This window comes from Mya arenaria, chromosome 16, assembly GCF_026914265.1.
Source record: "Mya arenaria isolate MELC-2E11 chromosome 16, ASM2691426v1".
In the NCBI taxonomy this organism is placed as follows: Eukaryota; Metazoa; Mollusca; class Bivalvia; order Myida; family Myidae; genus Mya; species Mya arenaria.
Window position 1 is genome coordinate 24551427 of NC_069137.1, and position 144179 is coordinate 24695605.

Genomic DNA, 144179 nt, shown 5'->3' on the forward strand with positions numbered 1-144179 from the left:
AATAACACTAAAACTGTATTATTGCGTAGCGCCTACTTCCTCCAATATTAAATAATGGAATTCAGCGTAAAATGTACTTTGTAGCACATTTGAGAGTCTTGTTATCGATTTATAACGCAGTTTGAGGTTATGCGTGCCAATTAACCTCTTTCACACTTCATACTCTTGAAAAACGCGTACTTAAACGGTCGAGTCGGTCATTATCGGTCCGGTGTCCTAACGGACTAATACTTATATGTGATGTTGAATGCCCGATAAAAGTAATTGTTTAAGGTTGTAGGATGTCGGGGTGACGAACAACCTAGAAGTGTGCCTTTTGACTAGCATTGCTTTTTGATTGACAATCTTTGAGGGGATAAAAGCCTTTATTTCATACGGATTAAAGGGCAAAGGCGATATACCTTTTATTAGAAGCATTCTTCAGTCATGAGATGATAATACGTAGACCAGAAATGTAAAAATGTTCATTTAAAATCAATACATGTTTCGCAAGCATGAAAGCAGTGTCGGGTTAATTGGAGCTGTCCATGTCTATTTTTTTTCGTATGTGCACACATCACGGACTTTGCAAAACTCGCGCTAGCGCCACGTCAAAATTTGGCCAACGCGGACAATTAGCACATGCCGCTTTAGCCAACGCGTCTTACTGCACTATTTCAGTGAAATTGTGGGAATGATATATTGGCAGGATGGGCGATAACTGATGCCCAAATTAGACATAATTTATTTTCAAGAAAAAAACAACAAAAAATAACAACCAGTGAATAGTATCGGCAACAGGCTTTGATTTTTGAAGTTGCTCTGTGACATATTTTTCAAATCGGTATCAAAGTCCGTAACTTAAAATAGCTCCAATGACCTCCCCCGGTCGGATACTTCGAGTAAAGTACGTTTACGGAATTGCACTAAGTTTAGTATTATTTTGCCGCATTGCCAACATTTGAATGTGCTTATAGCGTGACCAACAGGCTATGTCTGTTCCAAGTACGGTATGAAACGCCCATTTAGACTGCAGCTTAATGTTATTACGCATGTACCCATAATGGTCATAATGTATCTTGTTCTCAAAACAGTCCCTCGCGTTAAAACGTTTGGAATGTCTGGGGTTGAGAAACCATTCTTTGAAATGATTGTCAGTCATAACCGATCGATTATTGGTTTGTGGTCACCAAGCTGGACAAGTGTGTTTTCTCCGGTTTTCCCCACATCAAAAGACCACAATCTCGCGCAACATCGTGCCAACAAGAGTAATTAAGATAAGTTGTTATAGCTTGTTTCACAATCGTTGTAAAATTAAATAAAGTTTAAACTAACCGATCAATTACTGTTCTTGGAAAGTTGGTTTAATACAATAACCATAGTTTCGTGTCTTGGTTTTAACTCACAAAATGATATTAGACTTGGAGCATTTTATTATCCATTTGGTAAGTGATTATTTTGTGTTAGCTCAGAGAAAGTAAAGTATGAGTTTAATATTGTTTTAACAATACATCAACTGACTTTCATTAAATCATAGTGTTATACTACCAAAAACAATATTGTTCTAATCGGAAAATAGAAGACATTAAAATAAAATCAGAAAATGGGGCACGGATATGGATTGTAATTCATCTCTGTTTAAAGGTGTTTTCAAATGGTTTGCATTGATTTTCGTATTTGTGATTGCTTTAAAAACATGTTTATGGCCTGCGATGACGGGAAAATTGCACTTTATGAGTTTTTAAACGTATCAACCCGTGGCTTAGGTCATTCTATTTTCATTTATAGTGACCTAGCATGTTATATTTCCGGCTTTCGTAAAATATTTCTTCTGCTGCGCCGGTAGAAATAAAGGAGTCTAACAGTGTGAAGACGTTTGTTTTCAAAATAAAGCCTCTCCTTAAAGTCCATATCATCAAGGAAACACATTTGATCTTGATTCCTGAAATTATTTTTTGTAAAGTAATATTTATTCAAATATTTTCATTATGTTTTCATGACCCTTTCGTTATGCTTGTTTGATATATGATATGGACAATGTACTGTAGTTGATGTAGTTTCGTTACTTTTTGAGACAATATCTCAGGAATATGAGACCTTAAACTGTTGTGTTAGAGATGGATGAAATACAACTTATCCAAAAGATTCACATTCATTTTTGTTGTAACAGGACATTTTCCTTCAGGTTTTTTGTACATATTTTCATTATGAATATTTTATTTTGAATTCAACATGTACTGAAACCCGAAACATCAACAAAAGAATGACATCGATATTTATTTCACTAAAAAAAACGAATAATCTATTCATTGACTTTCAATCTTGTATTATTGAATATTGTTCTTTTTTATTTGTTTGTTGTTAAAACATAAAACAATAATGTTGCAATCAAAAGTGCATTTTAATCGAGGTAAAGCGATATGGCATTTGGAACTCATCGGCCATTTTTATTGAAAACCACTTCGGATGTATGCCGGTACATCAGTTGAAGTAGTTCGTACTTTTTAATTTTATCATTAATTAAACGTAATGTTTTCGAGTTGTATTTATTGATTTAAGTTTGAATTGATTGCCAGTGAATTATTGCATACATAATTAAGATTGCCAAGTATAAAGGCATAAAGTTTAACTGCATAATAAAATTACTACGCGATCTACTTGCAGCGGACTTCAACGCACAACTTTTTGAGTATGTAAACCGTCCAAATACATATTAGGTTGTTTTCAATAAAAATGGCCGAGGGGCTCCGAATGGCGATATGGTAGTATTACTTGTCCGGGAAGGGAGATAAGTATTTGATTTTTTATCGGTCGATCGAGTACTTCGATATTTTAGTTTTCGTTTCAAACCCTATTATAAACATACTCTCTGGTATAACACATTCAAAAGGCCTTCAACCCTTTTGATTGCGTATTGGAATACACTGCACTCGAGAATGGCTTCCCTGAGCTGCGTTCAATTTACTTCCTAATATCATCTGATCTTGATGATAAAAGGACGCATGGGAACATAAATAAAACGCGATCGTGACAATATCATGATTTTCTCGTAACATTACACTTTGGCACATTTAGTAAGTGTCTTAGAAAATGAAAAGAACGTCAACATAATAATAAAAAAGCATTCAAACTCACAAATGTTTCAAAATGCCAAACAGAACAATGTTCACATAATTCCAGATACGGTTGGCAAACGTTTAACAATGCCTATAACTCTGCCATTAACTATAATTTAGTTATGCCCATTTTCTCTGAAATTCAACAGACGAGAGTGGGCAGTCGCTTCGCGGGCATCTTGTTTCCATGAAAGTATTTTCTTACACGAATAAGCGACATATCTACTTTGTCGTTAAATTTATATATTTGATTAATTGTCTTTGTTTGAATGTAAAATCAAGTTACCCAGGTTCTAAATCAATCAATGCCTTTGTCAAGACTTACAGACTCAGAGCAGACAAGGTTGCACTATTCAATTATAAGAATTTGAAGAAATCGAGTACTCAACGCAAGATGATCGTAACTCAATATAACAATACAGCGAGTTAGTGGAAATAATGCGCTTAACCCTCGATATCGCCAGGAACCGATTAAATATCGCCGTGAGACAAACATTTATCATGTAGGATGGCCTTTGGAGAAATTGATCAGGGACTTGAATGATTAAAAAGTGATACTTCCAGGATACATAATGAACAAGTATTACGAGTGATTGATAAACTCTGCGATGTTCAGTAAATATACAACCACCTACGTGCATTGACATATCCACTAGGAAACTACATTCCATAACACATGTCTAATGCAGTCGGTTATACTAAAGGTGTCTTTCGATTCCATTTTTGGCAAATTCCATAAAAAGTATTTTTGGTTATTTTAAACATTAACACTTGACATTGGCCGTTCGATCGTTGATAAGGTGACCCGATTGTGTAACTATTGACACTTAAAATTCCAATGTCACGTTCACATTTTGCATTCGGATGTCGATAAGTAGACCCGATTGTGAAAATATTAACGCTTGGAATTCGAATTTGTCGTACGGCAGTTGACTATATGACTAAATTTTGTTAACATTCACAGTTGACATTCCAGGGTAACGTTCGTGTTTGCCGTACGGCAGCTTATAAGTTGACCCCATTGTATAAACAATGAGACTTGGCATTTCAATATCACGTTCATATTATTCAAAATTGTCTGTTCTTAAACGAGTGCAATTATGTTTCACAGTTAAGCAATTTAACACTTTTCACGAAAGTTCAATAACCGAAGAATTAACTGGATCTAAAAAAGACATAATAAGTTCAGTCGTACTATACATCGATAATCAGTTATCTGATAGATACTAAGATTAATATTCAATCTGACTCTATACATTCATTAACCGCATTGAACATGGGAACACGGACAGAATATCCGTATTATTAGGCAATACAATTGAGTAATATTTCAATCTACAAAACTACTGTTTTTCTAAGTTTTAAATTAGGTAAATGGTATGAACAATACACTAGTCAATTGGCCTACGTGATTACTTGCATCACTGTTGCTTGCAAGAATAATTAAATGTATAATAAGTATCACTTCCGTATATAATAGTGAAAAAACTGCCGATTCATGATCCTGTGTCAAGAAGTGCCGTGTGGCCGTTGCAATGGTTTGTAGAATAGGTACTTTATGATCCTACGGAATAGCGCTCAATTATTACGCATGATGGCCAGTCAAGCGACAACTCAAAATAGACAACCAATAAGGCAATTAATCCAACCAGAGAGATCTTCCGTTTTTGACACAATTTCACACTACTCAATTGAGGTTATGACGTATTTTACATCAGTCTCAGACGCTTTGTTTGAATGCTGTAAATAGTGACTGTTATTCAATTTAGAAAAACGAATAGACCATTTAAATGAACCGAAATCATGAACTCACCGTATTCAAAACTTAAAGGGAGCATATTAGAGGACCAATTAGATTAGTCAGTCAGTTGGACGGTCGGTCGGCTTGCTGCTTTTGGCTTGTGAACTACTACCACAATTTGAACTTTAAATGCATGGTTGTCATGCCAGGTGATTGTGTTTTACATATCTTTATTAGCTGCGGCAAATTTGTCCAAGTGCCATCAATGTGTTTAGGTCTAAAAGTTTACTTTAATTGTCTTTGAAATGGTCTTATGTTTCTTAACGCTCAGTTGCAATATTCTCGGTAGTCTTTTAAACTACTGAATTTGAATAATCGTCTAAGTAATTACTTTTGGGTAATGCACAATTTCATAAATGTGCGATGTATGTTACAAAGTAGTTCTGTCTGCATACCAGCTTAGAATGTCTTGACCTTATAACGTGTTGCTTTGTTATTGTTCTAGCAGCTCATTGATCTAGCAAACACCGTGATTAATCTATGTGGAATTTCCTTAGAAAATATATTAAAAATGCAAGTTTCAGGAAATATTGTATATCAGGTTATATCTGATTGTTGCTATTTATAACGTTAAAATGAATTCAAATCTAGACGTGATAAAATGCATATTAATGTTCATATGCTATCTGCCTTTGTTGTAAGGTGTCGCTGAGCGTTTGTGCCTTCCATTTCATCCACTTATGTAAATATCAGGACTAGTGTTGAAGTTCTGACTACAAAGCTTGTTTCTGCAGTTTTCGTTGTATTTCATAGTTGTATTCAATTTTTATAAACATATTGTATATTGTATTTAGTGTTTGTAAGTGATGATTGACAAATTATACTGTTTAAGTAGCAGTCACATTCAACGAACTGTAATTAAAATTTCAACCTTTGAAAACATATTTTTGTTTCTAATATCTGATTAACTAAGGGGAATTTATAAACTTTATATTCATGTTTTTTATTTGTATTTGGGAAGAATTTGTTATTAAAACATCTAATGCTGTACATTTGAGATATACTTTTAAGTCGGACATTTTGAATGTGTTTTTTCTTTCAAGTGTTTTCATGCCATTGTTTGTGAATTACGAAATTCAATGAAAGCATGATAATATCAAGTGTAGAAAGGTTTTGAAACAATCAAATGAGCCTCATATTGTATTAGCTGATCATGTATGTACGGTTTTAAAGACTATATAAGGTTATCACTGTCTGCTATTGCTAGAAATTATTGTATATGTTGGTAAAATAAGTGTTTGACCATAGAAATGTGAAGGCAATTGTAATGGTAGCATGTAGCCTGAAATGCTTTTGTCAAACTATAAAACATTCATTATGAGCGTGAAATGTTTTTTTATGTTTATCGATTGATGTCTACTTTATGCTTGTGTTTGGAAACAAAAGACAACCATTAAATATAGTAAAAATAGCAGGACGTTTTGAATTGCACCATAAATATTTCTATTATGGCGGCAACTACAATATAGAATAAATGGCTTATGCATGTAAAGCAGTTTTATGTGCATTCAGCGTAGACGCAGGCTGGATTTAAGTTTTAATGCACAGTGAAAACATCAATAAATACACATTAAAGTTGAGTAATCGGTTTCAACATGCAATTTGACGTTGTTTAAACATTTTTTTTTTATTTCATGAACATTTATTAAAACACGCTTTCATGTATTATCGTAAGGATAGAGAATATCGCTGAATTTTTCTTTTTGCTGCATGGATAAATGATTGTGCTTCACTCCTTAAATTTGAAGATTGCTTTTAGTTTCGGATGTATAACGTATTTCCAATTCATATTGCAATGTTTGTGTTAGCCAGAGTGCGGTTTGAAGAAAATTATCAAAGCAATCCCTGCTCAATACCGTTCAAACTATTCCCACGAAGCTTGAAGCGTATGTTATAAGAGACAGTACGAACATGCATGATGAAGCGCATAAGTCTTCATTTATTATTGAGTTATACCCCTTGTTCTACTGAAACTTAACACCATAGGCGCATAACTCTTCCTTTTTTGTTGAGTTATAACCCTTGTTCTACTGAAACTTAACATCAGAGGTGCATAACTCTTCCTTTATTGTTGAGATATATCCCTTGTTCCACTGAATCTAAACATCAGAGGCGCAGAACCTTTCCTTTATTGTTGAGTTATACCCCTTGATTCACTGAAACTAAACATCAGAGGTGCATAACTCTTTCTTTATTATTGAGATATAACCCTTGTTCTGCTGACACATAACATGAGAGGCGCATAACTTTTCTTAAATTGTTGAGTTATACCCCTTGTTCCGATAAAACGTAGCAGCGTAACAAAACCAAACGAATGTTGGTGCTCGTTCCGCGGTGCTTTTGTTAAGTCCTTCATCTAGTGTTCATTTAACGTTGATATGTGTGACATTTAATGATAATACAGTTTTATTTTACTTCACTTATCCCTTAGCTAACATTTTTTTATCTAATTATATATTCTTTTCTTCTGCAACAGTATTTTGACTCGAGCAGAACTAAACAAACACCTTGAAGAAATCATTTAAAGCTTGGAAAATAGATAGATGTCGGTTTTGTGATTTTTGCAAAAAATTATAGAAATCCCCCATTGTCCATAATGTTGGCACTTATCAACTATTTGTACATAGATATAGTCCAGTCAGATCGTCACCAGAATACTTCAGAAAATGGGAAAAGCACAAAATTTTGAACACACTATCTAAAGAAAAAAAACTGAAAAAATAGCCCTAGACCCATTCTGAAAAATCCAAAATGACCGACAAATTCCAAATTGGCCGCCAAACATGTTTTGGCATTTTAATTATTCATCAAAATAATAAATCGATACAATTTCAGACCAATTGAGTAATTTTTCAATATAGGAATTGATATTTATTTAATAAATGAATCATTTCGGGTAATTTATTTGGATTTTAAAAACAAGGTAATCTCCCCTTGTTTTAAATTTGCCATTTAAAGACGATTTTTTTGTTGATAAAGCATGCTTCTCTGCTAATTTAGATGAATTTATGCCTGAAACTTACTGCATTGTTAAGATTTAAGCTATGGTATTTACCAAAAAGCTGAACTAGTAATTAAAAAAGCACCAATTGATAAAAAAGAATGTCACATGGTGTTGAGACAACATAGACTGTTTGGTCAACGTTTATATTAATGATGAATTTTTTTAGTAATAATATTTAATGAAACATATTATTAGTTTGTTAACACATCATTAAATGATATATTTTCTAAATTTGGATAGAACTAGCTTTATAATTTTTAAATTACATACAGTATTTTGAAATTCTATTTTTTGGTTTTTTAACATGAACCCAAAATATAGAGACTAACTTTTGTGTAGTGTTACATCATGTAGTCTAGTTTTCGTTTACAAATACTTACACAAGGAACATGGCTGATAGTCCATATGTTTTCAAACATCCGACAATGGCCAAATCGATGTATTTTGTGCCAAAGCAACATTTCTGACTTACAACTACTATACAGTCTAACAATAACATTGGTTGTATAAGATTTGTAGAAGATTTGAAGAGGTTTAATGATTTGAAATGCCTTCCAATGGCAGTTGATATAAGCTTGTTAGATGACGGTGAAGGCATGTCCCAAACCCTTCTAAAGCATAAGGCTAAATGGCACAAAGAAAACTCAAATTACAGCAGATTGAAAAAAGATTAAATTCTTCGGACCAAACAGCAAACGTATTATTGAAAAATAAAGTAAAAAAATGATTGATTTGTGTCAAATGTATTTTATTTCAAAACAGATAATTCAATATTCGGATATATCTATTCGAAAATAAAAACGATCGTACGTGGGTTGATATAATTGCAATTTGTAGACCATACATATTTTTCAAATAAGTCTAAAATAGAATAAGAAAAAGCTAATGTTAGTGAAATAATGGCTTCACAAACGATCTAAGGTCTAAACATCATTTTGCTGATTTTAAGCGATTCAAGATCATCAAATGTCATAGCTTCTCCGCCGTAAACATAAGTTCCGGGTTTGTAATACCGCCCATTCAGGTTCGCATAACCGAGGCACGATTTGTACCACTACCCGCCGGCAAACCGATCGGCACAATTAGTCGAACTGTCAATGTCATTGCCATGGTCAAATGTGGAAAAGGCAGAACCGTTTGCGTAGGTATTAAACTGGTAAGCAGTCGGAATCTCTGCAAATAAAGGAAAATATATCGGTTAATTGTTTCATGTCGTCAATTGCTTGAATATGAAATACAATTTTGTATTATTATTATTATAAAAATAATGGCATTTCGATAGGTCAATTTCGGCATGCAAGGTTTGCCACATTTTTTTGATGAACAAGACATATTCAAGAAATAAACCAATGTCAATAACAATTTGAAACAAACACAGAGATGGAACTATTAATATGTTATTGTTTGTTGCTAGCTTTTGAGTGAACACTTCGTTTCGTATTCGAATGGAGCTATATTGTTTGTTACTACCATACTTAACTAATCACAAAACAACAACAATAAACAATGTATTACAAAAGCTTTTGGGCGTAAAGCCATGAAGTTATTTTTTAACGCTTTTCACAACACTTGAAATGTCCATGTCAGTCCTCAATTAACAATTTATTTCATTAATGATACAAAATACTTACTTCCACTTTCTGCCTTTGTATTTCCTATATGTAGGGTATAATTAGACTCGGCCCCCACACTGAAGCCAGCGTATACGACAAAGCCGGTGTTACTATTTCCACGTGTGATGTCGATCCTTAAATCATTTGCTGTCCGGGAGATCATCTCATACAATAGTTGAGGCCTACGAAACATAATTATATGCATCAGATTGTTTATGTTGCCAATTGGCCTTTTTTATCATTTAACTAATGTGTGACTTTGTGCAGCGTGATGCTTGACGATTTTGCGTTACTCTTTTTGAACAACGTGTAAAGGCTAGGTTATTTAATTAACAAAGAGTGAATTTTGCGTCATTCTATAGGAACAAAATGTGGATTTTACGTTTTCGATATGAACACAGTGTGGATTTTGCTTTATTCTATATGAACAAAGTATGGATTTTGCATTATTCTATATGAACAAAGGGTGATTTTTGCGTTATTCTATATGAACAAAGTATGGATTTTGCACTATTCTATGAATTTCGCTCTATTCTATATGAACACAATATGAATTTTGCGTTATTCTAAAATGACAAAGTGTGAATTTTGCGCTATTCTATATGAACAAATTGTGAATTTTGCGTTATTCTATTCGGTGTCAGTTTTGCAATTCTATAATCCGAAATCGGACAATGCAATGTCTAGCGTTAGTTTACTCATTTCAATTTGATTGGCAATAAATTTCATTAAGATTGTTCTATACAAATATTATTTCGAAATTAATATGGTTTAATGTCATTTTCATTTGGATGAATATCATCAAAAAATCCACTTGTTTCTTCGACATAATATGCCTTCAAATGATCTGCATTTTTTCAAGTCATGAATTATTTTGATTGTATTTTTTGTGGATTGTTTTAGAGAAATATCAGTGAAATAAAAATGATATTTCACTATTTCAAAACGTGAATATCAATATATGTAACTAACTGTAAATATGTTTGCCAACTTACACGTCTAAAACGCATATTGCTGGAACAGTTACAGTGAGGTACTTTCTGAACTACAATTACGTCTGCATACAAGCTGACGTTCTTTTCAAAACAAATACAACTAACTGTCGTTTTATATCTCTTTAAGGCAAATGATAAAACTTATTTCTATATTTTAGTGTTAGGCCAAAAAAAAACACAATTGGTTAGGGTAAACCGAGCCTACCTACGGAATAAGCTCCGATCCTTCCGTTTTTATAGTCAGTTTGAAAAGTTAATTGAAAAACTAAAAAATAAAATAAGATTTTTTTTATTTTCTATTTTTTTTCATTGCTTTTCAATATGTAGTTAAATACGCATTATCCTACATTCTTATTTATTTCCGAACAGTCGGCAAAGTCTGAAATATAAAAATAAATAAATTTATCAAATATATCCTACAGAAACACGCATTAAACAAAACAAGAGGATATCTTTGATTGAGACAACTTTTACCAATAGTGGTAAATATATCACTCAAAATCCATTCAATCTTTTTTTGAGACAGTTTATTACCAATAGTGGCAAATATACCACTCGCAAGCAATCCAATCGGATTATATATTTGAATGAGTGAGCTATTACCAATAGTGGTAAATATACCACTGGCAACCGATCCAATCAGAGTATATCCCTGATTGAGACAGCTCATTCCTAATAGTGGCAAATATACGACTGGCAACCATTCCAATCAGAGTATATCTTTAATTGAGACAGCTTAATACTAAACGTGGTAAATATACCAATGGTAACCAGTCCAATCAGAGTATTTCTTTGATTCAGACAGCTCATTACCAATAGTGGTAAATATACCAATGGCAAACAATCCAATCAGAGAATATATTTTATTGAGACAGGTCATTACCAATAGTGGTAAATATACCAATGACAACCAATCGAGTCATTGGCTAAAGCGATGTTTTGTTTGAAGAATCAGCATGACAGTTGAAATGCTCCTGACAAACGAAAGAAAGAAATGCATGTCACAATACTATGGGTGAAGTATATATGTATATCAAAATCATGCCTCATATGAAAAACATGTCCCATATCAACAGAACACCCCATATCACAAGCAAGCCTAATATCACCAGCGACGCACCATATGACCGTCAGCGCCCGATATCTCAAACACGCCCCATATAATATACAAACCCCAATATCACAAATAGTCCCCGTATTACCAGTCACGCCTCCATATCACAAGCACGCCTCATATTAAACGTAACGTCCCATATAAACCATCAACGCCTGAATATCACAAGCACGTGCTTCATCACCACTAACACCTCAATATCACAAGCACTTTCTATATTACCACTAACACCTCAATATCTCACAAGCACGTGCTTAATCACCACTAACACCTCAATATCACAAGCACGTGCTTAATCACCACTAACACCTCAATATCACAAGCACGTTCTATATTACCACTATTACCTCAATATCTCACAAGCACGTGCTTAATCATCACTAACACCTCAATATCACAAGCACGTTCTATATTACCACTAACACACCAATATCACAATCACTTGCTATATTACCACTAACACCCCAATATCAGAAGCACGCCTCATAACAATGTCACACCCTGTATCTCAAACAACGCCTTTATATGTAAAGCTACGCCAAACAACAAAAGAATAATAATAGCCCAATAATAGAATCACTATTTATATCACCGACAGAACCCTTATCTCATCAGTAACGCATCATACAACAAATATGCCCGATATAACAAACACCTCCTTTGTCACCAGCAATGACCTTATATCATAATCAAGCCCCGTATCACTGGCACGCCTCATAGCACAAGAACACCCTTTATCGCCAGCAACGCTATCATCTCACAAGCACGTGTTATATCACAAACAAGTGATATATATTACCAGCAGCGTCATCATACCACACGCACAACCGATATCACATACAATCCTCTCATCGCTAGCAGTGCACTCATAAAATAAGCACGCCTGAAACCACATCACATTTCCTATATCACAAACACACTTGTATCGTCAGCTTATATGCAATAAGCATGCGTTTTTTTTCAAATTACTTTATTTTGGAAAGATTTGCACCTGTTCGATTGTTAATGAATTTAGGCACATAAATCATAAATATATAATCTTCCGAACAGCACGGTTTGGATGCTAACGCAGATATTACTATAATTGTGATGGGGATATACTGGTCATACATCATAATTAGCGTTAGACGCCAAAAATAAAAGAACACGATTCAAATCACGTGTATGTTGATATTTATATTCGCATAAACTTCTGAACTGAATTAACAACAAGCTTACTCTTTTCTTTTCGTACATTTGTGAATTATTATTTTGTATATCGTTTAAAAATATTAAACATAATAATTACCTTGGACTTGTGTTCTCTCTCCGGAACAACTGGCTCCGTTGTATAGTGGGGCAGCATTATTACACCTTCGTGAACGGAACCACTGTTCTCACGGGCACCTGTCTTCACAAATGGTACATTCACCCCAATCTGCCCATTGTCCGTCCACTTTTTCACAGAGGAGAACTTATTAGAAAAGAAAAAGAACGATTCATGCAACCCAAGTAATTACCCTTGGATTACATTAGTAAGCTGTTTTGCAAAGATGTTTACCGGAATATTAAATAAAAGAGTAACTGACTGGGCAGAAAATAATAATATTATGAGCGATTCCCAATTTGTATTGGATTTCGTAGGGGTCGGTCTACTACAGATGCAATTTTTTTATAAAATGCAATTGTGCAAAAACTGTCACATGATAAGAAAAGATTGTACTGCTCTTTTGTTGACTTGAAACGTGCTTTTGATAGTGCCAGTTGACATAGCCTTTAGATTAAGCTTTTTGGAGCAGGAGTTGACGGGAAAATGCTTAGAATCGTTAGGATTATGTATGTGAATGTGAAATAATGTGTACAAAAATGTAGCTCGTTGTCTGATTACTTTGATTGTGACGTCGGCCTAAAACAAGGGGAAATAATGTACCCAATTTTATTTGAACTTTTCGTCGATGATCTTGAGCTAATTTTAGAAGATAATCCTGTAAACGGACTAACCTTAGATGATATCACTGTTATAGTAATGTTAATTGCCGACAAAATGGTAACTTTTGGCAATCCTGTTGATGAATTACAAAATAACTCTTTGTTGCATGTTTACGGTTTGAAATGGGGATTAGAAGTTAACATGGAAAATACAAAGATAATGGTATTTTGGAAAATGGGCAATTTACCTGAAAATGAAAAATGGACATATAACAATAAATATCTTGAAACAGTTGATGATTTTAAATACGTTGGAACAGTTTTTAACTACACCGGGTCTTTTGTTTGAAACCAAGAATCCATAGCAGGGAAAGGTATTATAAGGCTCTTTATGTACTTATAAATATTACAAACATTACAACTTTAAGCCTTATATAGTGACATGCTAGGAAACATTGATTATCGTAACAACTGGGCCAATAAGGTAAAATATTTGTTAGATATGTATGGTTAAATACAAACTCAGTTAATTTGAAAATACTCATTTATTATGTTTAAGATTATAGTGCTTGATGTGTTTATCAAATCATGGTATGAAGCAGTAGTAGTACTTGATGCACATATGAACTCATTAAGGAACATTTTGAAATTAAACTTTACCTAGAATATTTACCAAAGAAACTAAAAATGTCTTTCTCTAAGCTAAGATTGTCATCTCATAAACTGCATATAGAAACCGGCCGATATGATCGAAATAGAATAGATAGAACCCAACGTCTTTGTACTGTTTGTAACTCTAACATTTAAGAACATGAATATCAATTCATCACAATATATCCTGTATAAAATGACCTCAGAAAAAAACATTGATTAAAATATATCATATTAGAAACCCAAGTATTTACAAGTTTATCGAACTAGTGTTATCAAAAAACGTAAGCATACTAGTTTGCTTAGGTAAATTTACAAATTAAACATTTATGTTATGAAATTCTTTAATAAATAACATCGTTTAGATCTTTCCAGTAGTATGACATTTGTAAATAGCCTCCCATAGTACTTCATTACTATTTATCTCACAGTTTGATTTAGATATGTTTCCATTTTTTGAGACATTATTTTTTTGTTCTTTAACTTTACTTATACTATTCTCTTTTCTTTGTGTTAATGTCATGCATCGTTGTGACCAACCTAAATTAATTTAATTGAGTGTTTATAACTTCTGCGTTTTGTCAAGACACTGTTAAATAACATGTTTACGACAATAAACAATTATGTTTGTCTGTCTATCTATCTTTCGTGTTTTCTGAATTTCATGGATAATTATAATTAAAGACCTTTTGAATCCTTGATGTTATAGTATTAAAGCTTAACGGAGTCATTAACTCTGATGCGCTATTAGAACTTTTACCACGAAGTGTCGTGACATAAACCCTGATTATATTTATGATATTGAAAATTCACAAAAACTGTTCGTTCAGATGTTACTTGAACATAGAACTATGATTGATTTCTAAGTTTAAGATTTGACTTAAGTTTTTTTGTGATATTGACGCCAGAAGTTTAACCTTTAAGAGTTTATGAACCCAATTACGGAGGTGTCTTATTCCAATTACCGATGATTTAAAATTCTGACGAAGACGAATACAAATTTTAAAACTGGAATTGGTATTCAAGCAAAGAAATACAATGAGACTCCTTTCTGTTCTTTGTGGGTCTGTATTTGTTATAAATGAGTAGTTACGAAGCCCATTTGAAGCAATCATATTTATGCATGGCGAATTAAGTGCCCCTTAAATGTTAAGCAATTATGCAGATATGCGATACTTGAATCGCTTAGTGGTTTATTCACAGCAGTTTTCTGATATGATCGTACGTACACTTCAGATATTTACTGATTTTTTCTAAAGGTTGGGAAACTGGTATATCGTCATATTTTTCACCAGGAAGAATTGAGTTCATTTCTTTATATTTTGTTCTATTAAGGGACACCAGAGGAAAATCATTGGCTACATTTATAACCTCCAGTTATACCCACCATATTAAAATTGGTCGATGTTTTAGTATTGATAGAAATGATCACTTCTGTATTTATTGTTTATTGGACAAAGACATACTTGTTATTGTATATAAATATCATTTTTAGGGTGTTCAAGATTTAGTCACATCCGCAAAAAATATTTATTTTCTTGGTTTCGTAGAAATACTGACATTATTCATTTCTATAATCTGATGGCATCGAAAAATACTACCAATATTAAATTCACTGCAATCTACGTTCATAACTTTATTTAAGCTATAGATAATACTTAACTTTGTTAACCAAGAGACTACGTATTTAGTTATATTTGATTTGCCTAATAACGTGCATTATGGGCTGGAGGGTGGAGGAATTTTCTTCCTTTGCAGACACTTTAAACTATCTGTCTTTAATGTTTCGTAGTTACTTTAGTTCGCAAACACAAGCGACCTTCTTTTTAATTGTTTAAAAGTGTATTTGCTTGCAAAAGCCAGAAACATTTTTTTATTGCAAAGATGTTGTTTAATGTAAGATACTGTTTAAAAAAACAGATCTACTTTCACCTTATTTCTTAAGCAATGAACACAATAAGTAACGATTGAAATCTGACACCTGAGAATACTGATGATTAGTCACACCATTCGAGTATTCCCTTGCTCTATTAGGTGCCCTGCACCATGATACATGCAATTCCAATTTCTTTGCGGTTGATGTTTCACCACAGCTGTTCTCGTGGACATTTCACGGACTTACTGTATCGTTTAATGTCAGTAATGGCGGCAATTAAAATAATTGCATATAAACCATTTTATTCGACTTTTATGAGCATGGAAAACAACGGTACGCAGACTTAACAATTTAGCTAAGTCATTTGTAATGCAGACATTACGAAAATTGCCGTTCATTTTATACCACGGATTTGCATATATGTTATGAAATCAACTTATCAAATGCCAGACCAAGCCTCACTTTCCCCTATTTCCCTTGTGGGAAATCATAGAACTTACTACATAAATCAAAACCATATTTACTCTGCAGGCATCCAACACTCATATTTAAATATTTGTTACGTCGATCTGTCTTGATGTCTTTAATAATCAATAGAGTCTTGCATTGTAATGACAATGTATCTTTACATCCCCAGGAAATCAATCGTCCTAGTTATTGGTTAAGAGATAAAATGTATTAAGGTTTTTTGTCATCTCTCAGCTAATGCTTCGGACGATTGATTTCTTTGGGAATATATTTATAAATACTAAATAATTGTAACGCAATGGTAATGTGTACAAGTAAATATCCAGAAACACCATTGTAAACATTTGTGTGATCTGGCATTCGCGTTTAAAACGGCAATAAAACAAACTTGTGTACACAACGATATTGATTGTCGCAGATTGTCATTCGTTTGGTAACAACAATCGACATGATGAATCCAACAATAACATCGACCTGATTGCTTTAATGGTAGTTTTAGTTTCTACTATGTTATATACGCACATGTTGACCTCATTGTTTTTATTGTAGTGAATGTTCCAATGAGCTTGCTTAAGGACATGTTGACCTCATTGCTTTTATTGTAGTGAATGTTCCAATGAGCTTGCTTAAGGACATGTTGACATCATTGTTTTTATTGTAGTGAATGTTCCAATGAGCTTGCTTAAGGACATGTTGACCTCATTGTTTTTATTGTAGTGAATGTTCCAATGAGCTTGCTTAAGGACATGTTGACCTCATTGTTTTATTGTAATGAATGTTCCAATGAGCTTACTTAAGGTCATGTTGACCTCATTGTTTTTATTGTAGTGAATGTTCCAATGAGCTTACTTAAGGACATGTTGACCTCATTGCTTTTATTGTAGTGAATATTCCAATGAGCTTACTTAAGGACATGTTGACATCATTGTTTTTATTGTAGTGAATGTGCCAATGAGCTTATTTAAGGACATGTTGACCTCATTGTTTTTATTGGAGAGATTGTTTTGTGATTCCTGATTTAAAATTAGATTTCCATATGGCAATAATCTGCCGGATACAAACCTTTTAACGATACTAATTATGTCAATTTGGTAAGTATTAGAACTGACAATTTCAAGCATGCGATATTGACATTGGGACTTGGGTCAAGTTATTTTATAATTTTGCAATTTTGGTACGTAATTTAAATTTAATAAATGAGTTCTGTTAGTTTTCTGACAAAGAGATTAAACTGTCATTTTACACATTTATATTTCAACCTTATCTTTGAAGCATATGCAAAAATGAGGAGTTATAACATACATTTATGTTTAACATTGGTGGTTTGCGATGTGGATGTCCTGAAACTTGGGCGCTTAACAAAAAAGAATATATGTGCCAATCATCATTCATGCGAATGTACAAATACTCATAAGTTGTTCATTATGACATTCGGAAATCTACTTTTGAGAGATATCCAGGGCACGATAACTAAGCGCAATAAAGGACACTCAACATGAGATACATTCAGGAGAACATTTCATAGATATATTCAGGACCACACTCTTTTTAAATATTCAGAAAAATAGTCATGATATATATTCGGGACACAAGTCCTCAAAGATATTCAGGACAACATTTCTCAGATATTTTAATGACACCGTTCAAGGACAACATTGCTGTGAGATATTCCTAAATACTAAAATATACGTATTTTTTTTGTGCAAGGGAGAATTTTCTTTGGCACGCCAAAGTCTTCTTACGATGTGTATTAACGTGCAGGTAAATCATACTGGTATTCGCGTGAGAACAGGTTCTAAGAATGATAGATGCGTGCTTATTTTGTTTCGACATTTTATATATTACTCGATTTTTTTTTATGGAAATGCAATTATTCATTTTGTTATTTTTGGTTTATTTTGTTAACTGGAAATGACATTTAGGATTCCAGGCATCATCCAATTAGAATATTCCGATACATATTGGAGTGGATGTGTTGTTTCGTAGATTCGTTCTTGAATATAAAGTACGTAAAACTGAAAAATGTTTTTATCTGTGCAAGTTATATTACGATAGTTGGAACAAGAAACAGGTGTTTGTTGTATTTTAGCTATAGTAGTTGTTTTAATATTACAATACAACAAACAATATTCATGTCCTAAACTGACATTTGTTCAGCAAGATTTAGCTAAAGGTCATGCAATCCCTGGCCAAAACTTCAATTTGATAGAAATTTGTACAACGATGCAACGCTATAAAATTTGCCAAGGATTGCATCATTAATAAACCAACAAATCTAAAACAAATCACACGAGTAGAAGCAGAAAATAGCATAGTATAAGCTTAGACTTTTTCATACATGTATTTAAAAAAAGTTATTTAGACATAAACGGTACATCAGTTGCTTGCGTCCCTTTTGATCTATGAGAACCCCATTGAAGTCACGTGATTTCCCACTATTATTTAAGACTTATTTTTGTTGTCACAGTTTTTAGGAGCTAGTCAATATGACTCAACACAGGATATGTTTTAGATTATTGTGTGAAATCGCTGCCATCATAAAAAAACATCGATAACATAAGTCAGAGAAAAATGTCCGATTTAACACAAAGATTGTACCTACCTTAGTTTATCTTGAACATTGAGTTTGCCAATAATTATGACTTAATCAATATCCTTATTTTAATCATAATTGCGATATCTAATTATTATAAAAATGAATAAGGTATACATGATGCATTATCCAAATTACACTAAAAAGCATGATGACGATTTCAACACAATGTATCTTGTCGACGGTTGTAAGTGTTTGGTGTTACTCTCTGGATTATATTACCATGAAAATTAGTTATGTACGTAATATATTCAAAATATATGTCAATTCAATGGTTTAACGCGAATCAACGTTTTGTAATCTGCTGGTTTGCTAATTGATAAATCCCATGTGTTATTAAGACACTGTCTATTGCTTATACCGTTGCATCTTTCGAACTTAACTTGAATCTGGTTTTCTCTCTGATATTGTAATTGGGTTCGATGCATTTTAGAGACCGGGTGAAATAGCAGCAGGATAGTACGTAATATGTAGTATCTTACAACATGCCTTTAACATATGTGACTATAATGTTGAAAAAAACCTATGGTTATGTGGTTAATAAATGATAAGTTGTGATTTATCACCACAGAAGCCGTTAGATGTTGCCTCTATCATACCTTTTTGTCCTTTATTTAATTGTATCCATTTGTTGAAATCTCGATAATAGTTCACGTGCTGCGTGGCATTTCAGTTCAATTAATCAAAGGAAAAGACGAGCCAAATAAATGGAAACCTGTTGAATAAAACAGTATTATGATAGAAGGATGGAAGCATGAAAGGAAGGGCGTTGTTGTCTTATTGATTTTAAACAACTACTGGGACAAGCCTATTTTGCATATCATAGTTCAGTGGTTCAAGGATCAAAAGCCATGAGAAAAGCGTAAACCGCTAGTTTAAGGTTAACTTGTTTATATGCTGTATATATCAGACAGATTCAGTAACAAGTCGGATTTTTTCGGCGTCATATATCGGACAACTTCAGTAATCTGTCGTTTAGTTTTTTGTGATATATCGGACATTTTCAGAAACAATCCTGACTGTCGGCAACATATATCAGGCAACTTCGGCAACCAGTCGGAATGCTTTGCGTCATATATCGGACAATCTCAGTAACCAGTTGTATTGTTTTGCGTTATATATCGGACAGTTTCAAAAACAATTCGGATTGCTCGGCGACATATATCGGACAACTTTGGTAGTCAGTCGGATTAATCGGCGTCTTATTTAGAATAAATTCAATACCAGACTGGTTGTTCGAAACAGTCGATTTTTGTATAACCATATACTCGTATTTGCCATTCGATTCAACTTTGTTTTGGTTTCAGTAACAGATGTAGTTTAGTGCTTTACCATCGAAGGGATGACGAAAGACAAGCACGCCGGGTTGATGTGTTAGGGCCATTGAAATGACGGAGTGGATGGCTAAGTGTAGGCAAGACATAATGACACATGTACACATGTTTAACATTACTGTTTGATACGCAACTGATCAAGTTTGTAAGAGTTACCCGGAAAACTGACCTGGGCATCTTGAATATATATGTAAGTATTACTCGGACATAATTACCCGGGCTCCCTTACCTCTTTTAGCATAAATTATGACCTGCAAAGCTAATTTAAGGGTGGTAAAGGTGAAATACCAAAAACAGTCTAATATGTCAGAGAAAGAACAGTCCGAGGCACGTACTGCAAACATGTAAACAACGAGGTTCAAATCATGAAATTCATGGCGCTATTGTCGACTTATTGGACACTGTCACGCCATTTGAAAAAAGCAAGTTATCATGCCAATTATGTTGGCAAAGCAAAATATTTTGCGCTCATTTATATGTACATATCAATTTTAAAAAAAAAATGTTTGGTTATTATTTAAAATAATTATTTTTTGCATTATAATTACAGATAGGCAAAAATTAAGTTCTATGTTTATGAGGCTTAATCATTAAGATTTTCAACTTTCGCTAATGGGTAAAGATCCGCCCACTGCCACTCGTCCGATACACGATCCCTGCATCAGGTTTTCGGTTGACAATGTGTCAGCCAAACAGGTAAAATTCTGAGTCAGTTAGATGACCTAAATTTAAATCTTATGATTAAGTATTGCTTGCTCTCTGTGCCCTCGCCGGCAATTCGTTATCATTAAGATTGCAATTCACGGAATAGAAGATATACAACTTATAAACATTTTCCTTTTCCCGAACGGCTGCGCAAACCTCATTCACATCTTCATTGGGCATTGAGTTCACAAGCTAAAATCCGAAATCTATTAAAATCAAAATTGTATAGGTATTTATTAAAACTGAACAAAAAAGGACTCCGAGTTTAAAGGGTTTTTTTTCCAATAAGTGCATAGTTCTACACAAAACAAGCCAAACAAGTTTGTCAACAACACACGTCTTGAGTCTACCATAATAAGAGTTCTACTGACTGTCCATTATAACTGTCCATTCTTAAAATATTGGACTGTTAGTAGAAATTAAGTACTGAGCGCAGTCCAATAACTAATTTTGAGTACAAAACGAACAATGGATGACGTCACTAACATGTTTCAAACATGTTTCAATTAGTACGCAATGTACATACTGTGTATACTTATTTAAACATTACCTTGCTAAAAGTCCTAGACACACTTTCGTTTTAGTTCTAAGCATGTTATCATCATAATTTCATATTTCATTTTGAGATCTCCTTTATAATGATTTTGTTAGAAATTCAAGCCTGACGTATAATAACTTTGTTTATAGTATTTTTAATGTCATGCAACTTACTATAATAAGTATTATTATTTATTTTATCGTTTGAACAATTATTGTGTGCCTTTTCCTAATCAGGTACATGCATGTAGTATTGTAAATATTTGTAAATATTGTGTTTGTCCTCATGGCCTATATGACCTATTGGATGTGAAATAAACCTTATATTTGCTCTTTTTCACCTATAAACTCTTCTACCCCAAAAACCCATTCAGACCATTTAGTAATACTACAGCACTATGAAGGTATGGAAAATTATGTCACTCTTTCACAATGTGAATTTTAAGGCTAAACCCCAATTGCTGTCTCTTTAAATCGGTCATCCAAACGGGTCTGACATTTTTAACCTGTTTTTGCAGGACTACAAACGGCCTTAGCGGCCATCCAAACTGTTTCATGCGTTGCAGAAGAAATAAGAAGGGATGATGTATTCCTGTCTCTTATTTTATCATGTTTTAGGGCTACAAACCGAACATATTCTACCCTTAGCGGGCGGTCATCCAAACCACTGTACAACGAGTTGTAAAAGCAACGTTAGGGGATGCGGATTTCGGGTCTCACATTTCACACTGATTTGTAGTAATATAAATCTCCTAAGCGGCCATCAAAACCACTGTTCGATGCGTTTTATCAGCATTGTGAATGGGCGGACATGCCATCTATCTATTTCTTCTCTTCAGAGGCCATAACAGATTCATAAAGTGTGTATGTCAGGCCTAGTTCGGATATAGTTTGAAGGTAAGCTCACCTTATAACAGACCCGTTTAGGTTTGTAGGTGAAGCCTTGTTCGGAATTAGTGTCAAAGGTATGCTCTCCTGGGTCCGTATTACAGAAGCATCTTCAGATTTTTTTAACATATTTTAACTTAAGTGTAAAATTTGGAATTGTTATATTTCTTCAAAAATCTAATTCTTTAAAATGGAATTTTCATTTTTAAAAAAATAGGTGTCCATACTTTAGTTGCATGATATTAACTAAGCATAACACTTTCTACCTGTGACGTAAAACAGTTAAGATAAATGTTGAATTTAAGGAAAACGGGTACAATTTTAACTTGAGATGCTTCTGTAATATGGCCCCAGATCTTAGACACCTATGTTATGCCTTGTATGGATTAAGTTTTGAAGGTAAGAAAAAATGCAACTTTAAAATATGTTTCTGAAAAAAAAATCATTCTGTGTATTCCTTTCAATAAAAGCATACGTTTTGGCACTTTCACGATTATGCCTTGTCATTCCTGTACTATTAAAACATACATGTAAAACCTGTCGATTACAGTTTGGTATTTGTTTGTTTAGTTGTGAATGATATAGTTTAGTTTTGCTGCATATTTAGTTTTAGGACCATCAATATTATCTTGTGATACTTCTTAGAAACTCATACGACCCAATACGTCACAATCTAATGCTTTAATTTTCAAAAGTACATAATTATGGTAATCATGCACAACATAAAGTATATTTGCATTTATGCAAGTGTTCAGTAAGATAAACGAACATCACACGGATTGTAAAAAAAAAAAACATCCGAATTCTACTCTATTGGCGTCACAAAATATTTGTAATATCGTGAAATTTCAAATGGCTGCATTATACCATTGTATTTTACACTATGTAAAGCGATGTTAAATAAAATTCCGAAACATATATTTTTTATTATTTTATTTAAACAAATAATAATGTAACATTTATATAACAGAAATGGTCTGTTTTGGAGTAATGACGTCGCTTTACTCCCTTCCCCTTTACTGCCGATCCGGATATCCTCCCGATAAAAGATTAAGCTTTTTAAACGAGAGTTATCAATGTACGGCATCTTCGCCTTCGACAGTCGATATGCGATGAATAGAGTATCACCATGCGTCGAAAAATTATTCGTCAACGCCGAATGCGAAAATTTATTGATACGTTTGTTTTTGTTGTTGATGCTTTTCTGAACAAATGGCAGAACAGAGTGGTGTTCCTCGTGTGTCATATCCGTTCATGTTTAGTTTACCCCCTGCAGGAAATTGACACACCAAGACTGTTTTGACCAGTAGCATTACCAGCTATTCTTTGTAAATGAATTTAAGCCCATTTAATATTGTAAAATTAAACTTAAATTGTTTTTGTTCACGTTGTTCTTTACTTATTGATTGCAACCATATACTACAGGAGTCGGTAATGCCACTGGTCAATAAAGTATTTGCTTTTAAAATGTCCTGCAGCGGAGTAAAATAACCATGTACAGATATGACAAACAAGCAACAGTTTGTTTTACTATTTGTACAGAATTGATATCATGACACTGCTCGTCATGTGGATATTTTATCAAAATATTCAGATAAAAAATCTACTTACAAATACATGGATATTTAATTAAATTTCATCAAATAATTTTTAAATTATCGATATCTTCGTTGAATATAAGCATTATTCTGATAATTTCAAATATAGTCGAACTCCATTGGCTCGAAGTTCCAGGGACCGGCGAAAATACCTCGAGCCTCGGCAAAACCGAGCAAAGCGAGAAATATTGCCTTCAATATGAAGAAATCGGTCCTAAAAGTTCGAGCTTTCTAGGAATTCGAACCAAGCGAGTTCGAGCCAACGGGTTTCGACTGTAATACTTTATCGTTTTGTAAGAACTAATATCAAGACAATTCTTAATACACGCCTTTTGCGTTGATGAAAACTGATGACTGCATTAAATTCGCAGCACTAAAACATTAACAAATAATCAAACAAGGACCAAACTGTATACGCAGTGTTCAACATGCATGTGTTTATATAACAGGACTGACAAGTTGTTAAAAGGTGCCAAAATGTATGTACTATTGCCAATATACAACAAGCACCTGGTTCTCGTTCAAATGATCGTCGTCCTAATTGTGCACATATATATATATATATATCTATATATATATATATATATATATAGAGAGAGAGATTTCAGATTCACGTTACTCATATTCCAGAACGAAGCTACGAAAACTACATCTGCTGTAATAGGTGTCAGAACGTTTGTTTTGGTTGTTGCTTGGAATCCTAATTGCCATTAACAACTGAACACAATAAGCCCCACATCATCTGGCATTTCCTGGAAAAATAGTTTTCGGGTAATTGATTCAATTCCGACGTAAAATAAGCACGCGTCTATCATGCGTCTTAGAACAAGTTCTCACGCGAATAAAAACACGATTTACCTGCATGTTTAGGCAAACCGTTAGAAGAATCGAGCTCGTCAAAGACAAGTCTCCCTTCAACATAACGTTAAACTACAAATTTCCAAGCAGAATAGGTTTCGAATTGGTGTTTGTGGTTATTGCAGAATATATTGGAATTTGTTTCAATTTAAATAATACTAGGTAGTGCAAAGCTTAAAATTGATCTTTAATTTATATAAAATAAATATATTTGGTATATCAAGGCTACAATTATTTGAATATATTTTGTACGTGCAATTCGATTTCTTGAAAAAAAAATACATATGTCTTTCATCGGCCCAGGTTAAGTATTGTGAGTTTTTTTCCTAAGTCTAGAGCAAATGTACCATTTAAGTATTGTCTGATAGAAGATGAATAACATTGGACTACCTTAGTTAATCTCACTTTTACTAGCCTTTCTTCCTTCCATCGCTTCCAATAGAGCCGGTTTGATATTTACAATAGTAAATGGAGATGTATTATTGAAATTAAATTGTTAGTTCAATGTTACAAACAGTGAATACATATATTCGATGTTTTCATCACTGTTTTTAAATTTCAGCACGTTCTTAGCATTATGCTATCAATTCGCCAGGCATAAGTTAGGGATACAATGTCAACCAAAATGCTGTTACGCCCAACAACAGTTTGAGAAATAATTATCAGCAAAATAACATATAGAAGTACGCCGAAGTAATAATGTACAACCAATTTCTTCATGTGCAGACGCCCCATGAAGCAGAGGCTTCCAAAATAGTTCCTTCTTATCCATCTTAGTCAATTATTGCAACTCAGCGCTTCCAGTCCTTTATCTCTGGGTAATTTATTCGGTGCAGCTCAGTGATTGTTGTTTTGACCGAGTTTATTTTTTGCAAGGCCTTCAGAGATATATAAAACACATTGCTGTAGCGCTGAACAGACTTCATATCGAACGAGAAATATATCTACCCCGCTGCGTGAATATTTTGTTTGAGTGTAAGAACTCGTTATATTATTAAAATAAGTGAACACGTTTTGGCAGGAATAAGAATTGTTTAAATGTAAGTATTACGCATGACATTAATTTATTATTTGATAGTAAAATATATTTTTTAAATTGTGCATTTTCCCATGGTATGAAAATATTCAGTTTGTCTATTAAACTTAGTTTTATTTTTCTCAAAGTGTAAATCAGGAGAAATTAGCCTTGATTATCAAGTTACAATGAAGTAGATAAACGAAATTAATTTGATTTGGCAAGAACTAATACCCCGTGATTTTCACAGTTTCTGCTTGTATGGAATAATAAGTTGTATGGTCTCCAACATTGTATATAGGGGAACATTAGTCTTTAGCTGGCATTTGATATTTTCATTTCTAAACAAAGATGCAAAACCCTGATATAAATGTCTTCCTTCCGGATTTCTGCAAGTTTGGGCATTTTATCAAGACCGTTAAGACAGTGTTCTAGTGTGTTTGATGCATATAATTGCCGATTTACACTCTAAAAGCAATTATAAGTATCGCCGCCATTATTGACATTTCTCGATACAATAGCTATTTGACACATCTGCAAGAACAGCTGTGGTTAAATATAAACCTCAAAGTAATTGTAAATGCATGTAATCTTGTACAAGGTACCTAATTGAGCAATGGAATACTCGAATTATGTGACTATTCAATAATACTTGCATGCGTACCATTTCAACTGTAAATTTTTTTGTCAATTGATTAAGAAATAAGGTAAAAGGAACACAGTTTTATATCCTCATTATCTTACTGTAGAATTGCCTACGCCTACCACATTATCATTACGTGTAGCTATTACTGTTTACGCTTAATCGTAATTCATAGGTATTCTACTGCTTAACCGGGTTATGATTATTATTCTTGCATCTGTTCAAGACGCAAAGTTGATATCATGAATTTAGAAAAGAGCAATATTGAAGTTTAAATTGGCTTGTTACATTATGTATGCGCACTATGCTCCAAAAACCTAGAATGATTAAGAATCTTAACAGAGCACTCGCCGAATGGGCAAGGCCCGAGTGCAAGTATAAATAAGCTTACACACCCATCAAGTGTTAATGATTACGCAATGGGCTGATGTTATCAACCCTCGTGCGGCAATTATGAACGTGACATTGTCGTGTCAGTTGTTAATATTTACACTATGAGTTCATCTTAATAACGGTCGTACTGCCGAATATCAGAGATTAAGATTAAGAATTTCGGTTTATTATATTGAATGCGTCCGTGACATACAGTAACGTAAGACTGTAATAAAATAGCATTTAGTGTAACATCTACTCAATCCGTTTTCTACAGTTCATACAAGATATTGTTTCCGGTATAATTTTAACTAAAGTTACAACTTAAATGTCGATTAATAGCATAGAAAGTCGGCGCAAACAAAATAATTCCTACATTTATGGCAATGATATCAAATATGAAGTTATTTTTTTTTCAAAGAATTTACTCAGCTCAAAACATGATGAGTGAAACTACCTCACACATGAGCCGGAGTACGAAACTTTAAGTTTCCCTCAAATTAGATATCTAACCAACAGGATACCCATCCAATAGAATACAAAACCAATATAATACCTACCCGAATTTACACCCGCCACATATGATACCAATTCTATAGGAAATCTACCAAATGTGAAACCCACCCAATGTGATACCTACACAGTATAATACCTACCCAATATGATACCAAAAAGGACATCCATCAAAAGATAACAAATATTGGTATACCAATCAAATAGTATACCCACCCAATAGGATACCTACCCATAACGTCACCCACCCAATAGGATACCTACCCAATAGAATACCCACCCAATAGGTGATCAACCCATTAGGAAACCGACCCTATAGGATACCAGTCCAATAGTATACCCACCCAATAGGATACCTACCCCTTACGACACCCACCCAATAGGATACCTACCCAATAGAATACCCACCCAATAAGTGATCAACCCATTAGGAAACCGACCCTATAGGATACCAGTCCAATATGAAACCCACTCAATATGATACCCACTCAACAGGATACCCACCAAATAGGATACCTACCCAATAGGATACCTACCCAATAGGATACCCACCCAGTAGGATTCCCACCCAATAGGATACCAACCTTATAGGACACCTACCCAATATGAGAACTACCATATAGGATACCTACCCAAGAGGAGATCGTACTCAATAGGATACGAACCCAAGAGGAGACCTACCAAATAGGATACCCACCCAATAGGATTTATACCCACCTAATTGGATACTCACCCAAGATGAGACCTTCCCAATAGGATACCCACTCAATAGGAGACTCACCCAATAGGATACCCACCTTATACGATACCTACCCAATAGGACACCTACCCAATAGGAGACCTACACAATAGGATACCTACCCAAGAGGAGATCGTACCCAATAAGATACGAACCCTAAAGGATTCTCACCCAATAGAATACCAACCTTATAGGATACCTACCCAATAGGAGACCTACCCAATAGGATACCTACCCGAGAGGATACCTACCCTATAGGATACCCACCCAATAGGGGACCCACCCAACAGGATACTTACCCAATAGAAGACCCAACTAATTGGACACCTACTCAATAGGATACCCACCCATTAGGATACTCACCCAATAGAATACTTACCCAAAAAAGATACCTACCCAAGAGGATACCTACCCTATGGGATAATTACCCATTTGGATACTCACCAAATAGGACACCCACCCAAAAGGATACCCACCCAATAGGAGACCCACCCAATAGGACACCTACCCAATATGATACCCACCCAATAGGAAACCCAACCAATAGGATACATACCCAAGAGAATACCCACCCAATAAGATACCCACCCAATATAAAACTCACCCAATAGGATACTTACCCATTAGGATACCCACCCAATAGGAAACCCACCCAATCAGATACTTACCCAAGAGGATACTCACCCAATACGATACCCACCCAATAGGAAACTCATCCAATGGGATACCCACCCAATAGGATACTCACCCAATAAGATACCCACCCAATAGGATACTCGACCAAAAAGATACCCACCCAATAGAAAACTTACCCAATTGGATACTTACCCAATAAGATACCCACCCAATAGGATACTTACACATTAGGATACCCACCCAATAGGATACCGACAAAAAAGGTTATTCACCCAATAGGATACTCATTCAATAGGATACTCACCCAAAAGGATACTCACCCAATATGATACCGACCCAATAGGATACCCACCCAATAGGATACTCACCCAATAGGATACTCACCCAATAAGATACCAACCCAATAGGATACTCACCAAATGGGATACTTACCCATTAGGATACTCACCCAAAAAGATAGCCACCCAAGAGGATACCTACCCAATAGGATACCTACCCAAGAGGATACCTACCCAATAGGATGCCTACCCAAGAGGATACCTACCCAATATGATACCTACCAAATAGGATACCCACCTAATTGGATACTCAACCAACAGGAGACCCACCCAATAGGATACTTACCCAATAGGATACCCACCCAATAGGGAACCTACCCAAGAGGATACCTACCCAATAGGATACCCACTTACTTCGATACTCAACCAATAGGCGACCTACACAATAGGATACTTACCCAATAGGATACTCATTCAATAGGATACTCACCCAAAAGGATACTCACCCAATATGATACCGACCCAATAGGATACCCACCCAAAAGGATACTCACCCAATAAGATACTCACCCAATAAGATACCAACCCAATAGGATACTCACCAAATGGGATACTTACCCATTAGGATACTCACCCAATAAGATAGCCACCCAATAGGAGACCTACCCAATAGGATACCCACCAAATAGGATACTCACACAGTAGGATACCGACCAAATAGGATACCTACCCAAAAGGATACCCACCCAATCGGATACCTACACGAAAAGATACCTGCCCAATAGGATACCTACCAAATAGGATACTCACCCAATAGGATACTTACCCTATACGATACCGACCCAATAGGATACCTACCCAATAGGATACCCACCCAATGGGATACCTACCCAATAAGATACCTGCCCAATAGGATACCTACCCAATAGGATACCCACCCAATAGGATACCTACCCAATAGGATACCCACCAAAAAGGATACCCACCCAATAGGAGACCTACCCAATAGGATAACTACCCAATAGGATACCTACCCAATAGGATACCCACCAAAAAGGATACCCACCCAAGAGGATACCTACCCAATAGGATGCCTACGCAAGAGGATACCTACCCAATATGATACCTACCAAATAGGATACCCACCTAATTGGATACTCAACCAACAGGAGACCCACCCAATAGGATACTTACCCAATAGGATACCCACCCAATAGGGAACCTACCCAAGTGGATACCTACCCAATAGGATACCCACTTACTTCGATACTCAACCAATAGGAGACCTACACAATAGGATACTTACCCAATAGGAGACCCACCCACTGACTTGGAAACTCACCCAATAGGAGACCCACCCAATGGAATACTTACCCAATAGGATACCCACCCAATAGGATACCCACCCTATAGGATACCTACCTTATAGGATACCTACCCAATAGGATACCCACTTACTTCGATACTCAACCAATAGGAGACCTACACAATAGGATACTTACCCAATAGGAGACCCACCCACTGACTTGCAAACTCACCCAATAGGAGACCCACCCAATGGAATACTTACCCAATAGGATAAACACCCAATAGGAAACCTACCCAATAGGATACCTACCCAAGATGATACCTACCCAATAGGATACCCACCCAAGATGATACCTACCCAATAGGATACCTACCCAAGATGATACCTACCCAATAGGATACCCACCCAAGATGATACCTACCCAATAGGATACCTACCCAAGATGATACCTACCCAATAGGATACCTACCCAAGATGATACCTACCCAATAGGATACCTACCCAATAGGATACCTACCCAAGATGATACCTACCCAATAGGATACCTACCCAAGATGATACCTACCCAATAGGATACCTACCCAAGATGATACCTACCCAATAGGATACCTACCCAATAGGATACCTACCCAAGATGATACCTACCCAATAGGATACCTACCCAAGATGATACCTACCCAATAGGATACTCACTTAATTGGATACTCACACAATAGGACACCCACCGAATTGGGTACTTACCAAATAGGAGACCCACCCAATAGGATACCTTCCCAATAGGATACACACCCAATAGGAGACCCATCAAATATGATATCTATCCAAAAGGATACCTACCCAATAGGATACCCACCCAGTAGGATATCTATCCAATAAGACACTTACCGATTAGGATACCCACCCAATAGGATACCCACCCAATAGGATACCTACCCAAGATGATACCTACCCTATGGGTACTAGGAGACCCACCCAATAGGATACCCACCCAATAAGATACCCACCCAATCTGATTCCCACCCAATAATATTCCCACCTAATAGGATACCTACCCAAGAGGATACCTACCCAATAGGATACCCACTTAATTGGATATTCAACCAATAGGAGACCCACACAATAGGATACTTACCCAATAGGAGACCCACCCACTGACTTGGATACCCACCCAATAGGATATTTACCCAATAGGATACCCACCCAATAGGATAACCACCCTATAGGATACCCACCCAAGAAGATACCTACCCAATAGGATACCTACCCAAGAGGATACCTACCCAATAGGATACCTACCAAATAGGATACCCACCTAATTGGATACTAACCTAATTGGATACTCACCCAATAGGATACTCACCCAATAGGATATCTACCCAACAGGATACTCACTTAATTGGATACTCAACCAATGGGAGACCCACACAATAGGATACTTACCCAATAGGAGACCCACCCACTGACTTGGATACTCACCCAAAAGGATACTTACCCAATATAATACCCACCCAATAGGAAACCTACCCAATAGGATACCTACCCAAGAGGATACCTGCCCAAGAGGATACCTACCCAATAGGATACCCACTTAATTGGATACTCACACAATAGGACACCCACCCAATAGGATACTTACCAAATAGGAGACCCACCCAATAGGATACCTTCCCAATAAGATACATACCCAATAGGAGACCTACCCAATAGGATATCTATCCAATAGGATACCTACCCAATAGGATACCCACCCAGTAGGATATCTATCCAATAAGATACCTACCCATTAGGATACCCACCCAATAGGATACTGACCCAATATGATACCTACCCAAGAGGATACCTACCCTATGGGATACTTACCCATTAGGATACTTACCAAATAGGATACCCACCCAATAGGAGACCCACCCAACAGGATACTTACACAATAGGATACTCACCCAATAGGATACTCACCCAATAGAATACCTACCCATTAGGAGACTCACCCAATAGGATACCCAGCCAATAAGATACCCACCCAATCGGATTCCCACCCAAGAGGATTCCCACCTAATAGGATACCCACCCAATAGGAGACCTACCCAAGAGGATTCTCACCTAATTTGTAACTCACCCAATAGGATACCTACCCAATGGGATACTCATCTAATATAATACCCACGCAAAAGCTTACTCACCAAATAGGCGACACACGCAATAGGATACTCACCCAACTGAAGACCTACCAAATAGCGTACCTTACCAAAAGCGTACCTATCAAACAGGATACTCACCCAAAAGTGTACCTACCCAATAGGATACCCACCCAATATGAGATCCATTCAATAGCGTACACACCAAATAGGATACCAGCTCAATATCGTTACACACCAAATATCGTCCCATTGGTGCAAAAAGGTACCAAGCGACATTTTCATACTTTCGAGTAAATTGAATTTAAAGGTTTGGCGGTTCCTAAAAAATCAGAAAACGATTTTGCGACTTTAAATCTATAATCACTTTTCTCAAATGGTTTATTTAAATTGTTCCTTGAATTGCAAATCAATACAATGGATAATTAAGGTTAATTAGTTAATTTTGTATCATGGTACCTTCTTGCGTGAGGTGGTTAGGTAAAACAAATAATGTGAAAAGGAGCCATATGGCAATTAGTACCTTGTTGCATAAACCTCAGTTGGAATAATCAGATAAATCTGCATGCTGTAAGGGGCCTTATGTCATATGGTACCTTATTGCTTTATATATTAGGCATAAATGTCAAACACAAAACATAAGAAATGTTCATTGATCTTTAATATTGCAATATTTGGTACAATATGTCAAATATAAGTGATTATATTTATAAAATTATAGTATAGTAAACGTTATAATAATTCATTTATGGTGCAAAAATTTGAACAATATTACAAATAACAAGGCTATGTATCATGATTTTTAATTCCAGTTCAGTGTAAATGTACTAACGTTTATCATAATTATTACTCATGTAAACAGTTTTGCATTGCACACTGATTATATGTATGCACAAGATAGTGTTCACTGTTTTCCGCACAGAAATTATACATGATTTTACTACAAAAGGAAAGCATTTTCCAGTATAAAAAATGAATCTGTTCATTTTGAAATACTTAGCTTATTCAACATCAATATCTTCATCGTCTGATGACTGACACAACACCTATGTTTGTTATGCTGACATTAAGTGAGAGGTGATGAAATGATCTCCTTTGTGCAAAAGCCAACATTTCCGTCTACCTTGTTATGGTTGGTTAAGCTATTTCTAGAAATGAGTCCATTTCAAACGAAAAGTTCACAAATGTATTTTTGGTTGAGGATTTTCTTACCTAATCAATTTAACATGTAGCCAATTTTTGCGCATACAAGAGGTTGACAATTATAAGTTTGGACAGTGTTTTTCACAAATTTATTGTACTCTACCATATGGTTGTATTTGATTAAAACCACAACATACAGGTTCGTCTTTCGTGTAATCCATTGCGACGAACACACACAGACGTTTTTTGCTGTTTCTATACTTGAGTGAACAGAATCATTTGAAATTGTTCTGACACAAGAAACTTGTGACAAAGGGGTTTTAGTTGTGGTACTTGTAGGTGTGAACAGGAAGGATGATGTTACATACTGGTTTCTGTTTTGTCAGAGATGTACACAATCTTTTGCACATAACCTTTTTAACAAACTTACATAGTGTTTTTATGAGACATGTAGCTACCTCGGAGGATCCTCGTTTGCACTGGGTCTTGTTCCACAGCTGACAAAATACTTGTTTATTTCACAACGAATAAATGGTCAAATGGTCACATAGTTTTATACAGTAGTTAAGCTCAATGACATATGAAAAGAGAGTTGTAAGGCCTAAGCACTGCTTTGTGAGTCCAACGTTTCAACATAATCACTACTGAACGCTTTTGCTCTCTCTCTCTCTCTCTCTCTCTCTCTCTCTCTCTCTCTCTCTCTCTCTCTCTCTCTCTCTCTCTCTCTCTCTCTCTCTCTCTCTCTCTCTCTCTCTCTCTCTCTCTCTCTCTCTCTCTCTCTCTCTCTCTCTCTCTCTCTCTCTCTCTCTCTCTCTCTCTCTCTCTCTCTCTCTCTCTCTCTCTCTCTCTCTCTCTCTCTCTCTCTCTCTCTCTGGTTTGCAATATAGTGTTACACTGATTTTGACTTCTTTCTGATACATCATCAGTTATAAATTCATTTTATCTTTCTTTTGGTGCTCTGAAAAAGCAGTTTCCATCTCCATGGACGTTAGCTCGCTTATGTTCATTGCTGACAAGAAAGTTATCCAGTCGTGATGTGTGACTGTTGTACAATTGTTTGCATTTTATGTAACGTTATACTTATACTCTTTGCTCTTTCCAAGTGGCTCTAATTGTTAATTTTATTGTCTGTTCGCATCTCCTATTTTGTGAGAGTGTTATACTGTTCATTAGTTTTTGATGGACATCTCTCTGTGTTCTTTCCCGCTTCTTTTATTCGAGTCTTCATTTGCTAGATCTTGACATGTTTCGGAATTTTCTTCCATGAATTTTCTCGCTAAACCTCGGTTTCCGTTTATTGTTTCCTAATACAGTCTCATTTTCTGTATCAGTGGAAGTAAAAATTATGTTCTGATAAATATTTGGAGAAAATGACAATTTACAAAAAATATGATTGACTTTTGAAAGCGTGATGTCGGTGTGAATGGATAAGACTTAATAACTCGTCGAAAATAGTAACACTATTGTGGATAATGTAATTTGTGATTTTTTTTGAAGCTAAGTCATAATTTGAAATGTGAAGTTATCATATATAACAAAATATTGACACTATCATGACCTTTTTCTGAAGAACGAGTGGTAATGATATGTACTTTTGCTAGTTTGATTTAATCGCAAAAACGTTCTGTAAATCCTTTCACTGGGGTAAAGTAGTGTTTGTAACCTTAACAAGAGGTTATGTTGAAAATGTAATTAATGTTCAAAGCTACAAACAACCTTCACATATTGCTCCTTTATAAATGATTGTCATGTCTATTCCAATCAATAATGTTTAATTTGATAGTGCTCAACCAAGCGGATCATTTTCATAGTTGCAACTCAAACGGCACCATACAATTGAGAAATGCACACCAACATGGTAATATCGAAGAAGTATATTCATCGCCATGTTATATTTCGTTAATTTTTTATCACTCAGATATTCAAGAAATGACATAATGCTTTTAGGTTTGCAAGTGAAATATATGTATATCATTGTCAGAAATTATATATCGTCCATTACGCTTTTACACACAGGCCTGAAAATTCTCTATGTACGGTGTTAATACCATGATAAGGTGTCTATGAAGGTCAAAAACCATATTGTGTGAACAGTCATCGACAGTCAAGCAATGAGATCGCGTTGATTTGTGATATAATAAATGAGTTCTTAATGCAACTATCGAAACGATAACCCAATAAATGTTATTATGCAATACATTTTACAGTTACATGCGATCCGATTGATGAGATTACCGATAATTGTAAAAGAAAATATGGCATTTTCCGCATGATAAAATTAAGACACAGCCTCTTCGTTATTGCTTGTCTGGATGCAATGCTATTTCATGTAGTTTATATTGTATTTTAACGATAGTAAATAGTTTTTCTCGTGTATTACCTTTTGTTTATATTTTTTCTTGATCTGATACAAACTTTATTTCATACCAATTATCGTTTTTGTTTGCAATTCCTGATCAGAGGAAAACCACCTTGTAAAGTCAAACGTAACAAGTATGGTATCTTCACGGATTTAGTATCAATTAATCCTGTATAATGCTGAATTGTCTTAGCTCCTTTGTGATGCCATTGTGATAAAAAGTCGATAATGCATTATGTATCTAATGTCTAAAATATGTTGCGAAGATGCATTTTCTATTTCATACAGAACAAGAACTCCTAAGGGTATATATTCAGGAACATTATCATTCCAGGTCGAGATCCAGATTCAGAAATGGATTGTTTTTGTTTGTTGTTGTTGTGTTTTTTTCCATTACGTAAACGCTCAGTTTCAATGAAACAAACTCTCGTAACACAACAAGTAAGCATATTACAAAACTATTCTTAACATTTGTGCTTACAGATCAAAACGATCATATCCCTCGCTCCGTTCACCTCAAGTTAGAATCAGTATCAATCAACAAAACCAATGAATTTACACAATTTATTGAGATCAACAAACCCACCAATTTGTGCAAGGACGTGATTTAATATCTGCTTTCAATTATTATGTTTGTTTGATATGAAAACAAGCACAATGTATTGTGATCGAAAACGAAGAGTTGATACTTTGAGAATGTATCTTATATTTTTTCTTGCTAAATGAGCTTTGTCCTTTCAATATTTAACCAATACTCCGAGGAAACATATTCAGTTCAGGTTATGACAATTGCAAACTATTATTGTAGTGTGAAGAAATGACCATTATATCAGTCCATATTATTACTAATATATATTGTTCATTAAGAAAAAGATTCCAATGAATGGAAAACAATACCCGAATAATTCAATATTTGTAATAAACTAAATAAATTTACCCTTATGTCATAAATTTTTCCCTATGTCATAAAATCGTGATATAAACAAGTTACGGCCAGCAATTAACGTTATCATACACGTGAAATACTTTCTTCGTAAACGATTAATTCACATTCCTATGTATATCTGTATTTAAAGGTACTTTTTTCGTTCCACGAATTTGTTTAGCAATTTATACTGTTTTAACCCATCTTAAATGTTTAACAAAAGCTGTAAGCAGAGTGTGACCTATCTGAAGGCCATTTGTATAATTTATGGGCGATTTCAATAGATCATTGCTGAGTTGTAATAAATAGAAACATGGCTCTGAAGTTGGACAACTTTCCTTCATCTTGACACTCAGTACATTCATTAACCTTTGCGGTTGACCAGCCCAAAAAAACATTGCCTTGTCATATGAATCAAGATCCGGTTAAACAAATCAAAGTCAAGATTGAAAATATTTAAATAGGAAATAAAAATGTTATTAGCCAAATTATTCTTTATATAGCTTGCGACACAGGTATGAGCTAAATGAACCTAGAATTTAAAGGCAATGATAGATTAAATATATGAGCGTATTTTGATAGACGTTTTGTTGTGCGGTGCATATCTTAACTAGTTGTTAATGTATTATTTTCAAACTTTAAAGACTCTTATTGAGAAAGAAGTGCAGTCTGTGACTACTCTTGTTAAACATAACTTAAAGAAGCACTTGTTTTACTACTCATAGAAGGATGCTAAAACTATGTCAATAATTGAAAAGAAAAAAAAACTATAACAACTTACAGTTAGTTTTCAAACATATTGTTATCATTTAAAGCTAAACATAGAAAATGTGTCATATTTAGCATCATTTACTCCAGTATCATAAGGCAGATATATACATGTAAACATAATAAAAACGAAAATTAAACAAACAAAACATGTACCCCGATAACAGGTTTATACAAACATCATGTAAATATTTAAAATCTACCACTTGACCCGCCTTAACATGTGAGATTAAAAGCAAAACAATTCAAGTCTTCTTGTCCACTTATCAATATTTTACTAATTGCCTGGACAATAATATAAATATATAATTAGGTCCTGGAATATTTTTTGTTTTATAGAGAACCGTATCTGGTTGATGCTATCGAAATGTGACAATGGATTCACCAGGTCAAAGATGTTAAAATTCCTATTTTTTATTTTTATTTTCTAATGAATTATTTAAGCTCCAATACTTTTGGACCTTTTCACTTTAATATCAATCATTGGCCAGGTAGGTGATCCCAGTTGTATGGCTTCCAGGCACACAACATATTATGTTTGACTGCGAACAGAAGAAGCCAAAAATGAAGAAGAAAAGTTAGCTCTTATGGTAAGATTTGTGTCAAAAGCCTTGTTATTGCATTACAAATAGGGTCTAAAAACTACACGAATAAATCATTATATTTCAAAAGACATTATATCTGTTCTTAATCCAAGGGCTAGTCTATACTGGAATCAGAAACTTAGGAATAAAATAATCAGCAAACTGACAACGGCGCATGATATGAATACAAAACAAGTATCAAAGAGAAAGGATTGAATCGAATTACCCTTGATTCGCAGAATCACTTGTACTTTGTGGTACAACGTCTTCTGAAACGTGATATTCTTGAAATGGGAGCGAATTGTACCTGATATTATTAATAAACGTAAGAAAACTCATTTCAATATTCCAGATATGTATATTATCAAAGTCATAAATTAACAGTACACAAAACATGATTATGGACTAATCACGTTATTGACTGAACTATTCGACAAACTGCGACGCCTACGTTAATGGTAAAAATGAAAGAATGAAATGCATATATATATATTAGCATATTTACAGTTTCAAATCTAAAAGTACTAACGAGCGGCTTTATTGTTTTCATTCCAAAATTGATCAACTATGGAATTTTAGAAGTATTTTCAGCATGAAGCCAATTTCAGAAAGTGTTATTGATTCAGAAATGCATTTTGGTTTTATATGGTTTGAAAATTATTGTGATAATTTACTGATTGGCTATATCTTTTCATTTAAATATTAGCACATTCAAGTAAGAACTATCGCATATTAGCAGTAGCGATGTAAGCAGCAAAAGCCCATGTTCAACAAGTGGTATTGATTCAGAAATGAAATGTGTTTGATATGGTGTGAAGAGTATTAACTTTCGAATGTCTTGAAAGGATTTCAATGTATTTAAATTATTTAAGTTTCAGTGTAGAGACAATATATGATTGAAAGAAACAATAAAAAGACAATGTAATTGATGGGTTTGTTAATACAGACATAAACTATATATTTCTATATATCACATAACATGTTTTGTTATGAACGTTATTTAAGATTTAAGTTTGTGATTACAAGTTTTAATTACGTAACCGCTTTCATCTCCTATTGGTTTGGGCGTCCTCCCACAGAGCAGGAGGTTGGAGATTTGAGCCCAACACGCTTCGAGTTCTTGTATGGCCGATTGCTGACTCTTCAGCTAGTTAAAGTGACACTCTCATTCAAAATCAATACATACAAATGAATAACAAACATACATTTTGACTGATAAATCTTTAACTACTTACTGAATAATGTATCTATAGAAAATTTAATAACTGATAACAATATTGTAGCCTTGTATTCAAAAGTTGAAAACGCAAAAGTATTCAATGATTGGTGAATGATAAATTATATACTGTGATCTACTATACTCTCATAAGGTAGAAATACTGTGCTTTATGCACATTTCTTTCAAATTAAAACAGGTATCCTTGATAATAACCATTTTTATCGACATTTATTCATCCTTTTTGGAAAAATAAAACATTAGTATAAATTGTGGTAAATCTAACGTGGGAGTAAGAGTGCATCTTTAAATGAAATATGTACCAATTGCATTCCTGCCAGACGTCGACGACGCCGGAAAACATGGACCATACACACGTATGCCTCAAGTTCTGCGCAGCAAACAAGAAATCGTGAAATAAATAACTCAAAGTATTACATATGACTATTTATTATCAAATTTATGGAGAAAACAGGAACGGAAATAACTTAAAAATGTTTTAAATGACTTTTTAAGCGATAGTTGGAAGTAAGTAACCTATCACGTATTATCATGCCGTCATCTGTTCATTTTATATTAGCACTTTATTAAGCTTTTTGACAAGTATCTATAGATCAGTTCAACCTGAAACTCTTATAACACATAACATATAACAAACTATTCAACATAAAAGGGAAGTACACAATCGGCAAGTTATATTAGGACTTTATTTAACTTTTTAACATGTATCTATGGATCAGTTCATCCTTATACATGCATGACGTATAATAAATAACACACTATTCAACAAAAAAGGGAGGTACAATATTAGCAAGTTAGAAACGCAAACACTAACAATCGGCGTCCGTTCCCTGTTTGTCACATGACGCTATGCGGTTCCGTCCTATTGTGTAACCTGCTGAAAAGACAAAACACAATTGAAAAAATTAAACTGTGCAACAGGTACTTTGCCTGAACCGATCTGCAATAAGTCGACTATTTGTTCAGAAACAATTGAATGATTGACACCACCAACGGATATAGCTCCCAAAGTCGTATGCGCCGTCAACCAGTAAAGAACAATACGATTTACCTTATTCGAAAAACTATCCTAGGTCTGGCTTTGATAGATACACAGATATGAGATTGTAGGATGCCTGGTGCGCACAGATTAAAACATTTAGACATAAAATATAATATATACACACAAATCACGATTTGTTGACTTTGAAATATTACAAAGTAATTTCTCATCATATTTCAGTCGAAATAAAGAGAAAAAATCACATTAAAAATATAGTCTTATTTATTTTAACATACTATCATTCATCATTTATTAACAAGCTATACTCTTTGAAACAGCAACAAATTTACATGTGGTCACAGTGCATCACCATTTATCATTATTTACTGATAGTTATGAACCAGATTATTTGTTTGATGAATTCCTTTATTTAGTTCGGTCGAACAATAGAACTTCACCATTATTTTGTTAAACCTACAGAAACAAGCTCAATAGCCAAAAGTTTAAACATAAACCCCGATCAATGGCACAGGGTAAACGCCTAAGACAAGGAACACAAAAACAAAAAATCACAAACAAGAAACATGGATCAGCAGCACAAAATTCCACAAACAACACAGTGTAAATATACGGTATAAAAATCAAGGTAATTTTATTAAAGATTGTTAGGGACCGCCTTTGAACGATCGTTATAAAGAAATTGCCTATGATTCTAAGATTGGATGGGCAGTTAAACTTAACCGTACTCTAATTACCAGATTGGATGGGAAATATAACTCCACCATACCTTAATTACAAGATTGGATGGGTAATATTAGTCCACCATACCTTCTTAGCCAGATTGGATCAGTAATATAACTAATCCATACCTTAATTACCAGATTGGGTCGGCAATATACCTCCTCCATAACCTAATTACCAGATTGGATGGGTAATATAACTCAACCATACCTTAATTACCAGATTGGACGAGCAATATAACTCCCCAATAACCTAATTACCAGATTGAATGGGTAATATAACTCCTCCATACCAAAATTACCAGATTGGATGGGCACTATAACTCCACGAAACCTTAAATACCAGATTAGATCGGCACTATAACTCCACTATACCTTAATTACCAGATTGGATGGGCACTATAACTCCACGATACCTGATTTTCCAGATTGGATGGGCAATATCACTCAACCATACATTAATTACCAGATTGGATGGGTAATATTTCTCCACGATACCTTAATTGCTAGATTGGATGGGCACTACAACTCTTCTTTACCTTAATCAACAAATTTGATGAGTAATATTACTCCACTATACCTTAATTACCAGATTGGATTGGTAATATAACTCAACCGTACCCTATTTGCAAGATTGGATGGGTAATATAATTCCACCGTACCTTAATTACCAGATTGGATGTTCAATAAACTCCACAATACCGTAATTACCAGATTGGATCGGCAATATAAGACAACAATACCTGTAATTCCATCACACAGTCAGTGCCAGGATAAGACGGCAGGTTCAGCTCGTATTTTTGTTCCAAAGTACGAGGGACAAATTTCCCGCAAAGGTAGTGGTGCTTTCCTTTGAACAGGCGAGCACACTGTTTAGGAGCAGATAGTGAGATAAGCAGTTCGGGTTGAAGACCATTAGGATCGCCTTTTTCAACGTCCCATCCAAAAACATTACGGATCAGATAGCGAGATCAGAAACACCGTTATAGGCCGTTTGGGTCTCAAAGCTGAACTAAATGGAGCAAATTTTGAGATCAGTAGATCAAGGTCCATATTCATAAATTAATCAAGTCTCAAATTGAGAAATCTTCTTCTTATTCTACAATTATTATAAGACGAGCAATGGATAGTAATGGTTATATACTTTGCAAAAATCCTCCTTAACATATTTTTAAACACATTGGCCAAAAATATAAACCTGATTCCATATAATTTTATAAAGCATTTTTTTCTAATGCATGGTATCAAAATTAGAATCAATACGTTAGTGAACTTACATAAACTTAACAACAATATAGCAGTAACGGATATAAGTAGATCAGAATAGAAATTGATTGGATGAATTCTCACTAACGTTTACAAATTAAATGGTATCGTTCAGAACTGTCCAATATCGGACCATTTTGACAGGTATGAAGACTAATAAACACCTGCTACTTTTCATCAGTTGAAAGTCAAGTGAAAATAGTAGTATATGAATAGTAAATGTGTGAAAATTGAAACCCTAGCTCTGGTTTACCCAATTTGATATTTTAGCTATAAAAGGGTTTTTTATGTTCCACATGTGTATGTTTATAGTTGTTTAAAGATATTAACTTCATTTAAAGGCTACCGTATAAACCTATATATCTTCTGCCAACGCACATATACACGTATCATACACATTACACGTACATAAGCCATTCGTGTTTAAAGTTTTGGACTACCTGAGGGAACATCAATGCTGCAAATGGGCGACTCAACCTTTTTTAGCGTCTCCATCAACGGTTCAAATTCCGGTATCACCGGCGCTAGAAATACATGGACAATGAATTAAAACTTATCATTTCATTTTAATATCACCTAAAAAGCATATTTTCAGTAATATTAGATCATACGTTTAACAAGGGTTGATATTAACGAATAATTTGTATACGCCTTTGGAAAATTGCACATATAAACTATGACCTGGACAACTAAACAAACAAACAAACAACATATTGTTCACGCAATGTATTACATGTATGTTTGGACATTATAAGAATAAGTAGGTGGGATTGGAAGATGTCAAAACATATGCGTTGTATGAAATAAAAAGAAAATCATTTGTTTCCAGAAATATGTTTTCTTATTGCAAAATACCTTACCATTAAAACTTTATCCTCTCAAGGCATCAGAAAGAAAGTTGTTCGTGTCTAATATAAGGGAAGCATACCTTTGAAACTAAATCCAAACAAGGCATCGGCTACGAAGTTGTACGAGTCGGTTATAAGGTGAGCTTCTGATGGGAAGAAAGATAAAACATGCATGTCCATCCCTTCACATTGCTTGTACAGTGCGTCGAACAGGGGTTTGGATGGCCGCGTCGGGTAAAATATGGTTGGTTTGTAGCCCTACAATTTACAAGAGAAAAACTGCTTCGAGAATTGTACCTTCCTTCATATGCATGGTAAACGGGTTTGGATAGCTGCTAGGTAGTTCAATATCTTTAGAATGGTATTTCGATATCTTTAGAATGGGACAAATAAAAAGAAATATTGACGACAATGTTTCAGATTTATCTTGCTTGTGCACAGCTTTGGCTTCAGATTGGTCGTATACTAATTAACCTTATACACATGAAAATCCTACTACGTATATGATTATGAGGTTATTTTCTCCATCAGGCAACACATTGACAAATATTTCCCTTGTTTCCCGATCGGAAAATTTCATCAATAACTCAAAGTAGTTGTACATATAGACAGCCTAAGGCCTCTTGTTGATAATTTGTTTACATTGCAATGCCTAATACAAAAAATATTTGTCAAGACCATGCGGCAAATTTCACAGGCTTTTGATTATATGGGTCACAACAAACTTTTCATTATAATGACAAACAAAGGAATAAAAGGTAAGCTCATAAACGTAATACTATCGATGTATTCTAAACTCAAGGCTCATGCTAACTTAGATAATTTTGGTTGCTCTTTTGATGACGTCATAACAAATGATGACGTAAATGCAAAAAGGTTTATGCTCCTTAGTGTTGTAAGTGTAATTTATATTTGTTTTCTCCAATATATTTTTTTAATCAATGATCTATGTCAATATCTTGACTTTTTACTGCACGCAGATGATGTGGCAAAGTGTGCTGATACTGCTGTATTAAGAAACGCAAGCCCACAACGCCGTAATGAAAATTGGACTCTTAATGGTTTTATCGTCAAAATTACATCAATGTACAAATATATGGGTTTATTGTTTACTACAACATAATTCTGGTCTGTAGCAGCTCAGGCAAGGAAAGCTATTTTCAAGTAAAAACTACCAGTTGTCATTTGGTACGTTTAACAATATTGATTTTTTTTTGATTTTTTTTAAAACAATGGTCTCCCCGATATTGAGATTTGGCACAGAAATTTTGGGTTTCAAGGAATTTAAGGAGATTGAACAAGTACAGCTTTTCTTTTGTAAATATTTTAAAGATTCCCTAAAAATCAAAATATAGACACATTGCCGAGCATCCAGTTCAATATGTCCGAGCAGAACTTACAAACATGTTCACCTGCCTAGCATAAAGTAACGTTACAAACATGTGAATATGTCTAGCACAAAGTGTACTTACAAACATTTAAAACATGTAAAAGCCTAAAACATCTTTAGCAACAAGGTTTTCATAGGTTAGGAGGTGTGCGTTTTCAGTTTTGCCTTGTTATCTTTCAGCTACAACAAATATAGTTGGAAGGATTTGGCTTGTATCTGTATTGTTTCAATCTAGATATTAAGGCCTTCCGTTTTAACTCTCAATTTATTTAATACAGTTCCAGGTTTGGATGTGAGTTCTCTCTCTCATACCTCTGACTGATTTAACTAAAATATCACGTAACATTGCGTGAGCGTTCCTCCATATGCCAAATGAAGGGTATCATAACAATGAAGAGTTGAAAGAAATGTATTGATAAATGCAAAGGTTAATGTTAGAGTCGTGGTTGTCATGAAATCCAATTAGTCGTATCATTTTGAGAAAACTAACATTATTAAATTCATTACTGAACACATGTCGTAGGCTACTATATTCCAGATGTTTTCATGCTGCTTTTTTCCCCTTTATCTAAAGCACAATTAGATCTACACCAAGTCAAGGTTCAGAAAATAATCCAGACTCAAGTTAAGATCGAAAGATGCAACGGTTTATGGCAATATAAACACGCAAAGTTAAATCCATTTATAGCATAATCAATGAGTTTTGCTTTAATCTATTTTTTAAACATAATATGCAAATTCTATATGTTAAATACATTGATCTCTTGTAAATGGTTGATGCTTTGTTTAGAAAACAAACATATATATTCGAGATGATGTAATAAACTGATGACACAAACATTTTATATACATTTCTGCTGAAAGGAATAAATTTGCACGTAAGATATTAAAAATAGATGAAGTAAAAAGTATGACTTTTGAGCCGTTTTGATTTTATCAGTCCCGCAAAAAAAATGACATATTGTCTTATATGTCTTCGATTGGAAACAGTTTTTCACCATTTACTGAGAACAAAAACAAAAATTGAGTGCATTGTAATTAGATGAAAGTATTAAAGTGTAATAACGATAATTTAAGTTCCACGAATATGTAGAAAACAGTTGTATACATGATCTAGGTTGCTATTCAACCATTGAATTGATAAATAATAAGTGTTTGATAATCGGATTACATTTGTTATCGATACTCGATTCGAATTTGCCTTTGGATTACTCTTGAAAGTTCATAATATCATTTGGGAATACATTCTTAAAACTCACTGTCATCGTGATCATTTAAATGTTTTTACCTGGAATCAGTAAGTGTCTATATTCATGCTGGTTTAAACAGTAAGTACATTTCCATTACACTTTACTGTCAAAAATAACTTTAGAAACAACATAACAGAAAACACATGCATACTAATTAGTAATCAGTTGCAAAACGATATACACCACATGAAGTAAATGATTTGCATTTTATCCATTTAATAGCATATTTAATAATTGTTTTCCTTTGAAACCATATTGACATTAAAATTCCAAAAAAATATCTTAATTTAATAACATTTTACAAAAAAGTAATTTACATCAAATACAATCGATATTAAAAACGGTTTTACGATCATAATGCAACGAGCCTGGATTCCTATGGTGATCGATAATTGCAAAAGGAGGTACTTTTGGGAGAATTTGGAATGATTTGAGCCAATATGTTTTAATTTACTTCGTTTTTGTAAAAGAATGACCTCCGTTTTTTAAATGAGCACAACGACAATTGTCCGGTGAGAAAAAAGTAACATTTGCTGGATTTTTAACGCATAACAAAAACAAAATTCATGAATACTGGAAGTAATTTAATCGACAACGATCTTGGACAACCACTATCGATTGCCGCCGATATGACATTGTCAGCGACGATTTATGGATTGTACTCAATAATTGTTTTATTACTTACTAAATATATTAATGTTCGACATTCATTTAAAACATAACAACATTCGGACCTTACAAGAACAATACGATATTACCTATTACCTAATATACTTGACCCTAGGTATATCCTCACTGCTGTTATCGGAATGTTCGTGTCTATGTTTATCCTTTTTGTGACTCAATTTTCGTCGAAATGACAAACGACTTACATTAATTCGATCCATTTAATTCGATCAGAAATGGTGTCCTGGATATTTGTCAGGAATGTTAAATAACGTCAATGCGCAACAAACACTGCAGGGAAGTATGCAGACACATATCTCCCCCAACATCGGCCGACACTAATTGCACATAAGCCACTTTCCCCTGTTGGTCAAAGATATTCACGCTTCGTTGTGTACCGAGGGCAAAATCTAGTAGTCATGAAGAAGATTAGTTCAGTAAATTGTCCCACGGTATTTATGTAGTATACCGGAATTAAATTCCGTGGTTTCCGACGATTGTGTCAAACATGCGTATTCCACGTTCGTAAACAAATACATGTTTCCCTCGTAATGTCCGCAACAGAAATATTTTCTGCAATAAATGTGAACTATGAAATAGTACACTATAGCAGAGAAATCACGATGTATGGAACTTTTCGTTATCTATATCCCTGCCATATTGGCCAAGATAAAGACATTAAAAGCACAGGGACATTGTCTTAAATTTCTCGTACTAAAATATCTATATCGTTTGTTAAATTGAAAAAAGGTAATCAACCGCATTAACAGATTCACTAGTAAAAGTGATCATAAATATTTCGGTCTTAGCAGACAGGATACTGGATAATAAACCTGTATTTGTTGCGTTTACATGAGCTATTTAAATCTTATGGCTTTCAAAGAGAGCATTTTTTGTCTATAAGCTGGCTATTTTCTTGGAATTATTCAGTTTATATTCAGTGTTTTAATATCTCCGTTCGGTGCATTTAATATCTAAAATTTCTTCATTTTAGAAAATTTGTTGACAGCCAATTGATGTATTGCCCTAACCTAACAGTTCTTGCAATTGAGTATTTGTTACAAGACTTAAGGCATGGAAAATGCAATTTTGAAACAAACCGAAACAGCAAAAAGGAAATGAATAAGAGGTTGCTTTTTTAAATGGCGCCTGTCTCCCCCATTGTGTGGCCGTTTCTTAGTTATTCAACGAGAAACCGCTTTTTATTTAAGACAAATGGGTCAAACAAGATTTGCATTGAAACTAAAAAACGAATCAAAGATTATGCGCCTACCACAACGCCGAGTGTGTTTAGGAGCGTTTGAGATTTTAGAAGGTAGTCATATCCAAAGTAATAAGTGAAGGGTTTTCAGTGTGTTTTTGCCTTTCTTTTTGAGCCCAAATTCGGCCCAATCCTCTCATAATTAAAGGAAACACAAATCCGTTCATTTGAAGATTTTGTATTGGGCGCATTAAATAAATTTAAACAGAGATATCTAACTAATATGTGCATTTGTTGTAAGCATTCTTATTTCCTTTTCCATATCCAGAAAACCCTTTTCTGATCCCTCTTGTTTTTTTTTTTCCTTTACCCAGGTAAAAATGTCCCGTTTTAGGAAAACTGTTGTATATTTTGTGCCTTAATCAAATTTAATGAGAAATACATACCTAATATGTAATTCATAAGCATTCTAAATTACTGTTCCATAACCAGCATAACGTTTTCTGATCCCGTATCAACCCATGTGTTGAATGCTACCTTTTACACATTGCTTCGGATTATTTCAGGAACATACTGTTTCTCTCATTGAAACTGTTCTGAAAAATACAGCCGGTCAAATTGTGCTTATATTGCAGAACAAGAACTCAATCATAAACGCGATTGATTTATGACGCAATTTCCGTATTGGTACTTCAGGGAATTGGCCTGTCAAAGCTTAGTGCAGTTTATTTCCTTTAAATAAGACCTTATTTAAATGAGGCATAAAATACAAGAATTATCTCGATAGAAAGGTTTTCTGGTTTCCTTTTCCACGTCCAATTCGATGTATGAACATGTGTTCGTCTGTTAACTTACGCGTGTTTACCAACCGAGCTCGACGTGATACAAAACGTCAAATCAGGCGACCTATCATAATATCCTGTAAGTATTTAACTGGTATTAAAACTACATGTATACGCAATTTGCTCTTGTGAATGATGAACTTAAAAATAACTTCAATACTCTTGAATCATATTAATAATATTTCTCAATCAATTTCTAGCAAAATTCTCAATCGTAAGAACTCGGCGTTTTTCGGCACGCTTCTTGATAAAACTATGCGTGGCCTCCATTAATATTCTAAATCAAAACAACTCGGAAATTTCCGACCAGCTACGATACTATACTAGTAGTACTAGTAGTAGTATCTTTTATTTCCAACACACTTTAAAGGAATATGAGATGTCTGGAATACTTATTTCACACAATAATGTCAATTCAGAATATTTTTTTTACTAATTATAAGCTTAATAGACAGATGTTAATGAATGATAAAGTCAGTAAAAATGTCGATGAGTAATTAGAGCAATAAAAGGCGAATAATAGCATTTTAAATATCAATGCCAATAAAACAATCCATTAAGGTATTGTGGCCAATCACACTAGTGTTTTAACATGTTATATACATGAATTTACGATCGAGGCACAGCCGTATTTATTGAGCGGTTAAAACACTTTCCAACAGCTGCATGACTGCACCAAGTTCAGGCTTTTTACACGGTTGCTTTCACCTTATAAACAACAAACATGATTGATTATGCAGACGGTAATTCTGAGAGGTAAAGATTAATATGCATAGCAATGCCATTTGTTGATAGGTAAAAACCACTTCCCAAATGGTCATAAACTGTGTGACTACAACAAATAAAGGTTGCTTATTTTCCGTTGGCTTCACAATTCCATATTTTCTAAACATAGATTTATAACGCAGACGGTAATTCTGAGAAGCTAAGATTGATTTGAAAAAAATATTATGCCATTTGGCTTTCATTGTCTTATTATTTTCTTCCGAATACGTTTATTTCGGTATAAATTCTGTATGACTAAACTATGGATTGTTTACCTACGTCTGGCTTGGGCTTAATGTTTCATACCCATGTCGCGACAATTCATTTCATGAAATATTTCTGATAATCGAAACATTGTTAAAACAAACTTTGAGAACGAACCATAAGATAAACAATGTAAAGAAAACCTGTTACAAGATACACAAACCGGTTAATTAAAAGTGTTTTTTGAAAAAAAGCTGTATTAATCCGGACAGAAACTATTTACTCTAACGTTTGAATAAACACAATCAATGCTGCTGCCAAGAAAAACAAACTTGTTTCGAAAATCGATTAAGTCAAATGTTTTGGGGGTTTTATTCAGGGTTTCGTTTATTTATGGTATTTGTAATTGTGTATGTCTTGTAGGTTTATTTTTTGGTGTTCTGTGATGTTAATATGTCTGTGTCTATAGTTCATTGTCATTTCGACCCTTGCCTTAACAATGATTTGTTTTTTCGACTACTGGGCTTGTCCCTAAATTATTCATTGTAGTATTGAAAAACACGATCAAAACTGTTGCAAAGAAAACAAATTTGTTCCGACTTACGTGCAAAAAACAGAAAAACAACAAATAACTAGAAACAAGAAATGCATATATCACCGTCGTATCTCGAAAGCTTTAATCAACAAAATATATTGCCAATGTGATAAAACACATGTGATCTGAATCTAAACCTTAAACAATAGATGATGTCTTGAAGCTGCACTCATTGGTCGTTTTGATAATTTCATTTTTGTCTTGGAATTCGGAAATATTTGTGTTAATGTTGGGAACGAGTGATACAATACTTTTGACAAATAGTATATCGCTGTGTTTCATATTTACGTTCGTAAATTGATGTTCTATGGCTAAAAGCGTAAATAAAGCGTTAAGAAAAATGACATTTTTTCGGCAAATTCAAAACCAATTGAGATCCATTCTATTGTTATCTGAAATGACTGAATTGAAGACATAGATACCAAACTAAGTTCATTCTGAGACAAAAACTAAAATAATGTCAAAACTGTCAATCTGTGAGAGTGAACCTATAACGGTTAACAATGTCGTAAGGAGAGAGCAAAATTTCCCCAAGGAAACACATTCAAAACACATTCATTCACTCTTATTGTAATATAAATAAAACGGTTCTCTGGAAACATGTAATGCCGCTTACCCAATCTATTCAATGCTAGTCATGTTTTCCCATGTTGGAAATAACTAGTCAACACAAACATTTAATTCAACAAAACAAATGTTGCTCTATTAAATATAAGGCAATATAGGATACATTTATTTCCAAATGTGGGTCTTGTAATATATGCCTAGTGAAATTAAGTATATAAGTAATGTAGAAAAAAAGAAACGAAGATGTTTATGTCAATAAAGCATTATTATTATCGTTTCAAAGCATATAACAAAATTTAAGTGCTTCAATATACTTAAACATGTTTTTAGTCTTAATATGTATCTATCAGACAAACTGCAAAACGACAGAAAATGTGTTCGGAGATAAGTGCAAATGATAATAAATAAATGGAATAAAAACGAACAAATAACTCTAGCATCCGGAATAATTATTCTACAAAATACAGTTGCAATCTGGTACATCATTATGGTGTAATCTGATTCAACACAGAGCGTTACTTGATGTCTTAAAAACGAGAGCAAGAATCCCCGGAGGAAGAAGTTGATATTCTGCTTAATCAATGATGAAAACTACACTCTAAATCGCAATGCATGTTTCAATAGAAAACCTAAATAATTATTTATAGGATGCATTCAGAAAATCTGATTCACACGAAATAACTATTACAATAGTTTAATGTTCAAACTGGACTATGTATTTATTAGATTCCCAATGGTGGCACATCGTATAAAATCGGTAATGATGGTTTGTTCCGGAACTGGCATCTGACCAGATAAAATATTTGCGTTCTATACAAATACTAAATAATTAATTATTGGATGCATTCAGCAAATTTGATTCACACGAAATAACCATTATAATTGATTGTAGTTCAAAATGGACTATGTATTTTTAGTAACCCTATGATGACCTTTTCGCATAAAATATGTAATGAAAGTTTGTTCCGGAACTGGCATCTGAACAAATAAAATATTAATCAATCGGAAACAATCCGGACGGCACTGAATGTAAATATATGTTGTTAACAGTATAAATAATAGTACGTACCCAATAAACGACTTGCGATTCTCCTTAATCGTACAATGGAAACTAGAGGAATAAACTCAGTCTCCTGCTATTTAACGATTGTATGGCTCAGGGAAAAAAAGGGCCAATGCGTAACAAAATCCACAATTGAGTATGCAAACACATATCTGCCCCACCCCACGCTGCATTAATTGCACATTAGCAAATATCAAATCTGTTGGTCAAAGATATCAGTAGATGGAAAACCATCGTCGGATACCCAGTTACACTCCTACACTACGATTCGTTGTGTACCGTGGGCAATTTGGCTCGGAAAATCTCGTAGTCATGAACTAGAATTGTTCCACGGTATTTATGTAGTATATTGACATTAAGTTCCGTGGTTTCCGACGAAAGTGTCAAAAATGCAGTAAACACGTTTGTAAAAAAAAACAACATTTATTCCCTCGTAATGTCCGGAACCGATAGTTGTTGCGCAATTAATGTGAACAATGAAATAGTACATTATAGCAGCATGAGCACGATGTATGGAACTTTTTTTTCATATCTATATCCCTTGGAGTTTGACCCAGATATATACATTCAGAATACGGAATAAGTTCTGCATTTCTCGTATCGAAATATCTTTATCATTTGTTATATCAAATTAAGGTAATGAACCGCCATTGCAGATTCATTAGTAAAAGAGGTCGAAAACGGACACCAGAATGTCTTCTACAAATTTAGGTCTTACAAGACTCAGAGGAAAGGGGAAAAAGTAAAAATCTTAAACGTTTCCCCTAAACGCACATTTCCGGGGATACTGAATATTAAAAAAATGGAAAAAAAGAAATGAACTAGAGATTATTGTTTTTGAAAAGCGCTTGTCTCCCCGCTTGTGTTGCCGTAAGTTAGTAATAATTAATGATGCACATGAAATTTGTACTTTTGGACTGTACACGGACAAAGTTTAACATAGGGGTCTTTTACCGCTCATGACCAACCTGTCTACCAAGTATGAAGTCCCAGGGTCTATGTATTAAGTTCCTTGGTACAAGCGTTCTTTAGTTACTCAACGCGAAACCTTTTTGGGTTTTTTTCAGCTCAAGGTCATTTGACCTACTGACGCAGAAAGCATTAACGGTCATCAACAAGTCATTACCAAATGGCATAACAAGTATGGTTTTTTTTTGCTTTATAAATGGAAAATTCGTGGCTCATTTCTTTTATTTTAAGACAAAAAAAACAAACAGAAATACATGGACATTGAATCAAATTTCATCATATCATTTTATTTGACCTACATTGTCTTTAAAAAAGGCATATTTTCGGTAATACTAGATCAGACGTTACCGATTTATAAGGGATGATAGTAAAGAATAATTTGTACCCGCTTTTGGGAACGGATGACTGCAAACGTAAACTAAAACATAGACAACTAAAAAAACAAACAACATATTGTTCACGCAATGTATAACATGTATGTTTAAACATAACAGGAAAAAGAAAGTGGCATTAAAAGATGTCAAAACATATGCATTGTGTGAAATAGAAAGACAATTAGTTGTTTTCAGAAATATGTTTTCTTCTTGCAATTTAAAAAAAAATAAATTCACACTAGGCATCAAATAGGAAGATATTCGAGTATAATATAAAAGAGTATACCTTTGAAACTAAATCCAAACAATGCATCGACTACGTTGTACGAGTCGGTTATAAGGTGAGCTTCTAATGGGAAGAACGATAAAACAGGCATGTCCATCCCTTCACATTGCTTGTACAATGCGTCGAACAGGGGTTTGGATGGTCGCTTCGGGTATAATATGGTCCATTTGTAGCCCTACAATATGCAAGAGAAAGCCTGGCTCTCGGATCTTTCATTCCTATGTATGCGTCGTAAACGGATTGGGATAGCTGCTTGGTATTTTAACATCTTAAGAATGAGTCAAATTAAAAACAAATGACGACAATGTTTCAGATCTATCCTGCTAGTACACTGCTTCGGTTTCAGATTGTCTGTTTATTAAATTACCTTATGCTAATGAAAATCTAACTAGGTATAATATTATTGGGATTTATTTCTCCAATGGGACGTAACATTGACAAATATATCCCTTGTTTCTCGATCGGAATATTACCTGGATTACTCAAAGAAGTCACTATTTATATATTGTAAGTTTGGTGTGCTAATCATTTTTGTGAGCAGTCTGTGCCGCGATAATCATTTTCTTTCAAGTTCGGAAAATGTCACTTCTGTTAAACGGTTATACATTTTTACCTATGGATGGTTGAGATTGACCAGGAATTCCTATATTTTATTAAGAAAAAATAAACGCATAAAACCCGGCTAAACCTTTTTTTCAAAATGTTATATTTGTCTTTTTACATTACACTCCAAATACATTACTAACCATTGATTTCTTTTTAAATCAACAGTAAACTATTTATCGCTATTTTATTGCACGTGTGGTCTTTTTGTGTTTTTTAACGTTAGAGTTCTTCGTTCAGTGTCGTTGAGCCCCTTGCACCGTACCTCTTAACATAGTTTGTATTTGAATTATTGACTACTTGTAGTGGTCATGTCCTTTTAATTATTGTATAAATGAGTGCAACTCGCCCTTGTATAAACTTGAAACTAAATGGTAGAAATAATAAGCTTTACACGTATGCTTTAAATTAGGAATTCGTTCTAAGTTACAATACAATTAATGATAAAGTCAACCTTATACATTGGTTTTGATGACTAAGATCATCGATGAATATTTTTTTATGTGCGAACATGTCAATAGGAAAACACAAACACAAGAGCGGTTGACATATGCTAACAGAAATAAGAAGCATAGTTCAATATGTCCGAGCAGAACTTACACAAATGATCAGTTGCCTAGCATAAAGTAACGGTACAAAGATGTGAATGTATATAGCATAAAGTGTACTTTCAAACAGTTAGAGCAGAACTTACAAACATGTTTAGTTTCATAGCATAGCATAAAGTAACGTAATAAAATGTGAATATGTGTAGCACAAAGTATACTTACAAACATTTTAAGATGTCTCTCACACACCAAACCATCCCCTCTATTATTTCCCCGGACCACAACAAACAAACACGGCGTGGCTGTCTTTCGTCATCTCTTCTACGGAATAACACTGAAAAATTACATATTTTCTACTATTAAAGTCAGTTAAAAATAGGTTTCTAGCACGCTTGTGCTTGAGAATAATGTAAATAATGTATTCCGGCAAATGTAGTAATGTTTGACCAAAGTAAAACAAATAAAATGAATACAAAGGATTGACATGTGTTGTGCCAGTATTTTGTTATTTCGCTCACAACCTCACAAATGTACCTTCCATACCCATGAGCCCATGCCTCTACTCCAACATACACATTGCCAAGAGAAACACGTTCTAACATTAATGTTGAACTGAGTTAAAAATGAGTGTACAGCACGTTCGTGCTTGTGAACATTGCAAATAAAATATTCCGGAAGAAGTAGTAATATTTTAGAAAAGTAAGACAAGGAAAATAAATACAAAAGTATTGACACCACCTATCTGTACCATTGTTTCGTTGTTTCGCTCAAAGCCTCACAAATGTTCTACCTTTGCTCTCGATACATCAAAATCTCAAGAACCGCAAATTGGTATTTTGTGACAAGAAGAAATGGGTCTTTTACAAATGTATCTCCAAAAAACATCTACTCAACATTTTGCCAGAACGTGTTTACTGTTTGTTGCCTTGAAATCATACACGCCAATTACAAAAAAAAATATACCAAACATTACTTTGCTTCCCAAATAAAATATATATATTGGGTAATTGATTCAATGTCGACAAAATTAAGCATGCGTCTTTCATGTGTCTTAAAACCAGTTCCAACGCGAACAACAACACGATTTAAGTGCACTTTTTGGCACACCGTCAGAAGAATGAAAGGTGCCGAAGAAAAGTTTCCCTTGAACATTGAACATAGCGTTTGAAATACATATATTCTAGTATTCAAACAGAACAATTACCGATTTGGTTTTTGGGAAATAATAATCAAAACAAATTTCATATATATTTATGCCGAAGTAATCATGTACAACCATTTGTTTTTCATTTGCATCGCCCTATGAAGCAGACGCTTCCAGAATGGTATTTATCTAAGTTATTTATTGCAACTCAGCGCTTACAATCTGGTTCCCTTGTGTAGGTGCATTTCATTCCTTGCAGCTCGGTACTTGTTGTTTTGACCGAGTTTAATTTTTGCACAACCTTCACATATGTAAAAAACATATTGCTGTATCGCAGTACACTCTACAAAAGCAAGAGAGTAATATATTTCCTCTGCTTACTGAGTGAAACTATTTTCTGACTGGCAGAACTGGTTTATTTATCTGAAATAGGTTCTGTGTTTGTGTAAATGTAAGTATTATAGTATTTGTTTTTCATTGTTCGACTACTCTTTGTTTGGTTAATCTGAACAATTCGATAAATCCCATTGTAAATTTGTTTTAAAATGATCTATTGAACGTTGTATTTCTGGAGCTTTTTTTTTGCACAACCTTAAACCTGTTTACGCTATAGAAGGGAGTTTTAGACCGGTATATTTAATATTGTTCGGCTAACGTGTCCTGAATACCTGTCATAAATAACGTTTTGAGTATCGCAATTGACCACTAATGAGTCTTCATTCGCATGGACTAATAGTTAACACGTTTATTGTTTTCTGTTGAACACTATGATTTTAGAACATCTGCTGACAGAGTTTTAAGTAAATTTAGTTTCGTTTACAAGCCACCACTATTAAAAATCAATGTGTGTAAGAACTTCTCAATTTTTCATATGCTTCAAACGTTTATCTGTTATATAAACGTGCAACAGTGCAGTCACATATTTTCGCCAGAAAACCAAACACAACTCATTTATTTTTGTTGAAATAACATGCATAATATGCAAAATTATAAAAACTGACCAAAGTTCCAATTGCAATTTTGCATGGGGGGAAGGTCAGTTCTAATATTTTACGATATTGACTTACGGCATTTATTTTACCATTCAAATGTTTGTGTTCGGCTGATTGTTTGTGTATGTTCATATAGTTCAAAATAAGGAACCACAAAGCGTTTTTTCCCATTAATAGGTCAACATATCCTTACATAAGCTCGTAGGAACCTTCAGTACCATTGAAGCAATAAAATCAAGATGCCCTTAAATAAGCTCGTAGGAACCTAAGTACCATTGAAGCAATGAAATCCAGATGCTCTTAAATAAGCTCGTTGGAATTTTCAGTACCATTGAAGCAATAAAATCAAGATGCCCCTAAATAAGCTCGTAGGAACCTAAGTACCATTGAAGCAATAAAATCAAGATGCCCTTAAATAAGCTCGTAGGAACCTAAGTACCATTGAAGCAATAAAATCAAGATGCCCTTAAATAAGCTCGTTGGAATTTTCAGTACCATTGAAGCAATAAAATCAAGATGCCCCTAAATAAGCTCGTAGGAACTTTATGTACCATTGAAGCAATGAAATCAAGATGCCCTTAAATAAGCTCGTAGGAACTTTCAGTACCATTGAAGCAATGAAATCCAGATGCCCCTAAAGAAGCTCGTAGGAACTTTCAGTACCATTGAAACAATGAAATCAAGATGCCCTTAAATAAGCTCGTAGGAACTTTCAGTACCACTGAAGCAATGCAATCAAGATGCCCTTAAATAAGCTCGTAGGAACCTAAGTATCATTGAAACAATGAAATCAAGATGCCCTTAAATAAGCTCGTAGGAACTTTCAGTACCACTGAAGCAATGAAATCAAGATGCCCTTAAATAAGCTCTTAGGAACTTTCAGTACCACTGAAGCAATGAAATCCAGATGCCCCTAAATAAGCTCGTAGGAACTTTCAGTACCACTGAAGCAATGCAATCAAGATGCCCTAAAATAAGCTCGTAGGAACTTTCAGTACCATTGAAGCAATGAAATCCAGATGCCCCTAAATAAGCTCGTAGGAACTTTCAGTACCACTGAAGCAATGAAATCAAGATGCCCTTAAATAAGCTCGTAGGAACTTTCAGTACCACTGAAGCAATGAAATCAAGATGCCCTTAAATAAGCTCTTAGGAACTTTCAGTACCATTGAAACAATGAAATCCAGATGCCCTTAAATAATCTCGTAGGAACTTTCAGTACCACTGAAGCAATGTATTCAGATGCCCCTAAATAAGCTCGTAGGAACCTAAGTACCATTGAAACAATGAAATCAAGATGCCCTTAAATAAGCTCGTAGGAACTTTCAGTACCACTGAAGCAATGAAATCAAGATGCCCTTAAATAAGCTCGTAGGAACTTTCAGTACCACTAAAGCAATGAAATCCAGATGCCCTTAAATAAGCTCGTAGTAACCTAAGTACCATTGAAACAATGAAATCATGATTCTCCTAAGTAAGCTCGTAGGAACTTTCAGTACCATTGAAGCAATGAAATCAAGATGCCCTTAAATAAGCTCGTAGGAACCTAAGTACCATTGAAACAATGAAATCCAGATTCTCCTAAATAAGCTCGTAGGAACTTTCAGTACCATTGAAGCAATGAAATCAAGATGCCCTTAAATAAGCTCATAGGAACTTTCAGTACCATTGAAGCAATGAAATCCAGATGCTCTTAAATAAGCTCGTAGGAACCTAAGTACCATTGACGCAATGAAATCAAGATGCCCTTAAATAAGCTCGAAGGCACATATTCATTTATAATAAATTTACCGTTTCATTTCAGTGAAACTAACAACAATTCTTTCTAAACAGTATTGTAATCAAATGAATGTTACGCCGTTACATTGGTTACGCTAACGTCTATGTAATACTCAAAACAGTATAATTGGTGTGCGTTTCAATATAATGCTGATAAAAGTGTGCATTTATTCAAAACCAATGATATGAAAATATTCAGTTTGTATAATGAACTTAGTTTTATTTTTCACAAATGGTAAATAGGGGGAAATTAGCTTAAAGCATCAAGTTACAATGAACTAGAAATAAACGATATTAATTTTATTGCCCATTTACTCAAACTCCGTGATATTCACAGTTTCTGCCTCTATGGAATAATAAGTGTTATGATATCCCGCATAGTAAATATGTGAACACTAGCCTTTTCCTTTCTTAACAGAGATAAAACACCCTGGTATAAATGTAATTCTTCCTGAATTCTGCAAGTTTGATTCATTAGTCAAGATCGTTAAGCCTGTTTGATGCTCATCAATGTCGAATTGCATTAGTAAAGCAATAACTTAAATCGCTGCCATAATTGACATTTTACGATACAATAATGTGGGGTTTATTGTGTTAACCGCAAACAAAATGGCGCATTTAGAATAAAAAGTACCGAGTCCGGTTTCAACTTTTGCCTGATAAGTGGATTTTTTCTTAAAATTTTGAAAAATGTATGCGTCCAGTATGTGGCGAAAACTTATTCTTCGATCGACATCTTAGTTTGGTATCATAACTTTAAATATAAAAAAGGTATTGCACAGATTGTGCCTTAGGAGGCAATGTTTAAAATAAACGTGTTGATTTTATCCACAATTTTCGTTTTCTAGGCAAGTATGTATCTGTGCATGCTGTAGCTGTGCTTGCATGTATTTAATTCTATTTTCCAAACGTCATGGTTATCACTCAACTGTACATGTTTCTAGGCCGACTTTCTGTACCTTAACCCCAAATTTTGTTTATTGCAAGCACATTACCCACTTTTTGGTGAAATGCAAACAAACTTCTGCACAATTGTTTAGCTTTGAGATGATACATTTGAGTTCTGAGAATCGCTATGATAACGAATCTTTCTTTGGTATGTGATGTGTATCATAAGATGAAGTCAACGACTTTTTCACTTCCGGAACGGATCGGGTATTTGCCGAGGAAATTCGAAAAAAAATGTGAAGAGATGAACACGTTACTTTTATATCGGTAAAAATATCATGAAAAACATACCATTTCTATAAATATTACGTGTACAAACACAAAGCAGCAAATATACTTTCTACACACAGTTTCTGAACTGTGTCATAGCCAACAGTGTACAACCAGTAATCTCCGTTGTTTCAAAGTATTACACAAACTCTGCATTAAGGTTATTTATGGAGATTTGTATTCCAATTAATGACCTGTGAACATAAATATCAGATTAAAGCCGCTTAGTTAAAACCAATTTTAAGATAACAAGAATAAACCACCGTATAAAATAGCATCCTTAAATGTGTCTTATATCATTGTTTTAAAATATAAATTTGAATAAGTTCACTTTCACATCTCAATCCAATGATCATATTCATGTGTTCTATACACATGCCATATGATTTTAATTATGGTATACCTGAGAGGACATCAATTGGCGACTCCACCTTTTCAGCGATTCTATTATTTGTTTAAATTATTTTCCCACGGGGGCTAGAAATACAGGGACAATTAATTAAATTTCATCATATTGTTTTAAAACAATCTACATCGTCGTTAAAAAGCATGATTCTGATAATTTAAAATAGTACGTTATCATTTTGTAAGGAATACAATCAATGGAACAAATAGTGCGCGTCTTTAGCGTTGATGAGAACCGATGAATGCAAGTTCGCAGCACAAATAAACTAAAACATTCACAACTTATATAACTAAAACAATACCAAACTGTATACGCGCTGTTCTTTATGCATGTGTTAATATTACAGGACTGACATGGTGATACAAGATGCCAAAATATATGTACTATAGCCAACGTAAAACAAACACCTGATTCTTGTTCCAATTATCGTCATCTTTCTTTTGCACATATATAAACATTCTCAATTCACGTACTTCATATTCAAAAACGAGCCTACGAAATAACACATCCTCTCTAATATGTGTCAGAACATTCGTATTGATTGTTGCCTGGAATCCTAAATGACAATTACAGTTAACAGAAATAAACCGCACATAAAATTGCATTTCCCGAAAAAAAAAGAGTTCGGTTAATTGATTCAATGTCGACACAAAATAAGCACGCGTCTATCTTGCTTCTTAGAGCCAGTTCTCACGCGAATAACAACACGATTAACCTGCACGTCTATTCACATCGTAAGAAGAATTGAGCGTGCCAAAGATAATTCTCCCTTGAACTTAGCGTTCAAATACATATACCCAAGTATTCAAGCAGAATAATTTTCGAATTGGTATTTGTGTTAAATGCGGATTATTTAAATATTTATTTAAATTTAAACAACACTTGATAGTTCAAAGCTTAAAAGTCCATGAAGAATTTATATAAAACTTAAATATTTGTTATACCAATGCTATAATTATTTCAATGTATTCAGTACGTGCATTCGGTGCAGCTCAGTGCTTGTTGTTATGACCGAGTTTATTTTTACGCAGCCTTCAGATGTATATAAAACACATTGCTGTATCGCTGAACGCTCTTCATAGCAAAAGATATATATTTCCTCTGCTTACTGAGTGAATCTATTCTCTGAGTGTAAGAACTCCTTAGTTAAATCAAAACTTCTTGACGTCATGAATAGGAATAGTTTTTGAGTAAATGTAAGTATTAAAGTAGATTTTTCAGTCGGTTTTAGACTTCTCTTTGTTTGGTTAATCTAATAAAATCAATAAATCTCATTGCAAATTTGTTTTAAATGTTTAACGTAGCGTTGTAATTCGTGAGCTGATGTTTTGCACCATCTTACACCTGTTATCACTATATAAGGCAGTTTATTTATCAAAATTATGCAGCACAGTGCGTTGCTTCACAAACATAGGTCAACATGCCCTTTAATAAGTCCATTACCATTGAAACAATGAGGTCAAGATATATAAGCTTGAATGAACAAACACTACCATTAAAGCAATCAGGTCAAGGTTATTTTTGACTCGTGATGGTCATTTATGTTACAAGAACAATGCAATATGCGACAATTTGTGTCGTTTTGTATACACGTTTGTTTCTGTTGTCTTTATTTCATTGCCACCTCAAACGCCAATGCAAGATATCACAATTGCAATTGTCTCTGGATATCCATTTATAAATATTTTCATTTCATTATTATTTTTATTTAAATATACATTTCTATCATCCACCTTTTGCCTCGTAGTATTGTTTTCCTCGGCATTATAGCAAACGGCAAAGATTATGTTTACAGAAGAGAAACTTACGACAGTTCTATCTTAACAGTATGATTATCCGACGAAAGTTACGCCATAATATAGGTTACGCTAACGTCTATGCAATTCTCAAAACAGTATACTTAGTGCACTCTTGCGCACAGTGGTCAGAAATTGGCTCAGTGTGAGCATTATTTGATAAGCTCATAGAGAGCTGAATTTTCTACCTTCTGTGCGTAGGGGTGCGTAGGAGTGATTGTGCGTTTCAATATAATGCTGCTATCGTGTTTGCCGATAAAATACAATTGTCTGTGTTAACATACACTAATCTACTCGTAAAATATAACTTCGGGTGCTGATTCAGTGAAATAATATATGACCTTACACTGAATCAAAGAATTTGTGTTTTGCACTTAAATACTATCTTCTGCAGACAATATCTTATTTGTTTTCACATTATAGCACTATGATTTCATATCTTTGTTCCCTGTCTCCAATGTGCTTGGAAAACTGCTTTTTTGATGATTGATACTGATTTTTGAAGGCGTCAACATACCCTATCTAAGACTTTTGAGAACTAAAAGGAGTTAATGTAGATAAAAAAAGCTAGAGAAAATAGTTTGATATGTGTTTTTCAATATAGTAAGCTCCTATTTTGCAACGCATTACACGCATTTTTGCATTTAAGGGCAACGGTTAACTTCCCATTTTGCAATGCATTACACGCATCTTTGCATTTAAGGGCAAGAGTTAACATCCCATTTTGCAATGCATAACACGCATTTTTGCATTTAAGGGCAAGGGTTACCGTCTTACTAGTATTGTACATACTCTTAAACCATTAATGATCCGTCAGAATGTCATTTTAGACCGCATTTGTGCAACGCTTAGTTCTTACCTGTGTCATAGCCAACGTTGAGAACATTTAGCTCCTTCTTTCATTGCACTGTCTGTGCTCCAAATTTATAAATAAAATGAGTTAGATATTCTAATTAATGATTGTCGGAAATCCATTTTATACCGCTTCTATTAAATAACTCTCAGATGCCACGAAGATCTCATGGCATCAAGTTACATTTTTCAGGAAAATATATTAATCAAATTGCGCATAGATTTTATAGCGAGTTTTATTTTTCCCACAGAGTAAATAAGGGGAAATTAGCCTTGAGTATCTAGTTACAATGTTATACAAAAAACGATACTAATTTAATTGTGCGTGTACTCGACCTCGTGATAGATACCGTGTCTGCTTTTTTATGGAATAATTAGTTTTATGATCTCCCATATAGTAAACAGGTGAACACTAGCCTTGAGCTGCCATTTGTTATTTTCATTTCTTAACTGAGATGCTAAACCCTGATTCAAACGTATTCTTCCTGATTTCTGCAATTTTAAGGCTGATACATTAGTAAAGTATATGTTCAGGTGTGTTTAATGCTCATAAATGTCGTATTACATTATTAAATAAATTTATTTAATCGCTGCAATTATTGTTACGATACAAAAATTCTTTGATATGTCCACGAGAACAGCCGTGGTGAAATATAACCCTCAAAGTAATTGGAAATGCATGTTACATAGTGCAAGGCATTCCATTGAGCAATATAATACGCAAATGATGTGATTATCCAGCAGTATCTGTATGTGTCAGATTTTAACTGTAGATTTTGTTGAATTGATTAAGAAAAAAGGTTAAAGGAACTCAGTGGTGTATCCTCATTATCTAACTATAGAATTGACTTCACCTACCACATTATCATTACGTGTAGCAATTCCTGTTTACACTTAATCGTAATTCATAGGTATTCTTCTGCTTAACCGGGTTATGATTATTAGTCATGCATCTGTTCAAGACGCAAACTTGATATCATACATTTAAAAAGAGCAAAACTGAATATTAAATTGGCTTGTTTTAATCATCAGTATGATAAACGCTACTATTAGCGATTAAAACTACGAATGAAGATCACTGATATCACACGTAATGCTTAGTTGTCACCTGTACCAAAACAAGAGGTGATGATATTCAGTTCCTATATTCAACATCATTACAATACCTGAGGATTAAAATAATTAAAAGGGTGAAGATCAATGTGAATAAACGTCATATAAAGCACGATAATGGTTCCTATCATACACAAAGAAGTAACTCACAATACTTAGTTCTCAGCGGTGTCAAAACCAACTGTGATGACATTAAGCTCATATACTCCCACGCATTACAATAACTCTGCATTTAAATAATAAGAAGGGTGAAGTATTCTGATTTATGATCGCCTGAATAAAAGTCAGGAGAAACAAAACAAATAGTAATTACAGAGACAAGCCCAGTAGCTTACAAACTAACCACCCTCCTGTTTAAGGTAAAAAAGATACTAAACAAGAGACAAAACCTGAGCTCCGTTTGCTCTTTTCGTGTTGTTGTGTTTGAGTTGAACAAGAGGCATTTCTTCAGACATAGGAAAAGCGGAGTTATGCGCCTTGTCGTGTAGTTGTGTTTAAGTTGAACAAGAGGGATTACTTTAAACATAGAAAATGCGGAGTTATGCGCCTTGTCGTGTTGTTTTGTTTAATTTGAACAAGAGGCATTACTTATAACATATAATAGGCGGAGTTATGCGCCTTGTCTTGTTGTTTTGTTTAAGTTGAACAAGAGGCATTACTTATTACATAGTAAATGCGGAGTTATGCACCTTGTCGTGTAGTTGTGTTTAAGTTGAACAAGAGGCATTACTTAAAACATAGAAAAGGCGGAGTTATGCGCCTTGTCTTATTGTTTTGTTTAAGTTGAACAAGAGGTATTACTTATAATGCACCTTGTCGAACATGTGCGTATTATCTTTTACAACATTTGCTACACATTTTTAATTCAATAATTCGGTTATAGTTATGGCCAAGATTAATAAAGGTTTTGAACAAATACCACGAAAATGAAGACACCAATGAGATGACAAAACATCGTCATTGTTCTTAAAAAAACGAGCTTAATTAATCTCGCTCTATGTTTTGGAACACTGTTATGCATTTCAAACTGATTGATTGAGAAATATAAAGCACAATTGAGTATACATTTAGAAACAATTTAATCGCACGCTCATGCCAATAACGTCGATTATTAATTAATCAATTTGCATTTAACTACATTTGAGTTTATTACTGTGCTTAATGCACATTTGATTTGCATTACTTCCTTTAAGCATTGATCATGTCCTGTATTTTACACCAAAACATACATTTAATGGCGTAATTAAAACCGACCCGCTATGTTTACTATTTATAAAGGTTTTCTATTATTTCCAATGCAAACATACAGCAGAAATAAATGATGAGCTATGAAAGAACATGTGAATCTTGAAGTTAAAAATGCATTTGTTTTTATTACATGTAACCAAACACCTTTCATTTTATTCAAAATATTTCGTACATGTTAAGGCAATACAACAATTGTCATATGTTTATTTTGAAATTATTCCCCCCACTTGATTTAACCAGTATTCATTTTATATAGCAATTCATAAATCGTATGCATAATATAACTTGAAAATATAAATGAAATAGCTCTTTTGCCGATTTAAATTTATATCTAAAATGACCTCAACTTGGCCATCAGTCGATGTTTGAATTGCGAAATGTTCACATATTTACTTATAATTTTACACGGATTAATGGTGTAACAACAGGTTTACTAGAAGTACTCATTTCTATATTGATAAATTGACATTGTATTAGTTGTATTATATAGAACATTTTTTTAGAACGATATAATATCATATATATACGATATAGTGTCATATTTCAATTCAAATTCTAAATTACCGTTTACTTAGCATCAACTACATTAATATATTTTAAGAGTATTTGTGTGCGCTATTTTCATTGCATTAGAGTTATTTACTCTGCTATGCTTGCTCAACAAAACGTCCAGTTTACATAGTACAATGCTTTGATTTAAATGTCTTTGATTCACACACCAATCCATTGATTCTTGAGTTTGCATCTTGGCTTGATGCAAAATGAACTCACCATAATATGATAACAACTTTATTTCAAGATAACACATTAAGTGACATAAGTCTCTTCTTTACAATGTTGTCTTCAATGGATTCAACAAACGTATTAGTAAACATTCCTATTTCAAACAATAACAAATACGACGACATTCAAACACAACAGATACTCAGTAAAATGTTCAAAATTATAAAAGACAAGAATAAATCGCATTTAAACAAACAATTTTAACAGACAGTCATTCACTAATGTCAATGTTTTGTCATCCGGTGTTTGTTGAATTGTGTTTTAAATGCAAATAAAGCTGATGTTTCGCGAATAAAAAGCGGTATTGAATTCTATACAGATTGAGCAAAATAAGTAAATGACTTTTTACCATAGTAAGTAATGTAGCAAAGGCAACTTAAATCATGATGGGTGGTAGACGGCAATGAGATAAAACATTGAATTTATATGTAATGTCAAACGATATCCAGCCTAATTCCTTGAACAATGGACTGGATAACGTTTTAACATGCTTTTAAGATTTTTTACAGCTTTTTTCTGAATAATATATATTTTACGTATGTGTAGATGTATACATCTGCTCCACATGGAAAATATATTTCAAAACACATACTGTGCTGTTGCAAATAAAATGCCAACGTGCGTATTAGATAATCCTGTGTTTATGGTCTGTGTTATACGTGTGCATATCTTCTCTCTAGACATATATCATAAAGTCTAATCTCAATATAGAACAGATAAGTAACACATTTACAAAATTATGCATGATAATATATCTCGCTAGAAATGCATGCTTACATTATAACAGTTATAAATAGTTTATAATTGGTCACATGAGTTTCCTGAGAAATTCAACTAAATGTTGTGGCGTTTGCAAGATAAAAATTAGCTATCATCACGGTCTTATTGCAATAAATCAGTAATCTAGAAGAAAAAGTAATTCAGGAACTGGTATTTGGACAAAAAGTATAATTTCATAATTCATCACAATCTTATGTTATGGTGAATTTCTAACACAGGATATTTTAGCAGGATTTTTTTGTCATAATGATTAATGGCAAACTGCCGAAAATACTGCAATTGAGCATAGAAATGAGGAGTACAAATACAAGTTAACGCAATTTAAAAAAAAAAAAAACACTCTAAGATAAATTTAGTTGTGAAGTGAGAGGTAAGACTTAATATTTAAGTAAAAAAGCCAGAACACTTTAACAATTTGACCCAAAACTAATATCGACTATGTAAATCATAACACTTTATGATTACCATGTGAGCCAAGTTATCTGTGGTAATAGTTTGCAATCAAATAGCACCAGGTCGACCGACCGTCCGACCAACAGACAATTAAATTATTTTATAGTCTCCATTATTGGATTATTTGTTTTCTCAAGTGGGTAAGAAATACATGGACATTGAATTAGGTTTTATTTTAAAACAATCCACATCGTCGTTAAAAAGCATGATTATGATATTTTTAAACAGTACGTTATCATTGTGTAAGGAGTACAATCATAGGATCAGTTTGTGCACGTCTTTAGAGTTGAGGAGAACCGATTCGCAGAACAAGTAAGTTAAAACATGCACAAATAAACAAACAAGGACCAAACTGTATACGCAATGTTCAACATGCATGTGTTGATATTACTGAAATGCCGAGGTGATATTGCAACGGTGCAAATAATGTATGCTCTATTGCCAAAATACAACTCAACTTGTTTTTGTTCATCTAACCTTTTCACAGTTGTAAACATATTTCAGATTCACGTACTTCATATTCAAGTATGAATCTACGAAAAACAACATCTACTAGAAAATATGTCAGAAAGTTTAATTTGTTGTTGCTTGAATCCTAAATATCAATTACGGTTAACAAAATAAACATCACATCATATTGTAATTCCAGGAAAAATGTTTTTTCGGGTATTTAATTCATTGTCGTCACAAGATAAGCACGCGTCCTTCATGCGTCTTAGAACCAGTTCTCACGCGATTAACAACACGATTTACCTGAATGTTTAGGCACACCGTTAGAAGATTCTAGCTCGCCAAAGACAAGTCTCCCTTCAACATAACGTTAAACTACAAATTTCCAACCATTCGAGCAGAATAGGTTTCGAATTGGCCTTTGTGGTTATTGCAGACTATATTGGAATTTGTTTCAATTTAAATAATATCAAGTAGTGCAAAGCTTAAAATTTATCTTTGAATTATATAAAATTAATATATTTGGTATATCAAGGCTAAAATTATTTGAATATATTTTGTACGTGCCATTCGATTTCTTGAATGTGTTTTGTTCTCTTATGTCTTTTATCAGCCCAGGTTATATCTTGTGGGTTTGTTTTTCCAAAGTCTTTAGCAAATGTATTATTTAAGTTTTGTCTGATAGAAGATGAATGACGTTGGACTACCTTAGTTAATCTCACTTTAACTAGCCTTCTTCCTTCCATCGCATACAGTAGAGCTGGGTTTATATTTACAGTAGAAAATGGAGATGTATTATTGAAATTAAATTGATAGCTCAATGTGCCAAACGTTGAATACATATATTCGATGTGTTTATCACTGTTTTTATATTTAAGCACATTCTTCCCGTTATGCTATCAATTCGCCAGGCATAGGTCCGGGACACAATGTCAACGACGTCATTTCCGAAATGCTGTTACGCCCAACAACAGTTGAGAAATAATTATCAGAAAAATAACATATATAATTACGCCGAAGTAATCATGTACAACCGATTTCTTCATATGCATCGCCCCATGAAGCAGACGCTTCCAGAATAGTTCCTTTGTATCCATCTCAGTCAATTAATGCAACTCAGCGCTTCCAGTCCTTTATCTCCGGGTAATTTATTCGGTGCAGCTCAGTGATTGTTGTTTTGACCGAGTTTATTTTTTGCAAAGCCTTCAGAGATATATAAAGCACATTGCTGTAGCGCTGAACAGACTTCATATCGAACGAGAAATATATTTACCCCGCTGCGTGAATATTTTGTTTGAGTGTAAGAACTCGTTATATTATTAAAATAAGTGAACACGTTTTGGCAGGAATAAGAATTGTTTCTGTTTAAATGTAAGTATTACTCATAGCATCAATTTATTATTTGATAGTAAAATATATTTATTAAATTGTGCAATTGTGTAGTAAGCGTTGTCAAAGTGTATTGAAAGGGATGCATTGATGTAAAGTATTGAAGGGTAAGCATTGACGGAGTGTATTGAAAGGTAAGCATTGACGGAGTGTATTGGAACGTAAGCGTTGTCAAGGTGTATTGAAAGGGATGCATTGATGGAATGTATTGAAGGGTAAGCATTGACGCAGTGTATTGAAAGGTAAGCATTGACGGAGTGTATTGGAACGTAAGCGTTGTCAAAGTGTATTGAAAGGGATGCATTGATGGAGTATATTGAAAGGTAAGAATTGACGGAGTATATTGAAAGGTAAGCATTGACGGAGTATATTGAAAGGTGAGCATTGACGGAGTATACTGAAAGGTAAGCATTGACGGAGTATACTGAAAGGCTATCATTGACGGAGTGTAATGAAAGGAATGTATTGACGGAGTGTTCTGAAAAGTAAGCATTGACGGAGCGTATGTGAAGTTAAGAATTGACGGAGTGTATTGGAACGTAAGCGTTGGCGTAGTGTATTGCATATTAAACATTGACGTTGTGTATTGAAAGGTAAGCGTTGGTAAAGTGTATTGAAAGGGACGCATTTACGGAATATATTGAAAGGGATGCATTGACGGAGTTTATTGAAAGGTGGGCATTGGCGGAGTGTATTGAAAGGTAAGAATTGGCGGAGTGTATTGAAAGGTAAGCGTTGGTAAAGTTTATTGAAAGGGATGCATTGGCGGAGTGTATTGAAAGGTAGGCATTGACGGAGTGTATTGAAAGGTAAGCATTAACGGATAGACCTCCTTTAAATGAAAGATTTTGTCCTTTATGTGATGTATATGTAGACGAGTTCCAATTTTACGTTTGATTGCCAGATGCATGTTAAGATTAGAAATAGTTAAATACCTAGATATTGTCATTAACGATCCTCTTTGTTAACGGCTATAGAATTTTACATTCGGAAAAAATACTATATCAAGTGCCCATCTCGAGTGTTGATATGAAGAGGTTTTTCCTTCTTCTTTATTTAATGTCACTGATAACCTTTTCGCATTCACCCCTCGATCTTCTTGTACAAGGCTTTTGAAATAAGAAATATAAATGCTCAACTGTTAAACGAATTTTTGTTCTCTTACCTGTCATATTGACACATTTTTCACATTGTATATTTTTTACCGAATTCCATATTAAAATGTACGCTTTTAGTTTATAATATGTTATTGTTTATGATTGACCTATCAGTAATATATTGATTCACACGTTCATATACATACAAAATACATCTTATAGGATAATATATCATTTTGATATCATCTGCTAGAAGCTCTTTTCTTATTTGTTTAGGTTATCATAAATTTAAAATCGCCATGTGTATATGACGTATATTCAATAATCCATGATAAAGGGTCATCTTTGACTTATATCATTTTGTATATTGTGTGAACTGATTAATAAAAAATAACTTTTATCGTTTCTGTTATGTTTTATACTGTACTTAAAGAAGTTCAATCATATTATATATAACGAAATGAACTTTTTTGGTTTTGTTTTGTTCTGTAATGTACTCACAGAAATTCAATCGTATTATACATAATAAACAATGTGTATACGAGTGTATGCTCAGAATATAACATTATACTTATTTCAAATAATCAAGCAAATCTTTAAAAGGATTTATTGTTCAAATAGATGTGTACAGTGGTGCGTGAACGTGTATGTGGGCACGCGCTTGTGTGTGAGTGCGTGAGTGCGTTAAAGCGTTCAACCGACGGTGCGTATGTGTATGTGTTAGTGCGCGTGAGTATGTGCGTGTGTTCATGCAGGCGAACGTGCTAGCGTACGTGCGTCGGTACGTACGAACGTGCATGCGTGCGTGTTTGATGTATTTATGTGAGGGTATGTGCATGTCTTTGTCTGTTTTTCTTTATGTATGTTTATGTGTTTGTGTTCGTATTGATGTGTAGTACTTGTATATCTATATATGTATATGTATGTGCATCTGTATATATAATTGTTTATTAGTGCGAAAACGTATTCGATTAATACAGGTCTATGTGCAAGACTTATTTTCTACGAGTATATGGCATTGCACGTATACACACTGTGTTAGATAAACTTATTTTTGTATATCATTTTGAAAACAAGGGGACTTTTATCATACTCAAAGAAGCACCTCACACGTAATGCATAGTTTTCACCTGTATCAAAACTAAAGGTGATGCCATTAAAGTTCTATATTCCAACGCATTGCATGACCAGAGCATTTAGGTAATTAGAAGGGTGAAGTACATATCTAATGATCGATGTGAATAAACGTCAAATAAAACACAATAGCGGTTCCAATCATATAACTCACAGTAAATAGTTCTCAGCGGTGTCAAATCCAAAGGTGATGACATTAAGCTCATATATTCCCACGCATAACAATAACTCTGCATTTAAATACTTAGAAGGGTGAAGTATTCTGATTTATGATCGATCTGAATAAAAGTCAGGAGAAACAAAACAAATAGTAATTACAGAAATAAAACAAAATAATGGTTACTACAGTAACATGCCCAGTAGACTACAATTTAACAAAAAAAATGTTAAAGGTAAAAAATATACTAAACAATAGACAAAACCTGAGCGCCGCGGAGCGAACACAAACGCCCGTTTGCTCTTTTCGTGTTGTTGAGTTAAAGTTGAGCAAGAGGCATTACTTAAAACATAGAAAAGGCGGAGTTATGCACCTTGTCGTGTTGTTGTGATTTAGTTGAACAAGAGGCATTACTTAAAACATAGAAAAGGCGGAGTTATTCGCCTTGTCGTGTTATTGTGTTTTAGTTGAACAAGAGGCATTACTTTAAACATAGAAAGGCGGATTTATGCACCTTGTCGTGTTGTTGTGTTTGAGTTGAACAGCAGGCATTACATAAAACATAGAAAAAGGCGGAGTTATTCGCCTTGTCGTGTTATTGTGTTTTAGTTGAACAAGAGGCATTACTTTTAACATAGAAAGGCGGATTTATGCACCTTGTCGTGTTGTTGTGTTTATGTTGAACAAGAGGCATTACTTAAAACATAGAAAAAGGCGGAGTTATTCGCCTTGTCGTGTTATTGTGTTTTAGTTGAACAAGAGGCATTACTTTAAACATAGAAAGGCGGATTTATGCACCTTGTCGTGTTGTTGTGTTTATGTTGAACAAGAGGCATTACTTAAAACATAGAAAAAGGCGGAGTTATTCGCCTTGTCGTGTTATTGTGTTTTAGTTGAACAAGAGGCATTACTTTAAACATAGAAAGGCGGAGTTATGCTCCTTGTCGTTTTGTTGTGTTTTAGTTGAACAAGAGGCATTACTTTAAACATAGAAAAGGCGGAGTTATTCACCTTGTCGTGTCGTTGTGTTTTAGTTGAACAAGAGGCATTACTTTAAACATAGCAAGGCGGAGTTATGCACCTTGTCGTGTTGTTGTGTTTATGTTGAACAAGAGGCATTACTTAAAACATAGAAAAGGCGGAATTATTCACCTTGTCGTGTTGTTGTGTTTTAGTTGAACAAGAGGCATTACTTTAAACATAGAAAGGCGGAGTTATGCACCTTGTCGTGATGTTGTGTTTTAGTTGAACAAGAGGCATTACTTTAAACATAGAAAGGCGGAGTTATGCGCCTTGTTGTGATGTTGTGTTTTAGTTGAACAAGAGGCATTACTTTAAACATAAAAAAGGCGGAGTTATGCGCCTTGTCGTGATGTTTGTTTTAGTTGAACAAGATACATTACTTAAAACATAGAAAAGTCGGAGTTATGCGCCTTGACAAATCATCGTCATTGTTATTCAAAAATGAGCTAAATAAACCTCGCTCTCTGTTTTGGAAAAACATTATGCATTACAAACTGATAGATTGAGGAATACAAACCACCATTGAGTGTACATTTAGAAACAAATTAATCGCATGTTCATGCCAATTAAGTAGATAATTGACCAATCAATGTGCATTAAAACTAAATTTCAGTCAATAATTGTGCTTAATGCACATTTAATTTGCATTACTTCCTTTAAACATTTATCACGGCTTGAGTTGACACCATAACAGACAGTTCAATTAATACCGATCTGCTATTTTCACTCTCTATATTAGTTGCTATTTGTTTCAAAAGACAAAAAAATACTTAAGAAATAAATGACAAATTAAGGAAGGACATGAGAATTTAGTTGCGGAAAATGCGTTATTGCTTTTAATTTTGACGAGAGAATTTAAGGGAACATGCTTTTAATACATCAACCTTAACATTTATTGTAAAAATGACCAACATTTAGTATATTTTAGCGAAGGTAGACTATAACCATCTATCCTTTTCATTGTGATCTTTCATCCATGTTAAGGCAATAAAACGTTTGCAATATAATTATTTCAAATATATCAATATATCAAGATGTCCTAAAAAAGCTTCTACCATAGAAACACTCAGGTCAATATGTTCTTAAATAAGCTTCTACCATGGAAGCAATCAGGTCCAGATGTCCTTAAACAAGTTTCTACCATTGAATCAATCAGGTCAAGATGTCCCTAAATAGGCTTCTAGGTACTACCACTACCATGAAAGCACTCAGTTCCATGTTATTGTTGGATTCGTAATTTCAATTTTTGCTACAAGAATTATTATTATCCGCAACAATTAATATCATTTTGTATACCAGTTTGTTTTTGCTGTATTTTGATTGCCATCTTAAACACCAATGACACGTCACAAGGTCACAAACAATGGTGTTTCTGGATATTCCCATTTCATTCATTTTTTATGAAAAAAAGAAGATATATTTATCTATCCTCTTTAAGCTTAAGCATCTGCTTTATAGCAAACCGCGAAGATTTTATACAGCAGAGAAAGGAACAACACATCTAAACCGTATAGTAATCAAACGAATGTTCCGCCATAAAATAGGTTAGGCTAACGTCTATGCAATACTCAAATCAGTATAATTAGTTAACGTTTCAGTTTAGAGCTGCTACGTTATTCTTTCAAATGCACTTCTGTGTGTTAACATACGCAACAAAACCCGTCAAATTCTTTTAAATGTTCAATATAAAATGTTATATGATCTTACACTGAAACTAAGCCGATTAAACATTTAAAAAGACGCAAAAGACTATGGTGCCTTAACAAAACAAACACATGAATACTTAACGTAATTGTTCCTTGTGAAGAATACAAACATCATGAAAATGAAAACCTGATTGCAAGTAAAGAACTGCCATGCTGTACAACTCGCTATAGTTTAATCATGTGAGAGAGAGACACACCAGTTTCACAGATGTAAGACAAGTGATTATATATTTCAATGTAATTACGAGTATATCAGGAGACAGCAGCTAACCAGCCATCAAGTGATTCAAGTATCCAATAGCTGCACACTCACGAAACATAAAGAGAGCACTACAGTTGGCAGGCATAATCAAGATTGCTTCAAGCATGCTTCTGAACTTCTCATTATATATAAATATAGAACCGCAAAAACAGAAAGGAGACATGTTGTATTTATTTGCTTGATTACCATTTCTATATTTTATTTTATTTTATTCATTTTCGTAATTGCATGGAAAATCGACATAAACATTTATCCGGTTTTAGTTGAGTTGAGTGTAAATTTGAATTCATCAGTTTTTGTCAAAGGTCACCTAAAATATTTTTCCCAAACTATGGAAGGTTAAACACCTAGTACATAAATGTGACCAAATGTTACATAATCCGTAACCGTATTTCAGGCCACAATTCAGTTTTAGTCAAAGAAATCATGACGTCATATTTTGCGATCAAGTAAAATTATACATATGGCAATTTTCTGCTTGCAACGGCTCATAATAAATAATGTCCATATTCCAGTTTGCCTGTTTTGTTTTCAGAGCACATCTCTCCAAAAGGGTTCACCATGGCTCTGTGCAAGGCAAATATGTTATTTGTGCTGCTAACTATTTACACAGTGGCATTGTACAACGGTGCAAATGCCAATGAGGTGTTGATAGAAATATTGTCCAAAGTGTTAACGCTTGATACAAAGTTTGATAATTTAGAGACCGAATTCATGAAGACCGTTAACGACGTAAACACGCTTGATAAAAGAATGGACAATATGGAAATACAACTTAAGAACAAGCTGACAGACTACACACCCAAACTAGGTGGCATTACGAAGAGTATAGAGTCAACAATTTCTAACACCGTGACGAAAATGGTGAAGTCTCAATACCGTGCAATAAGTACAGCCATGAAGCGAGAAAAGGTGGCTTTAATGACTTTGAAAACTGAAATTAAAAACCATATAAAGGAAATAGATGACGAGTTTCAAAATGTACAAACCAGTTTTGAAGAACGATTGTTAAATCAGACCCAAGCACAGGAATATAAGTTTGAAAGACAGTCAGATGATTTAGGAGATTTCATCAGTGATGTGCGGGATCAGCTAAAAGGTAATTTAAGTGACGCACAAAAATCACTTGACCAGGCAATACATGCATTCAAGGATGACATAAAGAATACAACATTTAATCTAAATAAGACTCTCAACGAGAATTTAGAAACCATACAAAGTGAAGTGGACTTGAGAATCACAGATCAGCAAAACGGAATTGTATCACTTAACTCAAAAATGAGCTCAACTGAGGGAAGTTTGCAAAGTTACAAGTCGTTCAGTAATTCGATCAGGGCGGATGTCAACAGTATAGATAGCCGAGTATCCTTAATTGAAACGTCGCTTTCAGGTAAATATTTACATTGTTATCACAGATATGTAATAAACGCTCCTTCCGTTTTTCACACTAAATACAAATGCAAAATGTAACAGGTTTCCGCCTTTGTTGTTACTCTGGAGATTATTTATAACAACGTTAAAACAACTTCAACAACAGCACCGGTATTTCTGTGATTTTACAGTAAATGCTGCTCTATGAATACCTCAACCGATTATGAATAGTACTTATATTTCAAACTGATGCATATGTTCTGTTTTCAAATAACATCAAAAAGATTTAAAGTTTGAAGTCCGACCTCACTCGTACTTTTACCCGTCAAACTCAATTCATATCCCCGATAATGGCACCAATTATGCAATTCATTACGTATATTTACACTAATCGTTTTAACTCTTCCCAGAATTGTTAGTTAATTATTTAATTTCCTCTGAGAAATCCGTACAGTAATTCTTTCACATCCCTGCAGTCAATATAATGACCCAACTAGTTTACACATTTATTGCTACAGACAAAAAATAAAATCCCAACATCAAATCACTTTTGAACATGAATGGAATTGCTTATGACAATAATACATTTAACAAATCATAAACTAACAATTCCAATATGTTAGAAATTGCGTAGATAGCTGAGACAATATAAAATATAGAACGATATTTATATAAATGCCCGATCCGAACGTATCCGAAGACGTTGTGTTCATCGGAAAAAAATCGCAAAAGCCTTTAGCCTGTTCATAGTAGGGATGGAATTTAAGGTGTGAATACAATGAACAATAATCAGTTTTATGTCACATATCTCCATGGACAAATTTCTTACTGCATTTCATAGTTGATATCTGGTCAGCAAGTTTATACCATAACATCAAAGTATACAAAACGTTTCGGTTTTTAAACTTTTGAATCTCAGAAAACACGGTTTGACTCGTAACGAACTAAATACGTAAGTTCCCCCTACTTTCATAAGATATGAAGAGCATGCGACAAATCAAACAGCATAAAACAGGAATGTAATGCGAGTTATCATACTCTTCACATATTTATTTACTGCAAATTTTGTAAAATTATCCGGAAGTGGTTGTTTATGGTCAAAGAAAGAATATATGCTAACGATACATACGTGTATATATACATATAAGGAATAGACGAAAGGTGTTACGTTTTTTATCATATTTTCTGTTAAAAAAAATATCGGATCATTCACAAGTCGTAATTAACAACATAAAAGGTGTTTAAACATAGAAAAATCGGCCGTTAAGTGACCATGTAAGTACAATGACCGTCGAAAATAAATAAAAAAATATGAAAAAATCAACGAAAAATAGCTAAAAAAGGTACAATAAATGTGCACTTTGACTAAAAATCACTCTTTCTAGTCACGCAATTTTCTATTTTCACTTTGTTAACAACTAATCGCTCAGCTAATACATTTAATCACTTTTTTGTTAATGTCCTTACAAACATAGGTTCAAAAGTTGAGAGAAGGTTACACGTGTGGCCTCCTGGTAGGCGTAATTATATTGCGAGAACAGTAAAACAATTTACCTTTCAAGTGAAAATATCCTCCCAAAACACCAAAATGTTTTCGAACACCGCTTTTTTATCCCGCATCACACGATTCCATTACTTAAATTTCGGCAAACACAAAACACCTCGGACCCCCTGTATACATAAGGAATAGACGAAAATTGTTATGCTTTATATCATCTGTTCTTTATAAAAATTATACTGCATATATTCCCTTCTTAAAAATATAGGATCGGTCACGAGTCGTAATTCCATTCGCCTTCAGCGAGCTCTCTAATATATTTCTTGGACGAGTTTTATTTAATTGTGTATTATATGAGGACGAGTATAATATAGGCCTGATAATTGATCTTTTGTTATATTATGGAAACACAATGGAGTGACTGGGGAAAGTGGACAGTTTGCGATACGCGGTGCGAGAGAGGGAAATGGTTTCGTGAACGTCTGTGCAACAACCCCGTCCCGCAATTCGGCGGAGCAGGTTGTTCTGGAGATAAAAAAGAAGTCCGAGGTTAGTGTTGAGATTTATATTATTAAAAACGATATCTTAATCATTTTGACTCATGATTCATCTTTCACATTTGTGCTAGCTTCGTTTACCCTGGTATACATCCTTGGATTGTTTTCAAATTCATTTAAGCCACTTTTAAGCTGCTTTTGTATATCTCTAATCACTCGCTTAACTTCTTAAAATATTTCTTTTCCTATGTTCAACTTAATAATTTTGATGTTGTTATTCAAAAGAATACAAACCAACACGGTTGTACTAAAATAAAGAGTTAGCTTTTTGATTATTCAGTTTGGAGATCAATGTAAACAAAAATCAACAAGTACGTGTTTGAAATGTGCTCTTACTGGTTATTTGCGTCACACATACATTATGATGGATAAATAAAAAGGTTTGTTCCCACATTCCCAACCGCTAATTTTCACACTTCGAAATGTTCACCAATTACCTCTTCGCACCTCAAACTTACCTGTATTTTCTATACTGTTTAACAAAAAATGAACTGCACACAAAAGCCTGTACTTGCAGTATACTTGCATTTGCAGTATACTTGCAGAATATTGTTTCTCTGTTGTTGTTTTTACGGACATCTTGTTTCACTCTATTTTGAAATGCATACACAATGAAGAATATACCTATAAAATTGACATTTGTTTGCAATGCATATCTATAAAAGCAAAAATAGTTTGTTTAACTGTGTATAGATGAAATACAAATGTCAAAATTAATAATTATTAAAAAATATTATTCTGGAAACAATACTGATGAATCCAAATTAATGCAATTAAGATCGTTCTGGTAATCAACAGTTTGAAACTCATAACTGATTGCAAATTATTCTGAAAATAATACTGATAAGTCCTAAATAATACACTTAACACATTCCTTTTATTCAACAGTTGGAATCTCAGAAAAACAAAAGTAACTGTTAGACAGAACAAAACTAACTGTAAGTCGTTGTTTAACATGGTATAAACACACTGTCAGTTTCATAAGCATTCTTACATTCACCTTAAATGGAAAACGCGCTAGTAAATATACATTCATTGATAATAGCAGAGGAGGCAAGACTAGTTCTCGATGGCTACATGTACAACCTGAAACCAGAACAAGCGAGCATCGCCACTGGAACTGTGTCAACAGAATTTGCGATGCAAAATCAACATGGGGAAATGACTTTCCTTTCAAAATCGCTAGTGAACACAATCATCATCGTTGTCGCAGACATCCTGAGTGGTCTGAGAAAGCAGGTACGGTGGTCAACAGCCGGTACAGGAAAGTGCAGTCTTTGGTCTATGGTCTTGTTACTGTCTTCAAGGACAACGAAGCAGTGAAGAAGCACGAGCTTCGTGCTCCGGCACTGCCACTTGTCCCCCACGCATCTATTGAGTATGTATGGTTCCAGGCACTGGAAGAATGTGAAACTGACTCTGTGCCAGTGTCTCGGTTTAAAAACTATCCAACATAAGAAGTTGATAGAGGGAGACCGCCGAGCATGGAACCACTACGACAATGAAGGTCCAAGCACTATGAATCATGTTGAGGGTTGGCACCATGAAATTAATAACCAACTGCGCCACTGTCACCTTAATGTATACACTCCACATATTGTCCAGAAGGAGCAGACTGCTAACGAGACCAAGATGTTCCAGTACGCCAATGGTGGAAAGCAGCGACCGAGGAAGCGGGTCTACCCTAAGCTGGAGCAAATGCTCATCAGACTTAAGCAGAAGCTCCAAACTGTTGAAATGGATGTCATGACATGTGTTGATGCTGCTGCCTATTTAGTTAAACTGAAGAAAATATGTGTGAATGGGTAGCATATAAGTGTTGTTTTATGAGTTATTATCTTTATTTTCATATCAATCAATACATAAATTATAGATATATGAATATGTGTTATTTATTTATACTAGTAAAATGTGTTATGGAATAATTTAATTATATCTATAGTGTGCTGTGTAATTATGTATTCATAATCTAATATAAATTCTTATGTTTTCTAAGTATTCGTTATATTCTCCCATTTTCAACTATATGAACTTTTATGAATTGCATCAGCTCAATATTTGTGTTATTTTATGAAATTGAAAAACAACTTTCTAAAACCTAGACACGCAACTTTTCAGCACATTATATCAATTTTTGCCAATTATCACCTATCAACTCTATTGTTACAACACACAATACATCTCCCAGACCGCAACCCAAAGGAAACAATTGCGTTTGGGGAAGTGAAAACACACAAAATAAAAGATACCAATCACCTCTCTCATATCAATTAGTTATGCCTATTTTAATTAAATCTGTGTTAGCATCTAAACCGTGATATGCAAAATTAATATATACTTAAATATTTTTGTATATAGGCTGGTAAAATAGACTTTGAAAAAGGGCGTGCTTGTGGCTTTGGGCGTGTTTGTGTTATTGGGCATACTTGTGGTATTGGGCTAACTTGTGGTATGGGAGTAAATGTGATTTTGGGCGTGCTTGTAATAATGGGCGTGCTTGTGATAATGGGCGTGCTTGTGATAATGGGCGTCCTTGTGATAATGGGCGTGCTTGTGGTGTTGGGTTAGCTTGTGGTGTTGGGGGTGATTGTGGTATATTGCAGGCTTGTGGTATTAAGCGTGCGTGTGATATTGAGCGTGTTTTGGAAATTGGGCGTGCTTGTGGTATTGGGCATACTTGTAGTATTGGGAATGTTTGTGAAATTGGTCGAGCTGATGGTATTTGGCGTGCTTGTTGTATGGGGCGTGCTTGTGATATTGAGCGTGCCTGTGATATTTGACGTGCATGTGATATTGGGCGTGCTTTTTTATTTGGCGTGCTTGTGGTATTGGGCGGGCTTATGGTATGTGAGAGATTGTGACATTGGGCGTGCTTGTGATAATGAGAGTGCTCGTAGTATTAGGCGTGTTTGTGGTAATGGGCGTGGTTGTGGTATTGGGCATGATTTTGGTATTGGGCGTGGTTGTGATATTATGCGTGGTTATGGTTTTTGGCGTAATTGTGGTTTTGGGCGTGATTCTGGTAATGGGCTTAATTATGGTATTGAGTGTGCTTGTGATATTGGGCGTGCTTGTGATTTTGAGCCTGCTTGTGATTTTGGGCGTGCTTGTAATTTTGGACGTGTTGTGTTATTGTCGTGCATGTGTTATTGGGCGTGCTTATGGTATGGGAGTAATTGTGACATCGGGCGTGCTTGTGATAATGAGAACGCTCGTAGTATTAGGCGTGTTTGTGGTAATGGGCGTGGTTGTGGTATTGGGCGTGATTTTGGTATTGGGCGTGGTTGTGATATTATGCGTGGTTATGGTTTTTGGCGTAATTGTGGTTTTGGGCGTGATTCTGGTAATGGGCTTGATTATGGTATTGAGTGTGCTTGTGATATTGGGCGTGCTTGTGATATTGAGCCTGCTTGTGATTTTGGGCGTGCTTGTAATTTTGGACGTGCTTGTGTTATTGTCGTGCATGTGTTATTGGGCTAGCTTGTGATATTTGGAGTGTGGTATTGGGCGTGCTTATGATATGGGAGTGATTGTGATTTTTAGCGGGCTTGTAATAATTAGCGTGCTATTGGTATTGGGCGTTCTTGTGGTATTGGGCGTGCTTATGGTATGGGAGTGATTGTGATTTTTGGCGGGCTTGTAATATTAAGCGAGCTAGTGGTATTGGGCGTGCTTGTGGTATTGGGCGTGCTTATGGTATGGGAGTGATTGTGATTTTTGGCGGGTTTGTAATAATTAGCGTGCTGGTGGTATTGGGCGTGCTTGTGGTATTGGAATGATTGCGATATATGGAGTGCTTGTGATATTAGGCGTGCTTGTGTTATTGGGCGTGCCTCTGGTATCGGGCTAGCTTGTGATATTGGGCGTGCTCAATATTTTGGCGAGCTTGTGGTATTGGGCGTGCTTGTGGTATTGGGCTAGCTTGTGGTATTTGGAGTGATTGTGGTATTTGGCGTGCTTATGGTATGGGAGTGATTGTGATTTTGGGCGGGCTTGTAAAAAAGAGCGTGCTAGTGTTATTGGGCGTGCTTGTGGTATTGGAATGATTGTGATATTGGGAGTGCTTGTGATATTGGGCGTGCTTGTGGTATTTGGCGTGTTTGTGGTATTGGAATGATTGTGATATTTGGCGTGCTTGTCATATTAGGCGTGCTAGTGTTATTGGGCGTGCTTCTGGTATTGGGCTAGCTTGTGATATTGGGCGTGCTCAATATTTTGGCGAGCTTGTGGTATTGGGAGTGCTTTTGGTATTGGGTTAGCTTGTGGTATTTGGAGTGGGGTTGGTATTGGGCTAGCTTGTGGTATTCGGCGTCTTGTTGTATTTGGAGAGCTTGTTGTACAAGGAGTGATTGTGGTATTGGGCGTGCTTGTGGCATATGAGTGATTGGGATTTTAGACATACTTGTGTTATTTGGCGTGCTTGTGGTATTGGGCTAGCATGTGATATTAGGCGTGCTTGTGTTATTGGGCGTGCTGGTGGTATAGTGCGTGCTTGTGGTATTGATCGTGCTGGTGTAATTGGGTGTAATGGTGTTATTGAGCGTGCTTGTGTTATTGGGTGTGCTTGTAGTATTGGGCGTGCTTGTGTTATTTGACGTGCTTGTGTTATTGGGCGTGCTTTTGTTATTGGGTGTGCTTATGTCATTGGGCGTACTGGTGTTATTGGGCGTGCTTACGATATTAGGCAAGCTTTTGGTGTTGGGAGTGATTGTGACATAAGGTGTGCTAGTGATATGGGAGTGAATGTGATTTTTTGCGTGCATGTGATAATGGGCGTGCTTGTGATATTGGGCTAAATTGTGGTATTTGGAGTGCTTGTAGTATTTAACTTGCATGCGATAACGAACGTGCTTGTTGTTTTGGGCTAGCTTGTGGTTAATGGTGGTATTGGTGCGTAGCAGGTGATAGGAAGGCGTTGCTGGTTACATTGTGGCGTTATTGGTGATATTGCTGCGTGAATAGTGACACTGTGGCGTTAATGGTGATATTGGGGTATAGAAGGTGATATTCAGGTGTTGCTGGTTATATTGTGGCATTGTTGGATATACTTGGGCGATAATGGTGACATTGGGGCATTTGTAGTGATATAAACGCGTTCCCATTGATATTGGGACATTCATAATGACATTGGGCATTGCTGGTGATATAAGGTTGTTGTTGGTAAAATTGGGTCGTTGTTTGTTATACTCTGGTGGCGTTATTTGTGATATTTGGACGTTGTTGGTGATAAAAGGGCGTTGTTGTTGACAGCGGAGCGTTGTTGGTGGTTTTGAGGGCAATTTTAGTGAGATAGGGACGTTGTTGGTGATAACAGGGCGTTTTTTGGTGATATTGGGCAGTCGTTATTGGTGATATTGGGCGTGCTTTGTGATATTGGGTCGTTGTTTTAGATAAGTGTGCGTTAATGGTGACACGGGGTCATTAGAAGTGATATGAAGGTGTTGGTAGTGATATTAGGGCCTAGCAAGGTGTGTACGTTTCTTTTTGTCGTTGAACAGTTCATATTCTTTAAAGTCATATGGAACAGATCATAGAGAGTTCTGGACCGTTTTTTGTTTCAATACGTTTCCAGTTTACCCGCTTTTTTACATAAATGTTTTTACTTTTAAAGGTAAAGGTTGTTTCATGCTGTGCAACATTTGTCGTGACATGTTGTGTTATGGATAAACGATATAATATACAATACACAAAATACGAAAATATTTATTAAAAACCGAATATATGACAACAAAATTCTTAGCTCAAAGAGCTTTTTTCCACAAAAATGTTTGTATGTAAAAAACTATTCTTCTTCCACGGTTACTTGTATCTATTTTTTCGTATGTCGGGATCATTTTAAACATCATAATGATTCTTCAAAATAAAATAACGCAGATTTGGTTGGTTGCCAGTGTCATATTTACTACTTTTGTCAATAAGCAGTTTCAATCAAAAATAGTCCCATGTTATATGGGTTTTTTTTTTTGTATCTCTGTAAATCATATTTCAAATATATATTTTTTTCTCTTATTTTTCAGCTTCTTTCGACTGTTCGGAAGTAAGACAGAACCTCGGGAGAGTACCCTCTGGCGTCTATCACATCACAACATGGAAAACAAACCAAATTGCGAGTGTGTTCTGTGATATGGACACCGATCAGGGAGGTTGGACTGTAAGTGCTCATTTTATTTTTAACAAAGTTAACAGTGCATACAGTATTCACTTTTTGAAGTAGATCGTAGTTTTATGTATAGTATAATACTTAGACAAGATACCTAATGGTGTTACATATTTAACCTTTGAAGGTGTTTCAACATCGCATGAACGGAAATGTGGATTTCTACCGCAACTTCTCTTCATACGAGAATGGGTTTGGATCTCTGCAGGGTGAATTCTGGTTCGGTAGGTCAGCGTAGTGATCAAAATGTTTATATACTTGGATTACGGTTTGATTGAGATTTGTTCATGAAATGTTTGTGCCTCCCGCCTTGAATAAATATAGGATACGTGTTTGTTTCAGTGTAAGATCATAGTATAATGCACCATGTGAGCACCAAACGTTTTATTACAGGTGTGGCTTAGCAATTTGTGATAAACTTACTTTTGGTGTTCACGCAGTGAAATGTATTGCAATCTCGCACTGAGGCAATATTTATTTATGTTGATTATATGCCTAAAAGGAATTAAAATAACTGATTTTGGTAAGGCACGACTAAATGTATGTGTACGTAATGTAATTTAGGAAATGACGTCGTGTTGACGTTTGAAACAGGCCGGATTTTCAAAACAGTGAAATTAACACTTAGTTTATATAAAATAAGAACAATCCCACAACGTAAAGTAAGACAATAGTTTATGATACTCAGGCAAACTGGCAACAAATAATTCTTATGCCAACAATTATGTTTTGTAGGCCTCAAACTGATGTATGAGATGACATCCCGGACATCAAATGATTTAAGAATTGACATCACACGTGGCAGTGGTAGTACCGGCTATATCGTATACGCTGACTTCAGTGTGGGAGCCGGGTCTAATTATACACTACATGTAGGAAATATACGGTCAAAAAGTGGACGTAAGTATATCTTATCATTTATGAAAGGAATTCATTTGTGATTGAGGTCCGACATCGTTAAGTAAAGTATTATCAAAATCATTAAAAATAACATGCGATTGTTGCGATGTGTATTGAACCGAAAAGCTTAAGTAACTAAAGTTTTACTGTTATCATTATAAGTTGAGATTTAGATCAATACGAGTTCTAATCTGTGTCTGCATTTAAAGCTAGCAAATGGAATTATATAGCAACGAGAATAATACCAACTTTACGTTTTTTTTAATGTTATTGACAGTATTGATTGTTGTTCATGAACATGTCTTGAATATCCAAAGTAAAACAAATAAATATTCAAAATCAACAAACTAATTTGGCACACCTGACATGGCAAAATTGACATAACAAAGAAGAACTCTAATAATCATACATAATTATAGTTCATATTTAGACAAATTACAAAAAGTATAATTAATAAATATATAACTGTTAAGTTGCAGTGCTATGGCATTCTCGGCACTTTAATATCTACATGAACAGTTGTGCCTTTTCAACATTCGACTATGACACTGACCATTTAAGCAGTAATTGTGCCGATTATTATTATCGCGCAGGATGATGAAATTGATTTAGCGTAGAAGTTAGCAATGCCACTATTCTTATACTAATTAACAATTGCAGTACGTATTAGTCGACACAGGACTGTTAAAGTTCTTTCTACTCTTATATGCAGACGATATTGTATTTTTTGCTTATTTAGCAGCAGAACTGCAGGCGAACATTAATATATTCGAGGAATTTTGTAACAAATGAAAACTTAAGGTTAATAAAAGCAAACCATTGAGGTATATATGTCTGATGTTATATGTGGAAATAAACTGGTGTTTTGTTCCATTCAAACAGTTTACATTACCATTATTGATCAATATATTAATATTTCGTTGCAGTGCGTGCGAGTTATGTAAGGATTCATACCTACCACAACGGTTCTGCCTTTTCCACATTCGACCATGACAATGATCGTTTCCACGGTGTTAATTGTGCCGCTACACATCGCGGAGGATGGTGGTACAAGTATTGCATCTATTATATGAACCTGAATGGCCAGTACTATACACCTGGAAAGAATGACGACAACGGAACAGCTATGACATTTGATGAATATACAACGCTAAAATCTAGCAAAATGATGTTTAGACCTTAGACCTTAAGTGAAGCTAGTATTTCACTAACACGTGTGTTTTCTTATCATATTTTTGTATTGGTTTATATTCAGTTGAGTTCTTTAAAGAAAAATGCCATTATTTCAACGCACGGGTTGAACATTCGCCTTTTTTTAAATACACATTAAAACAATTGTTTTAGAAATTACAGCTTAATAGCTCAGTTAAGGCTTGTTTGGTCTTTAATAAGGTTATTTTAAGTTTACTTATTATTTTTGATAATCTCATTATGATTGATTTCCGATTTTTTTCTCGTTTTATACCGTTAAGGTAATTGATGGCTATAACTCGCTAAAAACTAGCACAATGACGTTAAGTTCTTATACCTTTTGTGAAGCCATTATTTCACAAACATTACTTTTTCTCGTTCTATTTTAGTTTTCGATTGATAATAATGTATTGTCCACTAATCGGCATTATATAAACCAACGGATGGTAGCGTCGCTATTTTCGAATATTTTTTTCCGAATATTAAATTATCTGGTTCAAAATAAACAGATTTGAATATCAGTTAAGGCAAAGAATTTTAAATTTTGATAGTAACTTTTTTATTTTAAACTGTGACAATGAAATACTATTTGACTGAATTTGTTTTGTGTACTGAAATCAGTGTATTGAAATATAAGCATTAACATGATCTATTGAAATGTTAGCTTTGACGGAGTGTTTTTAAATGAAAGCATTGACGGAGTGTATTGAAAGGGAAGCATTGACGGATTGTATTGAAAGGTAAGCATTGACGGAGTGTATTAAAAGGTAAGCATTGACGGTGCTTATTAAAAGGTAAGCACTGACGGAGTGAATTAAAAGGTAAGCATTGGCGGAGTGTATTAAAAGGTAAGCATTGGCGAGGTGTATTGGAAAGGAAGCACTGATGGAGTGTACTGAAAGGGAAGCATTGACGGAATGTATTAAATGGTAAGCATTGACGGAATGTATTAAAAGGGAAGCATTGACGGAAAGTATTGAAAGGTAAGCATTGACGGTGCTTAGTAAAAGGTAAGTACTGACGGAGTGAATTAAAAGGTTAGCATTGGCGGAGTGTATTGAAAGGTAAGCATTGGCGAGGTGTATTGGAAAGGAAGCACTGATGGAGTGTTCTGAAAGGGAAGCATTGACGGAATGTATTAAATGGTAAGCATTGACGGAATGTATTAAAAGGGAAGCATTAACGGAGTGTATTGAAAGGTAAGCATTGACGGAGTGTATTAAAAGGTAAGCATTGACGGAGTGTATTAAAAGGTAAGCATTGACGGAGTGTATTAAAACGGAAGCATTGACGGAGTGTATTGAAAGGGAAGCATTGACGGAGTGTATTAAAAGGTAAGCATTGACGGAGTGTATTAAAAAGGAAGCATCGACGGAGTGTATTAAAAGGTAAGCATAGACGGAGTATATTAAAGGGTAAGCATTAACGGAGTGTATCAAGAGGGAAGCAATGATCGAGTATATTGAAATGGAAAGCTTTGACGGAGAGTATTGAAAGGAATGAATTGACGAAGTGTATTAAGAGGGAAGCAATGACGGAGTGTGTTGAAAGATACGCATTGACGGAATGCATTGAACTGGAAGCATTGACGGAGTGTATTGAAAGGTTTGCAATAACGAAGTGTATTGAAAGGTTTGCAATGACGTAGTGAATTGAAAGGGAAGGATTGACGGAGTGTATTGGAAGGTTTGCAATGACGAAGTGTATTGAAAGGTTTGCAATGACGTAGTGTTTTGAAAGGGAAGGATTGACGGAGTGTATTAAAAGGTTTGCAATGACGTAGTGTATTGAAAGGGAAGCATTGACGGAGTGTTTTAAAAGGTTTGTACTGACGTAGTGAATTGAAAGGTTTGCAATGACATAGTGTATAGAAAGGTTAGGATTGACGGAGTGTATTGAAAGGTTTGCAATGACGTAGTGTATTGAAAGGGAAGCATTGACGGAGTATTTTGAAAGTCTTGTAATGACGTAGTGTATTAAAAGGTTTGCAATGACGTAGTGTATTAAAAGGTGAAGGATTGACGGAGTGTATTAAAACGGAAGCATCGACGGAGTGTATTTAAAGGGAAGCATTGACGGAGTGTATTAAAAGGTAAGCATTGACGGAGTGTATTAAAAAGGAAGCATCGACGGAGTGTATTAAAAGGTAAGCATAGACGGAGTATATTAAAGGGTAAGCATTAACGGAGTGTATCAAGAGGGAAGCAATGATCGAGTATATTGAAATGGAAAGCTTTGACGGAGAGTATTGAAAGGAATGAATTGACGAAGTGTATTAAGAGGGAAGCAATGACGGAGTGTGTTGAAAGATACGCATTGACGGAATGCATTGAACTGGAAGCATTGACGGAGTGTATTGAAAGGTTTGCAATTACGAAGTGTATTGAAAGGTTTGCAATGACGTAGTGAATTGAAAGGGAAGGATTGACGGAGTGTATTGGAAGGTTTGCAATGACGAAGTGTATTGAAAGGTTTGCAATGACGTAGTGTTTTGAAAGGGAAGGATTGACGGAGTGTATTAAAAGGTTTGCAATGACGTAGTGTATTGAAAGGGAAGCATTGACGGAGTGTTTTAAAAGGTTTGTACTGACGTAGTGAATTGAAAGGTTTGCAATGACATAGTGTATAGAAAGGTTAGGATTGACGGAGTGTATTGAAAGGTTTGCAATGACGTAGTGTATTGAAAGGGAAGCATTGACGGAGTATTTTGAAAGTCTTGTAATGACGTAGTGTATTAAAAGGTTTGCAATGACGTAGTGTATTATAAGGTGAAGGATTGACGGAGTATATTGATAGGTTTGCAATGACGTAGTGTATTGAAAGGAAAGGATTGACAGAGTGTTTTGAAAAGGAAGCATTGCCGGAGTGTATTAAATGTTAGCATTGGCGGAGTGTATTAAAATGTTAACATTGACGGAGTGTATCGAAAGGGAAGGATTGACGGAGTGTACTAAAAGGGAAGCATTCAGGGAGTGTATTGAAAGGTAAGCATTGACAGAGTATATTGAAAGGGAAGCTTCCAGGGAGTGTATTGAAAGGAATGTATTGAAAGAGAAACATTATCTTAGTGTTTTGAAAAGTATGCTTTCAGGGAGTGTATTGAATGTTTTGCGTCAGCGGATGATTTTTGTTTTAAAAGCGAATGATTAGTAGTTTTTTTATTGTTATCTTTAAGTCCTTCAAAATTCAATTGATCATGCTTTCAGTTATCGTATTTGTATTAGGAATACTAGTTACTCTCAATATCATATTATTACTTTTTTCTGCTTATGTATGAATATTTATAAATATATGTTGTAAATGAATTTCAACAATCTCTTTGCAAATGCTAATTCACTTAGATGAGCATTGGTTTTAACAACCTATTTCATTGATGTAGATATTCAATAATTTGTGTTGAAATAAAATATGTTTTCCTCTGTTCAGCGTATCAGTTCAAAGCGTATTTATATGCGTCATGGAGTATACACCTTAGAATATCAAGCCATGACTGTCTCACCTCATAACAGTTACGATCAGGGACGCTACATCACAGAAGGTGTACATATTTAATAGTGACTTTAATGATTGACAGCTCTAGGCATCTCAAAAACAAGTAAAGGGGTTGGTGCGGTTAGCTTGAAAAAATGGCCTATCATAGATTTTCACGATATTTACCATGATGAAAGTGCATTCCCTTCACATAATGGGCATGTGTTTGTTTAATGAATCGGACTATTATTAATTAAGATATGATTAAATTACAAAACCAATCAAATGTCAAATAAAAAGCCGACGTCGACGTCTTTTCGCGTATGGTTTTATCGTTGACGTTGTAACGTCGTACTAAATGCATGTCAAAACTAGAGTTAATAATTGATTAATATAATATTTTACCATCAACCATCGGCTTGTGCATAAACTGCTGTTAATGAAATTAATAAAATATCAACACGCACGTACTCGTTGCAGTACGTGCGTAATTATAACTGAGTGCGCTAAATCGCTTTTAATATAAAAGAGATAATACTACATGCGTTCGTATAAAAGGCAAACTTTTGAAAAAAAACTTTATGATTTTTACTTAGATTACTACAAAGATGTTTAATTTAACCATTATTGTTATTATAATTTGATCGCATAAGTTTATATCGCGATCCACCAAGCGACATTTTATTTATGGCGCGTAGACATTTCCACGTGCTTTATGCGCGTTCCGTACATGAACGTAACTACTCGGTCATTTCCGTGACATGAAGAAGTTCTCTCCAAATTCGATAATGTTCCGGGTAACACGATGAAAATGTTTATACCGCGGTCTGAAGGTTATTTCCTAGCGTGTATTATTACTAATAGTAATATGTTAGTTTTTAATATCTTTAATAAAAGTTTATCATTAAGTGATCTAACTTTTACTTTGTCATTAGTTTTACAAGAACAAAGGTGGCGCCACTCAGTTCTGTTTAACAGATTGTGTTACACATAGTTTTGCAAAAATAAGAATGTATAGGAAAATGAAGGTCATTGGTGTGTATGATTGTTTAAATAAATCGTAATACTTTCCCACGTTTAAACGAGAGAATGGAAAAACAATTGCGGGAGCTTTTATGTAAAAAAGCAACAACAACAGGTCATTTAAATGTGGTATTTCATTCGACTTTTGGGGTAAAAAGCCCCCTAAAAGTACAAATAAGTGCATATTCATTATATTTATAGCATCTAATTAGTGCATACATGCATATATATACAGTAAATCAATAATAACAAACATATAAGTTGAGTACATTCTAACCTTCAATAAACAACACATAGTTAATACTTTATTACTCCCCCTTGACGTAACTTTTCCATGACACCATATGTAAACAATGGCATTTGACAGTCACCACGCAGACAACTTTTGCAAAATTAATACAATCCGCATGCAGTAAACTTGACATATTATATATTTCTGCACAGGTAATGAAATATATATTTGTAATATATAGAAAAGTAAAAGTTTATGGCTTGCGCATACCTTTTATTTCTTGAATTACTGTCGATGTAACCGATTTTCGCGACTTTCGTGCACTTTGCGATTGATGACGTCACAAATATGACGTCATGCACGGTCGTAAAGCAAAAAAATGCACGAGTTTATTTTCGCAACATAATTGGCAATTATTTAAAACAAACTAATTATATATTTAAAAAAACATTTTTTTTTCATTATTTGAAGCTCAGAATTTATGTCAGTTTTGGCCATTTTACATAACAAACCACACCAAGCCCTTTGAAAGAAATAATGTCGACAAATGTTATTTTTAAAGAACCGCCTATGAAAACTGGTATCTTTCCTTTAACGGGAGCTTAGTCAAAGAGAGATACTTTTCAAGTAGGGGGTAAATAATTTTTACATTTCTGAAGTTTTTTAACAAAGTTTACAATGCATACAGAATTCACTATTTAAATAAGATCGTAGTTTTATATGCACTATAAAACTCAGTCAAAATACCTCGTTGATTTAAAAATGTAACCTTTGTAGGTGTTTCAACATCGCATGAATGGAAAAGTGGATTTCTACCGCAACTTCTCTTCGTACGAGAATGGGTTTGGACTTCTGCAGGGAGAATTCTGGTTGGGTATGTCAGCGTAGTAATCAAAATATGTATATACACGTGGTATTATGGTTTAATTGTGAAACGTTCACGAAATGTTAATGAACTTTGTTCACATCGCGCATTGAATAAATATAAGATAAGTGTTTGCTTCAGCGTAATATATTCCACCGAGTGATCACAAGAAGCTTTATTTCTCGAGTGGCGTGATCAAAATGTATCGATAAACGGTATTATGTTTTAATGGAGATTTGTTCATGAAATGTTATTGGAATGTTTTTATCTCCCGCCTTGAATGAATATAGGATACTTGTTTGTTTCAGTGTAAGATCGTGGTATAATGCACCATGTTAACACCAAAGGCTTTCGTACACGTGTGGCTTAGCCATTTGTGAACTACTTACTTTTGGTGTGGAGGCGGTGAAATGTATTGCAATCTTACACTGAGGCAATCTTTATTAATGTTGATTATATGCCTTAAAGGAATTAAAATGACTGATTTGGGTGAGGCGCGACTAAATGTATGTGTACGTAATGTAATTTAGGAAATAACGTCGCGTTGACGTTTGAAGCGGGCCGGATTTTCAAAATAGTGAAATTAACACTTAGTCTATATAAAATAAGAACAATCCCCTAACCTTAAGTAAGACAATAGTTTATGATACTCAGGCAAACTGGCAACAAATAAATCTAATGCCAATAATTATGTTTCGTAGGCCTCAAACTGATGAATGAGATGACATCCCGGACATCAAATGATTTAAGAATTGACATCACACATAGCAGTGGTTACACCGGCTATATCGTATACGCTGACTTTAATGTGGGGGCCGGGTCTAATTATACCCTACATGTAGGAAATACACTGTCAGAACGTGGAGGTAAGTATATCTTATCATTTATGAAAGGAATTCATTTGTGATTGAGGTCCGACATCGTTAAGTAAAGTGTTATTAAAAGCATTAAAAATAACATACGATTATTGCGATGTGTATTGAACCGAAAAGCTTAAGTAACAAATGTTTTACTGTTGTCATTATAAGTTGAGATTTAGATCAATACGAGTTCTAATCTATGTTTGCATTTAAAGATTGCAACAAATGATATTATATAGCAGCGAGAATAATACCAACTTAACGTGTTTTTAATGTTTTTGACAGTATTGATTTTTGTTCATGAATATGTCTTGTATATCTGAAATAAAAAAAAAATATATATTTTCAAAATAAACAAACTAGTATGGCATACGTGGCATGGCAAAATTGACTTACCAAAAAAGAACACTAATAATTATACATAATTATAGTTCATATTTAGACAAATTACAAAAAGTATAATTAATCAATATAGTTTCTTATTACTGTCTAGTTGCAGTGCTTTCGAATTCTCGGCACTTTAATATCTACATGAACAGTTGTGCTTTTTCAACCTTCGACCATGGCAATGACCATTTAAGCAGTAATTTTGCCGATTACTATCGCGTAGGATGATGAAATTGATTTAACGTAGTTGTTAGCAATGCTACTATTCTTATACTAATTAACAATTGCAGTACGTATTAGTCGACACAGGACTGTTAAAGATCGTTCTACTCTTAAATGAAGATGATATTGTAATTTTTGCTAATTCAGCAGCAGAACTGCAAGCGAATATTAATATATTAAAGGAATGTTGTAACAAATGGAAACTTAATGTTAATGAAAGCAAACCATTGAGTTATATATGTGTGATGTTATATGTGGAAATAAACTGGTGTTCTGTTCTATTTAACCAATTAACATTACCATCATTGATCAATATAATAATATTTCGTTGCAGTATATGCGGACCTTGCAGGGTTTAATACCTACAACAACTGTTCTGCCTTTTCCACATTCGACCATGACAATGACCTTTCAAGCAGCAGTAATTGTGCTGTTATCTTACACGGAGGATGGTGGTACAATGATTGCATCTATTGTGCGAACCTGAATGGTCATTACCACACACCCGGAACTTATGTCCTTAACAAAACTGCTATGACATTTGATGGCTATCAATCGCTAAAAACTAGCAAAATGATGTTTAGACCTTAGACCTTAAGTGAAGCTAGTATTTCACTAACACGTGTGTTTTCTTATCATATTTAAGTATTGGTTTATGTTCAGTTGATTTTTTTTCTTTTTGTTTTTAAATAAATTGCCATCATTTCAAGGTGCGGATTGAACAACTCGCCTTTATCGAATACACATTAAAACAATTAATTTAAAAATTACAGCTTTCTTGCTCAAATTAAGCTTTTTGCGGTCTTTAATAAGGTCATTTTATGTTTGACTATTATTTGTGATAATCACATTATAATTCATTTTTATATTTTCGTTATTATCTCTTTATATACCGCGTTGGTAATTGATGGCTATAAATCGCTTAAAACTAGCACAATGACGATATGTTTTTATACCTTTTGTAACGCCATTATTTCACAATCATTACGCTTTCTCGTTCTATTTTAGTTTTCGATAAATAATATATTGAATTGATAATAATGTATTGTCCACTACTCGGCCTTAAATAAACCAACGGATTGTACGATCGCTTTTTTGGAATATTTTTTTCCGAATATTAAATGTTCTGTTTCGAAATAAATAGATTTAAAGATCAGTTAAAGCAAGAATTTTAATTTTTGATAGTTACATTTTCATTTTTAATTGTGACACTGAAATACTATTTGACTGAATTTGTTTTGTGTATTGAAATCAGTGTATTGAAATGTAAGCATTAACAAAATGTTTTGAAATGTTAGATTTGACGGAGTTTTTTTTAAATAAAAGCATTGACGGAGAACATTGAAAGGTAAGCATTGATGGAGTGCATTGAAAGGGAAGCATTGAAGGAGTGTATTGAATGGGAAAGCATTGGCGGAGTGTATTGAGTGGTAAGCATTGACGGAGTGTATTCAATGGGGAATCATTGTCGGAGTGTATTGAGTGGGGAAGCTTGTCGGAGTGTAATGAGTGGGGAAGCATTGATGGAGTATATTCAAAGGTAAGCATTGAAGAAGTCCATTAAAAGGTGAGCATTGATGGAATGTATTAAGTGGTAATCATGGATTGCATAAAAAGGGAAGCATTGACGAAGCTTATTAAAAGGACAAAATTGACGGAGAATATTGAAAGGTAAGCATGGATGGAATGTATTGAATGGGAGTGACTTGATCGAGTGTATTAAATGGGGAAGCATTGACGAAGTATATTGAAAGGCAAGCATTGACAGAGTGTATTGAATGGGAAAAAAATGATGGAGTGTATTGAATAGGGAAGCATTGACGGAGTGTAGTGAGTGGTACGCATTGATGGAATATATTAAAAAGGAAGCATTGGCGGAGTGTATTAAAAGGGAATGATTGGCAGAGTGTATTCAAAGGAAAAAATGGACGTAGTATATTGAATGGTAAGCATTGACGAAGTGTATTGAAGGGTAAGCATTGATGGAGTGTATTGAAAGGTAAGCATTGACGGAGTGTATTGAAAGGTAAGCATTGACGGAGTGTAATGAAAGGTAAGCATTGACGGATCGAATTGAAAGGTTAGCATTCCTGGAGTATATTGAAAGGTAAGCATTGACAGAGTGTATTGAAAGGTGAGCATTGACGAAGTTTATTGAAAGGTAAGCATTGACGGAATGTATTGAAAGGAAAGCATTGACGGAGTGTATTGAGTGGTAAGCATTGACGGAGTGTATTGAGTTGTAAGCATTGATGGAATGTATTAAAAAGGAATCATTAACGTAGTGTATTGAAAGGAAAACACTGACGGATTGTATTGAAAGAGAAGCATTGACTGAGTGTATTGAAAGGTAAGCATTGACGGATCGTATTGGAAGGTTAGCATTCCTGGAGTCTATTGAAAGGTAAGCATTGACAGAGTGTATTAAAAGGTCAGCATTGACGGAGTTTATTGAAAGGTAAGCATTGACAGAGTGTATTGAAAGGTGAGCATTGACGGAGTTTATTGAAAGGTAAACATTGACGGAATGTATTGAAAGGTAAGCATTGACGGAGTGTATTGAGTGGTAAGCATTAACGGAGTGTATTGAGTTGTAAGCATTGATGGAATGTATTAAAAAGGAATCATTAACGTAGTGTATTGAAAGGAAAACACTGACGGATTGTATTGAAAGAGAAGCATTGACTGAGTGTATTGAAAGGTAAGCATTGACGGATCGTATTGGAAGGTTAGCATTCCTGGAGTCTATTGAAAGGTAAGCATTGACAGAGTGTATTAAAAGGTGAGCATTGACGGAGTTTATTGAAAGGTAAGCATTGACATAGTGTATTGAAAGGTGAGCATTGACGGAGTTTATTGAAAGGTAAACATTGACGGAATGTATTGAAAGGTAAGCATTGACGGAGTGTATTCAGTGGTAAGCATTAACGGAGTGTATTGAGTTGTAAGCATTGATGGAATGAATTAAAAAGGAATCATTGACGTAGTGTATTGAAAGGAAAACACTGACGGATTTTATTGAAAGGGAATCATTAAAAGAGTGTATTGAAAGGTAAGATTTGACGTAGTGTTCTGAAAGAAATTAATTGACTTAGTGTAATGAAAGTGAAGGATTGACGGAGTAAATGGAAAGGGAAGCATTCAATTTAATGAAGTGTATTGAAAACTAAAGCATTTACGGAGTGTTTTGAAAGGTAAGCATTCAAGAAGGGTAGTGAAAAGTAAGCATTGACGGAGGGTATTGAATGGGAAGCATTGACAGAGTGTATTAAAATGACGCATTGATGGAGAGTATTGAAAAGTAAGCATTGACGGAGTGTATTAAAATATAAGCATTGATGTTGTGTATTGAAATGGAAGCATTGACGGAGTGTATTGAAGGTACGCATTGACGGAGTGTATTGAAAGGTACGCATTGACGGAGTGTATTAAAAGGTACGCATTGACGGAGTGTATTTAAATGTACGCATTGGCGGAGTGTTTTGCCGGTGTGTGCTGAAAGGGATGCATTGACGGAATGTATTGAAGGGGACGCATTGACGTGGTGTATTGAAAGGGAGGCATTGACAAAGTTTATTGAATAGTTAGCATTGGCGGAATTTATTGAAATGAAACGTTGACGGAGTGCTTTGAAAGGAAGCTTTGGTGGATTGTTTTCAAAGGGAAGGGTGTGTGATGCGTTTTGAAAGGGAGATATTTAGTGATTGTTTTTAAAGAAAAGCATTCAGGGAGTTTATTGAATAATAGGCATCGACAGAGGTTTTCTTTACGAAGATTAAGAAGCAAATTGTTAATAATGTGATTATGGTTATGTTTTAGTCATAAAACATATAACTTACTTAATTGTAATAAAAAACAAATGTCAAATTTATCATGATCACAGTAATTGTATGTGTTGACGGAAAACTAGTTACTCTCAATATCGTTTTATTTTTTTCTGCTCATGTATGAACATTCATTATTATCTGTTGCAAATGAATTTCAAGGACAGCCAATTTGCTTATGATAATTAACGTAGATGAGCATGATTTATTCATTCATTTATGTATAAATAATGTTATGTGTTGAAATAAATGTAATTTCTGTCCTGTTCGGCGTAAAAGTTTAAGAAGCATTTGTGAGTGTCATGGATTATACACCCTAAAAAGGATGCCATGACCGTCTCATAATGTTTACGATCTGGCGCGCTACATTGCAGATGGCGCACATAATTTATTGTATAGTGACTTTTAGGATTGAACACTAAGCATCTCAGAAACAATTTAATTTAAAAACAAAATGTAGAATGTCGAGAAATGTAGTTCTTAAAGAACCGCTTTCGAAAACTGGTGTCCGCTAAAACGGGTGCTAAGTCGAAGAGAGGTACATTTCAAGAATTGGGTAAAATATTTTTTCATTCTTAAAGTATATTTTGAGTACGTGCTGCAAGGGCAATGTTTACATTATAGAAACAACACAAATAATGATAACGCTGAAAGCCCTAGAGTTATAATTATAGCTGGGTGTCCAACTTCATATTAATATATTGACAAAATTTCAACCAATTGCTTCAAGCAATTATTTAGTTAATGCCGGGACAAAGTTTGCATTATAAAACATGATGAAGCAGGATAAATTGAGTTATAACATTTGTTCCACTGAAACTTAACATAAGAGGCGCATAACATTTATTTATTTTTGAGTTATAACGCTTGTTCCACTGAAACTTACCATCGGAACATTACCATATGTATCGAAAAGTACGTTAGACTTTTGAAACTGAGATTAAAGCTCAAATTTAAGGAATATACCACACTATTTATCCTTGTAGCATCAAGACTACTATATCCTCTATCCTTACGATGATACATTTAGAATACCTGTTGCAATGTATTTTCATGAAATAAATAATGTTTAAACGAAGGCAAATTGTTTGTTGATACCAACTACCTGAATCATACTGTATAATTATATTGATGCTTTAACAGTGCATTAATACTAAAATCCAGCCTGTATCTGCGCTGAATGCACATCATATTTGCAAAATATGCATAAAGCATTAATTTTATATTGCAGTTGCCGCCAGAACTGATATTTTCATGGTGCAATTAAAAAGTCTAGCTATTTTAACTATATCTAATGGTTGTCTTTTTTTTCCAAACACAAAAATAAAGCATAAACAAATCAAAAGCCATACAAAGATATTTGACGCTACCAATAAATGTTATATAGTTTTACAAAAGCATTTCAGGATACATGCTGCCATTACAATTGCCTCCACATTTCTATGCTGAAACGCGTATTTCACCAACATTTGAAGTATTTTCTAGCGATTAATCGCAATACACAAAATATATCACAAAAGGGTCCACCGATATCTGGGAGTTATCAACTTTTTTAAAATATTTGCCAGGAAACAGAAAAACTTTTTATAATAAATTAAAAAAAAATCAGGAAAGAAAAATCCGACATTAATAGACAGGCAATAATTGAGGCTCGCAGCATATATAAGAAAAGTGTTAGATCATTTAACTATAAAAAAAAAATTACAAACTGCAAAATTATGAAATACCCGATTTAAAAATGCTTAACTATACTGGAAGTTGTTGAAAGATGGTACATATGCTAAACAGCCTCGAAATATTTCATTAGATTCTTTTACTAATTATTTTAAATCAATTAATAACCCAGAATATAGATTTTTTTCAACCAGATGAGGATATTTTGAACTTTAATGAAATCATCCTAAATAATGAAATGAAAATCATGTTTGACGAACTAGATTTGCCTTTTAGTAGAGATGATATTTTACGAAATATAAAAGATTTGAATATGGACCGCAGCTCAGGACCAGATAAGATCATAAATGAATTTATTTTTCATGGTAAATATGTATTAGGTCAGGTACTGCTGACACTTTTTAATAAAATTATCAACATATTTTCCAGACAAATGGAGTGAAGGATATATTATTCCAATTCACAAGAAAGGTTCTTTAGAGGATGTTAAAATTTTTAGAGGTATAACCTTACTAAGTGTTGTTGGTAAATTATTTACAAAATGTATTAATGAACGCCATAATAAATGGACTGAAAGTAATTATATTTACGTTGAAGCTCAAGCTGGGTTTCGTGCCAAAATGGGTACAATTGACAACATTTTTTGTATTAAATAGTTTGATAAGCCATGTGTTCAATAATAAGCAGCAGTTATTTTGTTCATTTGTCGACTTTTCTAAAGCGTTCGATTATTTAGTTTCTTTGATAAAATTGTTTATGTTACTGTATGCAGATGATATTGTTATTTTTGCTCAAACTAGTGAAGATATGCAATATAATCTAAATATTTTATATGAATATTGCTCGAAGTGGAAGTTAACTGTCAATAAAGATAAAACAAAAATAGTTATATTTAGAAAAGGGGGAGATTATCTGACAATATACATTTTTACTATGGTGACTCTGAAATTGAGATTATCTCAAGATATTGCTACCTTGGAGTTGTTTTGACGTCTGGTGGATCCTGGGTAGAATGTCAAGAAACTCTTTCTGGTCAAGCTCAAAAAGCAATTTACAGGTTAAAGAGATTTTTGTTTAAATTTACATGTCCTTGATTTATTTTGACAAGTTAGTTAAACCTATTCTGTTTTACAGCTGTGAAGTTTGGGGTTTCTCACAAGCCAGCATCATAGAAAGAATTCATACAATGTTTTGTAAAAGTATCTTGGGTGTTAAAGTGTCTACTCAGAACGATTTTGTATATGGGGAGTTAGGTAGGCTTGATATGTACACGCAAAAATTGACCTATATAGTTAAATACTGGTTTAAGATCTTAAATTGTGAAGACAGAAAGTATATTAAAGTTATGTATAATGTATTACTTCATGATTTTGAAAATAATCCTAGAATTACTAATTGGGTATCAATGTTAAGGAATATGCTATGCAATTTTGGTTTTCATGAGGTATGGCTTGCACAAGGGGCTGGTAATGTAAATGCTTTTATCAATATTTTCAAACGACGTGTCAAGGACACTTTTATTCAAAATTGGTATGGTAGAATAGAACATTCCACAAGAGCATCTTTCTACAAGGTTTTTACAAGTTTTGAATTAAGTGATTATCTGAATCATGTTAATATTAAAACATATCGCATAGCTCTGACAAGATTGTTAGTGTCATCACATAGATTAAATATTGAAACTGGTAGATGAACTAATATACCAAGAAACGAAAGAGTATGTAATTCATGTAACAAATTAGAGGACGAGTACAACTTCCTATTTGAATGCAAGTTATTTGATGAAATTCGAAAACAATACCTCAAGAAAGTTTATACAACTAGACCAAGTATGTTTAAGTGTATTGGTATGTTAAAGTCAAATAATATTAATTTAATTAGAAATATTGCTGTTTATGTATATAAAGCTTTTGAAATAAGACGGTTGACTACTATATTATAATAAGTTTTATCAACAAGCATTACCTTTACTAGTCAGAGGACTCTGGTTATAGATTGGTCACACTGAAATAAAACAATACTCCACAAAGTATCTAGGCCATGTATCATGCACTTAAAAGTTCATTGATTATATTTTATGATATAAGTCAACAAATACACTTTCATTCATATATAGTTATATAACTGTAAATTGCAATCTAAATCTGGTTGGTATCGTTAACAGTTTATGATTATAGGATTGACATATTATTAACTTATCTGAGTATTCATCAGAGTGTGCACTGTCATATCATGAGTCGCCTCTCTTTAAATTTGACGTATGTTAAGATTTCACTGAAATATCCAATACTTGTCAATGCACATATATATGCACGGAATTTATTTTATATATACGATGTGTATTAATATGTATTTTGCTCTCTGTTAACATTGTCAACCTTTGTTGTTTTTGTTTATTCACGTGTTTTGTTTAAATACCAGGAAGTAAACAATATCATGGTCCAAAAGAAAAAAGTAATTAAACGAAGCATAAGGTCAGCATCCACTATTATTTATTTTTGTGATATTTTCACTAGTAACTTAGTTATTACAAATTTGTTAGGCAATTAAACCATAATGTGCCACTAGTCAAATAACCATTTTGTAAATGCAATGTACATGTATGTATCTGTTCGTCTTTGTGTTATTTGCATAGTATTTCGTTGAAATGTTTGATCAGGTTTCATATTGACCTATTTCAAACACATCATCTGTATATACTTTTTCGATGAATAAACGTTCTTCTTCTTCTTCTTCTTCTTCTTCTTCTTCTTCTTCCTTCTTCTTCTTCTTCTTCTTCTTCTTCTTCTTCTTCTTCTTCTTCTTCTTCTTCTTCTTCTTCTTCTTCTTCTTCTTCTTCTTCTTCTTCTTCTTCTTCTTCTTCTTCAACCTAGCATAGTCTTTTAAACCGAACGGAATTGTTATAGGCAATACAAGGAGGCTCATATGATTGTTTGAAAACCTTCTTACACTTGATTTCAACCTTTTTTTATTGATGCAATAATGCACAAAGCAGTTATATGGAAACACTTGAGACAATTCACGGCGTTTGCAAGATAAACGACCTATTATGACGATATCAAAGCACTGCATTATAAGGCCACGATATTCTAAGCTGGAATACAACTTAAATACTTAAAAACATCGCACATTTATTAAATTGGGAAAAATACCCACAAGTTTCTTTAATAAGAATATTCATATTCCATACTTTTAATGACTGCCGAAAATATTGCAACTGAGAGTTAAGAAGCGGAATGCCATTTCAAAGACTATTGAAATGAACATTTAGACTTTAAATATTGTCATGGCTCTTAAACAATTGGCCGCTACTAATGAAAATATTTAAAGCACTATCACATGTTATGATGACCATATATTCAAGGTTCAAATTGTGGAGGAAGTTGTCAGCGAATTAGCAACAAGCCAACCGACCTTCCATCCGACTGACCAATCAAACTGATCCTCCAATATACCCTCTTTAAATGTTGTTACCGTTGGTACATCAGTTCGGTTCATTTCGATGGTCTTTTCGTATTTCTTATTTCAATAACAGTCACTATTTACAGTAATCAAACATTGCGTGTTTAACTGATGTAAAGAAATATCATAGGTGCTTAACCTCAATTTAACATAGTGTCAAATTGAATCAAGAGTCAATTAAAGCTGCGAGATAAATCTTGAAACACTTTATTACATATTAAGGTGTATTTTCTGTCAATGAATGACGAAGGAAGATCTCTCTAATTTGATCAAATGTCATATTGGTGGGCTTTGTCAAGTGGTCACGTGATTTGGCAATCATGCGTACTTGAGCGCGTTTTGTAGACAGAGCGCTATTCAGTTTGATCTGAAAGGTGCTCTGCTACATGCATAAGCAACGGTCACACTTGCATGATATAAGATCAGAAAACGGCAGTTTTTTAACTGTTGCATATGAAAATGAAATTTGAGAGCATATTATAAATAGAGGATCTCAAATGAGTGTTTATTTTGTATCAAATTTATTAAACGAGTTCATTAAAAGGCGATACAAATTAGGCTCTGTCGATGCTAATGCAGAACTAGCTTTAAGACCGACCGCCTGGTAGTGTTCTTGATTTGTATATAAGTTGGCTGAAATTTTATCATCAAAGGAATCAAAATAATGGTAAACAACACAAAATGTTGCTTTTCTTAAAACATTGTTTTGAAATCCGTATATTTCAGTTCCAACGTCACACGCCTTCACTGTTTAATATATGAGTCTTACTTATTTTACAATGATTGCGAAAACTGTTAATTTACTTATCAGTAAACTTTAATTTCTTCACAATGGACCATTCAACACTGGTTCAGCAAAACGTCGAGGACTATATGTTTTGGTATTTCAAGCTCCTTGAATATATCCTAAATATTGCACCAATTAAAGATAGTTTGACAAAATATACTTTAGTTTTCCATTGCAAAAAGACTGCAAACAGTTGCACACAGTGTTTTATTATTCGTTTTTCATTATCTCAATCAATATACATTTTTAAAGATTGTTTTTTTTTAAGTTTTACTATGATTTTAGGCTATTATTTCTGCTCAATATACAACATCCGTTCCTGAATGACAATACGTTTTGTATGAGGAACATTTTAATTAACTTATATTTAATTTTAAGCATCATCTGATACGAGTAGTATATATAAAATTGGTTCTGCCATAGTGAGCTCAACTTGTGCAGTTCTAAAAAATAGATATAACGTCACACTGATACTTGATTTTGTTGCATATGCAGTCCATTGTGACCGCAAAATCAGAATTATCAATACTATCGGTCAATAACGCAGCTTTCCCGGCTACTTCAATTAAACAAATCAATCATTTATAAGAAATATGAATGCCCGCGTGTATCACACGCTCGCACACGCGCACATGCACACTCACAGATTACACCATTTTGTATCGATCCATCGATACCATCATGTTATCACATAAAATGTTTATAAACTATTTACAGTAAATTAAGGAACACATACAATGTATTTAAGACAGTATATCGATCAATTAAAACAACTATAATATCGTAAATACAATTAAAGGTTATCTGTTAATATGTATCTAACAGAATTTACACAAAAAATCCAATTTTTTATTTGCATCTGATGTTGTAAAGCAATTCTTACATGTTTTTAGATTTATGTTTATCTATTCGTAAAAGTTCTAAACGTTTATTCTACAAGCATGTGTTTCTTCTATCGTTTTGTATGCCTAAAATGAGCGATATCTTCTTCGTTTAGAGACGATGTCCTATGCTGCAGTATAAGATATAGTAATGATTTCTCAAAAATAGCTAGTGTGACGATTTAGTAAGGATTAATATTCAAATGCAGCTGTTTGATACTACCAATGGTTTATATATTGAATCCGTTTATTTTTTCAAACAATTCTTATTCGCGTTTTAAAGCTGTTATTTCACAGATTGAACGTTGTGACAACTGTTTTAGAACGAGCCAAATTATGTGAAAATGCATGTAAACAAGGCATATAAGAATTCAGACAGAAATTGGTCCCAGATATTATTTAAGTTCGAAATATGATGTTTTATGCATTTGTTGTAAACAGTTAGTAACACTTTTAGCTTTAAATATAAATTTAAGAACGGAACTATGAAAATCTGCGGTCTTTTATCAGCAGTCTTTTATCGCTGGTTTGCAGATATTTAGTACTACGAAAAATTCTGCTCATTTCTGTACAAAAAATAAAAAAGGTTGTAAAAAACGTTAAATCTGTGCTGCTAAGCAATATACTTGTTTGGACCTGTTAGTTAAAGTCTAGTTATTTTCTTCACACGTGATAGCTTTTATTTCCGATACGCACCACTCTGATATGCTGTGCAAGAATAGTTTCTACGTACATTTATTTTTTGTGCATTTACGTTAATTATTATGATAAGGTAAGACACAATCCATATACAAGACAATCAGATTTTGTATTTCAAAGGGAATGCCTATGATGTATATAATATATATATAAAACATGAGGTGTCCCAGAATGGACCCTTGGTCAACTAAAGAGTTTATAAATTTTCCTGAATATGAAATATCAATTTGATGAATGTCGTTCAAAAACAAAATCAATGTTTAAAGGGATTATAGCAAAAATTCTATAATTTTAATTGATGTTTAAGAGTTTCGTGATTAAGAGTTTCAAGAGTTTATTGGCGAATCGGCATGTTTGCCTTTGACCATTTACAAACTATCTAATGATGGCTAAGACACAAAAGTATATTGATTTATAAAGCAATTATGTGATAACAGTACATATATACATGTATTCAGTGATCAACAAAATCAATTTCTTGGCGTATGATATTTTTTCTGCGATAATTTGAATGGATTATCGGATTTGTTTTGGTCATGTAATTAGAAATTTGGGTTGCATTTATTCTCATCCATCAAAGGTTTAACAATTAAAATCTAACGCATAAAACCATCACTCTGTTCTTATAGATAAGGTTGTTTTAAGCTTATTAAGAATAATTCGTTCTCAAGGGGATACACATGTTCTGCAAAGTAGATAAACAAATATCTGCTATCTATATATGCAGTGTAAACAGTAACTTCGCCATATCTCCTCAATCCTTAGATGCTGGTACAAATAGGTTTACATATAACATGTCGTTTCCTGCTTCAAGTTTCCTGCCTATTTATAACTGACCAACATTTAGAATTTAAGAGAAGTCATCTATCATTAGTTGATAGTGAATATCAGATAATGATATAGAATTGTTTTAATGTTTTATTTGTGATTAACATTTATATTGATGCATTGATTACATTTTAGAATAACATGAAAATGACGAATCCACTATGAGTTCATATATTAAAGTAAGGTACATGTTTTCGATAACAACAAGACGTTTTCTTCATGTCTAGATAAAAATGCTCTGGGTTACTACTAGATAAAAATTTCAGACGAAACACTTTAAATAAAACATAACCCGAACAAACGTCTTGTAATCAATTATTCCGACATAAAAGCGGAAATCTGTTAAGCAAATATAATCTATTTTTCAAATGGACGGCAAAAATCATAAAATACGTCGAAATGTGTTATCATGTACTGATAAACCAAAATCAGTTCAGGGTTAAACCTCCTCACCAAAAACAAACATTTTAATCTGATGGTGTATGGTTTACAAGCGGCATATCTAACTAGTTTTCCCCAAATCCTCAAGATCAAATATTGTATCCCAAAATAATATTTTAACATGTAAATGTTCATTCGAAGACAATAAACGTAGTTACTCATACTTAATACGTAATACACGTACATCTGCAATAACCTGAGTCGACTATACTTAAAAAACAGTTATAATTAATATCTTCTTTCCATCAACTTGAGTGCTTAGTTGCTAAATTCAAATTCATTCTTCGATATCAGTTATGACTAATGTGTATCGCATGACAGTGAGCATCTACAGAAACTTTTAAAAATGCAGTCAACTTATAAATCACTGTAACTGAGGTTCACTCCATGTGTGAGCGACATGAACCTATATATAGGCCCTATTTTAACCAACGAAGGATAACGGATAAAAATGAAAACAATAAATAACGCAGCTTAAAACAAATAACTATGCGGGTTACGTCGAAATATAACATATATCCAAGGTATTAATAAATAATATTACCGTAACAGCAAATTAGGAAATATTTCATGAAGGCTGATGAATGGTGAATTACTTAACATTCGTTATTAATATAATATAATAGTATATGTTATGAATAATATGGTTCATAATACTAGAACGATGTGATTTGACTTTTTAAGACCGGATACTGGTACGAAGGGGACAACTTGAACTACCATCTTATATCAGCAAACAAGGGCCAGCTTAGAGAACCACGTATTTTTCTATTATAAGCCAGTTTGTTGACTCTGGATGGGTTTCATGCTATTATAAAGACGCGATGTGGCACCCGAAGACCGGACAAAGGCACGTAGCGGAAATCTAGTGCTCAAACCTGATCCCAACCAATGAAGGCGCTTTGGGTAGATTTACTATTTGAATAAAAATACATAAATGGTCTTGTACCGCAGATGTTTCTATACCAGTGTGGGGAATTTTGTTGGGAGCTTAAACTACTAGATAGAGGTGATGTTGACGCCCGTAAAACGTTAGCTGGTATTTACCAGTCAGAGATTTTAGGGTTTGTGCATATGCTAACATGTATAAAAGCCTCTAACACTTAATATTGATGGCCACTATTATGATAAAATATAAAGAAAAGTACGTTATATTATATTATAACTTAAGTACACCGCGTAATTTTGACGTCTTATGAATACGCTCTGCTAATCTTGGTTCCCGTCTTTATTTTAGAAAACGTAAACATTGTATTGTAGACCACATTTTGTCAATTTGAGAATCATTTACGATTTACGATTAGATGACGTGAAGCCAGGTTAAGTAAGTATAAAACGAGCACATGTATTTATGTAGAGCACAACACAATGAAATTCACTGGCAAAGTCCTATGCAGTACAACCGACCGGCCAGGCAAAACCAGAGACGGTTAACTCTGGAAACCTGTGTTCGTTTGCCAAGTGTCCATCCACAACGTATGAATGTCAAACCTCATTCATTTGTCTTGTTTCAAATATGGATATAAAACAGTGAAACAAAATCACTAAAAATATTGAAGTGAAAATTTAGGTTACGAAGTGAACTGAATGAAGTCGACTGGTAGAATGACTCTTCACGCTAATATACCAATATAGCACGAAATCCTCGTGCAAGATTGACCACTACTGTATTCAAATACTATCATTTCGCCAAGACAAATATTTCACGCTATACTAACGAAACGCGTGAAATGAATATTATCATCACAAATCATTTAGCAAATATTTTGAAATTGCTGAGAAAAAAACCGTTAAAGTAACTGTAAACTATTACGATATGATCAATTTGATTGTTTTCGGTTTTGAAAAGGATTACCAACTTAATAAATGTTTGGTTACAGCGGATGGCAGTAGCTCTAAATCATAGATTACCTAACATTCGACGGGTAATCAGCTGTCAGATTGTGCTTATATTCCACCACGTGATTCAAAAGATTATGTGCTAGTTACACAAGGTAAACGCTTCATCGAGTAATGTCATTCCAAATTTGATATTTTTGTTATATGTCGACTGCACACCGATCAGGTATGGGCAAATATACATTTTATTCAAAAAGAATCAATCAGGCGTATTGGATTATTAAATACTTCAGCTTCAAAATATATTTTCTGTTTCAGACTTTCAAATACAAGATCCAACCGAATTTTCGAATCAATCATGGATCGTTTTCGCTTGTAATAAGCAGCTGGGGAAAAATAATGCCAAAAATAATAGTAAGAGTAATAATATCAATAAAGATAATACAATTTAATGGAATCCATCCAAAATTGAAGAACTTAAAAGTAGTTTGTCATTCAAATGTAACCAATTGTCTTGATTTGTAGAACAATTAGATTCTAATTAAACATTGAGGGTTCAACAAATTCGTTCATACAGATAATTCAAATTCGTCTTTGTGTCGGTTTGCCAAAAAACAAAATGATACAACTTCTAGAAAATCGCTTTCAAAAGAAGCCGTGAGAGCCTGAGCAAAATAAACCTTAACGAATTTTAGAAATAAAATAAAAACGAATATAAAAAAGTCAACCAAAATCTGAGAATCAAAATGCGTCGGATTTATAGGATAATTTCAAAACACTATATAGTACTTAAGATTATACTAACAACTCAAAATTAAGAGCAAACATTTGCGATGACAATCTTGATAAAAAGGTCATTTTGGCAGATTAAAGAAGCTGTAATGCTGAAATCTATAAAACCATATTTACAGATATATCATCGTTTCTATTGAAACTATTAAATCGCATCTTTACCACAGGAGAATATCCCAGATCCATTTAGGGAAGATTATTAGTACCTGCATTTAAAGGGAGCAATGAAGACGACCCAAAGAACTATAGAGAAATAACCCTCATTGTTATTTTTCGAACTTTAATTCTCAAATATTTCTTAAAAGACTGACTTGGAGCAAACTTAATAAAACTATTTAAAATCAATTTCAAAAAGGCAAGTCTACGATTTGTTGATATTTTACTAGGGATGGCAACGAGTACCCGAGGACTTGAGTACTCGATCGAACGTCCGAGTACTCGAGTACCAAATCACTACTCGAGTACTCGGGAACAAATCTATAAAAATCACCAAATTCACGATTTACAGACAAAATATCAGATCTGGTTATTTGCCAAGAGGACAATTTACGGTCCCTCTAATCCCCGCTGTGTACACAATTGACCTCAGTCAATTATTTGACAATTGTTGTGATAGTTTTAAACTGTCAACAAAGGACCTCTATTTCAAATTAGCACTGATGTCAATTAGCGAAGTTTTGATAGAGGTACTTTCACCTACACAATTCTATTGTATACCAATTAGAGACCTTTCACCAAACAATGGACGCTAACGAGCGAAAGAGTATCGAATGTTACGAGAATTGATTTCTTAATGGGCGTATTTTAACTATTTTTGCAATGATTATCACAATTGATTGGTTGATATTTTAAATCAAGAATTATGAATATTAATGAGGTAAACAACAATGACACAGTACAAAAAACTATCATTTAAAAAAAATTGTAGAGTGAACAACTAAACAACTGAACTTCGTATTGAATTTCGTTCACTATTTTTATGTATGCTATTAATTTTCGTTCATTGTAATTCTGATTGTTGTTCATTTCTGCGGTGCATACTTGTATAAAATGAAACGAATAAGACAAATTAAAAGCCTGAAACAACATTTGTTTTCTTTTTATATCATTTTTTGTTAAAATACGTAATTAAAGTTTACATTAAAGGTGAAAATGACCAATAATACGACCAACGCGCAATATACGTCATTAACGATACATGTATACACAATCTTGTCTTTGCGAACACATATTCAATTTTTCCGAGTAATCGAGTACCCGGGTACTAGATCGAACGATCGTCCGAGTACTCGAGTATTAACTTTACTACTCGTTGCCATCCCTATATTTTACATTCAATTATGATTTTGATCGAAATAATACGACAAAGAATAATTGACATATATGGAATGCAGATATTAATGAATCGAACAGACTAGAAACATATCGCTGGTATAAAAATGAACTCAAGCATGAAAATATCTAAATAGTATGCACATGAATAAATATAGAACGGTCGTTACAACATTTCCTCACATGACCTTTTAATCGAAACAGGAAGACAGCATCACTTTCCAAGAAAATATAGAATATGTAGCTTTTGTAATATGAATGTCATCGAGATGAATATCATTTTGTATGTCAAAAACATCATAATCTACGAAATCATTGCTGTAAACCATATTTTTGCTTTTGGCCAACAAAACAAAATGTATTACCCTTTTTCCTCAGACAGCGGAAAAAAATATGCCAAGTTAGTAAATATTTATAGTATGCATCTTTGTTACGATCGAGAACATTATTATGTTAAGAATTTGATACTATGATGTATAGTATACTTCTCTATTGATAGAAAAGATCAGAACAGAAAGTTTATTTTTTAATTAAACATAAAAAGCTCATCGTTATATTATATGAATACAAAACAGAAATATAGAATACACACACATAAACAATCAAACTATATATAGTTTAATGTATAACACGTTTTAAATGATTTTTTATCATTGACAGAATTTTTAGAAATTACTCAAAAATCGAAAGAATAAAAGAGTAAAAGGAAAATATCAACCAAGTTAATCACACAATTCAGCGTGCATGATGGTTATAATGATATCACGATGATTTGTTTCATATGTTTTTGCATTTTGTCTTTGAACGTTATATATCATTGACCAGAACAGAACATTTATTGTTAACATTAACATTTACAGTTCATCGTTGTTACAATAATATAACACATTGCATGGCAATAGTTGATAGATGCGAGAGTGCATTATACATATATAAACTATCAATGATTTCAACATGTTAAAAATTAAGCATTATTATTCAAAGCAGTATATCGTAGCTTAAACCGATCTGTTAAATAGGCCAATAGAACATGACGAAATCAACAAAATGATACTGAAAAGTAAGAATGGTAAAACATCGTCGCAGTTTGATAATATTATCAATGAATACTTTAAAGCCTCGCGCGCCGATATGGTGCCAACCTTCTGTACACTTTTTAATATAATTCTTGAAACTGGTATTCTCCCGGATGCATGGCTAATCGGGACAATAAAGCCAATTTTTAAAAACAAGGGTTCTCCTACCGACCCCCAAAATTATAGGCCGATTACCATTCTTAGTTGTTTAGGCAAATTATTCACGTCTATCCTTAATGAACGCATCAACACATTCCTCCATAATAATAACTTATTAAACGAGAACCAAGCCGGATTTCGCGCAAATTATTCAACCTGCGATCAAATTCTTACATTGCATTTCCTTATAAGTAAACTAAGGGCCCAGAAAAAGAAACTGTTTTGCTCATTTATTGATTTTTCTGCCGCATTTGACTCTGTCTGGCGAGCTAATGCAAACTGGCTTACAAGGTAAAATCCTCACAGTCATAAAAAATATGTATAATGATATAAAATCATGCGTTTCCATCCATGGGCATCTGTCTCTATGTTCCCAAGCTTTTGTGGAGTTCGTCAGGGAGAAAATCTTTCTCCGATTTTATTTTCTATTTACCTAAACGATTTAGAAGAATTCCTTAAAAGAACATGTTCTAGTGTTTCTACAGAAGTAGATGCTAATGAGACAATTATGTACCTTCAGTTACTTATTCTCTTGTATGCTGATGACACTGTACTTTTTGCAGGCAATGAACGTGATTTTCAAAAAAGTATTAACTGTTTCCAAGATTACTGTTTGCAATGGAAACTAAATATTAACCTCTTAAAAGACTAAAATAATTGTCTTTGGTGCCAGAAATCTGAAGAAATTTAACTTTAGCATTGCTAACCAAGCGCTAGAGATAGTCAAGGAATACAAATACCTAGGTGTATATTTCTCGTCCACCGGTAGCTTTTAATACTGCCGTAAATATTTAATAAGCCAGGCTAACAAAGCAATGTATGCTCTATTTCTTAGAATTAATAACCTAGACTTGCCTTTGGACATACAACTGAAGCTTTTTGATTCTACCATTGTCCCGATTCTAACGTACGGTTGTGAAGTCTGGGGTTTTGAAAACCTTGATCTGTTGGAGCAACTTCACTGTAATTTTTTGCGACGGATTACATATACTAGAAAAAGTACTCCACGGTACATGCTCTACTCGGAACTGGGTAGATACCCCCTTAACACCATAGTTAAAACCAGAATGATTAGTAACTGGAGTAAACTCGTTTCATCCCATGACTCGAAAATAAGTTTTTTGATATATAAAGGCATTTTACATAGTAAAAATTCAGCCTGGACCAGTTACATCAAGTCAATACTTGATTCAACGGGTTATTCATACGTTTGGCATAACCAAACAAGAGTACCTGTAAAATATATCAGTAAACTTGTGAAATCAAACCTTGTAGACCAATTTCAGCAAAACTGTTTTGAACAATTTAATCTTTCGTCTAAGGGTAAAATGTATTCTCTGTTTAAGTCTGATATTAAATTTGAGGAGTACCTTAATATTTTACCCAAATCTTTACTTTTTACATTCTTGCATTTCCGCACTGGTAATCATAAATTCCCTATCGAAGTCGGTAGATGGAGACAGAATGCTGTACCACATGTCAATAGAAAGTGTACGTTTTGTAATCTAAACGATATCGGTGACGAACTGCACTATTTACTTACATGTCCATTTTTTAATCCTACCAGAAAACAATACATAAGTAGTCGTTTTTACTCAAGACCTAGTGTCTTACACTTTAGTGAAGTTTTAAATTGTATGAACCCGGATACCTTAAGAAAACAGCAATTTTTGTTAAAATCTTAGTTAATCACTTTAAACGAATCTGATCATGTACTTAATAGTTTTTCATTTGATATCTCATAACTATATCGATTATATTGTATCCTAATTCAAATAAATGAATTTGTTTTGTTATAAAAAAATAAATAATAATAATATTTAAACTAACCACATTCCCCTTACTTACTAATTATATTTGTTTTGTATAATGATAAACTCTAAACCTGTTGTGTAGCCGCCATTAACCCACATATTTATACCTGTGTTAACATATATATATATTGCGTTTTCACATGCTTTTACTTAAATGTGATATAATAAAAGAATATTGAGTTGAGTTGAGTTGAGTATGTATGGAATACAAAGCTAGTTTTCGTAGACATTTAGCGTTTTCCGAGTTTAATAATTGAATGAATTTAAACATGCTTGGTCTTGCATAGTAAAATTTAGTTATATTTGTTTTTTCCTTATGCCATTATATTTCGGACAAATCAAAACAAAGTGATATTCATCTTCGATATCATTATGAACACAAAAAATACATTTACGTTGATTTCTTTCAATATTAACATATCTGCCTTTTTCAATATTTAACATATGAGAAGACAATCTAAATCTAGCAATAATATTCCTAAGTCTATAGCTATACAATTTATCTATATACGATGACATATGAATAGTGAATTGTAGTTCTCTGTATAACACTAATGAACTTAATGAGTTTATATAAGTTTTCCAATGTCCAATAAATGAGTCGATTAATCTTCTTCTAAAAAAGGAATAAAATAATCAATATAAATCGACTCCGGATATGTGTGCGTACATTAGAACACCACTTGTTTGAATTTGCGTTATTTTCCGCATCGTATCGAAGGCTTTGCAATGTTTTGTATAAAAAGGAACTGTCTGTTTTAAATTAATCCGTTTATGAAAATATTTTACAATTCTTACATGTCTAGTAAAATACAGAGGGTACCGTCCTAGTTCACCATATATTGCAGAGTTGCTAGTGCTTATTTTTACACCATTTGATGCTGAATAAATGTTATGTAAAAATAGGGAACACAAGACAATTGAAATAAAGATCAATACCGAGAAGTTATTCACACGAGTTTCGGGTCGGGGATCAATTGTCACTTACAGAAGGCTTGACATAGGCCTTGGGATATTACAATGATATTAAATAAAACATAATTGTTTTGTAGCGTTATCTAAATGAATGCCTCATTGTAATATTTAATGTTTAAGTCAAATGTATTAGACCTACATTAACGGAAACCATATCAATTTTTAGAATCAAAAACAAAAACGTGTGCAGAAATGACATTAACAACGTTTAAGGATTTTATTTTGAATTATGTCTATATTTATAAATATACCAAATGTCCTAAATATCTTAAATATAACATCAAATTCACTTTAGCAATTGAAAAAAAATCATACTAATATCTTGCTTATAATTCCTCTCCAAACGTAAACGCAAATGCATTTGTAGCATGTGGTTGAGTATTGATTTATTGGATAAGACCATTAAACCCCGTTGGTGTTTACAGAAGCCACGCGTCCAGTACATTTTTCAATAGAGGGTGCTTATCTCTGTAGCGGATTCGGATTGTTGATTGGTCGGTCTTGTTATTTCGAATCCGCCTATCGTCTTGTGATGGGTATTTTCACAAGCGGTCTATTTTAAGTCAGCTTGGTTTAAGCGTTTATTACTCAAATCTCTCGCATTGTTTATAATTAAAGAAGTTATAATGACACAAATTAATGCCCGGCTTCGTTAAAAAAACTAATGGAAAGTTTGCAGTTTTTCAAGATTGTTTTGATGTCTTTGTTAATCAATAATTGACTCTGATTGTTTTCTGACCGAACAAGCTTAGAAGTCTTATTCAAATAATTAATTGAAAAACGCACTGCAAGTTATATGATTAAAACAAACAACATACAATCAGTCTTATATTCCATTTTTACATGTTTATCTGTTGCTATTTTATCACAAATGGTGTACCTCCAATAAAAATACAAACAAAAATCGTTATAGTGGATGTTTCTCCATTTATTTTAAGGATAGTGTTAAAGATAATATTACGATTATTGAAAGGCATACAAATTGTAAAACTTAACAGGAAATCGAAATATATAGCACTGATTATATACTTGCATTAAATTGCAATTTAAACGGCCGCATGGCGGATGAAATTGGCTTCATAAGTTTTGATTACATACAGTAGCATTTTTGATTTTTGATTGTATTAATATATATATGTATTTTATATGTGTGAATGTGAGCATGTGTGAGTAACCATGTGTAGCCTAAAATTATAGTTATCAAATACTCATCTGTTTGTATGTTGATAATTTTCTCATTTCTTTTTTTGTGGCCATCTATGTGATATTTGATGTTAATTTTGGCCAAAAGCATGTATTTGCTGATATTGCCAATAAACTGAAACTGAAACTGATAATAATATAGACAAAGAGCAATTCGAACAAATGTTGACAAATGTTCCTACATAAAGATAAATGTTCAGACAACCACGTAAAAACGTTACTAGTAAGGATAGTAAAATAAGCGACTTTATTTTCAATAAAACTAAAGCAAATAACCCGGTAGATTATTTTTTCATTAACTATCGATATTTCTCTCTTTTGAGCAACTTTGAAATACTTCCTTCCACACAATTCTATGACCACTCGGCAATAACAATATGTTTATAAGGTATTTGTTTACAAACAGGAATTCAAGTACTTGATCAATTGGATATCCCCAGTATACACATTGCGTGTGATAACGATAAACGTAATTCATTCTTAAATTTACTTCAGTCGCACAGTAACGATTAACCGCGTTTAATAATAATAATAATAATAATAATAATAATAATAATAATAATAATAATAATAATAATAACATAAATTGAGGGTGTAGAATTGCTAACATGGCAATAACAAAAACAAAACAGTTTGGGAAAAAAATGAAAACTCAGTACAAGAAAAGTATACTCAGCTCAGAAGGCTTATCTATAGATGAGTTGTATAAGCATTTTTGAAACCTTTTGGTACTGCGAAAAATTAAAACAAAAAGTGCCTTTTAAGGCGTATGTGTCGCTAGATGGGATAATCTCGGAAACAGAACTTAAGAATTTTAAATCTTCTATATCGAAAGAGCCCCGGCATCAATATGTTAATGGCGTTTTATTTTAAGAATTATTTTGAAATTAGTTCCGCCAAATTTGCTCAAATTGTAAAACAGAGTGTTAGATAACGCAGAATACCCGGAGTCATTAGGAGAGGGTAATAATAACACCAATATATAACATAACAGAACGCGTGGTAACGCGAGTGCATATAAAAATTATAGAGGCATAGCGTTAAGCAATATATTAAGTAAGGTGTAAAAATTGCGACCCAAACTTAAGTGCAATCGGAAGTGACAAAATGATAAATATGATAGGTTTTCATCTCGGCAGATCGGCCACTGATGCCAATGAATTCATATTCGATTACAGTCGAAACTCGGTGTCTCGGTATCGCAAGGCTCGATATCCTCGTTGGCTCGAACACGATTTAAAGTGTTTGTTTTTTTCAATATGTTCATACGAAATTCGATCGGTTAGCTTGATATTTTGAGGTTAAATATTTCTCAACGCTCGATGTCATTTTGCGGTCTCTAGTTAACATTTAACATTTTGTTTTGTTTGTATTACTCGATGTCAGTTTTCACACCTTGATTTGTTTGCTTGGCTAAGCCGAGGCGCTGATCGATTAAATTTGCTTGATTGGTATTATAATCATTATCATATTTAAATGGTTTAACAGTTTGAGCAAACATGCTTTTACTTTAATTTCTGTCTTTAGCTGGTACGAATACAGACGTTTAATGTATGTCAGAGTCAAGTTTAAGTTTTATTAGCATAAACATAAAAATGTCATTGACTTACAATCATGTGTTAAACTATGCTCTGCTGGCGAGTTGGAATTTTCCCAATTTTTCGACGTAACAGTCGGTCTGAAACAAGGAGAACCTCTTTCTCCTCTTTTATTTATATTGTTTATCAATGATATCTTTGAGAATTTAAATTTTCAAGCATTTATTACTAAGGATTTAGAACTTTTATCAATGTATATGATTTTATTCGCTGATGATATTGTATTATTTACCACAGATCCAGCAAGTTTACAAGCCCAGATGGATGCTATTTATCATTATTCTGTTAAATGGGGTTTAAAAATCAATGTAAATGAAACTAAAACTTGTGTTTTTTGAAAAACGGAAGCAAGCTAAAAATGTACAATTCTATATTAACAATGAATTGGTAAATATAGTAGATAACTTTACTTATTTAGGTGTTAACTTTCATCATACAGGCAATATGTCACATGCAATAAAAATGCTAAATGATCAAGCTCTAAAGGCCTGCCATAGTCTCTTGTCATTGTTTGACAAAGTTCATCTCGATGTTAAAACCAAATTGTCTTTGTTTGACGCTATGGTTGTTTCAATTTTACTCTGCGGTTCAGAGGTATGGGGGGTATATAACTTTAAGGAAGTTGACAAGCTACCCATTACATTTCTTAAGTATATTTTAGGTGTAAAGCAACAAACCCCTAACGCTGCTGTATATGGTGAGCTTGGCAGATTTCCTTTATCCATTTTATGCAAGGAACGATCGGTTAAATTTTGGTTAAAAAAAATGTAAATTCACCAATACATATGGTATATAATGATTTGAATGCTAATATAAATAATTCTTCTTGGGCAAAGAGAATAAATTCCATTATTGATCATCTTGGTTTTATGGATATAAGACTAAACTTCGATGTAAACATAAATTATCTTCCTTTACTTAAATGTAGAATTCGTGATCAGTTTATTCAAGAATGGAATGCTTCTATAAATAGTATGCTAAAACTCATTAAATTGTAAACTTAACGAAAAAAATTCTTTTGGAAATTATCTTGTACAAATTCAACATGATAGGCTAGGAAAATATATGACTTGTTTTAGGTTATCAGCACATAATCTTGAAATTGAAACTGGTAGATATATTGGTACTGCCAGAGTTGACAGAATATGTAAATGTTGTTCTTTAAATATGATAGAAGACGAGTATCATTTTATGTTATGTTCTAAACTATACAATAGATTGAGACAAACTTACTTAGGCAACACCTCCTGGCCTTCTATAAATATGTTAAAATCTGTTTTACCAAACAAATCAACTTGTAAGTTACTTAATACTGTAAGATTTATCAAATTTTCAATGGAATTAAGAAAATCTACCCTGGAACCTTAACTGTTTCTAAAATTTACTGAAATAATTAAGTATAAACCAATTGGCTTATTATTATGTTGTTTTTTTTTTGCTTTATGTTTTTGTGTCTTTTTTGTATTATCATATGTACTGTATTACTGAATCTTTGTGTGTTTCTATTTGTGTATATTATCACCATGACTATGTGTTTAATGGCAATAGGCATTTGTATGCCGATCTTTGCCAATAAACTTTGAATATTTGAATATTGCTATTATATATAATACAAGTTATCATTAACTTTTCCATTTACACAATAATAATTTAAGTTTGTAAATAACATGCCTGATGAAAATATAGGGTTTGAATATTGTTGAATACATGTATAAGAACAAATTTGACATAAATATCTCATTGATAAGAACGTGCACGAGGATTTCGTGTTTAACAAATCGCCACTGTGTTAGTTTAATAGATTGATACATGCTATTCTATGTTTGATTATATTAATATAGTTAAGATTGGGCTCACATACAACACTTATTTTCATAAGTACATACGTTTCTAGCTTTTTACTATTATTAACATTTGAAACCAACAAAGTACGCATTGATCATAAACACGTTGGATTAACATCTCCAATTCAACTTTCGTAACATTTGCATTATGTCACATTTATGTATGTCCAAACTCATATATGTGCGTTTTAATAGTAATGTCAGTACAGGTATAAATCTGATTGTGTTTTAATCAGGCGTCTTCAGATAAAATTATTGCGCTGAAGGTTTCTCCAAATGGAAGAATTAATACAACTGTCAAATGTTGAGCAATCTTGAGAGGACTCGGTACAACCTAAGCTATTCACACGTATTCCTACTAACTTAGTATCAAGATTAGTTGTTTATGTTTTCTATGGATGGGTTTATATAATTTTATTGCGTAAATAAATTAAAAAAAAATCAAATTATTTCATATATCAAATTTGTCATATTGTGAACTGTACGATATGCACACGGTAATAATTAGTCTTTAGGAGATAACGTAGCAAACAACAAACAAGGTTAACAAGTCTTTCTTTAACGTATAAATATACACATACAATACGCAATATCGCTTGGCTCAATATTCGCGAGGCTCGAAGTATTATGGCCAGTCCCTGATATATCGAGACAACGGATTTCGATTGTATATGTATTTGAAAACGTCTTATTTGGTACGCGTCAAAGAAATTTAATTTGAAGTACCATGCTATTCATATTTGTTTGTAACAATAAACGATGCCTTATTTAAAAGTCCTAAGTAAAAATTAATAAGGTGTGATATCTAGCAAATTAAAAAAAGCAAAAATCAATTCTCCGTCCGAATCAAAACGCGTGTAGCCACTTCATCAGAACGTTGGTTCAAAAACAAAACAAAACTCAAATATATTTATCAAATAACAACTGGGATAATAAAACATGTTACATAAAAATACGTTAACAATAATATATTATTATTAAACGCGCATTGACTATTAGCGAGAAGAAGAAATGACCTTCTGGTGAAAATTTTCAATGTCTCCCAAAGGTCGCAACGATGTTACCCAAAGGTTGTATTTGTCAGTTCATGTCTAGTATTTCCCTTATATGTGTAAACTAGGACAACAGCCAGTAGGCGGCGGTCACCATTTGTTCAGATTAAGCTTAGTATAAGCTCATTCGGAACTCCTCGGCCATTTTTATTGAAAACAACCTCGGATGTTTGTCGGTACATCAGTTAAAGTAGTTCGTATTTTTTTAATTAAATCATTTTAGAAATGTAGTGTTTTAGAATTGTGTTTACTGATCTAAGTTTAAACTGATTGTCATTGAAGTATATTATTGCAAACATAATTAAGATTTCCAAGAGTAAAGTCATAAAGTTTAACTACTAAATAAAATCACTACGCGATCTACTTGCAGCGGACGTAAACGTACCTCTTTTTTAGTATGTAAACCGTCCAAATACATCCGAGGTTGTTTTTGAAAAAAATGGCCGAGGAGCTCCGAATGAGTATAAGCTATGGTCCAAGGTCATGCCGGAAGTCACTATACATTCAGTTTAGGACTAGTAAGTCTCTTTTATGCATATGCAAGGGCGTCAGGCATAACCAGGATGACACTGTATGATCAGTTCAACCTAGTATGTTCCAACTATATTTCTTCTCAACAATTTGTTTAGTTCAAGCCAAGTATATCCATATACTGTGTCTTCTAGAACGGTAAAATTAGGCGGATATCATTCTTTGTTCAGTTCAGGACTCATAATATGTCCTTATTGAATCCCTACCTGGGCGACAACCAGTAGGCGGCGGTCAATATTTATGCGATCAAATCAGGTCTGGTATGTCTTTATTTGTGCCGAACAGAGAGACTACCAGTAGGCTGATTCACTAAATGTGCACATGAGGGCGACAATCGGTACGTGCAAGCTATTATACGTTTACTCAGGCCCAGTATATTCCAATGATAAAGATACTTGCGTATTAAGCAGTATGGCCTGCTAATGTTTGAGCTTGAATGATGACCTTATTTATGCCCACTAGGGCACTAGGACATGCGGAGGTTACTGCATATTCACTTTAGGTCAAGTACGTCACAATTATGTGTCTATTAGTGCGATAACCAGTAGTTTGATGTCACTTTATGCCCAGTTCACGTCTAGTAACTCTCTATAATGAGTAAAATATGGCAACAATCAGAAGTATGAGGTCATTATATACTCTCCTCAGGCTCAGGGAATGTTTTTTCAGGTAAAGACTCCTACATGTTTTGTCCCAAGACTGAAATGTCCCTTTTATGATCCCAAAATTTCGACAACTAGTTGGCTGAGGTCTTCTGGTCTTCTATTCAGGGATAGAATGCCGCTATTATGTTCCTACTCGGGCGACAAGTAGTATGCTGCGGTTTAAGATATATGCCATCTCGGGTATCAACCAGTAGGGAGATCATTTTGTGTTCAGCATAGGCTGGTTATTTATGTGATTTTTGTATAATGTCTAAAATATATTATAAACAAATCCGATCTTTTGGTAATATTGTTGCAACCTTTGAAAGACATGAAATGATGTTACCAGATGGTCAAATCTTCTGTTTTCCGAAAGTAAGTTTTGTGTTCAAAAAGAATATAGTTTTGCATACGAGTTTTTACATGTAATGTTATCGCATTTCTTATTTTTATTGTGTTTTATATTTTTGTCGTTGTAAATTCATTGTTCTAATGCTGTGTAAATGCATTTTTATATAACTGGACATAAAGGTATATCTGATATTTAACTTCCTAGACATGACATGAATATTTAGCCTAAAAATATTGTTAAGGTCTCAGAAAATCTGTGGTCAGTAACAGTAGTACGTGTCATGCTATACTAAACCAAAGAAGTTATGTTGAAATGTTTTATGCAGAAGTATGTGTGCAGCTCGTATATCGTTTTTAGTGCTTACTAGTGCAACGAAATGTAGGCAAAACTAACTATGTCCAGTTCGGTTCAGGGCGTGTATGTCGCTCTTTCGTGCCTTCAAGTGTGGCAGCCAATAGACAGAGATCGCTTTATGTTAAGTTCAGCTCCGATATGTCCCTGTTTTGTTCGTCCTAGGGAAATAACAAGTTGGCAAATGTCACTGTGTGTTTAGTTCAAACTAATAATGTCCCTAAAATATCCCTTCTATGGCAAGAGCGATAACCAGTAGCAGGAGGTCATTCTTGTTCCGCTTAGCCCTTTTGGGTGCTTATTAGTGCAAGAACCACAAGCAGGTCATAATGAACATTTCACGTCTATGATGTTTCTATAATTTGCCTTATAGTCTCGAAATAGTCCGTCCCTATTATTTGCTTTCTATTGAAAAAACAGTAGGGGCGATCACTATCATGTCTATTCGGTCGCTATTTTGCGTCTACGAAGATGAAAACCGGTTGGCGAAAGTCTCAGCTTTTTGGTTTCTTTAATCGAAGTATTTTCCTATTTTGTGCCAGTTAGTGCAACAACCAGTAGGCGGAGGTCACTTATTTTAGACAGGACTAGTATGTCGTTTTCTTTCGCCTACTATGGCGACAAGCAGTAGGCGCAGTTCACTATATGATTACAGTATGTCTAGTTTGTCCCTACAATGCAGCTGGTAGGATTACAACCAGTTGGTGGAGGTCACCATGTGTTCCGATATGGCTCAGTAGATCCCTATTATGTGCCGACAAGGCAGATAAATAGTAGGCGATGTCAGTAGGCTGATATCACTCTGTTTTTGGCTCATACTTAGTATGATCGGTATCATGAGACTACCAGGGCCAAAACCAATAGCAAATGGATATCATTTGTTTAATAGGACAAAAACCAGTACGTTGAATTCATGACTGTTATATCCTTATATGTGTTATATGTGTTAACTTGGACAACAGCCGGAGGTCAATAAAATTAAGTTCATGTACGGTAGGTTCTTATTATGTGCTTACTTTGATGACAACCAGTTGACAGATTGTCAATATATGTTACCGTTTGACTCAATTATGTGCATAATAGTGCGACGAGGAATGGCGGACGTCACAATAAACCCATTTTGAAACAAATTTGTCTCTATCAGTTGTCTGCCCATCAACCAGTACCTGGATGTCAATGTATGTCCGGCCTTAGACCAGTTGGTTCATATTAATTCTTATTGCATTTAACGCTAGCATGTGCGTAACAGGGTGATGCCCAGTAGGCGGAGGTCATAAACAATCAGTTCACGAATATCATGTTCATATTTTGTGCGTACTAGGGTGACAATTTGTATGCGGATGGCACTATATGAACAGCTGAATTTGCTCTGTTTGTTCCTTTTATGAACCCACTAGGGCATAAAGTCATCGTGGATGTCACATTATGTTCAATTCAGGACAGGTACGTCTCATGCGTCTACTAGGGCATCGGCCAGTGGGTGCTAGTACTATTTTGTGGATACGCGGACCACAATTAGTAGGTGGAGGTCACTATTTTGTAAGTTCAGGCAACTGTAAAAGGAAACTAGAGTGTCGACCCCCCATCAACTTTCAACATGGTATATGTGAAATTGTCGTGTGTAGAGCAGTAGAGCAACCGTGACCTTTCTAGAAAAAGATTGTAAATCGTCTACGGAATATTTAAACAAATCCGACCTTTGGGTTACATGGGTGCAACCTTTGGGAAACTTGTACTTGTTATTAGATGGTTAAATAGCATGTTGCCCAAAAGGTATGGTGTTTGATAAAACATAATTTGGCATATGGTTCATTACATTTTGTGTAATCCAATATATATAAATTATAATATAATATATTATGTAGATGCAATGTTCTGATGAAATGTGGATACACTAATGGTATTAAAGGATGGAGATGATAATCACCTAAAAATTAAATGAATATTAACCTCAGCCTAATAGGTTAGTAAAAGTAGTATTTGCCATGCTAGAATATATATCAAATAAGTAATGGTAATTAGAATTTTGTCATAAGTTATGGTGCTACAAGAAATACATATTTATTTGGATAATTTGGAACGATTCCAAACGTATCACTTTTTTGAGGCGTATTGTAATAATTATTAAGATTACTTGTTTGCTCATAGGCATACTTTACAAGTCGGTGGCAAGATATCACTGTTTTTGCAGAATTTGGTATCAACTTGCTGAGATCTTCAGACATATATTGCTAGTTTCTAACTGACGCGTTTCTTTTGACCAAAATCGCATAGCAGTTAGATTTCTACACTTTTTCATAATCATTGACTTGTTTCCTCCTCGCCAGTATACTCGATAGTTTTTAATAACTTTATGACAATATATTTCCAATATTTTTATTTTCCACATGTACTATATATCCCCATTATCCTCATATTCTTGTATTTTTCCCAAACATAGTTCTTAAAACTCGAATGATATAGATCGCCTACAACACTTAATGTTTAATGGATGTTTACTATGTCCGTTTTATGAGAATTCTTTGCTGCCAGTCATGGCGTATATCCATTTATGTTCAGTTCAGTTCAGATTTGTACTAGCATGTCTCGGGTTTGTTTCTACTAGGGCAATAATCCGTAAGCCGATGTCAATATACACATTAAACACCGTTAATCCTAAGTCGGGATAAGGATTAACGGTATGTCGAACAAACAATTTATAGACAAAACAGCATGCGCGATTTATTGGTGACATAAAACATAAAGTCGTGAAAATGTGCAACACCTTAACACCGTTATGAATGTTAGTTGAGTGATAGTTCAGTATATAATTATGTCAAAACAGTGTTTAATTAATAACAAATAACTTGTGATTATACTTGTTTTATTTAAAATTTATGTAAATAAAAATTAAAGCACATGCATGCATTCATAATGTAAATCAAGTCCCTGTAAAAATATAACAAAGACATATAAATCCTGAAATGAACATAAAGCGATCTTTGCTTTCTTGTTACCGTCCTAGAATGCACTTAAACGCGACACTGAAGTCCTGAACAGGAAATAGTGGCCTTCGCCTACTGGTTGTCGCACAAGTAGGCATTATTGTTTAATGAACATTCTAACGAAAGAGGAATATTTTGCATACATAAAAAATAAATATTTACCGCTCCCCAACTTTGAACATCACATAAATAGCCTAAGGTCATATCTCGTATGTTCCTAGTATGTGCCTATTGGGCAATGACACTTTGTGTGCAGCTGAGTACCAGTTTGTCCCCATATTTTGACTACTTTGCCGCGTTGTCATGGCAAAGTACATTAAATGTACTGTTCGGGACATTATTTTCCCTATTAGGTATATATTATGGCATCAACCAGAAACCGGAGTGACTTAATGCACAACTTAGGACTTGATTTGACCTGTTAGGTGCCAACTTGGACCACAAACTGTAGGATGAGGTCGCATTCTTGTCACATAACATTATAAATAATATCGACTGTACGCTTTAGGCTGTCATGTATTGTTATACACGGGTATTTTTATCACTATATAATAAACATTCTAACAAAAAAATGAATAAATTGCATGTTTGAAATTGAAGTAGTTGCCCTTTCCCCGCGTTGAACCTGACACTTGCGACATTTATTCCTCATAACATATGAAGAGCAACAGTGACCTTTCAAGAAAATGACTTTATATAGTGTCCGAAATGTTTAACACAATCCGACCTTTGGGTAACATCGCTGCGACCTTTGGGAGACATGTAATTATTTTACCAGATTACAAAATTTTCTTTTGCCCGAAATTTACTGTGTTTGAAAAGAATACAGTTCTGCATACGGGTTTTTATATTTACTGTTATCGCATTTGTTATTATTAAAGGACATAGAAGTAAATTGCCTTTTTAATTGCCTACCCATGACATGAATATTTTACCTCTGCCTAAAAGTAAAGTATTGTTTAGGATCAGAAAATGCATTGTCAGTAACAGTAGAATGTACCATGCTATATATGCCAATGAAGTTATGTTCATTAAACCTCTACCATCCGTTATAATGCTATTATATTTACATAATTAAGTGTATAACTAGAAGCGAATTCAAATATCTCACTCGTCATTGAAGCGCAGTATTGATTACTAAATTTTATCGCTGAAATAAGCAAAACATACTAGTCGGTTGCATAATATCACGTTCATCGCAGAATCCCATCTCCGAGGGGATCTATCACAGGATAGAAAAATCAGGACAATACGAACATAGTATAACCTTATAACAACATTTAGAGTTTGAGGTTACCGGGCTTCTGCATTTAATGTAAATTAATACCGTGAGATTACAGCTGTAACACAATAACCCTGACAATATTGCTACTTTTTGTCCAAGGATTAAAAAGTTATTTGATAATGATGAGCGGATTTCATGAGACAATGTGTTTCTTTATGGTATAATAAGTTTATAAACATAGATTTTGTGACGTCACAACATCTAAGTGATATGCGATTTCTGTTCATTAATGCAGTTTGAACGATCGGAGGCGCGAATACATACATACATACAGCATAAATGAACAACAATTTAAATCATTCTTTAAACAACATTAAAACCGAAATAACGTTAATATATTTTGTTTCAAGAAACAATCTTAAATATAAATGTGATTAAAGGCATATCATGCCTGGTTAAAAGGGTATCTTCTGGAGTGACAACAAGAAGGAAGAGGCCACTGTGTGAGGCTTAGGTCCGATTTGACCCTTATATGTGCTTATTTTGACGACAACCAGTCGGCAAATGTCACCTGATGCTCCTTACATGACTTATTTATCGCTTAAGTATGTATATCAGAGCGACCAAATGTAGGATGAGGTCAATATAGTTTCAGTTCATGCCTGGTATGTTCATATTGTGTGCTTACTAAGGCGATGACACGTAATGTACAATTGCGTATAAGTGTAGCCCCCTTATGCCTACTAGCCCGCCATGGCATGCCGATAGACACTATATGTTTAATTCAGAACAAGCATGTCTATATCATGATTTTTAATACCATAATGCGGATGTCACTTGAAGTTCAGGACTAGTGTGTCCCTATTCTGGGTACTTGTACCACAAACAGTTGGATGAGGTCACTCTGTTGTCACTTTAGATAAAATCGAGTTACCGAGTAAGGCTATTATGTATTAGTATACAATGTGAATTCTATAACTGAATAATGAACATTCTAACAAGAAAGGCATATATCACATGTACAAAATCGCCCTTCCCTTCTACTCCCACCCCAACAAGCACTTTGAGCATGATATACGCGACATTTTTGGTCAGTAATATGTGAAGAACAACAATATCTTTCTAGAAAATGCTTTAAAAAAAGTGTCCGAAATGGTTTGGCAATCCGACCTTTGGGTTACATCGTTGCAACATTTTGAAGACAAAAAAGTATGTTACCAGACGATTTAATCGATTGTAATCCAAACGGTATTAGATTTAATAATAATTTGTTTTTCCAAATGTTTGATTTTGAATTTCATGTTATCCAATTTATTATTTTTGTAGATCCAATGTTCTGATGAGTGTAAACACAATTTTTATATAAAAGGACATAGATGCATATTTATTTTTTGCTGCATAGAAATGACATAAACATTTTACCTAGGCCTCAAGGACAAGTATTATTTAGGGTTTAGAAAAGTTATGGTCAGTAAGAGTAGTATGTGTCATGCTAGAATATGGCATACATGAACTATTTTCAGTAAAATGTTATTATCAGTAATGGTGCCACAACACATACTTATGCTTATAATTTTAAACGTTTCTAAATGTCTCTCTCGTCTTTTAAGCGCGCTGTAGAGGCAAAACATACTAGTCAGTTGCATAATATCACGGTCATCGCCGAATCTCATATTTGGCGGGTTCGTCTGAGAGTTCAATAGTGATTTGATAATAACGATGATCGTAGAATAGCGGATTTGAAGAACTGTTGCTTTTGAATGGTCTAATTAATACAGATAGGTTTTATTACGCAACAATTTCTTAGTGATAATGTATGTACCTTTTTTCTGTCGGTTTATGCAGTTTGAAAAATCGGGCGCGCGCCTACATACGAACCTACATACCGTATGAACGCACAGCAATAGTTCTTTTTCCTAAAAGTGACACTCTCATTCAAATTCAATCCATACACATGTATAACAAAGATGAATATTGAGAGAATAATATTTAACAACTCACTAATTAATGCATTTACGGAAAATATTAATGACTGATAACAGGATTGTAACCGTATATCCAAAGGCTTGAAACGCATACATATTGAATGACTGGTACCTCAGCGTTTGTGTTATGTTAAATAATGATATTGAAAAAGATCACTGAGTGGGTAAAAGTTTGTAAGTGCTTCCACCCGAACTGTATCTTAACCAAGTATAAAGGATCACCATAAAGCCCTTAGCGCATAAACACAGATGTGTTCGTCAAATGTCTAGGACACACTTGCAGGTTAAATATCAAAACTAACACTGTTGATAGAACTTATTTAGACTGAAGCTAGTCCGGGATGAACAATGCATTCTATGAGTTTCAACAAAACGTGAGTACATCCATCCATCCTGACCGACCATTGTCCTGGCTGTATTTTGATATTTCATAATAGGATTTTCAAAACGGCTTTGCCATGAAGGTTCATCATTATGAGGGGACGTGGTGCACACATCAGCCAGGTCCTAAGGTAACACTCAGAGGTCAACAGTTAAATAGTACTGTTGATACATTCATTAACTAAGTACATAATAAATTAAGAGGTTCGATTTGTTTGCTTTTCAAAGTTGTTCGTAATCAAATGATATATTATTATAAACATAAAGGTTTTCGTCTAGGACTGGAAATTTCCTCTGATGTGCCTATTAGGGTGACAACCAGTGGGCGGAAGCAGTAAATGTTCAGCTCGGACTGGAATTTCCCTCTCATGTGCCTTTTAGGACAATAACCAGTAGGCGGAGATAGCTATAAATTCAGCTAAGGACTAGCAATTCTAGCTTATACGTTTACTAGGGCGACAAATTATGCAACATCCTTATCTGTTCACTTCGTGCATATTATGTCCCTAATATGTATTTATAAGGGCATCAAGCAGAAACCGGGGTCACTTTGTGCACAATTCAGGACTTGTTTTGACCTGTTATAAGCCTACTTGGACCACAAACTGTAGGGTGAGGTCATATTCTTGTAACTTCGTATAACATTACAAAAATGCAAATTGCATGTTTGAACCTGACACATGCGACATTGGTTACCCGTAGCATATGTCGAGCAAGAAAATGATTTAATATAGTGTCCGAAACGTTTAACACAATCCGACCTTTGGGTAACATCGCAACAACCTTTGGGAGACATGAAATTATTTTACCAGATGACAAAATTTACTGTGTTTGAAAAGAATACAGTTCTGCATACGGGTTTTTATATTTACTGTTATCGCATTTGTTATTATTAAAGGACATAGAAGTAAATTGCCTTTTTAATTGCCTACGCATGACATGAATATTTTACCTCTGCCTAAAAGTAAAGTTTTGTTTAGGATCAGAAAATTTTACCGAAAAGTCACTGTGTTAAAAAAAGAATATAGTTTTGCATACAGGTTTTTACATTTAATGTTATCGCATTTGTTTTTGTTTTTGCTTTTTATTTACTTTTGGTTTTTTTGTTTTTGTGGGTTCATTATTCCTCTGAGGTGTAAACACATTTTAACATAAAAGGACATAGAAGTAAATTGCCTTTTTAATTGCCTACGCATGACATTTATATTTTATCTCTGCCTAACAGTAAAGTTTAGGGATCGAAAAATATATTGTCAGTAAGAGTAGTATGTTCATGTTAGAATATGGCATAGATGAATTATTTTCAGTAAAATGTTATCATCAGTAATGGTGCTATAACATATATATATGTTTATAATTTTAAACGTTTCTAAATGTCTCTTTTATCTTTTAAGCACGCTGTAGATATTAGATTACTGTTTTCGGTTAATAGGCAAAACATACCAGTCAGTTGCATACTATCACGGTCATCGCAGTATCTCATATTTGACAGGATTTGTCCATGGGTTCAATAGTGATTTGATAATTATGATGATCGTAGAAAAGCGGATTTTAAGAAAAACTGTTGTTTCGGAATGGTCTATTCTGTTCTGTTAATAAAGATTGATTTTATTAAGCCACGATTTCGTAGTGATAATGTATGTACCTTTTTTCTGTCTGTTTATGAGGATTGAACGATCGGAATCCCGCCTAAGTACGAGCCTACAAGCGGTATGAACGCACAGCAATGATTTGTACGTCAAATGTCAAGGACACAATACAAGTTAAATATCAAAATGAATACTGTTGATATAACTTATTTTGACTGAACTTAGTCCGGGTTGAAACTTTACCATGTATACAAGGATTTTCAACAAAACGTAAGTACATCAATCGATCCTGAGAAAACATTGTCCTGGCTGTATTGATCATACATAGTAGGATTTTCAAAACGGTTTCACAATTATAAGGCGACGTAGCACACACATCAGCCAGGCCTGAAGGTAACACTGAGAGGTCAACATTTGAAACAGTACTATTGAAACATTAATTAATTAAGTACACAATAATTTGAGATGTTCGATTTTTTTTTAATTTTCCAAGTTGAACGTTACCAAATAATATATCATACTAAATATAAATAGTTTTCGTCTTACTGTTGAACTCCATGTATGTCTGTGTTGCAATAACATGGAAAATATTCTGACTTTGTCTGAAGCTTATTTAGCGGGCTTGACATGTCGCCACTTGGCGTGTATTATTGCCGTTGTTGAGTTTATAAAGGTCTCCCCGCACCCCATAGAGGCTGCGTTATTGCTTGACTCCGTCACAGCCCCAAGTGTGACTGAAACATATTTCTGAGGCCAAGGGGGTGGGTTAATCCCATTTGTTTGTGGGAAATTTGCCAAATGAGTTTTTTTTCATTGGTCTTGACTTGTTGTAATTTAGAAATTGGATAGCATGCGTGTCTTAAAAATGTAAAAGCTAGAGTACGGTAACTTTGATATTTTTAAAGGATGAGTAAGACTCGCGGACAGTTCATTGGCAAGAGAGTGTTCTGAGATCAGGACGTTTCGTCCAGTGTGCATACATATAACAATGTGAACTGACCTCTTTGTTGTTGAATTCCCAGTTGCCTCACTACTATCTGAATTCTAAAACTTCTTCAATACCAAAGAATATGTTGACATTTTGTATTAATTTATTTTTCTAGTTGTTTTTTCAAATGTTTATCTACATATTTATGTTTTTTTTTTTTTTTTTTTTTTTTTTGTTTTTTTTTCAAACGGCCCGCGTTCGATTGTTTTCTAATTAAGTATTCAAGTACGAGGTAATTATTACCCATACTTGACTATCTAGACATAAACATGTCGCCCCTAGTTCAATGTATGCTCTTTTTCACGATATAATTTATTTTCTTGATGCGTTTGTTCATTTGACGTTATGTTTTTGTGGTGACATGTATTTAATTGTTTATGGTTAGACCGATTTGTAAAATCATACTCTGAAATACCTCATCCTTTCATGTAAAAACGAAAACAGAAAACAGAAAAGAAAAATTTTTTTTTGTCACCACAACGTGGATAATAGATCATCAAAATAATTGTAATAATAACTGTTTGTTTACCGGGCTCGGTAGTGTTAAAAGCTGATTAATATATCGTTCTTTATGCCATGCATAAGTCCATAAAGTCCTTTTCGTTTTATTTCATAATTTCAAACAGTAAAATATATGTGAACCACTGAATATTTTATAAGTTGTTCGATTTAGAAAAAATGGCATCTAGTACACTATATGAATTTATTATAGACTTAAGGACAATATACCTGCCAATGAATGAAACGGTTGTGTCTTAAATACAGAATCCTTCACGTTCTTACGTCAAGTTATGCGAAATCAAAGATTGAAGTAAATACATAAAAGTTGATGATATGCTTGTCACAAGATTTTCAGGACATTCGTACTTAAGGACCTATGCAAATTTATATGTCCCAAAAGTACAAATTGTTTTGAATTTTCAACCGATAATCTCTGCTCAGTGTAAGTCGTCTGGTTAAGAACTTAAAAAGATTATGAATACAATTCAAACAAATGTAAATATTCCGTAAAATTATGTTAGTGTTATTGTTCTGTTCTTCCCTCTATTTTGTTGCAGGAAAAATGGCCTTTGTAAGCTTCATGTAAAGAACGATATGATCTTAAGCGATCCTTCCTGAAGAAGTAATAAAAATCCATGTATATTGTATGTCGCTTAAACGTATTTCATATGAAAGCTCTTTTCCATGTAAATTAAATAAGGATTTCGATTAAACCTTGATGATTATAAAACATACGTTTTTATTTCCGACTCAGTTATTTATTCAACGTATTGATTTAGATATATCATTGGTGTATAATTGAGGTAAAAGTCATGTTAAGAAACACGAATAAACCTTACATAAACACAACTTTACATTTACTGACGTGTTTGCAAAGTGTTTGTTATGTGTTAATTAGTCTTTAAAACATGCAGTAAATGCCTTTCAATAATATAACAGTGATACACCTCTTCGTCAGTCAAAATAAAACAAAATCGTATGTCAAATAGTCAATAGGTTTGTCAAGCATTATGTTCTGTGTGTACCGAGGACTTTTCTAAACTTGTGATAAATCTTTTTCCGTTACAGGGATTTCAATAAAAAAAGTCGAATCAATTTCAATTTAGGCCTCATTATCCTGTATAAAATTCCGCTCCTGTGACCTCATTCTTTTCGTGTTTTTTATACTTCAACGGTTGTCTCGACTTCTATGGTGTAACCATAACCTGGGTTTAAGTGAAAACGTCAACCCCCAGTTATTTGGTGTCCAAAAGTCGCCAGCGGATTTATGTGGTCCCTTGTTATTCGAATACAAAACAAAATAACCAATTTTAAAGGTTTTACTGACTAAGAATTGTTTCAGGAACAATATAATCCCACAAATTAGTAAAAAGAGTTTAAACTAAACTAGGTGTTGTGTAACCAATGAACACATTCTTAATATCTAAACAATTAATATTTGCAGTCGGACTCCTCTGGGAGGGACATCGTGAAACGAATGAGTATGTCTGGAAAACTGAAGTTCGATTTGTAATTGAAATAATTTCTATAAATTGATGGGAAAACTATATAAGAACCATTTTTGAATAAATTAAATTGTTCCTAGATTCATTTTGATACATATTTAAATGAATCTTTGAATCGCAAACGTTTAAAATATCTTATATTTGTTATACATCGTCTACCCCCCATTTACATGTGTTATGCCAATGTTAAAATACAATTCTACTTAATTAATGTCTGGAGCCGTATAATAATTAAGTATGTAAACCCCTTCTAAGGGGCGTAGGTTAGAAATGGGAAAGAGGGGCACCATATCACCTTTATTAACCACAAAGTGATCGACACAAGGAAGAAGTTGTTCGACCGCATACACGATGGATTCAAGAAAAAAAACGGTTAGTGGCAATATCAATTTGATATTCAATCTAGGGAATGTTCGTGTGTCGCTGTGTTTAAATGGGGTATAGATACGCGGAAAGATGATGTACAGACAGTCTTGGCCTCGCGTCAGGACCTACCGCCTCGGGCGAGTGTTGTACCTTCTTTTCTCCCACCTCAGATAAGTAGATCCAATAATTTAACCATGTTAGATATTCTTATCTTGCCCACGGGCGAAGATAAAATGCCCGTATGGAACTCCTTTTTTAATGGTCACAACATTGTAATTACCTCCCTTGTTGAAGACTGTCGTCAGTAGCATCAAGGAAATCTTGTCTTATGGTAATATTTAGAACGCTAATTAATTATTTCTCGCTTCAAATGTCACCATAAAACAGTTTTCAAGCACCATTCAAGAAAAATGCTTCATTCTCCTTAGAACTATTTAAAAAGACCGATTTGACTATTTACATTAACTGGATCATTGCGCGCATATCCATGACAACCACGTGCTATCGCATATTCATACGCAATTATTTTCACTAAGCACAAAAGAGTTCCAGCAAAAAATACATTGTTACTTAATTTTGTTTAACTGAGGTGGGAGAAAAAGCATCTACCATAGCCGCTCGTGTAAGATAGGTTCATCCCGACCCTCGCGCAGGGTGTTTTGCGGAAACTCGGTAAACCTCGTTTCCGCAAAACACTCTACGCTCGGGTCGGAATGAACCTATCTTACACTCTCGGCCATGGGAGATACTTATAATCTTATATTGTGCATTTTCTCGCCTGCTGTAACCGCTTTTATACCGTATCAAATATTTAAGAATAATTGTCAAGTGCACCTTTAAATATTTTTTTAGAGATTAACTGCACTACATTCATTAAAACAAATCATTTTTCTTAGTGTAATTTTACTGTATGGTTTCTGGTGGTTGTTTCTCAAGTGAAATACGTTACTGATTTGTTTTGCAGTCATTATTTTCTTGGAAAAAAAGCCTCACATAATTATTTCGATTGGTTTAACAATCAAACAGATACAAGTGAAACTTACATATATTCATAGCATTTCAGTTTTTTTTTTCAAATTGAAAACATTATGTATATAGATTTCACTCTTTTTCAGTTCTGAAATGATTTTGAAAAACGCACGTGCACTAGGTGTTTTAAGGAATGCCATAACGGTAGATATTAGCAAAGAGTGTTTTTTTGTTATTTAAAATATAGGAACAGTGGGTTTGCAACGACACGTCTGTTTAAGTCTGAGAAGAAAACGTATGCAATCGCAGACAACATTACACCAGACATATTTAAAATCCAATCGTCAATTCTTCCTCCAAGTATAGGGCCGTCGATGTCTGACCCTCAATCAGACAATCGTTTTGGCATTGGCATAACAGGATGTGGACATCATACACAACAATTTCAACTTTTCGTATTAAACTATTATTAAATGAGTCATTCATGCTGCATTTTGCATATAGTCATAATAACTTGTAATTTTTATACCCGTTTCATAAGTATTGATAACAGCATCCGGATTAAGTTTGCAAATCCGGAATTTTTGCAAACTTATTTTTTTTATTTTTCACCCAATGTTTTTTATTTTTGTATTTTTAAAATGTGTTAGGTAATACTAATAAGAGATATTTTTTGTTTCCTGAAATTTAATTTAGAAATATGTTTTTTTGGCATTTAAAGTCAACTTTTCCAATGGGAGTCCCATTGGAAAATGGCCTTCCCATTGGAAAAATGGTTTTTCCAATTGGAAAATCAGCCCAACATTTTTTGTTGGAAAATTCTCCCACATTTTCAAAAAAGGAATTAGTGATTAATAACAATCATTATCATTAATGGTTATAATGTTATCTAGAAAAAGTGCGTTTATAGTACTTTTTATCATTTTTTGTAAAAAAAAATCCCGTCGACCATTTTTTCCAATTGGATATTTCCCACAATTCAATATGGGAAAAGTCAGGAAATTGGAAAACTCCAATTGGAACATTGTCCCATTGGAATCTTCCAATTGGTAACATTGGCAATGGGCTTAATCCAATTGGAGGTTCTGGCAATAAATTTTAATGGGAAAATATTTCAACTTTCCTAAATCTCTTAAAAGAACACCTATTTATTTATTTAGGAATATATTTGAAGTTTTGTTTTATTGTTTACCTGTGTCCTGACATTATATCCATCCAATTCCAAGCTAATACTTCTGTGCTGATATCTTAGCGATAAGATTTAAGCATCTTTTAATGAATTTGAATGCAATAAATCATATCAAAAATTACCTGAAGTATTCTTACTCAACCAGTGACACAAATTCCATTTTTTTAAATATCTTTACACTAGTTTCATCTCCTCAGACGCCATTTTTAATCGATTAAGTTGTGGTTACAAACGACTAAGAACTTATTCATTTTTTCAAAGTTATACTCACTTTTACGCTTGAAAATGTTATTTCGGTTGTCAGTACCTTTACACAGAAAATGTACCATTTTCTTGATTTTTAATTGATGGAAATCCATATGAAATGTTTTACCTAAGATAATACTTTATTTCATACACACTGTTCTGCAGGGGAGCAGGACCTTTCAACCCCAAGAGGCTTTTTAACCCTTCTAAAAAAGAACACTTTTCAGTTTTCAACCCTTAGACTTTTAAACCCCTATTTCAAAGACTTTTCAACCCCTACCTGTTTGGACTTTTTAACTCCTATAACAAAGACTTTTCAACCCCTAGTTGAATTATTTTAATAACCATATTAAAGACTTTTTAACTCCTAAACCAAAGACTTTCCAACCCCTATTATTTGGTTTTGAGCTGGTCCAAGCTAAACACCATTAAAAATGCTGGAAGGCATTTTAGAATGTTAACATGCATCATGTGCCAATGCCTTCCTCAAACAGTAATACTAGTATATGTTTTAGAAAAAAATATCGAACTGTACAAAAATGTAAGGCTGGTGAATTTTGCATTACAAAATAAACGCTATTGGTAATTAATGCCATGTTGTCACTTTACTACATACCCGGTAGTAGTATATAAGCCAGTCATCCTACAAGATAGCAGTGAAGCAAAAATACACATATGATGATTACTTGTAAATCATCTTGTATATGTGGAAAAAATGAACTTGTTATCTAGCTGATTGTAAAAACACTTTGCCATTCTTAAAGGGACTCGTACCTCATTGGCACCATATAATCATTTTCCATGTAATGTGTCTGAAATAATTAGTTAACTCTTTGATACTGAAATTGCAGAACAAAATACAATGAAAGTATGAAAATAAAGTCTTGTTTTAATCAGTGGTGAACCTACGCTTTTTACGTCATGGACAAATAAATAGCATAACCACTCAGCAAAAGGGACTCACACATAATTTATGGATATTTTGATCATGCATACCTTGGAAGCAACACCTTTTATTTCGTATTTAAAACAAATTTGCTAAAGAACCACATTTTACAAACTACGAGCTATAACTTATACAATAAACTCATACCTGGTTGAGCATTTTTGATGTAGAAATGAGGCACCCAAAATGCCAACAAGTACATATGCATGCATAAATATTGAAGCAATGGTTAACATCGTCGCTTAAGTATATCCCTCACGGATCAAAATTAATTTTGCAATTGCACTAGTGGCCAGAAGGAGGGGGGGGGGTGACCCCCCCCCCAACCAAAACGTACCGATGTCGTCCAAGTTAACTTTTCGTTTCGAGGCAGGGGATACATGGTAATCCAGAAGAACTGGAAAAAAGGTTGTGAAATTGCGTAAATTTGTTTATTTTTTGTTTAGTGACACTGTTATTCAAAATCAATACATACACATATATAACAAACATCAATTGTGACTGATAAACCTTTAACTACATACTAAATAATGCATTTATTGAAAATATTTATTACTGATAACAAGATTGTAACCGTGTTTTTAATAGCAGAAAGCGCAATAAATATTAAATGATTGGTAAATGCTAAAAGATTTAGTGGTCTACTATAGTCTCATAAGGTAGAAATACTGTGTGTAATGCTCATTTCTTTCAAATTTAACTCGATATCCTTCATAAGAACCATTGTTTTCGACATTTATTCATTCTTTTAGGAATATTGAAACAACATTATTAATTGTGGTAAACCTTATCTGGCAGTACTTAAGAGTGCATCTTTGACTTTATTACTCGAGTGAATGCACCTTCAAACCGGTTTAACACAAACATGTCACAGTAATCAATACCATCTGTGTTAAGATGTCGGGAATGTGTTAGACGAATGATTTTGTTTTATGGAGCTTTGAAGAGCGATGAATGGCACTAAAGTGGTGCCAAATGGATATCTCAAACACCATTGGTAAGTCATTTATTTTTTCCATTTAATGTTTTGTCTTGATTTTTGAATATATAAACAGTCAATAAGTAGGACATCTCGTAAAGAACGTTCACTTGAAACAGTCCTCTTCTTATCCACACTTCGACAGGGAGTGGGGCTACTCTGCCTAAATAGCCGTCAACGAGTATTTTAAGAAATATCAAATTAATAAAAAATGGTGTCCCAGTGGTTGCACCAGTCAATTGTAACCATGCCCCCCCCCCCCATAGTCCACCTAAATGACCGTCAATGGGTCTTTTGACGATTTTAAGACTATGGCAGTTACAGGGATACACATGAAATGTCAAAATAATGAAAAAAGTATCCCTAATCGCTCATTATTGTAGCTACCCCCCCCCCGTCTAAAATTATAGACGTGTAATACATTCTTCCAATCCTTACTGGTTGACGGTACATTTCCTAACAGGGCACAAATCCTGAACACCGGCTAAAACACGCGTTTGTTTACCGTGATCGATTATTCGATGATCTAGATCAATACAGAGGCTTGCCTTGGTCACACTTGCGAAGTTTCATCTTGTTTTGTTAAGCATTTTTCTAAAAAATGCCATTTATTTAATATAGCATACTTTTTAATTATAATTGTATGACCATGTATTTTCGCTTTTCAAGTGTTCGGTATTTGTGCCCTCCATAGCGTATTTTGAAGGGTGATTTACTATCCATAAAATTGAACGATTTTCGACATAATATTGACGAGATCGTGAATCTGTACTTTGACAGCTGTTTTCACATGAACCAAAGATGTTTCATACGAAAGTTTAACTTACTACAACATAAACTCTCCAAGATAATTGTAAAAAACATCAGAAAGTGTTCGGATTTGTGACCTTAGCCAGTAACGTCTAAACGGGTTTGTGCAAAAACCGGGGGTGTTTTGAAAAATATTGAAATTGTATTAAGTGAAGTATTTTATGGTTTAAATTGATCATAAAGGTTTATATTCATACTTTACCATGTAAGTGAAAAGTTATTTTGCATTAAAACACATTATTTACCTTTCCAATAAAACAAAAGTTGACTGACACAGACAACAATTATGCCAAGCGGAACAACTCGACCCAATCGTAATAACTCGGCCACCACTGACAAGCTTCTAGATAGACCTCGTAAATACAATCGTAACAACTCAGCCATGGCCAAAATGTTCCAATTGTTTAAAAATTGTGCCCTGAAGTCTTGCAGGTGCCCTTCATGTATATATCGCTATGTTTTGACAGCAAGAAATGAAAAATAAACGTCAAACTCATAATTATTCATAGGATATGACATTTTTATGTATGGAACTGATATAAAATTACATAATCTGGTAATATTTCTTGTTTTATGATATTTTTGAGATGTTAAATGCTTTAACCCAGAATCCCGATCGGAATAACTACCCACTTTTGATACTTAACAATTTGTATGTGAAGGATTTGCCATATCAAAAAAGATACAAAAATCCGTAAACGTACAATTCTTTGGTCTACTAAGATTTAGCTTGTGAATGTCATTTTACAGCGAAATCAACAAGTTAAAAAAATACTCATGACCTGTTCCTTATCAATATGAAATATCTTTAAACTTTTAGGAACATTATGCAAAAAAAAAAACAGTATGTTTTACCTTCGGTATAAGAAAATAACTATTTTCTAATAAAACTACTGTTGAAAAATGTAAGCTAATGAAATGGAAAATAAAAAGATGCTTCCAAACATGCCATATTTTCTTGAGACCATTCAGGGGGATTAATGTTCAAAAGTCTGAAAATTCAGAGGGATTTTGGTAGTATTCAGTTTTTTTTTTAGCAGGTCTAATTCGACAAAATTTCAAAGTATTTTAAGACGCAAGTACAAAAAAACAAATTGCCATAATTTTGAAAGACTCCCAAGGGGATTATGTCCAGAATTTAAGGGATTTGGGTCACATACCAGAGAATTTTCATCATCGCCATGTAGCATTACGGGCATGACACACGTGCCAATTTACCTTGTCTACTCTACCCCTTTGCCAGCACTTCATCTATATTTTAATGAGACACAGCCATATTGCATAATAAAAGCACTCACTTGCAAAATAGAATACTTCACAGAAAAATATGTTTCAGAGACAATTTAATGGGCTTACCTTCCTCTAAAATTGGATACAAAATCTGCTCATTATGATCATAAATGATGACTTTCAGACTAATAGAGAGAATGGAATGATTTATCAATATTTTTCATTTCAATTCCCAAATAGTCAGATTTGTTTGCTTCTGATAAAAAGCAAATGCATAATTTATTGTTTAAGTTCATAAACATATCATCTTTTGGCATTCATCAAAAAATAAAAACATCACCACCATAATATTAAAATAAATAAAAGTCATTTCATCCGAATTGTCTACTTTCAGTTTCTCTTCTGGAAGTTCTGTTATTTTCCGATATTTGAGATGAAGGTCATGTCATGTATGTAAACATATTAGTGGGTCATAACAAAGAACAGCATTGTCTATTAGTTATTTTAATCTTTTTCTTTACCAAATAATGTACTGTCACCTTTAAATCATAAATCATTTTGATGACAATGACACATGTTTAAACACTTTAATTTGTTACATCCTCTCTGATTGGATAAAACCTATAGTTTTAACCAATGAAAATCGTCCTTTTATCTGACCAGTCTAATTGACATTTCTTATGCAAATTCTGACAGTTTCAATCAAAACAATGCATGAAATGTGCCCTGCTGACTTATTAAGTGTCACCCAATTGGTGTTGGTAAAACACACCATCAGTTGATAATCCAATTAAGACAAAGGGCATTATAACTGTAAACAGGCATATATAATTAAACCCTGTGATAATTTTGCGTAATTTTAAACACACTTTTTTAATTCCGGGGGATTTTCATCCCCCTCCGAGAGACCGGGGGATAGGTCGAAATTCCGGGGGATATGGCATGTATGTCAGCTTCTGGGTTGCTTTGAAGTTGAACTGCTCACATAAACCCACAAAAGATGTGTAGGTATGTGCTTAACAATAAAGGATAAAACATTAAAATGAAGCATTTCAAGTGGAGGTTTTCATTAGGGTAGTGCTACCTTAAACACACACTTTACAATTATTTTTTTTCTTTTTTTAATCTATTTTCTTTAACCAATGGACTATACAAACAGTAGGGTCAGTCCCAGTATACAGGACAATTATTCAATAAAATGTTTATCCTTTTGATATCATAATTGGTAAAAAAATATCAAAATGTAAAGAAAAAAAAAGAGACCGGGTTCAAACTGTGGTCGCCAAAATTGCAGTCCAGTGTTGTATCCACTGCTATGAAAGTTTACATTTGTTTATTTGATTAATATATACCTAGCTTGGTAACATTAAGTGATAACATCGACTAGCCAATCACACATAAAAATTAATTATACTAGGTATACCCACCTAGTAATCTTTTTTAATGGAAAAAAAATGTGAAAAATCAATTAATTGTAAACTATGTGGTACTTCAGTTAGTTAGTTTCAATGCATTGTACACATTGATACCAAATTCATGTCAGTTTTCGACAATTTTCTCTTCTTTCGCTATTTCATCATACGGTGTATAGCCCCTGAATAAAGTTTCACTCTGTTTCATGAGTATATTTCTTAAAATTCCTTTCTTTGTTCTAATCTGCTAAAAGGTCAAAATGTCACAGTCATGTGAGCATTTTTGAGGCCTCTCAGTTATTATAACCAATGCACCAGTCAATTGTAACGGTACTAGCCACGCCCCCCCCCCCCGGGGGTATATTGGGAATAGTCGGGAAATGGGGCCGTGTTTTTACTTTCTATGTGGCCACGCAGGGCCGGGTGACCGCAGTGGTTTTGTCTTTGAGCCAAATTTAGCCGAGATTGGGCCTTATATAGAGTCTCTGGTGTGCAGGGGCATTTGGCCGGGGTTTTACCATCAGTTCGTTCCCGCAGGGGAGGGGATTAGACCCAGGGTTGGCTGGACAGTAAGTCAAAGTCCCAGATGTTCTTCCAGCTCACGAAAATGAAATAGGCTAGCTGCTAACTACGCGTTTGGATACCAGGGCACGTTTTTGGCATACATAATCCCGCCGGAGGATTTATTCCGACAACCATCGCATTGCTCATCGGTATCGCCATATATAGGGAGAAAATACCGAAATACACGGTTAATAGATTGTCAACGTTTTCCGGGTGGTTTCGTGGTCTTGTGTCACACTAGTCAATCCAGGGACAGCAGTTTCTATTCCCAACCGCAACACTTATATACTAATCATCTTCCGGGATGGACGTTAATCGGGGTCCCGTGTGACAGTTCTATATTTTGCGGCACGTCAAAGAATTGGATTGGCTCAAACCAGGGTTTTATTGTGTCTGTGCACCATTCTTGAATTATTCTAGATAACTAACACTCTTACCAGAGCACTCGTCGAATGGGCAAGGCCCGAGTGCGAGTTTAAAGAAGCTTACACACCAACTGGTGGTTGAAGCAATTCAGCAACCCAGTCATAAGTGCAAACAATGCTGCTTTTTTACAAGAGTAATGCAATGATGAAAACGGCAATAGAGCATGTCATTGGACAAACAACATGTATGTGGTTTATTAATAATGGCATATATTTTGTTGTATTGTTTATTAAGGTTCATAAATCTTCGTCTTAGTGTGAGAGTAAGATCACAACCTAGCCCGACTTTAAATTAAAATAGGCTTCATATATTGTTATGAACACAGCAAATAAAATGCAAGAAATAATAATTTGACAATATAATGAAAGGATTGAGGAGATTGCTACATAAATCATGGTTACCGAACTGGCATCTTAACGTTGTCAGTAGGACTAAAACATTCGAACGGGGTCTGCCGCGAAACATTCAGACCACTCTACCGGCTGAGTTAAGTAGTCAAATTACATTATATATAATATTGAACCTTTCGGCGACATATACAGTACAACATTTGGGGTACTTCTCCCAAAGGTTGTACTTTTTCATGAACATACGGCGCTTTACCTTTAGGCGACAGTCAAAAATTGTATATTCTCGATGGCTAGTATTTTGGGAAAAAAACATCATTAATTATGCTTTACTACATTTAATTATGCATATTTTATGAAGGAATATGCAAAGGATATATTATTATAGGATATATAGCATGTATTGATAATGTCTTCCAAAGGTTGTTCAAATAGGCAAAATATCCCAAAGGTTGGATTTGTATATATATATATATATATATATATATATATATATATATATATATATATATATATATATATATATATATATATATATGTTGTCCCTACTCTGTATGACGTTCTGACATGAACAGTATGTTTATGTACAATTGGTTGGAAAAAATATTCTTAAGAATATTCATGATGAATGCAGTTACTGCGCATCCAAAGAAAATTTGTTTCGAAGCAACTCTAGAAATAAAATAATAATGAGTAGACTGATAAAATACGGCACAGAGATTACAATGATTAATTCACATAATTCTTATCAGGCAGCCGAATATCTAAGGTCCAATGTCGTGCAATTCAAACATATATAGAGAATACTAGGTTAGTGCCGTGGATGGAGGAATTCCGAGTTTTTGCTCACACGTTTCTTTCTCGTTTCGTTTCAAGTAAATATATGTTATAGAAGAATCTAAATCGAAATCAGAATGATATCGTCTTTACTCACTTTAATCGAAATGCATCATATTTTTGTCGTCACGTGAAATATATTTTATTCATACGCATATGTTGATGTGTTGGATCTGTAACATTTGAGTATAGAAATATCTGTGTCAATATAATGTTAAAAAATGCGCCACATTCGTTTTTGCATTCGGCATAGCATTTCCAAAATTAATATTCATACATGCAAAGCCAATCAGGAGAGTGATTTACATAATCAGTCAAAAAAGAAAGGAAAAAGGCTCAAATATATCATTCGGGGATATTTGATTGATATTTAATGCAGTTTTTAAACTGACTTGTATCACTGGGCCTATTAAGATCGATGTGAATGAATCATCTAAACGGCTGAGCGATATAAATCTTACTTTTTAATAGAGGGTTGATTTATCACATCTGTTTATAACAGATGAATTTTTTTTAAACTGTTCATCATTGAAATTTATTATTTTTGGAGTTGTTTCGAAACCGATAAGTTTAACATGCACAGAAACTTTATTACCCTAAAATACTTTTAATGAAGAACATACTGACCTGATGCTGAGCACGTCATTTCACAAGATTCCTAAAATAAAACTTTCGAAAACAAGCCGGATATTAATGGAAAACTCACATTATGAAAGTAATAATAACTTTTAAATAAATAGAAATAAGCCAGACAGGTACGGGACAACACAATCAAACACATAACACTAAATGAACAAAACATGTATATAAATCATAAAAGGAAAACTTGTATCAAATACAGTTAGCTACGGCCCTACTTATAGGCCATTTCACACATCAAACAACATTCAGACAGTAATTGAACAAACAATAAACGTGCAAAAAACAGCACACTTCATTAATTGCATTGGAACAGGCAGGGCAATACACCTAGTAATATCGTTGATGCCTAAGCTGATAATTTTAAAAAAAATGTAATTAAAGTTATTGCTCCATTTTTTCTGTATTTATGGTTTATCATTTAGAAAAACTGGCAAAAGATATATTATAATTGTCTCAATCGGCCTGGATGTGCGATGTATTTTAATATCGTCACAGTTCCGACTGTTCCCCACAAGTTGATGAGTGTTTTCA

General features: G+C 34.0%; 1 protein-coding gene and 1 pseudogene across 1 annotated transcript; one reads left to right on the top strand and one right to left on the bottom strand.

The window, feature by feature from the left end:
* Positions 1-8954: 8954 nt before the first annotated feature.
* Positions 8955-55408, bottom strand: LOC128221513 (NAD(P)H-hydrate epimerase-like; annotated as a pseudogene).
* LOC128221514 (angiopoietin-2-like) lies at positions 25965-98908 on the top strand. Its single transcript, XM_052930120.1, has 11 exons — positions 25965-26078; positions 75171-76024; positions 77909-78053; positions 84079-84212; positions 84346-84442; positions 84954-85118; positions 86045-86295; positions 89806-89847; positions 91813-91909; positions 92602-92766; positions 93704-98908. Exons 2-11 carry the CDS (start codon positions 75197-75199, stop codon positions 93958-93960), a joined length of 2181 nt encoding a protein of 726 aa, XP_052786080.1. The 5' UTR covers positions 25965-26078; positions 75171-75196; the 3' UTR covers positions 93961-98908.
* Positions 98909-144179: the final 45271 nt, after the last annotated feature.

What these genes read in the sequence shown, in the direction of transcription:
- LOC128221514 (XM_052930120.1), top strand. Translation starts at nt 75,197, where the DNA reads ATGGCTCTGTGCAAGGCAAATATGTTATTTGTGCTGCTAACTATTTAC. An exon ending in CCGATCAGGGAGGTTGGACT is followed by an intron (nt 84,213 to 84,345) that starts GTAAGTGCTCAT and finishes TAACCTTTGAAG; the next exon opens with GTGTTTCAACATCGCATGAA. An exon ending in CTAGCAAAATGATGTTTAGA is followed by an intron (nt 86,296 to 89,805) that starts CCTTAGACCTTA and finishes CCATGACTGTCT; the next exon opens with CACCTCATAACAGTTACGAT.